This window comes from Aotus nancymaae, unplaced genomic scaffold, assembly GCF_030222135.1.
Source record: "Aotus nancymaae isolate 86718 unplaced genomic scaffold, 86718_ANA_hifiasm-v0.15.2.pri h1tg000072l, whole genome shotgun sequence".
Lineage (NCBI taxonomy): Eukaryota > Metazoa > Chordata > Mammalia > Primates > Aotidae > Aotus > Aotus nancymaae.
In genome coordinates this window covers 2,254,159-2,395,733 of record NW_026988487.1, presented here as the reverse complement: position 1 = coordinate 2,395,733, position 141,575 = coordinate 2,254,159, and the positions used below count along the sequence as shown (strand labels likewise).

Genomic DNA, 141,575 nt, shown 5'->3' with positions numbered 1-141,575 from the left:
GCAGTGGCACACTGGGGCTCACTGCAGCCTCAGCCTCCCGAACTCAAGCAACCCTCTTACCTCAGCTTCCCGAGTAACTGGGACTACAGACACACACAACTATGCCCAGCTAAATTTTACACTCTTTGTAGAGATTGGGTTTTGCCATGTATCCCAGGCTGGTCTTGAACTCCTGGGCTCAAGTGATCTGCCCGCCTTGGCTTCCCAAAGTGCTGGGATTACATTGAGCCATGTGCCTGGCCCAAAGTCTTATGATTCTAACATCAGAAATCCTATCTATAGGAACCATGAGGATACAAATAGCCAGTATCTAGTGCTGCCGCATGACTTTCAGTTACAAGGAAGGAGACCAAAGTACAGCCTGTTTCATGCTTAATGATAACTATATTTCTGAGTGCAGTGGCGCAGTCATAGTTCACTGTAGCTCCCAATTCCTGGGCTCAAGGGATCCCCCCACCTCCACCTCCCAAGTAGCTAGGACTATAGGTGTGTGCCAGCACACATGGATAATTTTAAAAGCTTTCTGTAGAGATGGGGTCTCACTATGTTGCTCAGGCTGCTCTCGAACTCCAGGCCCCAAGTGATCCTCCTGCCTTGGCCTCCCAAAGCACTGAGATTACAGGCATAAGCCACTAAAGGAAAAGTTTTTATTATAGAAATGTTCCTGCTAATACAAAAAAGAAAAGAAATATTCCCACTAATAAAGAAGAAACTAAACATACTGATGCACACCTGTAGTCTTAACTACTCAGGAGGCTGAGGTGGAAGGATCCCCTCCACCCAGGAGTTTGAGTCCAGCCTTGACAACATAGCAAGACCTCACCTCTAGAAACAAATAAATACATCCATAAATAAAGAAGGAATGGTAGAATTAGAATATCACAGTATTGCATTCCCTAATGAAATAATGAATCTAGGCAGTGATTAAAAGCAGCTGCTGATAAGTGGATAGGGTGGCTAATGCCTGTAATCCCAGCAATTTGGGAGGCTGAGACAGGAGGATTGCTTGAGGCCAGAAGTTGAAGACTAGCTTGGCCAACATAATGAGACCCTCGTTTCTACAAAATAATTTTTTTGGTTTTTGTTTGCTTTTTGAGAAGGAGTCGCATTCTGTCCTCCAGGCTGGAGTGCAGTAACACGATCTCAGCTTACTCCAGCCTCCGCCTCCCAGGTAGATAGGACTACAGGTGCCTGCCACCACACTGGCTAATTTTTGTATTTTTAATAGAGATGGGGGTTTCACCACATTGGCCAGGCTGGTCTCAAACTCCTGACCTTGTGATCCACCCACCTCAGCCTCCCAAAGTGCTGAGATTAGAGGCGTGAGTCACCATACCCAGCCAATTTTTTAACGTTTTAATTAAAATAAATAAATAGGCCAGGCATTGTGGTTCACACCCATAATCCCAGAATTGGGTGGCTGAGGGGGAAGGATCACTTGAGGTCAGGAGTTTGAGATCAGCCTGGCCAACATACTGAAACCCTATCTCTACTAAAAATACAAAAATTAGCCAAACATGGTGGCAGGCATCTCTAATCCCAGCTACTCAGGAGGCTGAGGCAGGAGAATTACTTGAACCCGGGAGGCAGAAGTTGCAGTAAGCTGAGATGGTGCCACTGCACTCCAGCCTGGATGACAGAGCGAGACTCTGTCTCAAAAAATATATAACTAAATAAAAGCAGTTGCATATATTTTCATTGTTATCTATGCATAGGAGTAACATATAGGCTGGGCGCGGTGGCTCACGTCTATAATCCCAGCACTTTGGGAGGCCGAAGTGAGTGCATCACCTGAGGTCGGGAGTTCAAGACCAGCCTGACCAACACGGAGAAACCCTGTCTCTACCAAAAACGCAAAATTAGCCAGGTGTGGTGGCACATGCCTGTAATCCCAGCTACTCAGGAGGCTGAGGCAGGAGAATCGTTTGAACCCAGGAGGCAGAGGTTGCAGTGAGCCGAGATCGCGCCATTGCACTCCCAGCCTGGGCAATGAGAGTGAAACTATGTCTTAAAAATTAATTAATTAATTAATTGAAAAATAGTTACATATAATGGATAAAACAATGTCTAAATAAATTTAAAAAGTCTCTTTCAATAAAGTAAAATGTCTAAGTGACTGAAGCAATGGCAAAATTCTCCCCATCATGAGCCATCAGAGAAATGCAAATCAAAGCAAAATGAGGTACCACTCCACAGTCATTAGGATGGCTCCAATCGAAAAGACAGACATAAAGAAGTGTTGGTGAGAATGTGCAGAAACCGGAACCCTCATGCATTACTAGTAGGAAAGTAAAATGGTACCACTAATTTGCAAAACTTTTTGTCAGTTCTTCAGAAAGTTAAACATAGAGCTGCCATATAACCCAGGAATTCCATTCATGGCTATATACCCACAGAAACAAAATATATGCCCAAGCAAAACTGGTACAGGAATGTTTATAGAAGCATCATTTATAGCAGCCAACAAGTAGAAACAGCCCAAAAATGTAAATGATTACAGGCGTGTGGTGGCACACAGCTGTAATCGCAGCTACTCAGGAGGTTGAGGCAGGAGAATTGCTTGAACCCAGGATACATAGGTTGTGGTGAGCCAAGATCTAGCCACTGTACTCCAGCCTGGGTGACAGAATGAGACTTTGTCTCAAAAAATATATGTTTTTTAAAAACTAGCTGGGCATGGTGGTGCATGCCTCCTATTCAGGAGGCCGAGGTGGGAGAATTGCTTGAGCCCAGAAGGTCATGAAACACAAAATGTGGTATATCCATACAATGAAATATTATTTGGCAATGAAAAGAAATGAGAAGCTGATGTATCTACAACCTGAATGAACCTTGAAAACATGCTAAATGAAAGAACCTAGTCATAAAAAGCCACTTGCAGTGAGCCAAGATCACGCCACTGCACTCCAGCCTGGATGACAGAGCAAGCCTGTCTAAAAAGAAAAAAAGAGAGAGAGAAACAATGACAGCATCTTCCTGTCATGGTGCATGCTGCATGTTACAACTGAGGGCATCTTAGCATTGATTAAGTATGGTTGTTTGTTTTCTTTTTCTTTTCTTTTTTTTTTTTTTTAAGATGAAGTCTCATCTATTGCCCAGGCTGGAGTGCAATGGTATAATCTCGGCTCACAGCAACCTCCACCTCCTGGGTTCAAGCGATTCTCCTGCCTCAGCCTCCTGAGTAGCTGGGATTACAGGCACTCGCCACTATGCCCAGCTACTTTTTTTGTATTTTTGTAGAGATGGGGTTTCACCATGTTGGCCAGGCCGATCTCAAACCCTTGGCCTCAGGTGATCTCCCTGCCTCGCCTCCCAAAGTGCTGGGATTACAGGTGTGAGTGGTGTTTGTTTTCTTAATTGTCAAAACATTCTGGGACTTAAGTATTAATATCTGTATCTTATAAAGTGAACAGCCATTTTCCTGTATGACTGCTACAATTTGCCCAGGGAAAGTCTGAGTGATTGCACACCCAGGTTAGTGCAGAGTTAGGCAGGAAGCCAGCTGTAATCTGAAGGAGCAAGATTAAGCCTGAGCCTAGGGGTCTCACAGAGCTGCTTTGGACTCCAGGAATCCAGGTGGAGGAGAATTAGACAGATGTCAATTTCATCCAGAACAAGACAAGGGGAAAAATGGAGCCGGAAGCAGAGTATCATCCTAAGCTCAGTAATTTCCCCAGGAACCTGCCTGGTGCTGGTATGGGACCCACTCTCAACCCTCAAGCCCCAAGTTTCAAGGATGGAGTCATCATAGGCCTTCTCTGTTTTGCCCCCATCCTGAGAGTAACACCACCAGCTCTGACTCTCCCTCAGAACGTTTCACCCTGCTCCGTTGGAACATTACAACCAGAAAACTTTTTCTCTCTTCCCCATGAGGGGCCCAGGAGTTTCAGACGAGCCTGGTCAACATAGTGAGACCCCAACTCTACGAATATATTTTTTTAATTGGATAGGCATGGTGGCACAAGCCTGTAGTCCCAGCTACTAGGGAGGCAGAAGCAGGAGGATAGCTTGAGCCCAGGAGTTCAAGGCTGCCGTGAGCTAGGATTGTACCACTGCTCCAGCCTGGGTGACAGAACAAAACCCTGTCTCAAAATAAATAAATAAGCCTTTCTGAGTCATCATAGACCTTCTCTATTCTCCCCTATCCCGGGGGTAACATAACCAGCCCTGACTCTCCCTCAGAACGTTTCACTCTGTTCTGTTGGAATATTAAAACCAGAAAAATTCTCCCCTCCCTGTGAGGGGCCTATCCCCTTGGGCATGGCCTGGGCTCTGTCTCAGGAGAAGCCTGAAGATGCTCTCACAGGCTATGGGGCTTAGTCTTTAACTAAATGCTCTTATCAGAGGCTTCTTTCCCCAGCCCATCCTTAGTGCACAGCAGACAGCTATTTGGAGAGTTTCAGGAGCCTCATTTCAAGTGATGGCTTGGGACTGGGTTAGAATTTTGGCAAACCAGCTACCTGACAAGTAGCAAACCAGCTACAAAAGCCACCTGAGCAAAGAAGAGGGAAGAAAAGGCAGATGAGTAGGTGTTTGCTTAAGAAGGTAGTTTCGGACTGGGCGCTGTGGCTCACGCCTGTAATCCCAGCACTTTGGGAGCTGAGGCGGGTGGATCACGAGGTCAAGAGATCAAGACCATCCTGGTCAACATGGTGAAACCCCGTCTCTACTAAAAATACAAAAAATTAGCTGGGCATGGTGGTGCGTGCCTGTAATCCCAGCTACTCAGGAGGCTGAGGCAGGAGAATTGCCTGAACCCAGGAGGCGGAGGTTGCGGTGAGCCGAGATCGCGCCATTGCACTCCAGCCTGGGTAACAAGAGCGAAACTCCGTCTAAAAAAAAAAAAAAAAAAGAAGGTAGTTTCATCCCCAGATGATATCCAGAAAACAAGGATCCTCTGAGCAAAGTACTGTACTCCAGCCTGGGTGACAGAACAAAACCCTGTTTCGAAATAAATAAATTAGCCACTCTAACTCCCTTCTCTTTCCTGACTTCTCTGGGTTAGGAAAAAGAGCTTGGCCAAGCGCAGTGGCTCAAGCCTCTAATCCCAGCACTTTGGGAGGCCAAGATGGGTGGATCACTTTAGGTTAGGAGTTCAAGACCAGCCTGGCTAACATGCTGAAACCCCATCTCTACTAAAAATATAAAATTAGCCAGGCTTGGTAGTGTGCATCTGTAATCCCAGCTACTTGGGAGGCTGAGGCAGGAGAATCACTTGAACACAGGAGGCGAAGGCTGCAGTGAGCTGAGATTGTGCCATTGTACTCCAGCCTGGACAAAAAGAGCAAAACTCCATCTCAAAAAAAACCTCTGGGTTCCAGCTTTGACCAGTTGTCTTGTTTGTCTCCCAACCCCAAGTCCCCCGAAATCTGCTGTATTGCCTTCTTTTTCCTTTCTGAGGCTCAGCTTTGCCCTTGATGCCATGGGTAGATTTACCCCTGCCCTGGTAACTATCGCTGCTGGGAATTTGCCACCTCCTGGTTCTTCCCAGCCTCCTGCAAGAGTATCTGTCCAAACCCCCCTGCCCTGTCTGCTCCTGCCACTGCTGAGCTGCCAGGACTCTGCCGTGGGGCCCCTCTTATCCTGCATTCTCCCTTCAGGGTGGGGCATAGTCTGTGCCTTGGTCAGGAAAAGACAGACACAAGCTTCAGCCAATTGGAATGAATAGTGCAGTACGTAGAATCAGTCCACATTCTAGCACGGGTCAGGCTTTCAGGTGGAAAGGTTGGTGGTAGAATCTGTACACCTGAGGCCTTCTCGCTCTTACCAAGAGAGTGATGACTCAGCCCTGGGCTAGGTTTATGGATGGGAACCCCCAAGGGAGCCTTCTCTACCACTTCATCAGGGGCTGGCCTTATCCTTGTTGCAATAGAGGAAGACCCACTTGGTGGGGTTTAGAAATAAAAGGGAGGCCTATCTAGCTCCACAAATCTCTGCCCACAGCACTTGAATCTCTCTGCTTTGTCAAGTTGCCTGGTTTAGCCTCATTAGGGATGCATTCCTTAGAATTAATTGAATCCAGAGTACCATCCAGGTGGTCAAGATTGTTAGGTTTAACCTAATCTAATATAAATTAGTTAGCTTTGCATAAAGGAAAATACCATTGCTGGATCACTGTATCCCATTAGGTTTGGTCCAGCCCGGGACAGGATGCAACATCAAAATACGAATGGAGACAGGAAGATGGGAGTGGCTCAGTCAGCCATGCAGGTGCTTGGGCCATAGAGAAAGAGAACCCTGGTCACATAGGACTATGCTAGGACCACCTTAGGACTTGTCACCTTGCATTCATTGATTATTATCATCACTGTTCATAGCTGCCCAAATCCAGCAAGCATAGCTGGGAAAGGGAGGACGGCAGAAGGAACGTGAGGTTAGAGTAGCCAACCTCCCTCTCCAGATCTTCTCTGTTACTTGCAAATTCCAGGAGCCCAGTCTCCCAGGGTTAGATGTGGATGGGAAACAGTAGAGTCAAAATGGTTAATTGTGCCTCAAGTCTCTTACAGCCATTTTGGGCCTTGTCCCCTCCTTCTCAACATTTTATTTAATTAGGAGGTAACTTTTTGGGAATTGCTACATTCAGAAACAAACTGTAGGTCTTTTTTGGGGAGGTGTGGAGTTTCACTCTTTTTGTCCAGGGTGGAGTGCAATGGTGCGATCTTGGCTCCCTGTAACCTCTACCTTCCAAGTTCAAGTGAGTCTCCTGCCTCAGCCTCCTGAGTAGCTGAAATTACAGGCACGAACCAGCACACCCAGCTATTTTTTATATTTTTAGTAGAAATGGGGTTTCACCATGTTGACCAGGCTGGTCTCGAGCTCCTGACCTCAGGTGATCCACCCGCCTCGGCCTCCCAAAGTGCTGGGATTACAGGTGTGAGTCACCAAAGCTGGCCTAAACTGTCAGTCTTAAGTGTATGTGCTGCTGGGAGCTGAAGTTTGCTATCTAGTCATCCATTCCAGTTTCTCCTTTTTCAAGAATCCATACCATCTTTTAATGGCCCCTGCTGCCTGGGGATGATAGGGGGCCTGAAAGGTCCAGTGAATGTCCCAGGTGCTGCTCACTGCTGGATACTTTTTGCTCTGACAACACCATTGTTTGATTGGATGTGTTCAAGGAATCAGACATATAACATAGTCCATGTAAGAGTCTTTGCATAATATGGCACTCATCTACTGTGCAGATGGAGATGGGAGTGTCAGATCCTGAAGAGATATCTACAGTAGGCAAAATAATGGACCCACAAAGGTGTCCGGGTCCTAAACCCTGGAACCTGTGAATATATTGTGTTACATAGCAGGGGACATTAAAGGTGCAGATGTAGTTAAGGTTGCTAATCAGCTGAATTTGAGACAAGGAGATTATCCTGGATTTCCTGGCTGGGCCCAATGTGATCACAAGGGTTCTTATAAGTGAAAGAAGGAGGCAGGAGAATCAGCATCAGAGAGAGGGAAGAAGGGCTGGATCAGCCAGGTGCAGTGGCTCGCCCCTATAATCCAGCACTTTGGGAGGTTGAGGAGGGCAGATCACTTGAGGCCAGGAGTTTGAGACCAGCCTGGCCAAATGGTGAAACTCTGTCTGTACTAAAAATATAAAAATTAACCAGGTGTTGTGGCAGGCACCTGTAATCCCAGCTACTCGGGAGACTGAGGCAGGCGAATGGGGGATGGAGGTTGCAGTGAGCCAAGATCATGCCACTGCACTCCATCCTGGGTGACAGAGCAAGACTCCATCGCAAAAAAAAAAAAAGAAAAAAACAGAAGGGCTGGATTGACCATGGCTGGCTTTGGAGATAGAAGGGGATCAGGAACCAAGGAATGTGAGCAGTCTCTAGAAATCCAAAAAAGCAAGAAAATTATTTCTTCCTAGCACCTCCAGAAAGGAATGCAATCCTGTCAACATCTTGATTTTAGCCCGGCAGAGACTCGTTTTGTGTTTCTGAACTACAGAACTGTAAGATAATACATTTAGATTGTTCTAAGCCTCTAAGTTTGTGGCAAGTTGCTACAGCAGCTACAGGGTATGAACACAGTGTCTGCTGCAGTCAGCACCCGGCAGTACCCTCACGAAGAGGGGTCTGTGTGGTCCACCGCCAGGACTAGCAGGATCCGGTACCCCTAGCTGTATGCTCTGAAGCTCACTTTGCCACTCAACTATGTAGCCAGCGTTTCAGGCATGCTTGCCAGGCTTCCTTGGCCTCAGGTGCTGGAACCACTAGGCCTGGTTGTGGGACCCAGTCCTGAATTGTACATAGATTACCACACCCTGTGTGATGGGTATCCAGGGAGCTATGGTCCTCACCTGGGCAGTGCAGATCTCTTTACCTGATTGATTCCATTGATGTTCATTCTTTTTTTTTTTTTTTTTTTTTTTTTTCAAGACGGAGTTTCGCTCTTGTTACCCAGGCTGGAGTGCAATGGTGCGATCTCGGCTCACCGCAACCTCCGCCTCCTGGGTTCAGGCAATTCTCCTGCCTCAGCCTCCTGAGTAGCTGGGATTACAGGCACGCGCCACCATGCCCAGCTAATTTTTTGTATTAGTAGAGACGGGGTTTCACCATGTTGACCAGGATGGTCTCGATCTCTTGACCTCATGATCCACCCGCCTCGGCCTCCCAAAGTGCTGGGATTACAGGCTTGAACCACCACGCCCGGCCTGATGTTCATTCTTGAAGGGTCCTTTCTCAGGGGCACCCACATGGGTCATGAAGGAGGGGTAGGGGTAACAGGCTACATTGGTGGGGGGAGAGGGTGTGTTAACAAGGACAAATGCCACAGCCTGCAACTCTGCCCATTGAGCAGAATTCTCTTAACCATGCACAGCTTGAAACTGTTTCCTTTGGGGCTGCCCAGGAGTAGTGGTCCAGGACACTCCATCAGCCATTAACTAAGTGGATCCATAAATGAACCAGGCCTTGGCATCTTCAGGAACCTTGGTGTACCAAAACCCCCAGGAAGCCCAAGATGCCAGCATGGACCTGCATCTGAGGTAGCCACATCTGGAGTGTGACTGGCCACTTTTTCATGTGGCTGTGGGGCACCACGAATGCTCAGTTTACTCCTTTCCTGGATATACCGCCTGCACTTAACCATGAATGACTGCTGGGCAACACCCACATGTTGGCGTTCTCATTTCTGATGCATCCAATGATAGGGCTGGCAGCGCCTGACACCACCTGTGTTGATTTGTTAGTCTCTCAGTGTCCATCAGTGATGTCCAGTAACAAGAGTAATTGCCTCTCAAATGAAATATACTGGGTGGCACTGTCAGCCACAGGCTGTATCAAAACCCCAGGGTGCCTTTTGCCACAGGCTCCAGTCTGCATAATTGTCAGTCACTGACACATGTAGTTCAAATAGCTCATTAGGGCTGATGGCCCGAGCAGAAGTCTATACAACTTGTTGAATAGTTTCTAGGGCTTGTCATTGGTCAGGGTGCCATTCAAAGGTGGTTTCCTTGTGAGAGATCTTATGAAATGGGTTGAGCAGGATCCCCATGGGAGGTAGGAGCTGCCTCCCATACCCAAACAGTCCCATTAGATGCTGTGCCTCCGTTTTGTTTGCTGGAGGTCTTAAGGCTGACAGTTTTCCCTCAACAGTTTCCAGCATTGTTCTCTGAGAATCAGCCCACGTGGTTCCTACATTAGTCTGTGAGGCCTACCACAAAATAGCACATACTGTGTGGTTTAAACAGCAGAAATGGCCGGGCGTGGTGGCTCATGCCTGTAATCCAAGCACTTTGGAGGCCAAGGCGGGCAGATCACCTGAGATCAGGAGTTCAAGACCAGCCTGACCAACATGGTGAAACCCCCATCTTTAAAAAAATAAATAAATAAACAGCAGAAATTCATTCTCTCACACTTCTATTTTCTGTTTTTTTAAAATATTTTTTAGAAACAAGATCTTGCTCTCTCACCCAGGCTGGAGTACAGTGGCATGATGATGGATCACTGCAGCCTCAACCTCCCAGGCTCAAGCAATCCTCCCACCTTAGCCTCCCAAGTAGCTGGGACTACAGGCACATGCCACCACACCCAGCTAATTTTTGTATTTTTGTAGAGACAGTGTTTTACCATGTTACCCAGGCTGGTCTTGAACTCCTGGGCTCAAGTGATCTGCCTGCCTTGGCCTCCCAAAGTGTTGGGATTTCAGGTGTGAGCCACTATGCCCAGCCTCAAACTATCTCTTCTCTTTTTTTCTGAGACGGAGTTTCGCTCTTGTTACCCAGGCTGGAGTGCAATGGCGCGATCTCGGCTCACCGCAACCTCCGCCTCCTGGGTTCAGGCAATTCTCCTGCCTCAGCCTCCCGAGTAGCTGGGATTACAGACACGCGCCACCATGCCCAGGTAATTTTTTGTATTTTTAGTAGAGACAGGGTTTCACCATGTTGACTAGGATGGTCTTGATCTCTTGACCTCGTGATCCACCCACCTCGGCCTCCCAAAGTGCTGGGATTACAGGCGTGAGCCACTGCGCCCAGCCCAAACTATCTCTTCTTAAAAGGACGCCAGTCAGATTGGATTAGGGCCCACCCTAACAGCATCATTTTAATCACCCCACTACAGGCCCTATTTCCAAATACATTGTTGGTACTGGGGGTTAGAGCTTCAACATATGAATTTAGGGGAGACACAATTCAGCCCCTAATAGTTCCCAAGAACTTGACTTGGTCCACTGGCTCCTGATTTATGTTGGAGTTAATCTTCTAGCCCCGTTTGCTCAGGTATTGAACCATCTTATCTAAGCAGTCAGTTTGCTTGACTTTAGCTATTAGTCTCCTCTTTGGCGACCCCCAGGAGCAATTCCCAGGTCTACATTGTCGGGTAGTCTGAAACTTCCATTTGTTTCTTTCTCTCCCCTTTAGCCTGAAGCACGTTTACCTTGGGCTGTATCCAGGCTTCTATTCAGACAGTTTGTTGCCCAGTAGCTGAATGGCTTTCTGGACTTAATTGTCCATGACAATGCCATTTGAACAAACTGGTCAATCTGACCCCGAGTGACTATGTCATCATATGGACACTCATGTTTTCATTATAAACCTAGCCCAGGGTTACAAAGACCCTAAAAGCTATAGGGTCTGTTTCCCATGAGTGCTTCTCAGACAACGGAAACTCTTGGGTAGGCCACTGTTTTTATTGTAGATATAAAGATTCACTGACTGCAAACCTAAAATACACTAAGAAAAAAAAAAGACTCACTGACTGCAACAGCCTTGATTAGTGTTTTTGTTTTTTGTTTTTTTTGTTTTGTTTGTTTGTTTTTTGAGACAGGGTCTCTCTCTGTCACCCAGGCTGGAGTGCAGTAGCACAATCTCAGCTCACTGCAACCTCTGCCTCCGAGGCTCAAGCCATTCTCATGCCTCAGCCTCTCAGCTAGCTGGGATTACAGGTGTGCAGCCCGATGCCCAGCTAATTGTTTGTATTTTTAGTAGAGATGGGGTTTCCTGATTGGTCTTTACATGTTCTTCCTCCATGCTCATGTCCTCAGTAGGGTGGAGGTGGCCAGGCTGCCCTGGAGCTTGGGGTCAGTCATTAGGCAACCAAGTGATTTCTACTCCTCAAATAGCACAACCTGTGTGGCTTCCTAATCTATAGCCCAGGAACCAACCTCTCCGGTCTCAACCCTCTCTCTAACGTTCCTCCTTTCACACTCATTACAAAAGTGGACCTCAGTGCATCTCTGAATAACTGACTGCCCTTGATGACCAGGGAGCATCTCATCTGTGGTCATGGTTACTGGTCAGAGGGAAGCAGTTTTGCTTTCCTGGTAGTCCTAAAGGGCCCTGAGCAACAAGCACAGTGTGCTTTCATAACTTTATGGTCCCTTTTCCCTTTATATCTAATCCACCGATGCAAACCACTAGGTTTTTCAGGGCAACAGGTAAGTGCCACTCGTCCCCTTTGTCACTAAACTCTTCATTCAGCAGGCAAGGTCACTACTAGCCAAGCATCCTGATCCATACCTGGCTGGTTGGCCTGCTGATCTCACAGGCTTTGTAGAAAGACAGGGCTTTCTACGGAACGGCATTGTGATCTCATTTCCTCCAAGAGGAAAGGGTTAAAAATCCAGAGTTGCCGGCCTGTCAGGAGCAGGTGGGCAAAAGCTCTTTGTGCTACAACCTCTGTTATGGGTTAAATGGTGTCCCCCAAAAGTTACACCTACCAGGGACCTTAGAATGTGACTTGGGGTAAGTCCAACACTTTATTTGGAGTAAGTGTTCTTGCAGATATAATCAAGGTAAAGATTTGGGGTTGAGATCATCCTGTATTAGGGTAGGCCCTAAATCCAACAATGAGTGTCTTTTTTCTTTTTTTAAAGATGGGGTCTCACTGTGTTACTCAGGCTGGAATGCAGTGGCTATTCACAGGCTTGATCCCACTACTGATCAGCATGGGAGTTTTGACCTGCTCCGTTTCCGACCTGGGCCGGTTCACCCATCCTTAGGCAACCTGGTGGTCCCCCGCTCCTGGGTAATGAGTGTCTTTATAAGAGAAAGGCACAGGGAAGAAAGCCATGTGAACATGGAGGCGGAGTGGAGTGATTCTTACAAGTCAATGAATGCCAGTGATGGCAAGGAGAGAGGCCCAGGATGGATTATCCTTTAGGGCCTCCAAAAGGAATTCACTCTACTGACACCTTGATTTTGGACCTCTGGCCTCCACAACTAGTGTTTTAAACCACATATTTTATGGCAACCTGTTACAACCACCTTAGGAAACTAATAAAGCCTGTATTACAGCAAGACAAACAGGACATCTTTGGCCAACTTTTGTTAGGAGTTACAAGTTCTGTATCAGGAACACAGTTTCTTACTTTGTAAAAGACAGAAGTTTCTCCTTAACTTCCAGAGAAATTCAGTGTTGTAAATCCACCTACATTGTTTTAAAATACTTTACTTGGCAAGCAGGCCCTGAGTTTTATTGGGGCTTATGGGTCGGGGTTGCTCCCACTGGCAGGCAGCCAAGGCCACTAAGAATGAGACCTTTAACTTGCCAGTCAGCAAGACATCATTATAGAGTGAAAATTTTGGACACCAGAAGAATTTTCCAACACTTGGTGCACATTCAAAATTCAAACATGTAGCTACTCTGGGCACACTGCCTATGGGATAGCCCTGCTTTTTGCAAGGAGCAAGAAAAAAAAGCCTCAATTCAAACTTGTAACACATTTCAGCACCAATGACACATTTTTACAATAGTTCATTACAGTGAATGGGCTGGAGCCTCAATTGCAAAGTCACTTTATCCTTCCCCCCACCCCTTCACTGCAAGTTTTTTGCCTAATCTGTTAAGCAGTTTTTTTACAGAAACGCAGACCAAGGACTTTTAACACATGTATGCAGGAGTTACGCAGTAGCTAGAAGCACACAGAGTAATTTGCACCAGGGAGCGCAGCTTTGCACTTACTTTTGGTTTTAAGTAACCATTAACTCAGCCTCCAACTCACTTTCAACACCTGGGTACCAACCCTGCCTCTAGCCGCTGGACCTCCCAACGTATTTTTGGGGTTTTGTTTAATTTTAATTTTATTTTTTGAGATAAGAGTCTCCCTCTGTCACCCAGGCTAGAGTGCAGTGACACGATGGTAGCTGTAGCCTCGACCTCTCGGGCTGAAGGAATCCTCCCCACCTCAGCCTTCTGAGTAGCTGGGACTATAGTCATGCACCGCCATGCCTGGCTAATCTTTTTATTTTTTGTAGAGACAGGGTCTCACTATGGTGCCCAGGCTGGCCTTGAATTCCTGGGCTCAAGCGATCTTCCCGCCTCAGCCTCTCAAAGTGTAAAGGGATGACAGGTGTGAGCCACCACCCTGGCCTGCCTCCCAGTGTTTATCAACAGGTGGCATAAGCTGCCAGCTCCCTGGAAGTCCCATCCCCTAACTGGATCCATGCTGCCCCTGAAGAAGTAGGAGAGTGGGAAGGTCCTGCTCCTTCCCTCTCACCTGCCACTCAGGTGAGAGCCATGCTACCAGATCCTGGGGTACACAGATCACCTCCTTATATTATCTCACAAAGCCTCAAGTCATTTTTAAATTTTATTTTATAAAGTAAAGACCAGGTCTTGCTTTGTTGCCCAGGCTGGTCTCAAACTCCTGGGCTCAAGCAGCCTCCTGCTGTAGCTGGGATTACAGGTGTGACCCACCACACTCAGCCTCGAGCTGTCTTTTAAGGGCACTGTAACTTTACAATCCCTACCACTAGGTGGCAAATTTGTCAAACTCCTGAGTACAAGATACGGCAAGGCCAAGATCTGACTGATTTGACCAGTAAAGATACAAAAAGGCTGGGCACGCTGGCTCACGCCTGTAATCTCAGCACTTTGGGAGGTTGAGGCAGGTGGATCATGAGGTCAGGAGTTCAAGACCAGCCTAGCCAACATAGTGAAACTCCGTCCCCACTAAAAATACAAGACTTAGTCGGGCACGGTGGTAGGTGCCTGTAATCCCAGCTACTGGAGAGGCTGAGGCAGGAGAATTGCTTGAACCCAGGAGGCGGAGGTTGCAGTGAGCCAAGATCGCACCACTGCACTCAGCTTGGGTGACAGAGCAAGACTCTATCTCGGGAAAAAAAAGGAGGGGGGCGGGCGTGGTGGCTCACACCTGTAATTCCAGCACTTTGGGAGGCTGAGGTGGGTGGATCACTAGGTCAGGTGTTCAAGACCAGCCTGGCCAACATGGGGAAAACCCATCTCTACTAAAAATACAAAAACTTAGCTGGCCATGATGGCATGTGCCTGTAATCCCAGCTGCTCAAGAAGCTAAGGTAAGCAGATCGCTTGAACCTGGGAGACAGAGGTTGTGGTGAGCTGAGACCTCGCCACTGCACTCCAGCCTGGGCAGCAGAGCGAGACTCTGTCTAAAAAAAAAGAGATACAATGAGCCACTCTTAGATTCAACACGTTACTATTTACATCAATGGTGAAAAGAAGGATAAGCCAAAGGCACCTGCTCCCATGATCTTTGTCCCACGAGGTATGGAACACCCTACTGAGGAGGAGCCAAGCTGAGGCTGCAGCTCTGTGGTTTGGTATCCTGCAGCTCTACTCTGAGGGCACCACTGCACTCCATTCTGGGGACAGAACAAGACTCCATCACCCCCCCCCCGGCCAAAAAAATTAGCCGGGTGTGGTGGCACTCCCTGTAGTCCCAGCGATTCGGGAGGCTGAGACAGGAGAATCGCTTGAACCCCAGAGGTGGAGGTTACAGTGAGCCCAGATTGGCACCACTGCACTACAGCCTGGGAGACGGAGTGAGACTCCTTCTAAAAAAAATAAAATAAAATTTCTGTAGAGAAAATAAAGCTGAGAAAGGGGAGAGAGCATGTTGGGTTTGAGGAAGAAGTTGCAAGACCCCTTGATGGTCATAGAAGGCACCTCTGAGATCTCAGGTGACATTTCAACAAAAACCTGAGGCTGGCCACTGTGCCCCTACATCCTCCAGGTTCCATCTCAGGCCTCTTGTTACCCTCTGCCTTGCTTTTCCACTCCAAACAGCTGACCTCTTTTCATTTTCTTTTTAAATTCCTTATTAAAAAAAAAAAAAAATCTGACACGTACCTGTAGTCCCAGCTACTCAGGGGGCTGAGGTGGGAGAATCAGCCGAGCCCAGGAGGCAGAGGTTACAGTGAGCCTAGATCATGCCTCTGCACTCCAGCCTGGGCAACAAGAGAGACACTGTCTCAAAAAATAATAACAATAATGGTATCTATGTATCTCCATCATCAGCATACTCACACACCCCTTGGTTGCTTCCTCCGACTTCATGGTGTGGATACTTCTAGACTTATTTCTGGATTATAATGGATAAAACATTTTTTTCTTTGGTCTCAGTTAATTCTGTTAAGACAGCAAACACTCACATATCTCTTGCAGTATCTCCTTGTCTCACGTCTTTAAAATATTTCATCCAAAACTGCTTGCATTCTTGTAAGTCCTTGTGTGACAAAACTTCTGAAGCCTTGCATTCCTGGGGATCTTATTATCAGGCACCTATATTTGAGTAGTTTGGCTCGATGTAAAAATCTAGATTTTAAGTTCTTGTGCTTCAATATTTTTAAAACTTCTAGGCCAGGCGTGGTGGCTCATGCCTGTAATCCCAGCACTTTGGGAAGCCGAGGCGGGTGGATCACTTGAGGTCAGGAGTTCAAGACCAGACTGGACAACATGATGAAACCCTGTCTCTACTAAAAATAAAAAAATAATAAATAAAATAGAGAAATAAACTTATTTACTTCTCCAACATCTTCTTGTATCTAGTATTGCTGTTAAAAATAATAATAATGTCAGGCCAGGCACGGTGGCTCACACCTGCAATCCCAGCACTTTGGGAGGCCAAGGCAGGCAGATCACAAGGTCCGGAGTTCGAGACCAGCCTGGCCAACATGATGAAATCCCGTCTCTACTAAAAATACAAAAATTAGCTGGGCATGGTGGCAGGCACCTGTAGTCCCAGCTACTCAGGAGGCTAAGGCAGGAGAATCGCTTGGACCAAGGAGGCAGAGGTTGCAGTGAGCCAAGATCACGTCATGGCAAGGCGATAGAGTGAGACTCTGTCTCAAAAAAATATATATTTTTTATATACATATATAACATACATATATGTATATTTTATATACATATAATATACATGTGTATATTATATACATATTTTATATGTGTGTATTTTATATACATATTGTATATATGTGTATAAAATACACATATATGTATATTATACTTTATATACAATATATAATATACATATTTATATATTTTTATATATGTATATAAAATGTCAGTCTGATTCTTATTTCTTTATGTGCAATTTGCCCCTAGAATTTTCTCTTTGGCTTTGAGCTACCTAAATATTACTAGAATATAGGTAGGTGTTGGATTTTCCAACTCTCAGCTTTGGCAAGCTATGTGCCCTTTCAATCCGAGGTTTGACAAGTTTTTGAACTCTCAGAAATTAATCTCTATTTTTTCTTCAATACTTCCCCCTCTACTTCTTTCTCTCTTAACCCATGTGTCTGGATGTTAGCACTTCTACAACTATCCTTTGTATTTCTTAGCTCTTCTTTTCTATTTTATATTACTTTGCTTTTTTGCTCTATTTTTATTCTGAAAGATTTCATTACTATGGTCTGTGGTCTAATTCTCTTATTTTTTTTTTTTTTTTTTTTTTTTTTGAGACAGAGTTTCACGCTTGTTACCCAGGCTCGAGTGGTGCAATGGCGCGATCTCGGCTCACCGCAACCTCTGCCTCCTGGGTTCAGGCAATTCTCCTGCCTCAGCCTCCTGAGTAGCTGAGATTACAGGCACGCGCCACCACGCCCAGCTAATTTTTTGTATCTTTAGTAGAGACGGGGTTTCACCATGTTGACCAGGATGGTCTCGATCTCTTGACCTCATGATCCACCCGCCTCGGCCTCCCAAAGTGCTGGGATTACAGGCATGAGTCACCGCACCCAGCTTTTTTTTTTTTTTTTTGAGATGGAGTCTCACTGTCATCCAGGCTGGAGTGCAGTGGCTTGATCTTGGCTCACTGCAACCTCTGCCTTCTGGGTTCAAATGACTCTCTTGCCTCAGCCTCCAGAGTAGCCAGGACTACAGGCACACGCCACCACACCTGGTTAATGTTTGATTTTTAGTAGAGATGAGGTTTTACCATGTTGGCCAGGCTGGTCTCAAACTCCTGACCTTGGATGATCCGCCACCTCAGCCTCCCAAAGTGCTGGGATTACAGGTATGAGCCACTATGCCTGGCCTATTTATAACTTTTTTTATTGTTGTTTTTCGTTCTTTCTTTGAGATGGAGTCTTGTCTTGTTGCCCAGGCTGGGGTGCAATGGCACGATCTCAGCTCACTGCAATCTTCGCCTCCTTCAAGTGATTCTCCTGCCTCAGCCTCCTAAGGAGCTGGGACTACAGGTGCACGCCACCATGCCCGGCTAATTTTTTCTATCTTTAGAGATGGGGTCTCGAACTCCTGACCTCATGATCTGCCTGCCTTGCTCTCCCAAAGTGCTGGGATTATAGGCGTGAGCCACCATGCCCAGGCTTGTTGCTTTTCTTTAGGATATTTATATGTAAATGACCCCTTTACTAAATTATTATGTATTATTATTGAAATGGAGTTTCCCTCGTTGCCCAGGCTGGAGTGCAATGGCGTGATCTTGGCTCATCACACCCTCCGCCTCCCAGGTTCAAGCAATTCTGCCTCAGCCTCCCGAGTAACTGGGATTACAGGCATGCACCATCACACCTAGCTAATTTTGTATTTTTAGTAGAGGTGGGGTTTCTCCATGTTGGTCACAAACTCCCCACCTCAGGTGATCCACCCACCTCAGCCTCCCAAAGTGTTTGGATTACAGGCGTGAGCCACCACACCCAGCCTTTTACTAGATTATATTAATTATAAGCTTATTAAGGACCAGGCACGGTGGCTCACTCATAGAATCCCAGCACTTTGGGAGGCCGAGCTGGGTGATCGCCTGAGGTCAGGAGTTCAAAACCAGCCGCGCCAACATAGTGAAACCCGTTTCTACTAAAAATACAAAAATTAGCTGGGTGTGGTGGTGGGCACCTGTAATCTCAGCTACTCAGGAGGCTGAGGCAGGAGAATCGCTTGAACCTGGAAGTAGAGGTTGCAGGGAGCCGCAATCGTGCCACTGCACTGCAACCTGGGCAACAAGATCGAAACTCCCTCAAAAAAAAATAGTTTACTTTTTGGAATTGCAATATTAATTGCAAATAATGACTATATTTCTTATATTAATACATTTCTTCCACTTAGTATCTTACTGTATTGCTCTGCCTATAAAACTTTAAAATGTAGTTATGCAGTAATCTTTGGGATTTTATTCTTGATCTTAACGGGTCGGTTCAGTAGTCAGCAAGAAGTGTATTTGGACTGACAATCTGAATTAGAATACCTTTTTTTTAAGACGGAATTTCACTATGTTGCCCAGGCTGGAGTGCAATCTTAGCTCACTGAAACCTCTGCCTCCCAAGTAGCTGGGATTACAGGCATGTACCACCACATCCAGCTAATTTTCTACTTTTAGTAGAGATGGGGTTTCTCCATATTGGTCAGGCTGGTCTCAAACTCCCAATCTCAGGTGATCCACCTGCCTCGGCCTCCCAAAGTGCTGGGATTACAGGCGTAAGCCACTGAGCCTGGCCGAATTAGAGTATTTGAATCTTAATCATTTTATCTTAATCATGTTATAAAATATTTATATATATAAAATCATGTTACGAAGTATTTATTTAGGCCAGGCCTGGTGGCTCAAACCTGTAATCCCAGCACTTTGGGAGGCCAAGGCAGGTGGATCACTTGAGGCCAGGAGTTTGAGACCAGCTTGGCCAACAGGGTGAAACCTCATCTCTACAAAAAATACAAAACTTAGCGTCATGCTGGTGACACACACCTGTAGTCCCAGCTCCCAGCTACTCAGGAGGTGGAGGCTGCTGTGAGCCAAAATCGTGCCACTGCACTCCAGCCTGGATGACAGAGTAATATCCCATCTCAAAAACAAACAAACAAAAAACACCCAAATTGAAAAAAAAACTGGAGAGGGCAGGGTCAGAACAGACCTTTCCCTTTACAGAAAACCCAGAAATAGAAGTCATTTACATGTTTTTTTCTCTTAGGGCAAGTGTTAGGAAGAGTGACACACCCTTGTGACTTCTTGGACAGCTACTTCTCTGTAGTGATGTTCCAACATCTTCTTTAATGCTGGAGCCCTCATTCCAAACACCTCACCTGCCCTCCTCCCAATATGCAAAGCTGATTAAGAGCAGGGCACCATTTAAAAACCACTCTTCTGTACATTGAAAAAAAAATGCCTACTTTGCATTTGGATGACTCAGGTCCCTGGGAACCAGGGCTCCCATGCTCAGGTTGAGCATCTCAGCTCCCAGACCCAAAAACCCTGAGACACAGACACACTTGTCTTTCAATAAAGTTTCCTTTTATTTTGAAATTGAAACAGCAAAATGAAGTGGTTTGTGGCTTCACGGGAAAGAAAACTGGAGTGTTCGTTCATCCATCAAAGAACAAACTCCAACATCTGAGCCAGCTGCCCCACTTCCCCCAGACAAAGCAATGCACAGATTAAAGGATGGGAGGAAGGATACAATCAAAATCAGGTGGTGATGGCTGGCAGAATCCAGTAAAACACAATTTGCAAAGTTGCCGAAATTACAGAATAAGGTAGCACTCGTATTTTTTAAAATGTTCCCAAGCAGTAGGCCTCCAGCCCGTCCCGATTTGCACTCATCAAAATACATCTTTCCCTCTTCTGCTTCAGAAGGATGTTTCAGAACTGCTTACAAATCCACTTTATCTCAGGGGAGGAGGCTCTTTTGATTTCCTCTGGTTTTGGGGACCAGGATCAAGATTCTGGAGAAAAGGGAGACTCCAAATGGTGGTGGAGGACGTTTATTCGTTATGGTAACTCATCATCTGCTGAAATCCATTTTGAACGTGCTTTTACATAGCAGTGGCTAACATAAAATTTGCACAGAAATGTTACAAGTGGTTCCCCAGCCCCACAGTGGGTAAGTGCCAGTCAAGATTTAAGCATCCCCAAAACAAAGCCTTTATTCCTGGGAGTTTGTTGGCAGGAGTGGGGGTGACTGAAGTCAGCTGGCTGGGAGGGAAGAAGGGAGAGAAGTGCAGGAAGGACTCACTGGCAGGAATGGGGTGGGGGTGGGGATGGGGGTGGGGTGAGACAAGCCTGGGGCAGACTGTGAAAGCTGTACCTGTTAGAATAGCTAGCAGGTTATTTTAAACAAGTGAAGAAAATCGCCAAAGAGTGAAACTTATTTATGGGGGAAAAAAAAAAGCTTGGGAAATTAAAACAATCCAGTGATCACTGGAAAATGTCTCCCTCTTTCAAAAAAAAATTTTTTTTTTGGTTTTTTTTTTTTTAATTTTTTGGAAAGTATTCTCAAGGTATATTTTTTTCCTTTGGAAAAAGAAATCTTTTTCCCCCCCTAACCTAAGCAAGTGGAGTTGCCACTACCTAATTTATCTATTGTTTTGCTAAGAGGTAGATAAAACAAAAGTGAAACGGGGCTTCTATGAGGAGGTCCATTAGAGGGTGGGGAGGAGCTGGGATTGCCCAGTGGAACTCCTCCAACTACAAAGACGGCCTGAACAAGTCCAAGGACCAGGCCCTCAGACTCTCCCAGGGCGAAGGATCCTGCTCCACCTCTTCTTCTAGAGCCAACTGGGGCCCCCTTGAAGACTGAGAAGGGGCCCAGTGGAGGTGTAGGATCTCAAAGAAACCCTGTTGAAGAGGTCTCAGATCTGGCTTCCCCAGGCTTTCTGACTTAGGGGCTGTGTGGGTGGGTTCCAGACCAAGCCCCAGGTCTCACTCCAGCCAGCCCCCTCTAGAAGGGAGGAGGCCATTCCTTTCCTCACCATCTGGTCCAACAAAGCTATAGAAAGTGAGAGAGGGACAAGCTGGAGGCCAAAGGGGTGACACATGGGCAAGGAAAGCAGAAAGCGGGGACCTCACGGCCAGCCCTCCCAGCCCAACTGATGGGGGGGATCCTGGCAGGCCTGCCTGTTCCCCAAGGACAAACCTTTTGTGGCACAAGCCTCAACTCACTTGTCCTGGCTGGGATTCATACCCTTATGCACGAGTCCCTGCCCTTAGTTCCAATCTTACTGTAAGGATTGAGGTAGTTAATCCATTTATACTCGTAGCATCCATCACCTGCGGTTAATCAAAACACACGCTCCCGAGGAGCTTCCTGCTATTTCATTCAAGAAAAAAAATTCTTTTTCTTTTGTCCATCCGGAGTCAACCACACTAAGGCGCCAGCAAAGGCGCCATCAGACTATGCCCCAAAGCGGGGCACAGGGCCGAGGGTCAGGGCTGGGGCTCTCGCCCCTAAATCCCCCTTCAGACATGAGGCCTCCTCCCTGTCCCACACCCCAATAGAGAAGCCTTATGTATCCAAAGGAAAGAAACTGAAGTTTTCAGCTGGTGTTACTCTAAGTCTGAATACAGAAAAATGTTCTGCATCTAAATTATCGAGTATTTGGAAGGGAAATGGCTTTTATGTCCCCTGGCATTGATGAAGATTTTTCTTCAATCTTCCTGCAATTACTGTGACAGGCTGTGCTGTTTCCCTTCTACTGGTTTTCAAGAAACAGGCAAATAGTCGAGTGGTTTGAATGGCAAAGCCACTAGGATCTCCCCATAAACACTTCAGGGGAAAGAAAGGAGAACCCTCCTACCCCTGATGAGAGGTGGGAGGAAGGGGTTGCCTAGAGGCACCAGCTTCTCCTGTGGAGCAGGAAGGCTCGAGCAGGCCCTCTGGGGCTCTGTGAGGTAGTTACTAGCACTGCTGGTTCCCAGTTTGGCAGAGGGTATGTCTGGGGTGGGAGGAGGGGAAGGCACCCTTGAGAGCTAACTGAGGCCCCTCCTCACTGCCCGTCTGCCAGGCCTGAAGGGAACTCGGCGGTGCTATCTCTGCAGTAGGGGTAGGGGACTGAGAGCAGTCCCACAACAGGGAGCTACCTGGAGCCCCAAACTTCCTCTCCTTCCCCAAAGTGCAACCAGGAGCTGACGGACCAACTTCTTGGCTCCCTACCCCTTGGCTTGGCAAACACCACACCCTAGTCCCCCAGGAGCCTCTGAAGGGAAGGGCCTTGCCCTTAGCTCCCAGTTTCCAGGAGGCCTTCCTCCTCAGACAGCCAGGTATGTGTCCAAAGCTGGCTACTGCTTTGATTCAGAAACAGCCTCTCTCAGCCTCTGTCTGTCTGTCTTTGGCACAGAGGAAAATGGACACATAGAACCAACTAGAGCATCCCCTTCCAGTGTTCTCTGGGTTTTAAATGGGGTCTTTTCTGCCAATAGTGAGGCATAAACAAGAGAATAGCTCCCAACTGCCTCCAGAAGGAGGGGTCAGGAAAAAGGAAAAAAGATTGATAAGGACTGGGAGAAGGGAAGGAAAGAGTAGAAGGGCTATAAAACTCCCTGTCCTTAAAAATGGCTCTCTCCTAACCAGACCCCTTCACAGGAGCTGAGTCCACAACCCCAGCTGCAAAAGGCAACTAGACCCGAGAGGGGATTAAAGCCATTTGGCATGTAACTGGCAGATGCAGCTTCAAAGTCAGTCAGTGAATCAAACCATTTTGGTTATGTGTTTCAAAGAATTTAAAAATAGATCCTAAAGAGATGGTCCTTTCTTAAAAATATATATGTAGCACACACACACACATATATATCTTAGAGCACAGAAGCATTTTTTTTTTAAGTCACTCTTCTCAAATCATCCAAATCTCCCAAGTGCTTTTCGCAATAGCTTGTTATCTCACCAAGGATGGGGAAATGGAGGCACTGAGTAGGAGGGCAAGGAGTTGCCCTAAGACCTAGCCTACGGGGCACAGGAGGGCCCACCAAGACAGGTCATTCATCCCACTAAACCTTAACCACCAAACCATGCTCCTTTTGCTTACTAGTGGTATAACTTCCACGATTTTCCTGCTGGGCAAATTATCAACAATGAGTGGAGCCTTGCCTAATCCAAGCAAGTGAAGTTTTTCCAGTCCCTTGCCACACACTTCCTGGTTTCTTCTGGGAGCTGAATCAGCCAACGGAAAAGGACTTGGACTCAAGTTGTGAAGGGAGCAGGCCCCCAAGGAAACTGAACACTGCAACAATCACATTTCAGGTACTGTGGGATATTTTTTTTCTTCCTGATGATAGCCTGAACCAGATATCAAAGCATGCTTGCTGCTGGAAACTCGCTTTAAATTACTAAATGGCCGATGTCTGAACGTTATCTGCTTTGTTTTGGGATAAAGCATATAGAGCCAGAGATGGAAAGCTGGGAGACCCTTTCTGTGGTTGGGACAGGTGGAGAGGCTTAATTCTACTGGCCTGATGTGATCCTTAAATGCTTTTCTGCTTCTCTTCAATTTGGGCCAGACAGTTCTGGGGGCTACAAGGGAATGTCCTAGGGAGAAAGTGATAAGGCAGGAACCTGTCCCAGTCATGGCTCCATATCCCCTGCCCCTCCTTGCCACCAGCCACCCTACCTCAGTAATTCCCTAAGTTTGGGTCCACTTTTAAAATCAATCAGACCAATCTAAAGAAGACAGGGAGAAAGAGGTGGGGGCAGTTATCTAGTATCCATTTGCCCCTTGGATCTATGGATATAGATTAAGAAGAATAGCAAGATGGAATTGAAATGAAACAATAACAAAAATAATGAAAAGCATTGCAATGCCAAACCAGGTGGACCTCTCTGAGGGCGAGAGGGTGGCTTTGTCTTTCTTCCATGAATGGAATCTTGGCTCCCATATTTTTAGACAGAGAAATATAGATTTTTTTAAAGGGTATTTTTTTACGTATTATTTCTCTCCTCGATAAAACGGAGGCAATATTTTAAAATATCTCAACAGCACCACTGGTGGGAAAAGCTGGCTGGGATGCTGTTTAACCAAAGGAGGAAAGAGAGGAGACCAAGGGTCAGGTGGTTGGTTGTTAGACATTGTTTTGCCACACTGAGGGCCCCCAGCTCTGCTAAGCCTTTTAACCCTATCAGGTAGGATATTCCAGCAGCGGCCGGCAGCTGGGGCTCTATAAGTCAGAGATCAGAGCCAAATAAGGCTCTGGGCTCTGCCCCTCTGGGCTCTCTAAAACCTAGGCCTTCCCTCTTAGCACTAGCTAGCCTCCTCCTAAGGGGCCAGCCCCCACAGCCTTTCCCACCAGGCCTGTTCTCCATAGAGAGTTCCTAAAGGGTTACTGGCTCATGTTGTAAGAAATTATGAAACATAACTTTGTTTTTTCTTTTCATTAAAAAAATAAAATATTCAAGACTATCAGCTTCTCTTTTGCTTTGCTTTTCTTTTTTATATAAAATATCAGCAAGCCGCAAAAAAAAACAAAAATCAAAAAAAAAATTTTTTTAATGGGGTCGGGGGGAACAAAAAGGAAAATAATTGCTGAGGTAACTTCATACCTTGAGGTAGTTTACTTCGCACACAGCATTGCCTGACTACGCCCACATGTTGCGGTTGTCTTGTTGTTACCGTTGTTGCAATGTTGAAAGGAGGGGAACTCCACACATGGGCTTTTCCACATGTAGAGAGGCCTTCCTCCCTTCCCAGCACACTTGATAGCATTGTCCAGGGTAGCTAAAGTGCATTACCTGGCTAATATGCATTGTCAATCAGTATATTAGGAGGGGAGGCCTAACCTCATTTAACTGATGGCTTCTGTCCCCTACAAGGGCTAAACACTCCATGGGATCTTATTGAGCCTGGTAAATTAATAAATTAAGCTTATTTACCCCCTTGGTGTACAATGCTGCTGGTATTCTGAATATGCCAATAATAATTCACGGAGACAGAAGCCGTCCGTTAAAAATTCCTCTCAGATACAAACAGAAGCAAGTACTCTCCAATTTACTGAATTTGCCAGATGATGAACTTTAACTTTATCGGGAGTTCAGGGTTGGGTTCCAAGTCCCACTACCAAGGAAACAGTGCCGTGGCTGGCAGTGCCCCACAACCCCTGCCTCCAGGAACCAGCCCTTATGGGAGCATATGGGCTGGGGTGAGGGCACCGTGGCAGCCTTTGGGGCCACTCAAGTCCTCCATGGAACTGAGACTTTATCAAGGGGAGTTAGCGTCCCCTTCCCAGTGCTCATATCCAATCATTAAAATAGACTTTAAAAAAATATAAAATCCGCCTGAGAACGATGGGAATCAGGGACAGTGGTCAGCCCCTACCCTGCTGAGCATTCAATACCACCTATGTGCACCTGGACATAATGTGGAAGCTACACAGGAGAGGGACGTGAATGTGGTGGGGAAGCCCCAACAGAGTGGGGAAATTTCAGTTGTGCCAATTTGAAAATAGTGATCTGGAATAGATCAGCCACAAGGGCACTCCTTTTAAACGTGGATTACTATGTATTTTAACCATCTTTCTCTCCATTTTTCCCTCTTCTTCATTCCTTATTATACCTATTGATTGGTTAGGGAGTAATCTACAGACACTGACTGTCCTTTTCTCTTGAGTCAATATTGTAGGCAAAGCGATTCATTCCTTCCCGTTTTTATCTGGTAGCAATAAAGATAAAACAATTAGTGTAAATACAGAAAGAGGTGGTGAATGAAGGTATTTTAATCAATTACCCAAGTAGGAGGAAGAATACTGGAAAAGTGTTAGTAAGGTCAAGAAATGAATCATCCTTTAAGGCTGATTAAAACACCCCTCTGTACATTTTTAAAACCTGATGGAAATTTTATTTTTCTTCCCACTGGGGTGTTATCCACCCTCTTAGTGGAGCCTGGAGAGCTTCTTTATACAATCCACGTTTAAAAGTGCCTTGCACTAGAATTTCTGACACCCCAAGGGGCGGACAGTGTTGGGCCGATTGGCTGGGTGTTTGGGGCTGAGAGATCAGGGTTCCTCACTGGAACATCTTTCTCAAGCGAGTGGGCAAACCTGATCTACAGCCCAGCCCAGGTGTCCCGGATTCCCACTCATTCTCAGGCCTGCCGGGAAGAGCACACTCTGGATTTCTGCCCGTTGTTGTCCTGGACTTGAAGGGATAGGGAGGGGCTGGTCACTTCCTCCGTGCCTGGGCCTGGTTACTCTGTCCCTTCTGATGCTGCTGCTTAACCTGGGCCAGGATGTCTCGGATCTTCCGCTGAGCCATCTGCGGCAAGAACAAGCAAGAAAAGGTGGGGTGAGGACCTCCAAGGAAACAGTCTTCCACGAAAGAGAAGTCATCAGGTCCAGACACAGGCAATAAACAGAACAGGTCACATGGGACTCAGAGGAAAGATAAAGAGGAAGAAAGAGGGTTGGGGTAACCTTGCTATTTCTTTGCCTCCAGTGAAGCCTGAGCATCCACTGGAAAATACAGCAAACATGGTGGATGTGGGTGGGAGATGGGGTTGGGAGACGTGATGAGAGGAGAAACAGTAGTATAAACCCATTCATCAGAATCTAAAACTTGACAAAGTTGATACACATTACCAAACCCAAAATAGAATGCCTAGAGTTTCTAGGTAGAAATATATTACATGTTGTAGACCAGTGGTCCCCAACAGTTTTGGCACCAGGGACTGGTTTCATGGAAGACAATTTTTCTTCCATGGACAGGGGTGGGGGTTGGGTGTGGGCATGGTTTAGAATGAAACCTCAGATCAGCAGTCATTAGTTAGATTCTCATTAGGAGTGCACACCTAGATGCCTCCAATGCGCTGTGCATCCCTCGAGCACTTCACAACAGGGTTCGTGCTCCTATGAGAATCTAATGCCACACTGATCTGACAGGAAGCAGAACTCGGGAGGTAAAGCCCGCTCGCTTGCTGCTCACCTCCTGCTGTGCGGCCCAGCACCAGTTCATGACCCGGGGGTTGGGGACCCTTGTTGTAGAGGGTGGTTGAAGAGGGTCATAACTTAAGAGATATCATCACAAATCCATGCCTTATTTTAATACCCCAGGAAAAGGAATAAAATGTCCAGATATGGCCAAGTGCAGTGGCTCACGCCTGTGTAATCCCAGCACTTTGAGAGGCCGAAGTGGGTGAATCACCTAAGGTCAGGAGTTCAAGAGCAGCTTAGCCAACATGGTGAAACCCCATCTCTACTAAAAATACAAAAATTAGTCAAGTGTGGTGGTGCGTGCCTATAATCCCAGCTACTTGGGAGGTGAGGCAGGAGAATCATTTGAATGGAGGTTGCAAATGATTGAGGTGAGGAGGTTGAGGTGGAGGTTGCAGTGAGCCAAGATCGTGCCACTGCACTCCAGCCTGGGTGACACAGTGAAACGCTATCTCAAAAAAATTTTTTTAAATAAAGTCCAGATATGGGTTAGTCAAAAAGCATAAATATATAAGCTTCACTGTGAAAATGGACAAAACACCAAATCTTTTATTATTTACTTCTTAGAAGGTTCTTCCCTAAGAATAAAGTTGTATAAGGGAAATCAACTGCAAAATGGGATTCACTTCATAGAATGAAGACCAGAAGAATGTCTCCTCTCCATAAATGAGTGCTTCCTTTCCTGGTTAAAGAGGAAGCTGAGTCTGGGCATTATGGCTCATGCCTGTAATCTCAGCACTTTGGGAGGCTGAGACAGTCAGATCGCTAGATCACTTCAGCCCAGGAGTTTAAGATCAGCCTGGGCCACGTGGTGAAACCTCATCACTGCAAAAAATATATATAAAAATTAGCTCGGTGTGGTGCTGCCTGCCTGTAGTCCCAGCTACTTGTGGGGACTGGGGTGGGAGGATCACTTGATCCTGGGAGGTAGAGGCTGCAGTGAGCTATGAATCACACCACCACACTCCAGCCTGGGAGACAAGAGCAAGACCGTCTCCATTTTAAAAAAAAAAAAAAAAAAAAAAAGGCCGGGCGCGGTGGCTCAAGCCTGTAATCCTAGCACTTTGGGAGGCCGAGGTGGGTGGATCATGAGGTCAAGAGATCGAGACCATCCTGGTCAACATGGTGAAACCCCATCTCTATTAACACAAAAAATTAGCTGGGCATGGTGGTGTGTGCCTGTAATCCCAGCTACTCAGGAGGCTGAGGCAGAATTGCCTGAACCCAGGAAGCGGAGGTTGCAGTGAGCCGAGATCGCGCCATTGCACTCCAGCCTGGGTAACAAGCGCAACTCTGTCTCAAAAAAAAAAAAAAAAAGGAAGTTGATCTAGGTTGGGAAAATAATGTGGAAGTCAATAAGAGGTCCAACTTCATCAACCCTGGATTGATGTTTTTACATAGCTTTTCATTTATTTCTTATTCTGATCAGCTGAAATTGCTTCAGTGTTTAATATTAATATATCCTGACTTTGTCCATCTTTTGATATATTTGCTCTCTTTAAAAAACAAAACAGCTGAATTAAAGATCCCATTTACCTTCTTAAGCTTTGTTTATAAAATGAAATTGTTGTGGGAATTAAATGAGTTAATATACAGAAACCATATAAAACAGTGCTGGTTTATGTCAAAGGTACCCGTAAGTCTTAGATATTACTACTATGCCTCTTATTAATATTTCTTTTTTGTTTGTTTTATATACACACACACACATAAATGTATGTATTATTGAGATGTAACTAAAGCCTATCTTATTAATACTTCTCATAGGGTTATCAGACAAAGTTACTTATCCAAGGTCACATAGCAGAAAGGCTATGTATGTGAAGTTTGAGGTCAAAGCTCCCTGGCTCCAAAACCTTCGTACTTGATGCTATACCACATGGCACTGAAAGCCAAAAATCCAAGAGCCAGTTTGCTCCAATTGCTCTAGCAACCCCAGCAGACCATAAGCCTGCTGAGATCCAGATATCCTCTATGAATTGTAGGAACTGTGATCAACAGTCTCCAAAGTTCCTTTCCAGTTCTAACACTGATGGATTTAAGATTTTAGGAAAACACCATTAGCTGTCAACCACCTGTTTGCCTGCCTTGTTGAGGTTCAGCAAAATATGAACCTGATATTGGCCTTTCCTTCTAGGCTCTGGAGCCTGTCCCAGTGCTGGACAGTGATGATGAGTTCTGGGAAAGGAAGGGAAGGGTGGAAGCGCAGAAACCAGGGAGGGAACAGCCATTCTGAGAAAAGCAGAGGGATTACATTTCAAAAATGCAATCAATCCACGGTATTAGTACTGTTATCATTATTACATGAACAAAATCAATCTTCTTTCCTAACCAGTGCAGAAAGGGGCTAGGGAGGGACTAATGTTTAACATATTATATATATATATATATGTGTTACAATATACAATATATGTAGTATGTTATATACAATATATATACATGAAAGTTGTCAAATCACTTTCCCTAGAGAGTAATCAGAGGGAATAAGTCATCCACGCATCCTACTTCTGCATTTGAAAGAGGGTAATAACCTAGCCCAGAGGCAGGCAGATGTGGTTGAGGCCACAGGATTTGTCAAGGTTATGCAAGTCAACCTCTGGAGTCTCTGCTTCTCTGCTCCCAGGGCTCCTGTAGCCCTCCCGCAATGGGGGAGCACCATATGTACCTGACTGGCATAGAAATGTCCGATGATTTTCACGATGACCTGGTCGTTCTCATCAGGGGTCTGGTCTCTTGGCACTACCACCTCAGCTGCCGTCAAATTCTGCAACTCGTTCACCTGGGGGTGGCCAGAGAGGAGCTCAGGGTGCCATCAAAAAAGCATGGGTGGGGTTGGAGGGAGGAACCAGGGTGACTAATGGGGAGAAACTGGAAGAGTCAGGAGCTGAGCTTGGGGAGTAGAATCAAGTAAATGAACAAATCAGGAGACCTGAAGTTGAGCAGCACAAGAGCCCAGGAGAGCTGCTCGGATTGGAGACCAAGGCCCAGGGCTTTCAACCTGGCCCTCACAGCTCACCGTTTTGCCACCTTTGCCAATGACCCGGCCAGCTGCCGATGCTGGCACCCGTATGTGGGTTTCCAGCTTCACTTCCTCCTTGGGACCAAAGAAGTTCTCCTCCTTGAGTTTGCCATAGATTCTTCCCTGAGCCTGGGAAGAGGAGGTAATTGTTAATCAGTGGATCATGTATCTGTGACAAAAAGGCAAAGTGGGGAAAAGGAAGTATAGCCCCCAAGCTCTGGCCCACAGGCCCTCCCCATCCTAGGCGGGCCAATCATCTAAGGCAGCTGAAGGGCAAGGTGCAGGTGGGCAGCTTGTCAGCATTCCTTCTGCTTAGCTATCACACTGGAGACCCTGGGTGGAGATTATGAGTTATGAGTAAGTGAATAAACACTTCCCAAGGGGAAAAAATATTTCCCAGAGGAACGTAATTCACAAGCTACAAACCAGACCTATGGGGTCTGGGATGATTACATTTATCTGGACATGGCATTGACCAGCATTTCAAGGCCCTAAATGGCAACTAATCAAGTCACACAGAGCGCAGGGCTGCCTGACACCCCAGTGGCCCAGAGAGCTGTCCCAATCCTCTATAGGTTAAGTTAAGCTAATAGATGGTTCATTTTTTGGCTGTCTGATCAGAAGTTTGAGAACCTTAGGATTTAGTGGGGACATAAAAGAAGAGAATCTGGCATCAAAGGCCTTTAGAAATGAAGGCAGAGTGCAAATAAGATGCCTTCGGACTTCTTTCCTTCCCATCTTCTTCTGCTGACTTTAAAAAGGCAAGTGAAGTCAACAGAAATTGAGTTTGATGTCAATTTGAAAATAGCTCTGCAGCCCTTTATCCTGCAGGGAAGGCTTAAAGATATGATGAGGACATGATGGCTAATGGCAAACTGTCCCAGCCTTTTTCCTACCACAGAGGAAACACCCAACCTCAATTCCTCCATGTTCAGCTTGGAAAACAATAAAGACCGAAACCTTGAATTGGGCCTCTGGTGGTCCAGTGATGATAACCATGCGAACTTTGGAGTCGGGTGTTTCAGGTGGTGCAATCTAAAGAGCAAAAAAGCTAATCAATGATGGACCCGCTATGGGAAGACCCCTCACCATATCTACTTCATCCAGTTCCTCTTTACCACCCTTACTCGCACTACCCATTCTGAAGACTTAGGAAGAACAAAGACCCTGAAGCCCACATCATCACCCCTGCACACCAGAATTATTAGGAGGGCAGAGGTGGTCAGTTAGAAGGACTGGCTTCGATGACATTTTCTAAGTAGGACCTCCTGCCCCCTCCACCTCCCAATCTCCCGATCTCCCAGAGAGGTTTCAGTGGAGTCTTGCCAACAGGTAAGGACACAAATAAAATGACCAACGGATAGAGGACAGTGACTGCACCTCCACTGGAGAACAACCAAGGTTTCTGCCCAACGCCTTTAAGACAACTGAAGCAACTGGGTTTAGTTTGTGAAAATTAACAGTACCTTTGTTTCACTATGACAGATCTCCCTTCTCTCTCCCCTAGACACTGGCCAGGAAAGGTGACAAATAATCAACACTTGGTATTACTATGTGAGCCAAAGGCTTTGGCTGCATAGCTTCATAATATTATACTGATGAGGAAAGTGAGGCTCAGATCACATAGCATATTGGGGGAAGGGCTGATAAAGTGGGTCTGGGATTTGAACCCAAGTCTATTTGTGTTAGAACCTAAGTTCTCTTTCTATGTTATAACCCTGCCCTACCTAGCCTGAAAACCCAGAAGCACTGAAGCCATTCCATGGGGATCAAGCAAGGTCGAAAACAAAGAGGACTGCAATTCCATGGGGGAAAGGCCCCTCATATGAAACACGGAATTCTCAAATGAGTATGGGGAATCTGGGAGAAAGTATAGAGTGATAGAAGCAGAGCCCCCTCCCTTTCCAGAAACAGGAAGACCCACAGAGCAGATCACCTTGATGGAGGCGCTGGCAAACCGGGAAAGCTGTTTGATGTGCTGCCCCTTCTTGCCGATGATGGCGCCCACCGCCTGGGCGGGAATAAACACCTGCACCATCTCCTGCTCGGGAGCCTGCTGCCAGGACAGAGGGTGTTATTAGCTGGGGGCCCAAGGAGCAGGGCCCAGAAATCCTCCATTCCCCTGCCTTGCATCCTCACTCAACGAGGAAGGAGTAAAGGGAAAAGGCCAGGAAAGAGTGAGGGAACAGTGCTGCCTGTGCCCCAGCAGCATTCTAGGCAGACACTTGGGAGCCTCAGAGCCAGTGGCTAGGAGCAACAGAGAGGAGGGACGCCCCTGAGCCCTTTCTTCCCTCTGCCTGCAAACTTGCCAAGCATCCAACTCCCATAGGGTGCTGGGCCCCCCTGTTAAAGGAGGCTACATATGGGCCCAGGGGTCCCATGTAATAAGAGCTTCCACCTACCATAAAGGAGCTATAGGGAGCAGCCCCGGTAACGCTGCTGGGAGGTGGCGGGACTGCGCTGGACGAGGCTGGGAAAAGACCTACAGCAGCCAGGTTCAGGCCAGGGATCAGGTGAGACTGAAGCTGTGGAAGAAAGGTGAGGAGGAGGAGTCAGCACACCCTGACAGGGCCTGGTAGTCCCTTGTGTGTGGCCCTGGCTGAACCAGAAGGGCAAGTAGCCCCAGAGTAAATGAGCCAAAAACATGAATTACATGCTTTTGCACAAAAGCATACTTTGTGCTTTTCATACACTCTCACCTACACACTTCAGGTGTGGAATTTTAAGTGATATGATGTTCTCACTGGACTAAGGGCTAGCAACAGCAATCAGAAATGCCAAACAGTTACACAACCTCAGAAGTCCTTTCTTTCTGGCTGTTCAGACTGCTGGAGACAGACAATACACTCATGACACTCTACTATAATGCCCCTATAAAAGAAGAAGGTACAGAAACAGAGTTTCATTTGACTTCTAGGACTCTGGTTCTAAAAATTTTTGGTCTGTACCCCAACCCCAAGTCTCCTTTAAAAAATTAGATAAGCTGCATGCAGTGGCTCATGCTTATAATCCTAGTACTTTGGGAGGCCAAGGCAGGAGAATCACTTGAGCCCAGGAGTTCAAGACCAACCTGGGTGACACAGCAAGACCCTGTCTCAAAAAAGTAAAATTTAAAAAAATTAGCTGGGCATGGTGGTGCACACCTGTAGTCTCCTAGGTACTTGGGAGGCTGAGGCAGGAGTATCCCTTGAGCCCAGGAGGTCAAGACTGCAGTAAGCTATGATCGTGCCATTGTGCTCCAACCTGGGCAACAGAGCAAGACCCTGTCTCAATAAAATGAAAAAAAAAAAAAAAAAAAAAAAGAAAGAAAGACATAAAATAAAAAACAGATGAAAATGATGGACCTCCCCACTTCACTAAAGTGCACACAAACACAAATTGTACACATACTTGGAATCACAGAACTCAAGGCCCAAGATTGGACCCCTACCCTAGGAACCAGGTGAAGAATCCTTGCTAATTAAATACAATTTAAAAACCTCTATTTCTGACTGCCAAGGTCCAAAAGCATCAACTAAAGCTTCAAGGCCACATGGCACAGGGCACGTATCCATCACCCCGTACCCCACAAGCTGCTACTGCTAAGACTCAGGAAAGGATAACCAGAGGATACTAGCCCAGCACTCACGCTCATGGCGGCCACATCATTCTCGTAGGCCTCTCGAACTTTCTTCATTATTTCCTGCTCAGCCCTGCAACAATTCTCAATGGCCCCCTTCACAGTGATGGTCCTCTCAGGGTTGTAGAGGGTAAGGTCCTGCAACCTGGCAGGAAGAGCAGAGCTGTGTCCTTTCACTGGCAGGCCAGGACCAGGCCCCAGAAGGAACAAAGACAAGAGGCCAGCTGAGTCACAGGCCTACCATTTCTGCAGGCTATTCAACTTCCGGCAAACAACTCTGCATCTCCAGTATTTGGTGTCCCCAGTTTGTAACCAGGGCAGGGGGTAAGATGGCAGGAGATGACAACACCCAGCTCAAACCCCTCTGTTAGCAAATGGATCCAATCGCAGACAGGTTATGGTTGCTGGTCAAACAGGAAAGAGAATTGTGCCGCCAAGTTTCTCCATTGATTCTACACAATCCATGTTCTGTACCTTTTTGGACAAGAGCAACTACTTTGCCCACAGGCTAGTCTCTGATGAAATGAACAGGCACACTGCTTGCAGCAGCAGCCCACCACAGACAGAAAAGGGCCAAAGTCACTTCTCATAGTGATAGGCCTAAAGCCCTGAGTCCCTAGCTCCTAGTTGCAGGCTGTCCTCGAGCCACAGAGAAACAGGGCTGTGATGTGGTTGGACATGGACTACAGAAGCAGCACCCTACAACAACCCACCCCATATGGCAGTGGAAATGGGCAGATCCAGTCCTTACAGAGATTTTTTAAATACTCCTTACCACTTCGACTATTTTTCTTCAAGAGGCAGAAGGGGCATCAATTTTAAAAGAGCACACGTCAAGTTTCCATGATGAAATACTGACCCTGGCCCGCATGCATCCCCCACTCATAAATAGGGAAACAGAAGAGAGCCTTACGAAGAAATGGTGATTTTTGTTTCGGTGTCTTGCTCCACCTTTTTCAGGTTCCGTCCTTCCTTGCCAATGAGACGCCCCACAAAATTATTATGGGCCAGGATCTTCAGGGGTACCTCATCAGCCCTTGGGAAGACAAGGGAAGAAGTGGAAGACAAAAGCTTCTTCAATTGTGGACATCATGAAGACTCAATTACCATGCCACTCCAGACCTCCAGATTTGGCATTTCCAAGTAAAACATCTCAAAACTTATCAAACTGCATACTTAAAAAATATGTGTGATTTATTATATACGAATTGAACATCAATAAAGCCAATTTATTTTTAGCAGTGAACTGCTCAAAAAAAGAAAAAAGAAAAAGCCAATTTATTTTATCTTATTTTATTTTTTGAGACAGGGTCTCACTCTATAGCCCAGGCTGGAGTGCAGTGGCACACTATCAAGGCTCATCACAGCCTTGACCTCCTAGGGTCAAGCCATCCTCCCTTCTCAGCCTTCCCAGTACCTGGGACTATAGGCACTGTCCACCACACCCAACTAACTTTTCTGTTTTCTGTAGAGGTGAGGTTTCACTATGCTGCCCAGACTAGTCTAGAACTCCAAGCCTCCCAAAGTGCCGGGATGAGAGGCATGAGCCACTGTGCCCAGCCAATAAAGCTATTTTAAACAGCACAAGTGTATAAAGGAGCATGTGTAAGCAGATTCCTTCCATTACTGTTTTCCGATGAGGAAAAATTTGAAACAATTTAAATACCCATCAAGAAATAGGAGATTCATTACATCAACTATGGATAGCTATACTGTGGAATTCTCTATGAAAACAATGAGGTCTGTCCATATGTACTAATATATGTGCTGATACAGAAAATGAAAAAAAGTATAGAACAGCCTGTTGAGTGTGATTCTCTTTGAGCTAAAACTCATGTGCACACATGTAGGCACGCATACACATACCTGTGAGTGCACAGAATTTTTAGGTTATACAACAGGAGTAAGAAGGGGTGGGGTGTGGTGGCACGCACCTGTAATCCCAGCACTTTGGGAGGCCGAGGTGGAGGGTCACTTGAGTCCAGGAGTTCAAGACCAGCCTGGGTGATATGGCAAAACCCCATCTCTACAAAAATCGCAAAAATCTAGCCAGGCGTGGTGGCACATGCCTGCTATCCTAGCTACTCAGAAGGCTGAGGCAGGAGGATCCCTTAAGCCCCGGAGGCAGAGGATGCAATAAGCTGAAATCATGCCACTATACCCCAGCCTAAGTGACAGAGCCCTGTAAGAAGATTTTCTCAGTTCACATCTTTTTGTGCAATTGCTGGCTGTATTTCCTGTATATCTGTATTACTGCTATAAAAAGTTGAGTTGGGGAGGCGCAACTGGACTGGCAGCCCCTGAAGATCCAAGAAAAAAGCTAGAGCCTTACGTTTTGGTGTCCTTGGCCTCTTTATGCATAATCTCCAAGATCATCTTACAGGCAGAGGAGCAGCCCTCAGGGGTGGAGTGCACACTGATGGCTTTTTCAGCTGCACCTGCATTCTCCTTCCTATGCACGTCTATCCTGGGGGTCACAAGGACAAGTCTGGTTAGTTGTCCCCAGTGATACCAGTACTTCAGACTCCCCACCACCACCACCACCACTCCTCAGTCAAAGGCATAGAACCTGCTCTTCTTGGAACAAGGTCAAACAAGTACAAATTTGGGAAGAGCAATGAGAGGACTGGAGAAACATGACCGATCTGTTACTCTGGATTCTGTCTTAGACCAGCAATATCTCGATCCAGAGGTGGTTGGCGGCCAGGCACAGTAGCTTATAGCTATAATCCCAGCACGTCTGGAGGCCGAGGCAGGTAGATCACTTGAGGCCAGGTGTTTGAAACCAGCCTGGCTAGCAATGGGAAACCCCGTCTCTACTAAAAATAGAAAAAAATTAGCTGGGTATGATGGTACACACCTGTAATCCCAGCTACTCAGGAGGCTGAGGCACAAGAATTGCTTGAACCTGGGAGGTGGGGGTTGCACTGAGCTGAGATCACACCATTGCACTCCAGCTTGGGCAATGGAGTGAGACTCTGTCTCAAAAAAAAAAAATAAATAAATAAAAATAAATAAATAAATAAATAAAGGTGGTTAGGGAGAAGAACACAGTCTATGACACAAATGCAGGGGTGGGAATTACCAGCCCACAGCTCCAAAGCTGCATTTCTGCTTGAAACAAATATAAAGAGAAGACAGTGCCTCAAACTCAAAGTAAATAACAAGATTTACTATGATAAGGACATAATGTGACCTTTCTTTGCCGATGAGTACACTGATCAGCTATAAAGATCAGAGAAAGAAGGTGGCTGTGGCAGAATGGGAGATGGGACACAATTATGAGGTCCTGCCTTTGGACAGGTTGGTCAGCCCTGTTACCACACTAAGTGGTCATTAAATCATAGAGCACTGAGGAGTGGCTGACATATCAAAATGAGGTTTGCTTGGAAACTGTCTATGAAACTTAACATGAGAAATTATAGAACCTCTCTTGCTAATAAGAGTTTTTGGCCCAGCACCCCAGACCCACTCTCCCTGCCCATCTGACCTCCCTTTCCCACAAGGCTGGGATTGGAAGCAGTGACCCCTTGAATGCTCCAGGCAACATTTCCTAAAAGGTAAATGTTGATGTCCCCAGCATGCTTCCAGGAGGCCTCTTTAGGTACCGACCATTGTTTTCTAGCACCCAGCCTCCATTCCCTAGGAGCCAAGACTCACTTGGACTGGGTCTGTTTTGTGATGTTGCGGATGGTGGCCCCCTCCTTGCCAATGATGGCACCCACATACTGGGTGGGCACCAGGAGTCGAAGGGGGATGTCCACTTGCTGCTGCTTGGCTGGAGCCCCTGCTGCCACAGGTGAGCCCTGGCGGGGCTGACCCCGGGAGCCAAAGCCTCCTCGGCGTCCATTCTCAGGTCCCTGTGCTATCTGCTCATCAGGGATGTAGGAGACCTTCAGGGCATGGTTCTCCAACTGGTGGCCGTTCAGCTTCATGATGGCTCTAGGGACAGAGTAAGAGCCTACAGGTCATTCCAATCCATGCCAATCAAACCATATGCTCTCTTGGCCAAACCACTCTAGTAAGTTACGGCTTGGAACACACTTAAGAAAAGGAGAGCCTGGGTGTGGTGGCTCACGCCTCTAATCCCAGCACTTTGGAAGGCTGAGGCAGATGGATCACAAGGTCAAGAGATCAAGACCGTCCTGGCCAACGTGGTGAAACCCCATCTTTACCAAAAATACAAAAATTAGCCAGGCATGGCGGCACGCGCCTGTAGTCCCCTGGGAGGCTGAGGCAGGAGAATCGCTTGAATCTTGGAGGCAGAGATTGCAGTGAGCTGAGATCAGGCCACTGCACTCCAGCCTGGTGACAGAGAAAGGACTCCGTCTCAAAAAAAATAAATAAATAAAAGAAAAGAAAGAAAGAAAAGGAGATAGCTACCTGCCCACCACCCCTACCTTCATCTTTCAGAACTTTCCAGTCTAAATAGCATCAAAGACTTCAAAGGAAAAGCACATAAATACAGTGATCCCTAACACTTAGTTGGGATTTATTGTTCACAAAGGCCTTCTACTGGAACCATCAGAGAAATGGGCTTCCAGTCCAATAGAGAGTATAGGATTCTGCCAGCCTAAAAAGGAAGAGCAAGCCATTGATCTCCAAGTACTCCCATGCCAACTGGAAAGCATACCACGGACCTGAAGAGGCTCCACGAAACTGACACATAGACTTTCTGGATTAAGAAATCCCTACCACAAGGTGAGGAAACCAACTGCTAACTACTACATAATTAATCCTAATTTTAGAGATGATGAAACCAAGATCAAAGAACAGTGAAATGTACACATGTAGAATTCAAATGTTAATCCTGCTCTAGCATATCCTAATGAAGTGTGAGATTCAATTGACTCAAGAATGTGTGTTTGCTTTATCTTAATTATGAAAGTGTTTTTTTAAATGAAAGATCTTTATTTCAGACAAAAATTAATATTTCCATAATTAAGATAAAGCAAACACACATTCTTGAGTCCACTATTTAAGGAGACATACTATAAATAATTTCCATGAATATCAGAGTTCCTAAATGTCATTTGAATATTTGCCTACAGGCTTATGGGAAAGCTTCTGGGGCCTTCTCTTTGCAGAAATTCCAGTTTTTCTGAATTCTTCCTTCCTTCAGGTATTCTATTTTGCATTCTTCATAAAAGGCTGGACCATTATAGTGAGCAGTTAGACATTCTTTCAACGCACAATTTTCTTTCCAGCATTTTCCTCCATCAAGATTCCAGAATTACTGCAATATTTGATAAAATCTTGAACTTGTTCAGAACATCTCTCTCTGGCCTTTTCTCTCATTACTTTAGAGATCAAAACATCTTTTTCGACATGTCTGAGATGCTGCTTTAAAAACTTACAGTGTCTTCCCATTGTTTCTGACACAAAATTCAAATTCCTTGAAATGGTTTACATGATATTTCATGAGTCATAACTGAAACCCCTCTACAACCATGGCACACACTCCTCTTTGATCTCAATTCTCCTTTCTTTTGGTCTTTGCTTAAGCTACTGTTTTTGAAATTTCAGGGCAACCCATCAGAAAGTTGTTAAATTTATATGCGGGGTCAAGCGCCATCGCAGCGGGTAGAGAAGCAGCAATTGAGGAATTCTTCTAATGAGCTTCTGGTCTTACAAAAAAAAAAATGCAGTCTCGAAATTTTAGTTCCTCCGCAGTCCCCAATGCCTTTTTCTTTCTTTCTTTTTGTTGATGCAACACTTCACAAATTTTCGTGCCGCCTTTGCGCAGGAGTCATGCTAACCTCTGTACCGTTCCAATTTTAGTATATGTGCTGCCGAAGGGAACCTCCCATTGTCTTTTGTGCTACCTCTCCTTCCACAGTCTCCAGAAACCCCTAACCGCCCACTTGGTTCTGGGGCCACAATCTCACAACCCGCCCCAACCCAACGGGGTCCGCAAGCACTGCGCTTAATACCACATGCCACCAGCAGATGCCGCAGCCCAAACCCATCACAAAGCCAACTTTCAAAATTACCAAGTCTGCTGGCAGCCATTTACTACCTGCTATATACTTGCCAAGCTCTACAACAGTCGCATCGGGTCAAACCTACACCAGTTGACCCAGAGGGATGATACGGCCGCCGTGATAACCGAGTTAGTAAACCTGCTGGCGGTGTGAAATTATTACCAGGCCGAGACCAGCCTGGAGCCTCTACAACCGCCTCGTGCAGTCGTGTGTCCTCCCACAAGGAGATCCGTCCCCCGGGCTTGCGTTCCAGCCATTTAGGGTTTTTGACCATTTTCCTGTCGCCTGCCACCAAGCTACTGCTAGGTATCCTGGCTGGAATCTGACTCATCTCCAGCAAAGTGGTCGGGGCGGGGGCCCAGGTCATGGAGGCCACCATCACCAGCTTCCTGTAGGAACTTCTAGAAGGCCAGCAGTCCGAAAAATGGCACGGACGGCGGCCTGGGGGCGACCTCAGAGGACAGGGCGTCCCCATTCCCAGCGCAAGCGCCCCAGCCCACCCATGGTGCCCCGGCCACCGCCACCGCTGCAGGTGCACACCCTCAGGGAGGCGCCACATGCTGGGGCCCCACGCGCATGCGCGCAGGGAGGCTGCGCGGTCTCAGCCAACCAGCCAACCTGCCGCAGGCTGCTGGCCCAGACCGCTGCCCACTCCCAGCGCCCCATACGCACAGGCTCCCAGGGCAAAGATAACTGAGTTAGGACACCAGTATTCCAATCTTAGTTCTATTGCTTACTAGTTAAGTGAAGCAGGAAGCTTACAACCTAGTCTAAAACTAAGTCTCGTCAACTGTAAAGGGAAATTTGATACTTGTGCCCTGCCTACCTTACAGCTAATACATTTAGGTCTGTAATCCATTTTGAATTAATTTCTGTGTTCAGTGTAAGGTAGAAGTCTGAATTCATCTTTTGTCATGTGGATATTAACAAATTGCCCCAGTGCCATTTGTTGAAAACACCTTATCTTTCCTAATAAATTTTTAGCACTTTGTGTGAAAATAAAAACAAAAACCCACTGATCATAAACATAAAGGCTTATTTCTAGGCTCTGAATTCTATTCCGTTGATCAGTATATGTTTATCCTGATGCCAGTACCACACTAATTTGATTACCGTAGCTTTGATGTAAGTTTTAAAATCAAGACTGTTAAGGATTTCTGGGTCCCTTGCATTTCTTCATGATCATCTTTGTCAATGTCAGCCAAAATTGCCTATTTTACAGGATTTTATGTGAAAATCACAAGTGAAAGCATGTATTAAATTAAGGGATTTGTCGTTTTTACACATTAAGTCTGGCACCTCCTTTGGTTGAGTCTACCCACCTCTGTGGATTCCATCTTGAAAGGCTTTGTGTTTTGGTTTTGTTGGGGATTTTTTGGTTTTGTTTTTGGTTTTGAGACAGGGTCTCACTCTGCTACCCAAGCTAGAATTCAGGGGCATGAAATCAGCTCACTGCAACCTCCGCCTCCACCTCCTGGGCTCAAGCAATCCTCCCACCTCAACCTGCTGGCCATATGCTACCATGCCCAGCTAATATTTTGTATTTTTTTGTAGAGATGGGGTTTCGCCACATTGTCCAGGCTGGTCTTAAACTACTGAGCTCATGCAACCCACCCTGCATCAGCCTCCTAAAGTGCTGGAATTACAAGCATGAGCCACTGAGCCCAACCAAATTTTGAAAGATTTTGAGATTTTAAAAAAAAAGTCTGGGTGCAGTGGCTTATGCCTGCAATATCAATACTTGGGGAGGCTGAGGTGGGCAGATCACCTGAGGTCCTCGCCAATGTTGGGAAACCTTGTCTCTACTTAAAAATACAAAAAATTGGCCCAGCGTGGTGGCTCATGCGTGTAACCCCAGCACTTTGGGAGGCCGAGATGGGTGGATCACCTGAGGTCAAGAGTTCAAGACCAGCCTGACCAACATGGTAAAACCCCATCTCTAAAAAAAATAATAATAAACCACACACACACACACACACATACACACACACACACGATTTCCAGGCATGGTGGCGGGCGCCTGTAGTCCCGTAGTCCCAACTACTCGGGAGGCTGAGGCAGGAGAATCACTTGAACCCAGGAGGTGAAGGCTGCAGTGAACTGAGATCACACCACTGCACTCCAGCCTAGACAAGACTCCATCTCAAAAAACAACAACAAAAAATTTTTTTAAATTGGCAAAACATGATATAGTTCCAGCACTTTGGGAGGCTGAGGTAGGAATACTGCTGAGGCCAGGAGTTTGAGACTAGCCTGGGCAACATAGTGAGACTCCCATCTCTAAATACAAAAAATTTTTAAACTGGCCCAGCATGGTGGTGCATGCCTGTTATTTCAGCTACTTCAGAGGCTGAGGCAGGAGGATCGTCTCAGCCCAGGAGGTTGAAGCTGCAATGAACTGTGTTCGGAACACTGCACTCCACCCTGGGCAACAGGGAGAGACTCTGTCTCAAAAAAATAATTTTTTTTAAACTGTGGCAAAGATTTAGGAATTAGAGACAGAATGGCTTGCTTACCACTTGTAGACTAGAGTCTCAGTATATTTGGTATGTCTCTAACATGGGGCTGAATAAAGAGAGGGCACAAGCATAATCCATTCCCAAGGCTGATGCTGGTTAGAAATGTTAACAAGGCGGCCAGGCACGGTGGCTTGTGCCTGTAATCCCAGTACTTTGGGAAGCTGAGGTGGGTCATCACCTGAGGTCAGGAGTTTGAGACCAGCCTGGTCAACATGGCAAGACCCTGTCTCTACTAAAAATACAAAAATTAGCCAGGTGTGGTGATGCACACCTGTAATCCCAGCTACTTGGGAGACCTAAGCAGGAGAATCACTTGAACCTGGAAGGTGGTGAGCAGAGATCATGCCACTGCACTCCACCATGGGTGACAGAGTGAGACGTCGTCTCAAAAAAAATTAAATTAAAATTTAAAAATAGCCAGGCGCGGTGACTCACGCTTGTAATCCTAGCACTTTGGGAGGCTGAGGTGGGTGGATCACCTGAGGTCAGGAGTTCAAAACCAGCCTGGCCATCATGGTGAAACCCCATCTTAATAAAAAAAAAAATTTTAAATAAATAAAATTTTTTTAAAAAACAGTTGGGCATGATGGTTCGTGCCTGTAGTCCCAGCTACTCAGCAGCTTGTTAACAAGGCAACAAAGGCCAGGCGAGGTGGCTCAAGCCTGTAATCCCAGCACTTTGGGAGGCCAAGGCAGGCAGATCACTTGAGCCCAAGAGTTCAAGCCCAGCTTGGGCAACATGGTGAAACCTCATCTCTACAAAAAAGGGGTACAAAGATGAACCGGGCATAATGGTGCATGTCTGTAGTCCCACCTACTCAGGAGGCTGAGGCGGGAGATTGCTTGAGCCCAGGAGATTGAGGTTGCAGTGAGCCGATATCACGTCACTGCTGTTAGCCTGAGTGAAAGAGTGAGACTTGTCTCCAAAAACCAAGAACAAGGCAACAATAGGCAGGAGAGAACGCACAAGTGTTGACATAAGCTTTAAAGCCAAAGGGCCCTGGTGGCCACAAGAGGCACAGGAACCTCTAGAAAATTCTGGGCCCAGGAGGTATCTAAAAGAAAATAGTAGGTATTTGAGGAAGAGGTTGGATTTTACAAAGTATTATTAGACTGGAGAAGGCAGCATGTTGAAGAAGCAAGAAAGCCCAAAGCAAAATGTGGAAAAAGCCTATAACAGGCTCAGGTATGAATATAAATGAGTAATGTGCAAAATGTGTAGTCTGTCTGTAAAAGCAGGTGAGAAGCAAAATTGCTCAACCAAAGGGCTAGGAGCTAAAACTGTGGGTGCGATGGGAATGAAAGGATCCCACAACTATCACCAACTAGGTTCACGACCATCACTGCAATAAAATGTCCGTTCCAGCAACCCAGTGTTGAGTAATCTTTTTTGAACCCCGAAGTTCCTCTACATTCTCACTAGATGGCGCCTTGAACACAGCAAAGGACTCTAAGGTGCTGGAGCAACCAGAGACCAATGAGCGGTGGACCTTTTCTCGGCAAGGGATTTCCCACTTCTCTGGGAGGACTTTGGATCCCTCCCTTCTATGTATTTTTGCTATCAATCCTGATATTTCTGAGCCTTTGAGATCCCTGAAACAAAGGACATGACGGAACCCCCGTGAAGAAACCTTTTATGCAAGAGTCTGGGTTTGACTTAGGCTAATATCAGAACCCCCGGTGGGGACCCCAGCCTGCCTAGACCCCGAGTAAAGAGGGACCAAGCTCCTACCATCCCCCCCAGAGCCCCCACCACCACCTCCAGCCCCACTTTCCAGCCCACTCACTGCCTGGTCTGCTCCCGGTTGGAATAGGTGACATTCACCACTGCTGTCTCACTCTCGGTGTTCACTGCAGAGAAAACAGAGGGCAGTGTCAGAGCAGGGAAATCCGGAGGTCCAACCAATGAATCCCCAGCTCCAGCTTTCCACATTTTGGGACCAAGAAGACAGCTGGCAGGCCAAGCCCAGTGGCTCATGCTGGCAAATCCCAGCACTTTGGGAGGGCGAGGCGGATGGATTGCTTGAGCCCAGGAGACCAGCGAAACCCTGTCTCTACTAAAAAATACAAAAATTAGCTGGGTATAGTGGCACACGCCTATAGTCCTGGCTATCAGGGAAGCTGAGGCAGGATAATTGCTTGAATTGCTTGAACCTGGGAGGCAGAAGTGGCAGTGAGCAGAGATCGCACCACTGTACTCCCAACCTGGGCAACAAAGGGAGACTCTCCCAAAAAAAAAAAAAAAAAAAAAAACAACTGAAGACATCTGGCACATACTCCAACTTGAATAAAAAGGCAAAAAAATTTACCATTTCAAGGGAGCTACTTGAAAATTCAAATCTATCAGGCAGGGCTTGGTGTCTTGTGTCTAATCCTAGCACTTTGGGAGGCAGAGGCAGGTGGATCACTTGAGGTCAGGAGTTCAAGACCAGCCTGGCCAACATGGTGAACTCCCATCTCTACTGAAAACGCAAAAATTAGCCAAGTGTGGTGGCGCATGCCTGTAATCCCAGCTACTTGGGAGGCTGAGGCAGGAGAACTGCTTGAACCCAGGAGATGGAGGTTGCAGTGAGCAAAGATTACACCACTGAACTTCAGACTGGGTGACAGAGCAAGACTCAGTCTCAAAAAAAAAAAAAAAAAAATCCAGCTAAATGGACTGACAGAAGTCGTTGTAGAAGTCTAGAAAGAAAATAAAAGAATTTCCAAGTTTTCCAGGGGAAAAGATTTCCTGTCTTGTATGTGGCCATTGTAGCCTCAGGATGCTAGCCATAGATCCCATCAAAGTTCTTGGCTCTAACTAGAATGGTTTGGCAAGCTGACATTAGAATCCCAAGTAGTCTGAGCACATATTTCTCATTTACAATTATTAAAATTAACCTTCTGAGGTGGGAGAATCACTTGAGGTCAGGAATTTGGGACCAGCCTGGCAACACAGGGAGACCCTGTCTCTACAAAAATTAAAAAAAAAAAAAAAAGTCAGCCAGGTGTGGTAGTACACACCTATAGTCCCAGCTACTTGGGAGGCTGAAGCAGCAGGAGATCACTTGAGCCTAGAAATCTGAGGCTGCAGTGAGCTATGATCACACTGCATTCTAGCCTAGGAGACAGAGCTAGACTCTGCCTCTAAAACAAGTAAGTAAATAAATAAAGTTAACCTTTCTCCTGTATCAATGTCTTGTGAATTTGGGTCCCCTGGACTTGCTCAACCATGGGGTGGGGGACCCTGACTTAAGTCAAGCCTCTGCCCCCACAACACTGAGGACAGATAAGGCACTTGGCCACAAACTTCAGTGCAAAGAATCTGTCATCCAGGCTGGAGTACAGTGGCGTGATCAGAGTTCACTGCAGCCTTTAACTCCTGGGCTAATGCTATTCCTCCCATCTCAGCCTCCCAAAGCGCTGGGATTACAGGTATGAGCCACCACACTGGGCCCCAGACCACTCTTAACTGCTTTGGCCTTCATCAGTAGGTCTCTCCCTCCTCAGTGGTAAGGACGCTTCTGCAAGAACAATCTTCCAGTGACTGGAAATACAGTAGTAAACCAACAAAACCTCTGCCTTCGTGGAGCTTATGGAGAGAAACAACAATAAGCATAATAAATAAGCAAACTCTACAGAATATTTGACAGTGTTGACTGCTATAGAGAAATATAAATCAGATGAAAGAAGATGGGATAGGTAAAAAGAATGGACCTCACTCAGAAAGTGACTTTTGAGCAGACTCAAAGACTTTCTCTGTTGTCCAACAAAGTCAAACATTTCCCATACTGTTCTCTCCAGGTAGCAGATATCCTTTCCAGATACGGTGTGTTACCGCTCCCTGGTGAGCCTTGGATAAATTTAAACTAGTGTTGACTCCTTATATGCCTCTTAGTGAAACTCAGCATGCACTTGCTCCCAAGCCACTGCTCAATCTTACTCTCTATTTGTCCAGGAGTAATTTATTCATTAGTCTAAACTGTGAACAGTACTGGGCAGTAGTTATCAGTGAGTCCTATTGTATCCTGGCATTTAAGATAAAAGGCAAGCTACAGGATTAGAGCAGGTTAGAACCTGTTTGATAGATTCAGCAGTTTACTCTTGGGTGGGTAAAGATTTTCATCATTTGTAATCATTTATAGCTTGCCCCTTTCCACAAATAATTTGCAGAGGAATATTTAAATCTCAAACTAAGTGATGATCTATTTGTTTCTTGAAGATCTCCAAACCTAACCCAGTATCTTGTCTACCTAAAGACTACCTTATGTCCAACCAAAATCACTTCATTTTATTTAAAGTCATTTCCTTAGAAAAGAACTTATAACCCTTGTAATGGAGAAACTTTTTTTCCATTACTAAATGGACAAAACTTGTTTTGTTTTGTTTTTGAGACAAGAGAGGGTCTTGCTGTCACCCAGGCTGGAGTGCAGTGACACAATCACAACTCACTGCAGCCTTGACTTCCAAGGCTCAAGCAATCCTCTTGCCTCAGCCTCCCTAGTGACTGGGACTACAGGTATGCACCACCACTCCCAGCTAATTTTTTGTAGACATGGAGTCTCACTGTTTCCCAAGCTAGTCTCTAACTCTTGGGTTCAAGAGACCCTCCCACCTTGGCCTCCCAAAGTGCTGGGATTACAGGTGTAAGTCACTGCACCCAGCTGGCAAACTTTATGACCTAGAATTCTTTATCATTTTTCCTTCTGTAGGCGTACTCTTCAAAAGATTTTGTTTACCTAGCAAACTACATTAACTAAGTAATAAATCCTCTGCCTTTTATTTTAATTGACCAAAGTATGTTGCTACCAATCAGAGCTTCTAAAAAGAGACAATCAGTTGATTATTCCAGCCAAAAACAAGTAAACATGAAGCTTTTAAAGTAAAATGGCTGCTGAGGAACTCAGGTTGAATGCAAGATTTCTGTTCTAAGACAATTTCTAAAATCCTAGAATAGCCATTTCTACTTTGGTTGATCCCTAAGAGCCTAGAGTCTCCATGTGGGGAAGGAGTGGCTTTGTTCAAGCTTTCTGCTAAACAGAAAAGAAACCCAGTCCCACAGATAACCAAGACCCAAAGCCTAGGCCAGGAGTCCAGGCCCCCAATCCAATGTAACTCCCTGTGTAACACATTCTATCTACCTTTCTTCTTTTGGTTTCCAACGTAGATTTCACATGGAAAGTGAAGCAGAGTAGACGCACCGAACTCCTCCAGCCCCTACCATGAGCACCACCCCATGCCCAGCCCACTCTTACCTTGCTCACAGTTCTCCACTGTACCATACTGAGCCAGCAGGCTGTCCAGTACCTAGGAGCATGGAGAAGGGAAGAAAGGTACTTACTCTGAGAGTCACAGGACCCTTGCAAATCAGCCACTGGACACTCTGCATCCCAAAGCAATGGGGAATAGGCAGAGCCACAGTAGGGTTTCAGCATTATTACCTGTCCAGTGTGACCTTTCTGGGGTGCCAATGCTGATGGGGTGTCTTTGCAGGACTGTACTTAAGTTTTGCCTTGAGGGCCTTTTGGGAAACAGACCTGAGCTGCCTGAGTCCCTAAAGTATTTTCTGCCATTACCAAGTTTAGGGGTCAGGAAACACTCATCTACCTCCCTAAAGCCTCTCACCATAGGCACAACCCAAAAGGTGGAGCTGTGGGTTAAGAAAGGATGAGGCCAGTCGCTGTGGCTCACTTGACGTCAGGAGTTTGAGACCAGCCTGATCAACATGGTGAAATCCCATCTCTAACAAAAATACAAAATTAGCCGGGCGTGGTGGTGCTTGCCTGTAATCTCAGCTACTTGGGAGACTGAGGCAGGAGAACAGCTTGAACCCAAGAGGCGGAGGTTGCAGTGAGCCAAGATCGTGCCACTGCACTCCAGCCTAGGCAACAAGAGCAAAACTCCATCTCAAAAAAAAAAAAAAAAAGCAAAAAATCAACATGAGACCCAAGCCTCCCTAGCCTGGCCCCAGACCTCCCAATCATTTCTGGCAATTCCAGCTGGTCCAGACTTACTTTCCAGGCTCCACTATCCCACCCCATTGAGAATTTCCCCCAAACTCATGCTCATGTTTCTGAACAAGAGAAAAAGAGAGAGAGAGAGAGACAGAGAGAGGAAGGAAGGAAGGAAGGAAGGAAGGAAGGGAGGAGGGAGGGAGGGAGGAAGGAAGGAAGAAGGGAAGGAGGGAGGGAAAAAAATGAGAATTTCCCCCCAAACACTTACTTCCCATCGGAGCTGGGGTGGAATATTTCGGATTTGAATTTTCCGGCTCCTGAAAGTAAAGAGGGAGCAGAGTTAGAGAAACCTCTGAATGTATTAGGGGTCTGCGAACTCGCAGTTTCTAATCCTTGCCTCGATTTCTGTTTCCCTACGTTCTGCTCACCAACACCATTGTCTTAAAATCTAAGAATGATGACCTTTTAGGAATGGAGACATGGAATAGGGGTACCTCACTTTAAAAACCAAAATTATCGAGGGGTAGGCAGGGCAAAAAATAAATAAACCAAAATTATCATGAATACTACCACACCTAGGAATGCAGAATCAGATGTTCTAAGCACTCAAGTAATATTCCCTTAAAAAAAAATCACAACTGTTTTGCTTGTCTCACTACTTTCTTGCTCATTCTTTTATTCAGTAAGCAGGTTACCACGACTATGTTTCAAGCACTAGGAATACAAAGTTAAGTAAGATATTATTTTTTATTTGTTTTTGAGATGGAGTCTTGCTCTGCCACACAGGCTGGAATGCAGTGGCATGATCTCAGCTCACTGCAATCTCTGCTTCACGGGTTCTCCTGCCTCAGCCTCCCTAGTAGCTGGGATTACAGGCTCCCGCCACCACGCCCAGCTAATTTTTGCAATTTTGGTAGATACAGGGTTTCACCATGTTGGCAAGGCTGGTCTTAAACTCCTGATCTCAGGTGATCCACCAGTCTCAGCATCCCAAAGTGCTAGGATTACAGGCATGGGCCACAACACCCGGCCCAAGACATTATTATTAATTAATCTAACAACTATTTAATTGATACCTACACTTCATGCACTACTTTGTTCCAGATGCTGGAGACACAGAAATAAACAGAAGAGACAAACTTCCTGGTTGAAGGTGTTCACAATTTATTAGGTGAAATAATATACTCAAACAAATCACAGCAGGATATAGTGCAGTGGTTAAGCCCTTGGCACAGATATGGATTTAAACCTATGCTCCACTTACTAGTATTGACCTTTACAAAATTGTTTAACCTCTTTGAGGCTGTTTCCTCCTATGTAAAACAGAGATAATACCTTTTCACAGGTTGGTGAGGTGATGCTAGAAAATATAAGTACTTCAAGTGTAACAATACATGCATCTGTGAATACTAAGGTGGGAGTGATTAACATATACACAAGTCAGCATAATGACCACTACCTTCCCTTCTCTCAAGTTAAGTACTATACAGTACTTTATTCTTCCCATCTTTATTATCATTACTATTATTAACAATCTTGTAAAGTGCTCTGTCACCCAAGCTGGAATGCAGTGGCATAAACACAGCTCACTGTAACCTAGACCTCCTGGGATCAAGTCCGCCCCCGACCCTCCTATATATCTGGGACTATATGCACATGGCCACCATGCCTGGGTAATTTCTTCTTCCCATCTTTAAAATGTAATTTTTAGCCAGGCATAGTGGCTCACGCCTGTAATCCCAACACTTGGGGAGGCCGAGGTGGGCAGATCACTTGAGGTCAGGAGTTGGAGACCAGTCTGGCCAATATGGTGAAACTTCTCTACTAAAAAAAAAAAAAAAATTAGCAGGGTGTTACAGCACATGCCTGTAATTCCAGCTACTAGGGAGGCTGAGGCAGGAGAATCGACTGAACCAGGGAGGCAGAGGTTGCAGTAAGCCGAGATCACACCACTGCACTGCAGCCTGGGTGAGAGTAAGACTCCATTTAAAAATAAAAAATAAAAAACGCAGGGCACGGTGGCTCACGCCTGTAATCCCAGCACTTTGGGAGGCCGAGGTAGGTGGATCACCCGGAGTCGAGAGTTCAAGACCAGCCTGACCAACTACAAAATTAGCCGGGTGTGGTATGTATGCCTGTAATCCCAGCTACTCAGGAGACCGAGACAGGAGAATCGGCCTGAACCCGGGAGGCGGAGGCTGTGGTGAGCCAAGGTGGTGCCATTGTATTCCAGCCTGGGCAGCAAGAACGAAACTCAAAAAAAAAAAGTAATTTTTCTTGAGGAAAGCTTTCAGGTTCAGGGTTGACTCCCAGATCACTTGCTCACCACCCAAATCAATGCACTAATCCTTGGGCTTAAGATTTTTAAATTGACTTGATACATTGGTCAACTGCCATTTATATCTTTGTTTATCCTTGATCACAGACTCTTAGTCCAGGGACAATGTCCAAAAAAATTCTAGTGGCTTGAAGGAAAACTTAACTATAAAGTAAGAAAGTCCAGTTCTAGCCCTTAACCTGCACCCAGACTGGCTGTTCCTCTCATTAAGCCTCTCTTAAGCTTCAGACCTCAGTATAACAACCTGACAAGCAATGGGGACAGTATCAGCCCTTGCCAAGCTTGGGCAAAGGGGTGTTGAAAACATAAGAGCCAGGGAAAAGGGATGCTAAGCTCTGGCTATCAAAGTGTTGAACTTGGCTGTCCTGGGCCAGTTCATTCGCTTCACCCTTGTGACCTCGATATCTCCAGCTTTACAACAGGTACAGCAAGGTCTTTATGATCATTTCTAGCCTGCAATTCTAAATGTGGAGAGTCTTCATCCATAAAATACATTAAGGTAATCTCTCCCAGGGATGAAATAATGGGGAATGAAGAAAATAAGTATTGAAGAGAATCTCTGTCTGCGGCTCTCTTCTTTGGTTTGTTCATGAAGTTGACCTGAGTAGGTCAGATTATAGCAGGACAAAACAGTAAGATATAAATCCAGTTCCCCAGATGCCACTAGACCACCTTTTTATGATTCAACTCATTGGCCAAGAGGGAACCCCCACATCTACCCTTGTGAGGAACTTCCCACAACTCATTTGATGACCAACTAGACAGATTGAAAATGTAGAAGCGCTCACAATGAAAGCAAAATTGCTGGAGAAATGGGGAAAAGAAATGGCCATGCCATTGAAAGGTTGTGAACACATACCCAGTTTAGCACCTGTAACAGATATTACCTAGGACCAGGACCAGGACCCCCTCAAGGGAACACTTCTGAATGAAGGGCAAAGAGGTGGGGGTGGCTCAAACCAGTAAGGGCCTAAGGGAACCCCAGCTTAGGAGCCCAGTTTAAAGTGTGCTCTTTCAAGAGGGTCCCTTAGTACAATCTAAGGTCAAAGGTCAAAATTCCCTCTCACTTCAAACTCCTAGTTTTAGGGGCTTTCTTTCATGCAGGGAATAGGGGGAGGGAGAAGGGTGGCAGTGGTGAAATCAAATCTCTGCTGGGATGTTAATCCATATCCTGAAAGCAATGGCAGGCAGATCGTCTGGAATGTCTGGAATGTTCCAGGAGAGGGAGGGAGAGGAGGGCAGGGCCACCCAACCAATGAAAGAAAAGACATACTGGCAACCCTCCCCCACCCCAACCAGCAAAGACTCACCCAGCCCTCCAGGGCACACACCCCACCCTGGGAACCCACTCCAGGCCCCTCCAGGCCTCCTTTCAGCAAAGCCCCCAGCCCTGATTAAAACACAACAGGGCAGGCAGGGAGACACAGGCCACGAAGAACCTTTGTCTTTTAAGCCTTTGGCCTGGTTTCTATTAAAGTATGGTGCTACCTAATTTCTTTCAGGCCCAAAGCACATGGGGCATTGCTGAGAACTGTAACCTGTGTTCCTTTCCCTTGGTTCCAGTCTCATTCATTCCATACTTACAGAAGGCCTGGTGTGGGCTGAGCTGAGGCAGTGTGTTGGGAACTTGGGGGATCCAGATGAAAGCTAAGTGCACCCTAACTGGTTACTTCTTCACTCTGAACCTTAGTTACCTTCTATGAAACTTGAATAAGGCTTTTATGAAGACTTCAAAGAAAAAGTGTATAAAACAAGCTGCCTGCCATGTAGTAAGCACTCAATCCATGTCCAAGTCCCCAGTCCCAGGGAACTAGAATTTTAAGACTAGCGGGCAGGTAGGGTTGACAATAGTAACAGTTATTAAGATTTTATTTCTGCACTGGTGGGGAAATAGTGAAAAATACCACTGCCTAGAGTCCCCCCCAACTCCATCTCCCCAATAAAAGGGTCCAGGGACCAGGGACCCACTCCAGTACTCCAGGAGACCAGCTTCTACCAGAGTTGAGCAGTGCCTTTGCCCTATCTTTGTAGTATCTCCTGGGCACCTTCTATATGCCTGGATTGCCTAAACCGATGAACATCCATTGTTCAGAAAAGGAAAGTGAATGCTGAGTTCATTAATTCCCCCCACCCTCCTCCACCCTCCTATAGCTGATAAACCTGTGGATCAAAAGAATGAAGCAACCAGTCCCTGGCAATAAAGAAATAGTTGCACCAGCCTATTTTCTTGGGTGCCAACATGCTGTGGCTTCTGGTGCTCTCTGCCTGCATTGACCTACAGAGCAGTTATCAGGTCCTGGGTCGGGGATGGGGCATGTGGCAGGGGTTGTGGTGGGCAGTTTGCCAGATACATAGCAACTATTGAGGACTTGCCTCTCAAAGGCTGCTGGGCCAAGAAGGGTGCATAAGAGCCACAAAGATTGAGTGACCATTCTTTGGAAACCCAGCGGGGGAGATTTAGGAGGAAACAGAGGGAAAGAGCATCCTTGCAACAGCTTAAGCTATGTAGGAAGTAGGAGATTCTGGGAGCACAGGGAGCAGGGCCCCTGGGAGGGAGATGAGGTTGGGAACTCTCCCTGGGCTGAGAGTTCTCATCCTTTCATACCTCAAGAGTTCAGAGAAGTGTCACTGACTCAGACCGAAGAGAAAAGAAAACAGTTCTCAATTTGGGAAGAGCCAAACTTATACTTTTTTTTTTCTTTGAGACAGGGTATTGCTCTTTCATCCAGGCTGCAGCACAGTGGTGGGATCTTGGCTCACTGCAGCCCCAACTTCCCAGGCTCAAGCAATTCTCCCACCTCAGCCTCCTGAGCAGCTGGAACATGAGCCATCACGGTTGGCTCCAATTTTTTTTTTTTTTAATTTGCAGTGACAGGGCCTCACTATGTTGTCCAGGCTGGTCTCACACTCCTAAACTCAAGCGATCCTTCCACCTCAGCCTCCCAAAGTGCTGAAATTATAGGTGTGAGCCACTGCACCCAAATGACAATAATTTATTGATGTCAATATTCAATATGCCCAAGAATCACTTTTCAACTAACTATGGAATAGGCAGCTGGAAAAACAAGTTAATAGCTTAAAGAATTATAGATGGGATGTTTTGATTTATCAGAGTGCCAATTCCACGGTGCAGACCCACTGTTCACTGGGTCATGTGAACTCTTAGTGTTTTTTACTTTGCCCTCCAGCCTAACGTGAGTTTACTTTGGCAAAGGCTTTTTGTCCCCTTTATGTCATCAAAAAGGCAGTATAGGGACAGTGCAGACTCTGGATTCAAACAGGCTTTGGGTTCAAATTCTGGTTGTGGCTCTGTGTGGCTGGCTGTGTGATTTAGACAAGATACCCAACCTCCCCATCTCAGTGCCCTGGTCTGTAAAATAGCTGTTGATACCACCTTAGTGGGTAGGGAGGATTGTATGAGATCAAGAATCTTAGAGTCTGGCATGTTAATTCCCTTCATTTAAAGTAGAAGTTAGGGTCAGGTGCAGTGGCTCACACCTGTAATCCCAGAACTTTGGGAGGTCGAGGTGGGTGGATCACAAGGTCAGGAGTTCAAGACCAACCTGGCCAACATGGTGAAACCTCGTCTCTACTAAAAATACAAACATTAGCTAGGCGTGGTGGCACTCGCCTGTAATCCCAGCTACTTTGAAGCAGGAGAATTGCTTGAACCCGGGGAGGCGGGGAGGTTGCAGTGAGCTTAGATCGCATCATTGCACTCCAGCCTGGGCAACACAGCAAGACTCTGTCCCCTGCCCCCCCAAAAAATGAAAGAGAGTGTGTGTGTGTGTGTGTGTGTGTGTGTGTGTATGTATCCAAAAAAAGTTAGGCAGGCAACAGAGCAAGACTCTGCCCCCCAACCCCACAAAAAAATGTGTGTTTGTGTGTATGTGTGTGTGTGTACAAAAAAAATTAGCCAGGCAACACAGCAAGGCTCTGTCCCCAAACCCCCCCCCAAAAAAGTGTGTGTGTTTGTGTACATGTATGTATACCAAAAAAAAAAAAAAAAAAAAAAAAAAAGCCAGGCATCCACCTGTGGTTTCAGCTACTCAGAAGGCTGAGGTGGGAGGATCACCTAGGCCTGGGAGGCAGAGGTTGCAGTGAGCCCAGATGGCACCACTGCACTCCAGCCTGGGTGACAGAGTGAGATCCTGTCTCAAACTAAATAAATAAAGTGTAATTTAGGAGCCGGGCACATGACTCACTCCTGCTGTCACTCTTTTAAAGTCATATTTAATTCTTATAATTTCGCAATACATACTGAAATAGTTACAAATAAAATGACGTCTAAGATTTGCTTCAAAATAATCAGAGTGCAGGGGAAAATGAAAACAGATTGCATATGCATTGGTAATTGTTAAAGCTAAGTGATGGGTGGTACACAGAGGGGTTATTACATTATCCTTTCTACTTTTATGTTTATATTTCTTTCCATTAACAAAAAGGTAAAAACAAAAAAGACTGGTAATTCCAGCTCACCCAGTTCTGAAGTCATTAACAGTTCCAAATTAATAGAAACTAGTATGAAGTAATGAAATTTTCCTAATGGTGTTCTATTCGAAAGAATCCAGAACCTTAAGGAGCTTGGGTCGGGTGGCGGTGGGGGGAGGTGCGGGTGTGGAAGGAGACGGGTGTGGAAGGAGACAAGGGGTTGGGGTCTCAGGGAGGAAGGAGCAAGCACACCAGATGAAACTGTCTCAGAATGAGGCCTCCCAGGAGAGCACTGTGCACAGTGTGAATAGGAACTCTAGGTCTTAGGGAAGGAGGCTGAAAACTGCCCCGGGAATGGGATTTCTCTAATCCTCTGCAAACCTGCTCCTTCTTTCAGCCCCCATACCCAGAAGGGAGGGTTCCATCTTCAAACATGTTTATGTCCTCCCTCGCCCCTCCCTTGAAGGAGGAGTGCCTTTTAACTAGGGTGGGGCAAGCCAGTCGAAGGAAGGAAAGAGGACAAGGTAGGGAACAGGTTTTGGAATCTTTCAAGTTTGGGGCCCCAATTCCCCTAGAACCTCTGTCATGAGTCAAGCCTGGACTCTCATCTCCAGCAAAGAAGTAGGATTAAACCAGAATCTTCAGATTAGAACCTTCACCTCCACCCCACCGCCAGGCCAAGCTTCTGGCTCCATGTGTGGTCTTGGACAAGTCAAGCCTTCAACTCTGGACCTCAGTTTCTCATATATGGGAAACTAAGAGTAGGATTAGTCCATCTTAGAGGGTCCTGTGTCCCCAGACAGGAATCAACGCTATCTACCTATAAGGAATCACCTTCTTAATTAGAGGGATTTTCTGTGCCCTAATAGTCTGAATAACTGATTCTTTTTTTTTTTTTTTTGAGACAGTTCCTATTAGGAATGTGATAAAAGGCAAGAAACCTCCAACAGTAAAATGCAAACCCTTTGCACAGCATTTCAAGATTTCAGGAGTTAATGAAGATTTTGGAATCTTCATTAGGGATTCCAATGAAGTAAAGACATACTCCCTAACTTCCATCCCACCTAACACATTTAACTTCACCCCAATGATATCTAAGTCTTCAGTCATGCCTGCAGGCATCTCAAAATGTAGAGAAGGAATCAGCCTGAGGCAACCAGAAAACAAAGCTAGACTGGGAGCCGGTTTGGGGTTCCCAGGATGCTGGAAAAGAGTAAGCAACAAAGAGGTTTAACGCTCATTTCATCTAACAGGTATCAGATTTCTAGTCAGAAGTCAAAAAGCTAGTTACCATGACTTCCCTCATGGTTTCTGATAAGGGTCTAGCTGCTCAGAGCTATTCTTTTTTTGTTATCTTGACAGCTACTACTTTCGCTGTCCACTACAAAAGTCACTAATTACATGTGGCTACTCTACTGAAGCACTTGCAATGTGGCCAGTCCAACTGAGCAACTGGATTTTTAATTTTATAACTTTAAGTCTTAGGCTGGATGCAATGGCTCACGCCTATAATCCCAGCACTTTGGAAGGCGGGTGGATCATCTGAGGTCAGCGGTTTGAGAAGAGCCTGGCCAACATGGTGAAACCCTGTCTCTACTAAAAATACAAAACTTAGCCGGGCGTGGTGGCGCCTGCCTGTAATCTCAGCTACTTGGGAGGTTGTGGCATGAGAATCACTTAAACCCAGGAGGTGGAGGTTGCAGTGACCAGAGATCACACCACTACACTGCAGCCCGGGCGACAGAACAGTCTGGCCAAAAGAGCAAGACTCCGTCTCAAAAAAAAAAAAAAAAAAAAAAAAAAAAATTGTTAAGTGTTTAACTTTTTCAACCGTAAACTTTATGAAATCTAAAAACAGATCAAAGTGTTTCCAGTCAAAACCCAGCACCTGAATTTGGAATGTGCTGTAAGTATAAAATAAAATACAGCCAGGCGGGGTGGCTCACACCTGTAATCCCAGCACTTGGGGAGGCCGACATGAGTGGATCACCAAATCAAGACTAGCCTGGCCAAGATGGTGAAACCCCATCTCTACTAAAAATATAAAAATTAGCCAAGCGCCATGGCAGATGCCTGTAATCCCAGCTACTCAGGAAGCTGAGGCAGGAGAATCACTTGAACCTGGATGGCAGAGGTTGCAGTGAGCTGAGATCATGCCACTACACTCCAGCCTAAGTGACACAGTGAGACTTGATCTCAAAATAAATAAACAAAATAAAATATAGTCTATGGCCATACCCCTCTGAATGCACCCAATCTCGTCTGATCTCATAAACTAAGCAGATTTGGGCCCAGTTAGTACTTAGATGGGAGACTACCTGAGAATACCAGGTGCTGTAGGCTTTTTAAAAATACCGGGTGCAGTGGCTCACTCCTGTAATCCCAGCAGTTTGGGAGTCCAAAGCAGGCGGATTGCCTGAGGTCAGGAGTTCAAGACCAGCCTGGCCAACGTGATGAAACCGTCTCTACTAAAAATACAAAAACTACCTGGGTGCGGTGGCACAAGCCTGTAATCCCAGCTACTCAGTAGGCTGAGGTAGGAGAATCGCTTGAAGATGGAAGTTGCAGTAAACTGAGATTGCGCCACTGCATTCTAGCCAGGGTGACAGAGCGAGACTGTCTCAAAAATAAAAATAAAATAATTTTAGGCTGGGCGCAGTGGCTCATGCCTATAATCCCAGCACTTTGGGAGGCTGAGGCGGGTGGATCACCTGAGGTCAAGAGTTCAAGACCAGCCTGGCCAACATGGCGAAACCCCGTCTCTACTAAAAAACACAAAAATTAGCTGGGCGTTGTGGCAGGTGCCTGTAATCCCAGCTACTCAGGAGGCTGAGGCAGGGAGAATTGCTTGATCCTGGGAGGCAGAGGTTGCAGTAAGCCAATATCACGCCATTGCACTCCAGCCTGGGTAACAGAGAGAAACTCCATCTCAAAAAAATAATAATAATTTTGGCCAAGCGCAGTGGCTCCCACCTGTAATCCCAGCACTTTGGGAGGCCAAAGCAGGCGGATCACAAGGCAAGGAGATAGAGACCATCCTGGTCAATATGGTGAAACCCCATCTCAGTAAAAACAAAAAATTAGCCAGGTGTGGTGGTGCACACCTGTAGTCCCAGCTACTGGGGTGAGGCAGAAAAATCGCTTGAACTCAGGAGGCAGAGGCTGCAGTGAGCTGAGATCATGCCACTGCACTCCAGCCTGGCGACAGAGCAAGACTCCATCTCAAAGTAAAATAAATAATTTTAATTTAGAAATTTTTAAAAATAGGTCAGGCACAGTGGCTCATGCCTGTAATCCCAGCACTGGAAGACCGAGGTGGGTGGATCACCTGAGGTCAGGAGTTTGAGACCAGCCTGGCCAATAAGGTAAAACCCCATTTCTACTAAAAATACAAAAAATTGGCTGGTATGGTGGCAGACGCCTATAATCCCAGCTACTCAGGTAGCTGAGGCTTGAGAATCACTTGAACCCAGGAGGCTGAGGTTGCAGTGAGCTGGTATCATGCCACTGCTCTCCAGCCTGGGCAACAGAGTGAGACTGACTCAAAAAACAAATAAATTAAAATAATTTTAATCTAGTTTAGAATACTGGGTTTCTAAAATTTGAACACCTTCCCAAAAAAGATTAAATATCTCTTTAATAATCATTTATACTGATTGCATGTTGAAATAATTTGTTATATACTGGGTTAAATATCTTTAAAATTAATATCATCTGTTTCTTTTTTTAATATGGTTCACAGAAAATTAAAACTTAAATATATGGCTCACACTGCATTTCTATCGGACAGTGCTGAGCACTGTGCTACAGTACTGAGCATACAGTGATAGGCATGGTCCCTGCTTTCATGGGATTAACAGTGCAGCAGAGGACCTGGTTTAATTTGGTTTGGTTTGATATAAGAGAACAGACAAAGCTAACTTGGGAGTGAGGGAGGGCTGTTCACCGGACCCCTTCAGAAGTAGGTGATTCTGCTGACTCTTCAACAAGAGGGTTCCATGTGGCTGACACCAGAGTAGAAGCCCCCTCCCAAAGCTGGCCCCTCTCCGACTTGTCCCTCCCATCTGGAAGTTGCCCTAAGGTGCCAACCTCTGCCTTTTCCAGAAAATCACTACTGACTCAGTCCTTACTCCCCACCCCGCCTCCTTATCCCTACAGGGTGGAGAAGTGGTGAAAAAAAAAATTGTCCAAGAAAACTTCTGAAGGGGGCGGACCTGGCACGCTTCAGGCATGGCAGTAGCGGAGAAAGGAGGCGGGGGCGGGGAAGGGAGGAGGAGCTGGCCGAAAGCCCAGGGCTCTGTGCCAGGCTGATCCAGAGGCAGGGCAGCCAGACAGGCGGGAGGATAGGCAGGCGGGCGGGCTGTCGGGTGGCAGGCTGGCAGGGGTAGGGGCCAGAAAACATTGACCTACTGGGAGATGTGGGACTGGGCAGAGCAGATGCCACCATCACAAAGAAAGCCAGAGTGTGAGAGGACTGGAAGGCAAGGACACCACTGGAATGCAATCTGTTGCCCTATGAGCAAAGTCTTTTAATGTATGTGGCATACATGCACTGCCTCCTTCCTATATTACTTGTTGGGGAAAAGTAGGAAGGAAAAGCAGGTCGCCAAGAGCTACTCTGGGCTGAACCCTTCTTCCCACTCTGGAAGGCTCTTACACCCATATTCAGGGGAGACAAGGGAATCACTCAGCTTATATAAGGACAGACACACACAGAGAATCACTCAGCCTACATGACCACAGACATGACCACAGACACATGCAATACACACATCTTAACCTGTCACCAAGAAGTTCCAGTTGAAAAACATCAGATTCATACATTGAGGCAGAAAGGAAAGGGGGTAAACCTCTGAAGCCTGAGAGGATGCGAAACAGTCATTTCACAGATGGAGAAACTGAGGCTCAGAGAAGGATATCAACTTGCCAACTTGGAGGCAGGACTAGTAGGCTGTTTGTGCTCACTGCACCAAACTGCGCTACTTTCTCTCTGAAGACAAGTGTTAATACAGCAGAAGCCTGAACAGCCCCGATGTCAGGAGCAGGAAAAGTGCCCATATTCTGTATGGTTAAGTGCGTGCCAACTGGCTTTTACTGCATGCGGCTCTAATTTGGGCACAGGATTTCACTCACAGAAGAGCTAAGTGCCCTATAATACGGCTGGATGGCTTTCAGGGAGATTTGTTAACAGGGTGAAAGGGTGCTCACCAAAAATTCCTACCACACAAAATGTCATCTTGGTCTGGGGGAGGAAGGAAGCAGCTTGTGGAAGGTGCTAAGTGGCAGTGGGGTCAAGCGAACCTCAGCATGAATACTTTGCTCAATTCGCCTATCTCAGAAACAGTTTGACAAGAAACCCATCTGAGCAGCCGGCGGTGAGTAGGCCAAAACAGAAGCTCTGGGACAGCCCAGCTCTTTCCAGACAAATTCCACATCAGCCTGGGCCACCTGCCACCCTCTCCCCAACCTTGAGTGGCTCCCAAAGGGGAGCTGGTCATGTAGGAGCACAGACAATGGGGGGCCTGCAGGGTGGACTGAGGGATGTGGAGAAAAAGCATCAGGACAAACCCAAAGTGTGAGGACAAATGGAAAAGAGGTGACCCAACAGGAGCTGTGCAACTGAACCTTCCTGCTAGAAGCAGAGATGGAGAGGTCCCCTCAAGGACATTGCTCACCATCCTTCTCAGACTGGCAGTGGGAAGGGAAGAGTTTCCAGAATCTTCCCTGGAGGTCGGGAAGGTTACTAAGTTCACTATGCTACGACAGAGGAAAAGGTGGCAGGGCGCAAGAAGACCATCTGCAGCCCGGCCCGCCTCCCTGGAGATGATGGTTTAGCTCTCACCCCCGCTCTCTACAGAAAGCTTAAAAGTCACACGCTCATAGCCGGGCGCGGTGGCTTCTGCCTATAACCTCAGCACTTTGGGAGGCCAAAGTGGGCAGATCCCTTGAGGTCAGGAGTTGGAGATCAGCCTGGCCAACATGACGAAAGCCCGTCTCTACCAAAACTACAAAAATTAGCCAGGTGTGGTGGCGGGCGCCTATAATCCCAGCTACTCGGGAGGCTGAGGCAGAAGAATCGCTTGAATCCAGGAGGCGGAGGCTGCAGTGCGCCAAGATGGAGCCACTGCACTCTAACCTGGGCGACACAGCGCACGCTCGGGCCCTCGGGCGCTCAGAGGCCCAGCCGAGGATGGAGCTGGCACCCAGTGGAAGGCGTCATAAGAGGTGCTTTGGAAAGAGACAGAGTCCCGCTCTCTCCTCTGGAGGGAACAACCGAGGTGGCCCTCTCAGAAGCAAAGAGAGGAAACCAAACCGGCCTCCAAAGCAATCCGACTTCGGCAGCTTCCCACTGCACTGTGAGAAGGACCCAGCGGGCATCCGCGTGCTCCTCGGGGTCCTTAGAGACCCCTGGTGAGGATGGGCAAGCATCTGGGCACCAGCCCCACAAGCGTGTGCGTGCCTGTTAGTGGCCAGCGCTGCGCAGGAGCCCTCAGGGATCAGGGATCCGCGTCTCCCACCAGCTGGCAACCAGGACCTGCTGGTAGGAAACCGGCACCACTGCTGGCTTCCTCCTGGAGGGGCTTCCTCAGCCAGTCTCTCCCCTGCACGGCCCCGCGTGGCCCTCCTTCCCCTCAAGTGCCCTCTCTGCAGAGATCTTCCTCCCCAGGGCTCCCCACGGTCTAGAATGCTCTACCACCACGGATGCTGCCTGGGAGGACTGAGTGCCTTCCAAGATGGTTCCCGCCTATCTTTGACCAGGAGGAGGGGCAACTCTTCGAGAGCCAAGAGGACCTAGGCGGAGAACACGGTGGTGGAGCCGGGAAAGCGCAGCAGAGCGGGCCACTGAGGGGGACAGCGACTGGGGGGCGCCGAGACAGACGGGGAGTCTAAGGGGAAGACTGAGGGGAGAACCACTGAGGGGGATGGGGACTGAGGGGAGACTGAGGGGGACAGGGACTGAGGGGAGACTGAGGGGGGAGGGGACTGCGGGGAGAACCACTGAGGGGGACGGGGACTGAGGGGAGACTGACGGGGAGACTGGGGGGAGAACCACTGAGGGAGACGGTGCCTGGGAAGGGCGGCGGCAGCTGAGGCGGGGGAGGGGCGCCCTGGTGAACGGGCAATTGAGAACTGAGATGGTGCAGCTGAGGGGCGGGCTGTCCCCGCCTGTGCCCAAAGCCGCCCCCTCCCCAGCCCCTCTCACCTAACCCGGGAAGCTGAGCACTCGCCCTCCCACCCCGGCCTCTGGGTGGGCTGAGGCCGCAGCGCGCAAGGAGGGGGACAGAGCAGCCCCCAGCCCCTCCGCCACAGGGCTCCGCACGGTCTCGAATGTTCTACCGCCAGAGCCCCCGGGCGCCCCGACACACTACAAACCTGTCCGGTGGAGACCAGCGGCCCAAGGCTACCCGCCCTGGGCCCCGAGGGGGAGGGGACCCGCGGCAGGGGCTGCGGGGTGGGGGTGGGGACCAGGACTTTGCCCTTTGTCTCTCTCCAGAGCCACCGGCCAGTCGAAACCCGACCCCGTGGCGAAGCCAGGCAATCGGCTAGGGGCAGGCTCCCCCTCTGGGGTCCTTTAGTAAATCCAGACCCGACCTCCCCGTGGTCAGGGCTGTGACTGAGGTGGTCCTGTGGGGGAGGGGGCTTCCCGCCTGCACCAGGCCTGCAAGCATTTAAGTGGCAACCGGTTGGGGGTGGGGAGCCGGGGAGAGGCTGGAAGTGGGGCCGCACAGGCTGGAGGGGAGAAAATGGCCCGGGAGGAGGCATTCCTTCGAGACCTTGGCTGGGCCGCGGGAGGCGGCGGGACGGGGCAGGAGGCCTCCCACTGAGGGGCCAGGAACTGAGGCCTGGGAGCAGGGTGGGGGCACAGAACCTGGAGCCTTCGGGGCCGCAGAGAAAATAACTCTCTCCTCCCAGGCAAGTCTCCACAGAAGGCCTTCTGGGAAGCTCCACAGCCAAGTCACAATAGAAGTCATGCTCGCCCCCATGCAGAGTAGGACATTTGTTTGGGGGTGAGAATGACCTTTCAGCCCTTTAGGGGTGTCATCAATGAATGATTTGTTAGTAACTCACCTTTGCATGGTGCTTTAGAGTTCACAAAGTACTTCTTTATGCCCACACTGTGAACCTGGAACTACCACAAGTTGAGCCTCTCAACAACCAGGGGAGACTGAGAATATTGCTACTTCCGTTCTGCAGGTCAGAAAACGGGCTCGGAGAGGTCAAGGTGACACTGGCCAGCAAGTGTCACTACACTGTGCAGGCTGTCCCTGCTTGCCAGGAAAAAAAAGGTAACTGGGTTACTGTTTTTTAGAAACTAACATGTATGAAACCAGGCTCTGTGGCTGGTGCCTGTAAACCCAACACTTTGGAAGGCTCAGGCTCTTCCTTGAGCCCTGGAAGTCAAGTTTGCGATGAGCTGTGATTGTGCCACTGCACTCCACCCTGGGCGACAAAAGGAGACCCTGTCTAAAGAAAGAAAAAAGAAACTAACATGTATGAACTATGAATTATGATTGTGTAGACCTGTATGTAACAAAGGTCAACTCTTTGTCCCTTCCTGCTGGGAGTGGGGGGAAGGGGGAGGAGGGGAAGGGAAGCATCTCAATCCCTGCCCTTCCCCCCAAGCTCCCGTTTTCCCCTGGGTTGAACCCAAACAAAAGAGGAGGAGGGGGGATCAGCCAAAAGCTCCAGCCCTTGGTACCTTCCAGAAGCGTCAAAGGATGGAGGTTCCTAGAACTCAAAATACTTATTCCACTTATTTTATGAGGCTTCTGGAGATACGGAGGATTCAGGTGAGGAAACAGATTCCCAGGAAAAGAGATAGTGATCCCAGATCCCACACCTTTCCCATCTGCAAAAGGACAAGCTGAGGCTGACACCTAAGTTCTAACCACTCAGATCTTTCTTCTACTTTGTTCAGCTCCCTCTCAGTGCATTATTTCATTCCAACAGAATAACCATTTCCCATCTTAGCTGCCCAGACAAGGGGAGAAAATTTGGACCCATCCATCTCAATTTTCTTCAACCAGCCGGGCACAGTAGGTCATGCCTGTAATCCCAGGACTTTGGGAGGCCAAGAAGGGCAGATTGCCTGAGATCAGGAGTTCAAGACCAGCCTGGCCAACATGGCAAAACCCCTTCTCTACTAAAAATACAAAAATTTGCCAGGTGTGGTGGTACATACCTTTAGCTACTTGGGAGGCTGAGGCAGGAGAATCGCTTGAACCTGGGAGGCAGAGGTTGCAGTAGCCAAGATTGCACCACTGTACTCTGCCCTGGGTGACAAAGCGAGACTCCATCTCAGAAAAAAAAAAAAAATTTTCTTCAACCATTCAAGATAATCTGAAAATCTCAACAGTGATAGGAAAATACAATGCAAGGTATGTACGAAATGCCTGGGGAGGATGGAGGCTCAGAGCAAAGAGAAATTTTATCTGCTAAGCTTATGCCCCACCCTCTAGCCCCTGCAAGAAAACCTCAACCTCTCTAAATATTGAAGGATATCCCAACTTTTTTTTTAAGAGACAGGGTCTCATTCTGTTGTCCAGGCTGGAGTGCAGTGGCACCATCATAGCTCACTGTAACCTGAAACCCCGGGGCTCAAGCAACCTTCCTGCCTCAACCTCCTGAGTTCCCACCGTCTGAGAGCTCAGCTTTGAAAAAGAAATGCCTGGATTTGAAATCCCAGCACTCTTACTTATTGACAGTGTGACCTTAGTTCAGATTATTCTGTAGAATGAAGATAATACCTTCAGGGTTCTTTGGGGAATTCGGTGAAGTAACAGTGTGAGCTGAGTAGATACTCCATAAATGCTCCTGTAATTGTAATAGAAACTCATCTTTTGACCCTCATCGCCTCGCATTGTTCAGAAGCAAAGATGCTCAATAAGGGAAATAAACAGGAGTGGCTGCCCTACCTACTGAGAGCCTCATTTCTGCGAATCCTCACTGAATGCCTCCTTCTTCTAGGTGAATGAATGGTCTGCCCAAAAACAGCTCCCAGTCTATCCAAAGAGTCTCACTGTGTCACACAGGTTGGAGTGCAGTGGCACAATCTCAGCTCACTGCAACCTCCACCTCCCGGGTTCAAGCGATTCTCCTGCCTCAGCCTCCCAAGTAGCTTGGATTACAGGCGTTTGCCACCATGCCCAGCTAGTTTTTATATTTTTAGTAGAGACAGAGTTTCAATGTTAGCCAGGCTACTCCACAAGGCTCTTCTTAATCCATTCCTCTATTTTTTCTGCCTAGCCTCCAAAACCCAGCTTAGCTCTAAGCCTCCCTCCTCTATTTTCGTTCCTGAGGTTGTGTGCCTCGAATTTCAGTGCATGGACTCCTGGACTCTGTACTTTCAGCTTTTCCTGGATTTAAAGTGAAAATGCTGGAGGGCAGAGACTTAGCCTTGTACCTCCCTCTTTTGGGAGTCCTCTTCACCTCTATGTCTCACTTCCCCACCTGAAAAGACCCAATAAATGCTAAATAAAAAATCAGTAAATAATCAGTATTTAATGCAGAAAAGGGGACACACAAAGGCTTCCATTTTCTTTACGATGAACAGGTGACCACCATGTTGGAAAAAGTAAAACTGACAGTGGTTTTAAAATGGCCATTTTTTTTTAATCCCAGCACTACTACTTACTGGAAATACCAGAGAAAAAGAGGAATGGGTAAGTTATTATTTAATTGGTACAGAGTTGCAGTTTTGCAAGATGAAGAGTTCTAGAGATAGATGAAGGTGATTGTTGCACAACAACGTGAATGTTTTTTGTTTTTTGTGGGTTTTTTTTTTTTTCTTTTTTTGAGACAGAGTCTCACTCTGTTGCCCAGGCTGGAGTGCAGTGGTGCAATCTCGGCTCACTGCAACCTCTAGCTCCTGGGTTCAAGCAATTCTCCTGCCTCAGCCTCCTGAGTAGCTGGGATTATAGATGTCCACCACCACACCCTGCTAATTTTGTATTTTTATTAGAGACAGGGTTTCACCATGTTGGCTAGGCTGGTCTCGAACCCCTGACCTCAGGTGATCCACCCACCTCAGCCTCCCAAAGTTCTGGGATTACAGGTATGAGCCACTGCTCTCAGCCGTGAATGTTTTTAATGTCACTAAACTATATACTTAAAAATGGCTAACCTTTTTGTGTATTTTACAATTAAAAATGATTTTTTGTTGTTGTTGTTTTTAAGATAGAGTTTTGCTCTTATCACCCAGGCTGGAGTGCAATGGCAACATCTCAGCTCACTGGAACCTCTGCCTCTCAGGTTCAAGTGATTCTCCTGCCTCAGCCTCTGGAGGAGCTGGGATTACAGGCACATTGCAGAGGTTGCAGTGAGCTAAGATTGCACCACCACACTCCAACCTGGGTGACAGAGCAAGACTCCGTCTCAAAAAAAACAAAAACAAAAAAATATATATTTCCTTCAGTCTGCACTGAAAGATCAAGGTCTTTTCTGTATTTCTAATACCTAGCAAATGGCATATCACCCAATAGTAGACTCTTAATAGATAAAAGTAACTGGATGAATGCACGCATGAATGAATAGATGAATACATTAGAGGTACTAATCTTTGCAGCAATATGCAAGCTATCACAGAAGCCTGTAGCATCTTGTTAAATGTTTTCTCCCATGGCTTTTCATTGTAAATATCTATTTTTAAGTTATTTTGCAAACAACTAGTGACTGAGTGGCAAGGACCCTACACACACTCCCAGGCTACAGGTTGCTAACCATGGGGTTCTGACAGACAGCGTTCCTCTTCTAGTTAGAGTTTAAAGGAAACTACTCATTCAAGGTGGCCAGCAAGAGGGGCAAGAGCAGAGTGGAACAAAGATTATCTCACAGAAATATTAGGTTTGTGACGATCATTCTGTTCCACCTCCTGCCTACACCCAGAGCTCATTCAGGACAGGAATCACTCCTCTCTATTCCAGAAAGCCAACAGCAGCAGCAGCATATCTCAACCAAATGATAATAATATAGAGAGGAAGAAAATCCTATACATGATCTCAGTCTGCTAGATTTTAAATAAGTTGCAGGAAGACTCTTAACCAGAGTGCATTCTTCTGAATCTAGCTGCTTCCTCAGCCAACATCCTAGTACTTCTAGTCCTTGTTTGGAATACACTGGCTGCAGCCACCAACAGCCATGTCTCTCTGTAAAGAATTATCTTTGCCCTTTAATTTACTTTTTTTACTTTTTTTTCCTGGAGATGTACCCAGGCTGGAGAGCACTGGCGCAATCTCTGCTCACTGCTACCTCCACCTCCTGGGTTCAAGGGATTTTCCTGTCTCAGCCTCCAGGGTAGCTGGGATTACAGGCGCCAGCCCACCACGCCCAGCTAATTTTTGTATTTTTAGTGGACACAGTGTTTCACCATGTTGGTCAGGCTGATCTCGAACTCCTGACCTCAGGTCATCCACCAGCCTCGACCTCCCAAAGTGCTGGGATTACAGGCGTGAGTCACTGTACCCGGCCTGCCCTTTAATTTAGAACTTCATCTCCAAATCCTGCCAACGCAACTGGTCTCTATTACAGTTAAGAGTTCTCCTCCAAAGTAACTTAGAGACCTTAAGGAGGAAGTAGAATAAATATTTCTAACTTTGAATAGACATCCTCAACAAGTTTCCTCCACCCAACAGCTCCCATTTCAGTTCCTGTCTCCCCTCATTTTCTCCTCCTCAGAGTCCCTAATGGAAAGTTGACGAGCCCCAAGCGATCCCAAATGCCACTCCAGAAAAGAGGCAACACACATCATTCTGCATAAACTAATTGTAAAATCCTTTATAGTAACTGATTAAAGTCACAAGCCTGTTAAAAGACTGAAAACCACATCCGGATGGGAAGCCCTTTTCCTCCCCATCCCAGTAAGAAGGTTCGATTCTTATTCCCAGGGCTGGGGCTGTGGACATGTGTGTATGTATGTGTATGCACCCATCCATATGCCTGAATTATGGCACACAGCCTTTGAGCAGAGGGCTGAAATGAAGAAATGGGAATAAAGGTGGGTTCTGAGTGCATCTTTGGGGACTGGTTCCAGACCAAGGAACCAGGGAGAGAATGTGAGTACATTACAGGGGCAGAAGAAGTAGGGAGCAATGTATGCAGTCACCCCTTGGGCATCTAGGGATTCCCAGTTTCTGAATGCCTACTTTGTTAGCTTACCAAAAGCAGGACATGAAGCCAACCAAGTGGATGGGGGAGGCTGCTCTCATTTCTTCCTTCCTCAGACCCCCAAGAGGATCCATACAGTCCCCTTCATCCTGAATTCTTACAGCACCTACCTTATACGCAGAGTTAGGGTAATTCCCCTCTCACTGATGTCCCTACTCTACATGCACCTAATTTCACCTAAAGTGTGAAATTTCAGCTAAGAACCTGGACCAAGTTCAGGGCATAAATGGTAACAGAATAAATGGCCCATTTCCCCTAATGAACAATTAGTAGCATTATCCGCCATGCTTGCCTCATCTCTCCAAGCCTTTTGTCTCAGAGAATGTACTGGGAGAATCCATAATCTAGGGACTCTGTGGGGTTGCCCTGGTGAGCTTCATCTCTCTCCACTTAAGAGGTGGCTTTTCCTTTCAACATATAGGTGGAGTTACCAAAGCACCCTACACACAGATCCATCACTGCTATGTTTATCCAACACTGTTTCTAGTGCCTTAGATATATACCCCAAGCTGACACACACACAGTTCAAAGACAACCTCTCATGGACACATTTTTGGGCATCTATACACTCGATCAGTTCTAATACTCACAGAGCTAACCACAGCTTTATGGGGCAGGGTAGCATAGAACTGTAAAGCTTCAAAGGAGGATAAACAATGGCCAGGGCAGGAGGGAGAGAAGTCAATATCTACAACAAAATAATAACAATAAGAGCTATTGTGTACTACTATTAGGATCACTTCTTTACAGTTACAGGAATTGAGTTCAAGATTTTAAACACTGAATTCTCCTGGGAAGAAGACCTTTCCTCCAGACCCCTGTAAAGGATGAGTGGGGAACCTAGAGTAGGTCATTAAGACTCTAACCGCACTTCTTCCTTCCTGAAGCCTTAAGAATTTGGAATTATTCTTTTCCTCCTCATTCTTCTTTGCCAAAGAGCTCGGACCACACAAACAACCATTACACATATATTTCTGAATTCTCTGATGTCTCCACTTAAAGATCCTAACTATATCCAATCAACTAAACTAAACTATCCAATCAAATTTCACTCAGACTTATTATTTTCCAATTCAAGTGGCCAAAACATCTGAGTGATTGAGTTGGTTTTTGTTTTTCTTTGAGACACAGTCTCACTCTTTTGCCCAGGCTGGAGTGCAGTGGTGTGATCTCGGCTCACTGCAACCTCCACCTCCCAGGTTCAAGCAATTCTCCTGCCTCAGCCTCCTGAGTAGCCAACAGGCTTGCACCACCACGCCCGGCTAATTTTTAGTAGAGATGGGGTTTCACCATGTTGGCCAGGCTGGTCTTAAACTCCTGCAACCTGCCTGCCTCGGCCTCCAGAAGTGCTACAATTGCAGGTATGAGCCACCGTGCCTGGCCTGAATGAGTAATTGAGTTTTTAACTGAAATTAATTCAAAATGAAATAAAAAATTTGAAGTTATCCTTAACTCCCTTTTTGTCTTTGTGTGTGTGGGGGCGGGGGGGTGGGTAGGATCCCTTAACCCTCTTTTCCCAAGGAAATGTAGAAAGGATTAACTAGAATCCACTAACCAGACGTGGTAGAAAGGGAAAGAGAAAATGGAGAGCCTCCCCTCTTCTCCTGCCTCCTCTATTATGGGATGTTTGTCCACAGCCCTCCTCTAAACTATAAGCAAAATTTACCAGCCATCCCATATCAGACACATCCTTTATGTGCCTTCCAGCCACCAAAATGCCACTTGTCTAATAACCAGACTTGTCCTAAGGGGTATCAAAAATATCTGCACAATCCACTCAAAACTTCTTTTAGTCATCCAGCTGTTTGCTCTGATTTCATTCAAAAGCAGTTTGCTTATGACCAGCCATGCTCCTGGGAGCCTGGACTTCTGCAAAAGAACTGCATTTCTGATCGTGTTTGTTCTGCCACAGTTACATTTCAGGGTGTTGCAATCAGGTTTTTTCCAACTGTATTAAAAATATGAGGTCCAGATCTACTTTTCTGTGATTTACCTGTAATCAACACATATTTTATGTCAGTCGACTGTGTTTAGGGCAAAAGTTTGCTCCAGCCTGTTGTATTATTGCAAACCTACTGTGCTGCAAGGTAGGAAGCAGGGCTTACAAAGCTGGCTCTGCAATAAACTTCAATAACAGGATGACCACCCCCTTCTATCCACTATTAAGTACACAGTCCCCTCTGATCAAAATCTGAAGAGCCATCCAAGTCCTAGTAGAATGAAGTCACCACCTGGGGACTAAATAGCTTTCTGTTGGCATTGCCTCCTTGCAATGGTGTGTATCAAGTGTTATCTTACAGGATCATTTTTAACCAAATCAAACTATCAATAACCAAATGAGCATACACTTTCTTGAGTACAGGTTTGGGAGACTTTTCCTTCCAGTTTTTGTTTTGACAGGCATTTAAAAAGGTATGGGGAGAAGAGGAAAGGTGGAAATGGATGGGGTGCAAAACTTTTATACTAACATGGAATCAGACACTGGCTGAGACCCTGAGAAATATCCTCAGAGCCTTGCCAGTGGCCAACTGGAAGGCCTGTTGTCTTTCTTTCACAAGATAAACAAAATCCATGGATAGAACCTCTGACTACTCTTACTGCCTGTTATTGTTTTGGTCAGCCTTCGGAACCTGTGGACAGACACAAACTGCTCATTTTGTAAAGATTGCTGGTTACTTAAATTGGCACGTAACTCTTTAAGGTTCTATTCACAACCCAAGACCCCAGCTACTGGGAGAGCAACAGCTACTTGCACCTCTATTTTCTCTCCAACTCTCTCGTCCTATTTTCCTTTTACCCACTCCTCTCTCCTTGCCTCTTTTCACTTCACGTTTACCCGCTGGCTTTTTGCCTTAGAATGGAGAGCTCGAGGCAGCCCAGGTGCTGGAAAGGGTCTACAGCCCACAAGCCGGTGGGTGGGGGCGGGGGGGGGTGAGCTTCTCGTGGGGTATCTGCTGCGAGGTTTGCAATCTAGGGGTTCCCAGGACTAAGGCGTGCCACAAACAGCCTGGGATCTCCTGGGGTCTCAGGGATCTGGGAGGGGAAGTCCTCCTTGGAGACCCAGGCCAGCGGATGTTCTCGGTCAGTGGCTTGTTAAGAGAAGGCAGGCGGGCAGCCCCACCTCAGAGCGAGCCGAGCCGAGATTGCCAGGGCTGGGGCTGGGGCTGGGACTGGGACTGGCGCGGGGGCGGGAGGGGAAGGTTAAAGCCGCCGGGCCGGGACGAGCGCTCCAGGAAGAGCCTCCAGCACCACTGAGACTTTCTCCCTCTCTTTTTTCTTTTTTTTTTTTTTTTGAAAAGAGGAAGGGAAGGCAGGCAACACCAAAAGCAAATATAGCCTTGCCCTGCGCTAAGTCTACCACCCGTCTCTGACCCCAGTGGTAACTGTGAGCCTTCAGTCGCTCCCCTTTAAAAGGGAAGCGGGAAATCCACCCAACTCCGTATCTCCCCTCCCTCCCTCTTTCCCTCCCCGCTCCCCGTCTGGAATTTCCACGCCGGGACTAACTCGTCTGATTCTCCAGTCTCCCCTGTTGTTTTTTTCCTCCTCTTTTCTCTTCCTAACACTCCTATCCCGAATTCGAAGCTGCACGTTCTGGAAGACATTAGCCACATTTCAAGACTCTTTTGAAAGAGGATGGGGAACGACACGACTTAATTTAAATTGTAACAGCTGGGAAAATGTCCGTTCTTCAAATGCCTTTGGTTCATACATTAATTCTAACAACCCCATCAACACCACCACCACCGCCACACCACGCCACACACAAAAATCAACAGATCTAACCAATAAATAACTCTTCACAAAACCTTTAAACTTCAACAAACAGCACTTGCTGTTCCCCACTTCTCACTCAACTAAATCAGACCTGAATTTTAAAATGTTTTAAAATTGTATACTCACTAGAGTATCTCAATAGTATCTTTGTCAACTGGCTGCTATACATCATAGTATAAATACACTCTTAAAAAGTAAGTCTTAAAAGTACCCACACACATAGATTAAAATGATACATATTAAGGTAATTTTAAAAGATTAGAAGCTCAAAACCTTTGAATCAAGATTCTTCCAACTGCTAATGTCATGTATTTCATCTCTGAAACATAATTAAGAATTTTTTTTTCCACCAAAAGCTGTGCCATTAAAACTTTACCTTTTGAACAGTTAACAATACTTTGAATAAATTAGTAATGGGAACTGCAATTCTTCCCCTTCTTTACTATAAAGTTCTCCATCTGAGAAACCGTTAGGGTAAAATTTCATCTTTTTAATTTGGGTCAGAAAATAAAGGGTTCTGGAAACCTACAGTTCTTCCAAGGGACAGTCAGCTAACACTGTCCTTAGGAAAGTCTCATCTTGAAATACTGACCACCCAAATGAGAACAGCTAAGCATTTCTACCAGCAGTGAAGGAAACATAATTTATGAATTTGTAAAGTTAGGTGGAAATTAAAATAGGTAAAGAACACACCCCAGTTTCCACCTTTCCTCCAAACAGTGCACAAAAACTTCGGATTCAACCATTTTTTTCACTTATGTAAAGCAAAAAACAAAAAATTCTAACCTAACATTAGTAAGAAAAACTTTTTAAAGGGGTAATCAATTGTTTCTACTTCAAGCTTTCTTGAATAGTAGTCACATGTATCTTTTACCTTGCATGAGTTAAAAACTTTCTTTTTTATTTGGATACTAATCCATAATTACAACCATTAAAAGTAAAAAGTGTCTGAAAACCCTCCCGCTCTAGTAGTTTTCATTCCTTTGTTTTTTAACCCCTCTTCATTCATTTTCAGCCCTAAAGTACAAGGTGGGTTGTTGTTTTTTTTTCCTTAAGTGCAAATCCATTTCTGAAGGCAATTTTTAGGTTATCTGGAAAACATTTAGTGATCCAATGATTTCTTCAGTCCCTCAACAAATCATTTTGTTAAAATAAATTTAAAATATTTTGCCATTTATAAGACATCCCTTCACAGATTTTTAAAGCTGCTAACTTCAAAAAATTAAACTGTAAAACTAGGAATCAAGTTGCAACACTTTCTTTTGAGAGTTCTCAATTTTATGAATGGCTTATAAAACTAATTGTTGTTTAACAGGTGGAAATTTAAGGCAAAGTTAGCCCACCTCATTTTAAGTCAACCTAGAGGAAAGGACCATTAATCTTCCTGAAGAAATCTTCATACTTAGAATTCTTTAATGTGAACACATTTCACCTTAAAAAAAGAATTCAGTGCCTCTCTTTCACTGTTTTCTTAATTAACAGTAACACCTTTTATTTTGAGGACACCAGTTGACAGTGAATATGCTATCTTTAGATCACATTCTTCTAGAAAAAGGCACACCAAAGTAGCAAGTGTAACAAAGGTTTAATTCCCTTAAAAAGCAAATCATATCTCAAAAGTAATCAAGTCACACTAAAATGGTACCCCTTTACCTCAACTACTCCTAAGTCTCTCAGAATAAAACATACACAAGCCCTTTCCACAACTGTTTTTAATGCATTTGGTTTTTCTCTTTTGTCCCAGTATCTGGCAGTGAACATATACAAATTCTCAACAAAAAAGCACAAATTGTTAACCAAATTCCAACACTAAGAAGGGGTTTGAGAAGGTGATCTCTGAGAAATTTAATACCACCTCATTTAAAAAATTCAAGCTAATTGCTGTTTTCAGTTCAAATGTACAGTGTTCAGTCTCTTGAATCCTTAAAAAGGTACAAATTATATTTATCAAATAGATTCAAAGTGAGAACAAAATACATTAAGAGGTACTGCTACAGCATATCTTTTGTTTGATTTCCCCCTCTTAAAAAAAAAAATTTAGTTGTTGGGCATTATAAATTATCTTAGAAATTGAAATCATAATTCATTTGCAACTGAATGCCTCAAGGAAAGTTCATAAGGAAAATACAAGAGTATGTATACACAAAATATCATTTGTGTAGCTGTTCATTTTACTTAGAATGTGTTACTCATAATTAACTAGTTCCTGTTCTACACATTCATGAAATGATTGAAAAAGTCAGGAACCTAACTGACGAAATACTTTTCAGACACAGACTAAAGACACATACCACAACATACTTCCTCAAAGACACAAAATGATAGAGCAAACTGACTTAATGAAAACAAACTCTTTCTTTTTTAAATCCTGAGACTTCAAAAATTGATTCATTCTAGAAAAATGAAATGCCTTCTTACCACCACCCAAAATAAAAAGCAAAGAAAACACAATTGACTCAATGTTTAGGCTAAAAAAATTATTTCAGGAAGGGGGAGAACACACAAAAGATTTAATTTAATATGGGTGTGGACAGATTTTTTTTTTTAACCAGTCTTCTCACAAACCCCCTCTCCCTTCCAACTCAAAAAACAGCCCTCAGTAATGCATTTTGAAGGAGCCTAGAAATGGCTTAAAAGCAAGCAGATGGCTTGGGGAAAAAGATCCATAAATACAGGGCACCATGAAAATTAAAATATAAATGTTTTGAGTTCCATTTCATCACGTTTTGCTATTTCTCTTGCTTTTCATTTTATTCCCTAAAATTTAAACCATCCTCAAGAGCAAAAGAAAAAATCCATATATTTTATAATTCTACTTATTCTGGATATTTTTCACCAACACTCAGCTTTCAGTTCAAACATTCATATCCTTCTCAATAAACCTGCTAGTGTCAGTGTATGTTCCTTAGTCACATCTCCAAAAAATGTTTTAAAATAAGGCTTATTTTCTTCCTTCCCATTTTATTGCCACTTTACTCCTAACTCTAATTGCCTTTCCAATAACACGTTATTTCAAGCATTTGAAGTTAAATCGCAAGCTCTATAAACGTAGTAACAAGCCATATTGATCTATAGACACAATAGTTCCAAGTTACTTATCAAGCTAAGCCACTAAATAGATCATTTCACATGAACTTTCTAGACCCTCTCAACAGCTCCCCCAAAAAAGCAGTCACCACCCCCCACCTACCCACCCAGAAAAGGCCAGAGAGACTATTCTGAAATGCACCAAGTTTTCAGCTGAAATGGGGGGTGAGGAGGATCAAAGATTTACTGGGGGCTGCTTTCCAACTAGGGACATGAAAGCAAACTCTACACTGTCAACATGTTTAAAGTCTGATTTGAGAAAGTAGAAAGACTGCCCGTATACTTCCCATCCAGAGTTCAAGGAAAGATTTCAAAGTTCAATGGAAGATTTGAAATCCACCATGAATTCTCAGTAAACATGATGGAGGTACCCCATTTTGCTGAAGAGAGAGGATAGAGGGTATAGGGTATTGGAACACACACACAGAGGGTATAGGGTATTGGAATACACACACACAGAGGGTATAGGGTATTGGAATACACTCACGGAGGGTATAGGGTATTGGAACACACACACACACCCCCATTCATCCACGGAGTTCACACACACACACACACACACACACACACACACACACACCCATTCATCCACGGAGTTCTAGACCCTCCAAAGAGCCCCAGCTCACAGCCTCAACACAAAGCTCTCACCCCAGATGGTCCCCTTTTAACAATGGGCTGAAGGAGTGGGGGTAGGGGGGCTCGAAAAGGATAGTACAGCCAAGGCATATTCTTTGGAAAATCCAGTCGAGGAGGAGGATGATGTGAGATGTGAGGGATTGGGGATGGGGGAGGGGGGGGTCCATGGGAAATAAAGACTTTGCTTGTTGCAGAAATATAAATAAAGTACAAGCAAAAGGGGATTTTTGGGGGGACAAGAAACTCATTCCACTCCGCTTCGGGAGTAGAAGGGCCATCTACTTAGGAATTATGGTGTGGAAAAAGTGAGAAAAACAGAAAATGAGGCCTGCTACGAAGTTGCAGAAATCGCCATGAGTCTGAACTCCAAAGATTTTAAGGTTCCCCACAAAAAAACGGCCCCACAGCTTAAACAAACTCCACAAGATTTCTCCTCTATTGATTTTCTTTCCCCTTTAATTCTACAACTAACATCTTATAGCCCACCCCAGCCCCAACTTATTATTATTTTTTTTTTTACAAGCTGTAAACCACCCATTATAAGATCTTGGCCAATCTTCCCTCCCTGCCCCCAACATCCGGAGTTGGGGGTGGGAAGACCAGTAATGGGTTTCTTCCACTGGAGACGCTATGGACCCCTCAACACAGCTTCTCAGCACACCCCCGCGCCCCCCACCCCGAGAAAAGAGCTCTTTCCTACCTTTGTTTTTTGGGCACCGAGTGTTCAATCTCTAGGCGTTTTCCTTGTAATTCTACTTTCCCTAAAAATAAAAAATAAAAAATTACTATAAGAGTGTCAACAGGGGTTGGGGGTGGGAAGAGGAAGGGGAAAGACACCAGGGTAATTCAGGAGTTACTGGGATTTCGAGATCTTCCTAGGAATCCAGGCAGTGGCTTCCGTAGCAGAATGGGAAAAAGGCTGCTCTACGAATGGTGGAATCTATAAATTCGTTATTATTCATTTTTAAATTTTTGTTTTATGTAATCACTGAGGCTTGTGGAGTGGGTAGCTCTGGAAGCCCGATTTGGTAAAGGTGGGAGTCTATTTGTGTGGGTGCGCTGGCTATAGAGCTCCCAGATGTGGGGAGAAGGAGTCGGGAGAGAAAGGGCTCCCCATTCCTCAGAAAGTGGGGCGGGGGACGGAGGCGTTGTGCAGAACTAAACTTTATTTTTCTCTGTTGGCCAGGAAGAAAGGCTTTGGGCCGCAGAGCGGTCACCTGTCGGGGCTGGTCTGGGAAGGCATGGACCTGGGGGAGCAGAGCCGGGCCCGGCGGGGAGGGTCCCTCGCGGCCGCCGCGCGCGCCTCTCGGCCCAGCCTCGGCGTCTCGGGAAGCAGCATGGCGACCCGGCGCCGCCGCCGCCGCCGCGCCACCCCGCTCACGCCCCACTTTCAAATCAAAATGGCTCAAGCCCCAGGCCCTGGGCGGGAGGCGGGACCCCCTTCCTTGCAAGTCCTGCTGGAGGGCTGCATTCCCCACGCGAAGCGGCTAGATCGCCCGCGGTGCGGGGACCCCTTCCACGCCTGGAAAGGCCTAAGACTGAGGAAGGGGAGCCGGGGTTTTCCAGCTGGGGGGCCGTCCACTGGCGGATAGGGAGGGGCTGGACGTGGAAATAACGCCCAGCCGGGGGTCATCTCCATGTCCCTAAACCCACCCCCCACTACTGCCATTGGGGACTCCCGCCCCGTCGGTGGGGAGGAGGGATGGGGGAAGCCAGAGCTTCTTATCTCAGGCTGGGAGGAAATCCCGAATGTTTCTGCGCGGGGGTGGGGAGGGTGTAGAGCGAGGGAGGGGGCATCGAAGCGGGTAGGTCGAGGGTGGGTACGGAGGCCAAGCCCCGCAGGCCCGGGAAGAGAGGAGTTGGCGGGAGAGGAACCGGAAGGTGCGGGTCTCCGTTGTTCGGGGCTCCCGTTGTGGCTTTTCCGGGAGATGGCTGTGCTCTTACCGGAGAAAGTTTCGATGGCCTTCATCGCCCAGTGCTCGTCCGGGCAGTCCACGAAGGCGTAGCCGGATTTGACCAAGAACTGGCCGCTGTAGGAGATCTTGTGCTCCGCAAACACTTTCTCCAAGTCCGCGGGGGTCACGCTCTCGTTGAGGTTGCCAATGTAAAGCTTGTTCATGGTGGCGGTCTCGGGGCAGGACGCGGTCCCGGGCAAGGCCGAACGAGCGGGCGCGGGCGGCGAGCCTCCTAGGCCGAGAAGCGGGGAGGCCGGCGGCAGGAGCCGCAAACTTTCTTTGCACCCCACCCCAGAAGTTGTCCGGAGCCCAGGGCGGGGAAGGCAGCCTGAGGGCGCGCAGAGGTCGCGAGAGAGTTCGGGGAGAGCCCAGGAGAAGTGCCCGCGGCGCGCAGGGAGACGGACGACGCGGCGCGGCTCCTTCCCTTCGGTCCGAAACCCCTCCGAGAGGGTTGGTGTGTCACGTTTCTCCGCGGCCGCCCTGGCGCCGCCTCTAAATAAAATCGACTTGAAAAAAAAATGGAGCGGAAAAAAAAAAAAAGGAGAAGCCACGTGGTGACAGCCCCCACCCACCCTGTAGGGGAAGACCCCCGACGCCACAGGGCCCCTCGGCCCTCCGGCCAAACCCAATAATGTCCCGCCTGAGGGTGGGTAACTCAACTCACCCCCGGGGTAAACTAGGACGGTGGGGCAGCGTCCCCGAAGCTCTACTCGCCCCTTCCCCCTTTGCAAGAACCTGGCCTCTAGGGAAGCGCCCCGCCCCCACCCATCCCCCTACCCCAGTCCGAACTGGGGGAGGATAGTCCAGCCCAGATCTCCCAAGTCTTAAAGGGTAAAATGTACGATTATTTTTTATTCGTTTTGCCGGGCGGGGTTACTCACCCCACCCCAGTTAACTGCTAGCGACTGACAAGCAAGGGACGGCCGAGATAGACAAAGAGAAGCCGAAGACTCTGGGGTCTTCAGGAGAGGGTCGCACGAGCTGGTGATTTAAAAAGCAAGGCACCTTTTCCCTAGATGTTTAAATGGGGGGGGGTCTCCGCTTTCCCCACCCCAGCCCCCTGGAACTCCCCCGCCTCCGGGGATGCAGGACCGGGGGACCCTACGAGCGCGGGACCAAGTAGCTGGGAACACGGGGGATCCCAGTTGAGAACGAGAAAGCCGCAGGAAATCATGTTTCGAGATCCCCACGGGAGAAAGGGTGGTTCGCACCCGGGGTCCGGCTGTTAAATGATAAATGATAACGTTTCGGGGTCCTAGGGGGAACGCGCGGAACTGGCCGGAGATGACCCCAGGAGAGGGGGACAGTGGGAGAGAAGGAAGAGGGGTGGTAGCTAGAGCTAACCCGAGCGAACCGAAGGGGGAGGTCTTAGGGAGGGAGTGACCGGGTGATTTGAATGGTCCCCTTTTCCCTCCCTGAGTCGGGGGCAGACAGGTGGAGTTTCCAGCGCCCGCACCACCCAGACAGCGCCGGCAGCTCTCTAGGCCCTAGGTTCGGGTCTCCTAACTTTGTTTGGGGTGCAGGACTCCGTTCCCGGCGGGAAGGCGGGAGAGGGACGGAGGGCGGGGGGGCTAAGCGCGAAGCCCCGCCCACGTCCCCAGGTCAGACCCGCGGGGGGAGGGGGTAATTTCCGCTCCGCGCACGGGGAAGCGAGGGGCGGGAGCTTAGGGGAGGGGGCGGCAGCCTCTACCCCCTCCCTCCGTTCCTGGGGAGGGGGAAGCGGATCCGCCCGGGTCCTTTCCCTCGGCTTTGACCAACTCATTCCGGATCCTCTGGCTCCGGGAGCCCGAGGGAAGGACTGGACTGGGCTAGGGGCGACACGTGGGCGGTCGCACCCCGTCTGGGCGGTGGGGGAGGGGGCGGCTAGCCGCGCGTTTCGGAGTCCCGGATACGCGGCTGAGAGCGGGACGCGCGGTCCACGCGCAAGCCCTGGCTCCACGACTGAGCGGCGAGCGAGGCCAACGAGTTTCTAGCGGCGGGGGCTGGGATGGCGCCAGGGGTAGCGGAGAGCGCGGCCGGGAGTCTATGGAACCCCCTCGCCTAGGGAACGGGGAAAAGCGGGGGTCGACCCCCAGAAATTCTGGAGTCCCCCTGAACAGAGCGGAAACTGGGTTATTACTCCGGACTCTGCAGGAGGGAGGATAATTCTGTCGGGGGTACGCGTGTTGGGAGGGCAGGTGAGGAAGGGGGTCACTCCCCTTCCCCAGTCCCCGACCCCATTGTCTCAGTCGCCTGCGGCCCGGGCCGACTCCGCAACACGTGTTGACTACACCGATATGAATGCCTTGAATTTTTTTTATTGTTATTATTTTTCGTTTGCAGAGTCTGAGCTTACTCCGACTTCTGCTCAACGCTCTGCTGTTGGATGATTGTATGCCGTTCAAAAAGTCGGGAGTTGAAAGACAGCATGCAGCACCTTTGTCCCCCTCCCGTTTTCCCGGCGCGCTGAAAAGAAATAGGGTTGGGACTTGGGGGCGGGGGAGGGCTTCCAACTCGCTTTCTCTATCTCCTCCAGCACCTTAGAGCCCACCCTCCCCAATGAGCGTTTTGTTCTACCCAGCCACGTGTTTTTCGGATTTTTAATTTTGAGATTTGTTTCCCCCATGGAACAACAGGAATTAAAATACTATAAGCTATTTGTTGTTGAGTAGAAAAAGAATATTTTCTGTCCAAGAAGGTGGGAGACATCTGTGTCTCACCCACACACACACACCTCTGACCCTCCCCCCTTATCTGACTCTTAATAGTTAGCTCTTGATCACAAGCATTATTTTAAAACAAACCAATGAGCTGGAAACAGTGCATGCCGCATAGTAGGCACTCAATAAACATTTTTTAAATGAAAAACAAGCTAAAACAAACAGCACAACAAAGAGAATCATGAAAATTAGAGTCCAGAGGGAAAAAAATTATCTTGGCCAGAATGTGTGGCTCTGTTGCCCGGGAACTTTTCTTGGTGATGTGTGTGGACTTTTGAAAGGGCTAAAAGATGGTCTCCAAAAGGCTGTTGTATTTCTTGGCCTTTTCCTAAAGAGGAGCCCCAGTCTTCTTAAATCTTTTCTGTTATATTGGGGAACAAGGAGGAAGGCAACTAGGCAGAGCATCCCAGTTCCTAGAAACTTTAAGTGCTGTTTCTTTCATTTAATTTGAATCTTTAGGCGATGATAAAAGTACTTCTCAGATTTTCTCCCTGGGGGACATACATAGCATACGCTATCTCTGTGTGCCTAAAACAAAAGCAAGTTACACCCCACAAAAATCTCCATCCAGACTTCTTAAACTCCTGTAAAATGCAATCAACTTTATACCATCCTAGATTGAATGGGAAACAATTTTTTAAAAAATAATCATTGAATTCAGTTCACCTTTAGGTTGATTTTTTTTCCATGTAAAAATCACTAACACTAGCTAAGAGTTAGCTGAATCAGTTTAAATGTATTTAAGATAATATCAGAAGAGAAAATATAAATTCACTTGAACAATCTGCTATTTGAAAATCCTTTTAAATTATGTAATTAAAAATTACCAATGATTGCTAAATTGAAACTGATTAGTTCTTTTTTAAAAAATCAGCTGTTTTACTTAATTCTAGTCCTCTCCACCCCCCAAAAAAGGGCTTATGTGTGTATAGTTAGAAGCTGCAAAGGCTGCAAGAATAGGAGAGGAGACAACAGGGGTGAGATACAGATCTTTTTAGCCCCCAAATCAGTTTTGCCTCAGTGACCTGGCCATTTCAGGCTGGGGTTGGGGGAACTAAATCATGTTGATTGGTGTTTCATCTCTCCCTTCTGAATGAGCCCAGCACTCAAATTAACCTGAAAGAAGGGTTATTTCTTGTCTAGACTGACATTCCTAGGTTAGGGATAAATATGGGCATACTTGAGGTACCATAACTTTTCATGTCTTTTCTTTGTTTTTGTTAATATTAAAGACTACTATCAAACATTGTATTTCTTTTCAATTTTTTTTCTACATTGCTTCTTTGGGACAGATAAATATTTAGTGCAGAGTTACATTTAACTTGTGTAAGAGTTAAAAATACAGCTACAGGATTAAATATTCTTTTTCTCTTTAATAATTATTATCCTTTATAATGCATATCCTATATAATATATACTGTATATTCTATATGGTAATATTAATACTGTTATACTTCTTCCGCTTCTTGTTCTTCTCCTCTTCCTCCTCTTCCTTCTTTATTTTTTCTGGAGAACAGTTTGGTCTAGTTATGGAATTTAATTATCTGAATTCAGAAACACTGACATTTGACTCCATTTTAAAGATAGGATTCTAATCCATTTTCCTCCAGTGTGAACACACAAAAACACGCAGAGAGGAAAAAAAAGTTTGAGAGAATAAAACAACTTTTTTAAAGATTGAAAATAAAAGAATATTTTTCTTGGAGAAATAAGCCAAGTTAAAAAAGGAAAAACAAAAAGGAAAGAAAAAAATTTGAATGAAAAATAAAAATAGAAGAATAAAAAATCAATAATTTCACCATTGTCATAGAAAATTAATTTAACTTTTAAATGTTTATTTTTCAACATTTGTTCATTTATACTAGTTTCAAATTTTGTCATTGTTATATCTTAATTTTTTACCTGTTTTTGTACCATAAGTATTTCCTCAGGCTGCCTCCAAGTTTTTGAAACTATCAATTCAGTACAGTTATATATGTAAATCATTAATCATGAGATTTAGATATATATTACATCAAATTTTTTATTTTTGTAAACAATGCTGAATAGATATTTTGGGGAATATAACTTTTTCCTTTTTTGGATTAGCTCCTTTGGATAAATCCCCAGAATATATATTGTATTTTATATCTAACACTTACTGACTTTTCTATTTTTAAAGTTCAGCATGTTTTACAAAAGAAAGAACAAACAAATGGAAAGCAGCTAGGAGAGAAATACATTAAAATGTAATTTTTTAATTTTCTGATGAATCAATCAATTTTGGAATAAAATTATGGTTGCTACAAAATATAGAAAAAGAAAAGCTCACATTTCCTGATATATTGCTGCTTTTTTAGAGGAATTTGTTTTTTGTTTGGTGGGTTTTTATTTTGTTTATTTTTGTTTTTGCTTGCTTGTTTTTTTTTTTTTACTGTTACCACTTTGGGATGTTTTGTTTCTTCCTGCAACTTAAAGTCTTAGTGTGGTTCTTTTAAATGCCTATAAACTTTGAGAAAGTGTAAATTAGTTCCAGTTTAAAAGCACATGCAGCTTTTTTTCCTGTCAAATAAATAAGGATAAGTATGTGTTTAGGATATCTCATAAAATGTAAGCAAACTGTAAGCAGAAAAGGAAATTTTCCTCCTTCAAATTATCATTCATTCAAAAGTGTTCAGTGTTGAAGACCTGAGAAAGCAATGTATGTATTCCAGAGACAGAAGAGGCTCAAGGGGAAAAAACTGAAGGACAACCGTTTGTTTTTCTTGGGTTACACAGTGTGTTTGACAAAACCTCTCAATTTTTTGTTTTGGTTCAGGCTTGCAATGTAGAAACTTTTAGGTAAGGAGGGAATCATTTATTTTATTAACTTTAAAAAGAGATGTTTTCAAATTCATTTTGTTAGTAAGTTAAACTACTCCACCCAGCCCCTATTAACACATGGAAAAGAAATGGTCAATAACATCTTTCACATTACATTCTTACTACCCTTTTGCAATTTTTTTTTACTCCAAAGTCATTTGAGTAAAAGATAATGCACAATTTTGTTTGGTTCCTACAGCACAAAATACAAAATAGATCACTGATTTATTTGGGAGGGAATTGTATGATTCAAGAAAAGACAAGGAAATAAATGTTATTTTTCAAAATAAACCAAATTGTAAAAAGCAACAAAAGAGAAGGAATCCATATATAAATATTAAGATGGAAATAGTAATGACACAATTTTGTATTTGAAATCAACGTATCTTGTAAGTATCTAAATTATTTTAATTCAAAATGAATCAGTTACAATGTCAAACTGCATGAAGTTTCAATTTTAGTTACACATCTATACATTGTAAAACTAAAATAATTTTTTAACTCAACAGCAAATTATTTTCGTTTGCTTTTTTTAAAATTTTACCCCTAATGATTAGATTAATTGACTTTGCTCCTGTTTAGGATTTTTTGTTGTTGTTGTTCAGGAGCTGCCACAAAAGTTATTAAGGGGTAATGCTATGTTGGGGCATTTTGTTGTTTTTGTTTTAAGTTTAAAAAATTAAGACATATTATTTCACTAGTATTTCATCACCAAAAAATTTATTTAAAACAGTTCAATTTGTCTTCATATACAAACCAGATTTACAAAGAAAAGAGGCTCAGCCTAATAGTATTGCATTTTTGTTTTAAGTAGTTACTTGGCTAAACAGATACAGTTCTAAAAGTGACTTCTGATTTTCATGAGTTAACAATCTACAAAGAATTTTGGTTCTATTGATTTCTGAAATCCTTGCTCATGTAAAAAATAAAAAGAATTTTGGTTCACCCAGGTCTCCTATGAACACCCCCCCACATTTTTTTTTAAAGAATTACTATCAACACAACTTAATTTCCACTCTTAAACACAACCTGAAAATATTTGGTGAGCATTTATATAATAAATTAGTGAATACATTGTTATAATTTTCTTTTCATTTCTAAAATGTGTTTATAAAGTGTATAGAAAAAAAGAGTTATTTCTAAATTGCTTTAAAATGAGGTTCCTGATCCATCTTTTTTCCTACCTTCCTCTTCCTCTCTGCCCCTCCCCCTGCCCCTCCCCTCTCTCTTCCTCCCCCTCTCCTTTTGTTCCTCCATTTTTCTTCCCGCTCCGGACACTGTCAGTTCCTTTCCTCCTCCCCCTTTACCTTTACCCTCTTTTCAATTTTTCTTTTTCTTTGTTGCTTTTCTTTCCCCTTTTATCATTCTCCTGGTCCTCTGCCCTTCACTCATTTCTTCCTTCTTTTAAATCAATATACCTATCCAAACTTTCTGTCCTTTCTCTTCTCCCTCTCCTACTATCACTAACTTGTTCTTATTCAAACTTATTTCTGGTGAAAGGGAAGAATGCAGAGATGCTTGAATTAATTTATACACCAAAAAGGAAAACTTGTTACATTTTTGAGGAGAACCTCAGGGTGATTCAGGTCCCAGAACAACTCCGCTCCAGTATTCCCAGTTTCTGTTGGCTGAACATTCATCAGACACTTTTACTTCTTTGTGTCATTTTTCCATGCCCTACCTTGCTTATAACTAAATTTGTAATTAGCATTTTATGTATCAAATACTTGAGGGCAAAGACTTTGTATCACCCAGGGTGTCTAACGGTGCTGACAGATGTCCAATAAAAATCTGTTGAACAAGTATATTTGATACTATCTGAGAAGATGTGATCATTGTGATCAGATAAGATGCTGTTTTCAGCCTGTAAGCACCTTTTCTTTTTTTATAAATACAACGCAATCAGATGAAATACAATTAAATGCAGTCATTTAAAAGGCTAATTGGTCTACATCAAAAATAGCAACCAATGGGCTTCTCAGAGCTTGAGCTTGTTGCTCCCCGGTTGTGTTCCTATAACAGTTTTGTGCTCATGTCTGGGTACATGTAAGTACCAGTGTCAGCAACGACTTTCCCCTGTGTCTGGTCATAGAGGCTTACAGCAGCCATGAGAATTAGTTGCAGACCTCTTTGTTGTTCTGATATCCTCTAATGCCACACAGCCAGGATGACAATCTCAAGGAGGTAGCCCACACACACCTACTGACAAGAGCTCTCTTAGGGTCTTCCTTCTGGAAGTGTAACTAGCACCCCACTAACTACATACATAAAGATTTGTTACTTTGTATATCATCCAAAGTAAAAATGTCACCCCAAGACAGCCCTTCTCATCAGTCCCCAGATCATCTGTTATAGCTCCTCAGCCAGAGCAGATGTTCACTGAATGTCCTACCTATCCATACAGCTATGAACACCGAAGGAGAAAGCAAACCAGTTTTTATAACAGGCTAAATTAAAACAAAAACTAAGCAGGTCATGAAAATAATAAGGTTGTGGTTTTTTTAAATGTATAATACTCATTACTAGCAAGAATATAGTGAAATAAACATTCCATATGCCTATGTGGGAGGACAATTTTAAGGCAACAAGAACCTTTAAAAATGCATTTCTCTTTCACTTAGAAATTACGTTACTGAGTAACCTCTCTACCAAAAATCTAGCATGTAAAAAAAATTTATTCAGCCTTAAAAAGGAATGAAATTCTGATACCTGCTACAACATGGATGAACTTTGGAAACATTATGCTAAGTAAAATAAGCCAAAGCAAAAGGATACATTCTTAGTTGGTACAAAATTTCAATTTTGGATGATGAAAAAATTCATGAGATGGGTAGTATAATGGTTGTACAATAGTGTGAATGTACTTAAAGCCACTGAATTTTATGCTTCAAATGGTTAAAACTGTCAGTTTTATTATGTGTATTTTATCTTTTTTTTTAAGAGACAGATCTCACTGTCGCCCTGGCTGGAGTTCAGTGGCACAATTAGAGCTGACTGTAGCCTCGATCTCCTGGGCTCAAGTGATCCTCCCACCTCAGCCTCCTGAGTAGTGGGGACTACAGGCAAGCTACAACTATGCTCAGCTAATTTTTTTTTTTTTTTTTTTTCTTTGGTAGAGACATAGTCTCACTATATTGCCCAGGCTGGTCTTGAACTCCTGGCACCAAGTGATCCTCCCACCTTGGCCTCCCAAAGTGCTGGGATTGCAGGCATGATACCATGATTTTTTTTTCAAGGCAAAAACAAAAAGGGGGGGTTAAAATATCTAAACAAACAAAAAACAATGAATAAAGACATGTTATTAATAACTGTCAAAAGAAACTTCCTATTGGGCAAAGTGGTTCATGCCTGTAATCCTCCTACTTCGGGAGGCTGAGGCCAGAGGATCACTTGAGCCCAGGAGTTCAAGACCAGCATGAGAAACACAATGAGACCTCGTCTCTACAAAAAAAAAATTTTAATTAGCTGGACTTGGTGGCACATGCCTGTTGTCCCAGCTACCCGGAAAGCTGAAGTGGGAGGATCCCTTGAGTCCAGGAGATCAAGGCTACAGTGAGCCAAGATGGTGCCACTGCACTCCAGCCTAGACAACAGAGTGAGATCGTGTCTAGAAAAAAAAAAAAAGAAAAAAGAAAGAAAAAAACTTTTAACAATATAAATATTAAAAGAGAAATATTCAAGTAACACCTAGCATAGGCACTTGAAATATGTTCCAAAGGGTTTAGAAAAATTAGAGGAAAAGTTTACAGAAAAAGCACAACACAAAATTCAGTATTTGTGTTCATATAGTTTATATGATCGGAACCTTTTTTAAAAATTTTTAACTACATGAGGCCGGGCTCAGTGGCTCATGCCTGTAATCCCAGCACTTTGGGAACCTAAGGTGGCCAGATCACTTGAGGTCAGGAGTTGAAGACCAGTCTGGCCAACATGGTGAGACCCCGTCTCTACTAAAAATACAAAAAATTAGCAGGGCGTGGTGGCGTACACCTGTAATCCCGGCTACTCAGGAGGCTGAGGTGGAAGAATGGCTTGAACCCAGGGGGAAGTGGAGGTTGCAGTGAGCCAAGATAGCACCACTGCACTCCAGCCTGGGCGACAGAGCGAGACTTCATCTTGGGAAAAAAAATTAACTACATGTGCATAAAAGACTAGAAATTACACCTGCAGAAATTTGTGCACATTGGTGCCCAGAGAAACGTCGTACAAGAATATTCACAGCAGCATTGCTTATAATAACAAAACTAGAAACCATACAAATGTTCATCCATAGGAGAACAGATAATAAAGCCTGGTATAGTCATGCAATGAAGTACCAATAAGCAGTGTCAATGAATGAACTTCAGCAACACAAACCAATATGGATAAGCCTCACAGTGTTGACCTAAACAAACTAGGAAGCACAGGTGCGCACCTGTAGTCCCAATTATGCAGCAGGCTGAGGAGGAAGGGTTGCTTGAGACAAGGAATTTGAGTCCAGCCTGGGCTACATAACAAGTCTCCATCTCTTTAAAAAATTGTTTAAGGATAAAAGCAAAACAAACAAAACACCACCTAGAACTGAGGAATATATACATTATGGTTTTGTTTACATAAGTTCAAAAATATGCAAAACTAAACAATGTATTGTTTAGGTATACATTCAGAAGAAGTAATACTTTTTCTTTTTTTTTTTCTTTTTTTTAAAGACCGGGGTTTCACCATGTTGGTCAGGCTGGTCTTGAACTCCCGACCTCAGGTGATCCACCCGTCTTGGCCTCCAAAGTGCTTGGATTACAGGCGTGAACCACCACACCTGGCCCTTTTATTTTATTTTATTTTATTTTAAGAAAAGGTAACACTTTAACAAAAAAAAAAGAATGTAGCCAGGCATGGTGGTGCATGCCTGTAATCCCAGCTACTCTGGGAGGCTGAAGCAGGAGAATTGCTTGAACCTGGGAGGTGGAGGTTGCAGTGAGCCAAGACTGCACCATTGCACTCCAGCCTGGGCAACAAGAGGAAATCTCTGTCTCAAAGGAAAAAAAAAAAAAAAACAAGAATGATGAACAAAATTCCAGAGTGTGGTTAATTCTGGGGAAGCAGCACAGGGCTGATTGCATAGAGGCACAGAAGGCACTTCAGAGATATTGAGGATGTTCTAGTTCTTTTCTCTTTTTTTTTTCTGAGACAAAGTCTTGCTCTGTTGCCGAGGCTGGAATGCAGTGGCACGATCACGACTCACTGCAACCTCCATCTCCCGAGTTTAAGCGATTCTCCTACCTCAGCCTCCCAAGCAGCTGGGACTACAGGCGCCCACCACCACACCCAGCTAATATTTGTATTTTTAGTAGAGACGGGATTTCAACATATTGGCCAGGCTGGTCTTGAACTCCTAACCTCGTGATCCACCCTTCTCAGCCTCCCAAAGTGCTAGGATTACAGGCATGAGCCACCTTGCCTAACCAAGGATGTTCTGGTTCTTAATCCATGTAACAACTACACAGTATTTGTTTTATCCTTTTTGTTTGTTTTGAGACTGAGTCTCACTCTGTTGCCCACCAGCCGGGTGCAGTGGCTCACACCTGTAATCCCACCCAGCACTTTGGGAGGCCGAGGCAGGCAGATTACCTGAGGTCAGGAGTTCGAGACCAGCCTGGCCAACATGGCGAAACCCCATCTCTACTAAAAACACAAAAATTAGCTGGGCGTGATGGCAGGTGCCTGTAATCCCAGCTACTCGGGACACTGACGCAGGAGAAGCTTAAACCTGGGAGGCAGAGGTTGCAGTGAGCCAAGACTGCGCTACTGCACTCCAGCCTGGGCAACAAGAGCAAAACTTCATCTCAAAAACCAAAACAAAAGGCTGGGCATGGTAGTCCATGCCTGTAATCCCAACACTTTGGGAGGCTGAGGCAGGTGAGTCACCTGAGGTCAGGCGTTTGAGACCAGCCTGGCCAACATGGTGAAACCTTGTCTCTACTAAAAATACAAACATGAGCTGGGCATGGTGGTCACATGTTTGACTGGAGTGCAATGGCGCAATCTTGGCACACTGCAACCTCCGCCTCCTGGGTTCAAGCAATTCTCCTGCCTCAGCCTCCTGAGTAGCTGGGATTACAGGCACACGCCACCATGCCCAGCTAATTTTATGTTTGTTAAATATAAATATTTCATAATAAAAACTAATTGAGATTGGGCATGGAGGCTCAAGCCTGTAATCCTAGCAGTTTGAGAGGCGGAGGCAGGTGGATCACCTGAGGTCGGGAGTTCAAGACCAGCTTGATCAACATGGAGAAACCCTATCTCTACTAAAAATACAAAATTAGCTGGGCGTGGTGGCACATGCCCGTAATCCCAGCTACTTAGGAGACTGAAGCAGGAAAATCACTTGAACCAGGGAGGCAGAGGTTGTGGTGAGCTGAGATCACACTCCAGCCTCAGTGACAAGAGTGAAACTGTCAAAACAGACAAAAAAAAACCACTAATTAAAATAACAAAAAGTTTAGGAAGAAATTGTTAACAGTAATTCTCTTTGGCTTTGAGAACACGAGTGTTCTCTCTTTCCCCTCTGTGTTTCACTCCCTCTTAACTCATATTTTTCAACATTTCTAGACTATTATATTTTTATATAGCAAATTATTCAAAAGTCAAATGAATATTTGAATGAATCATCCCAGAATACCTGTATAAGCCAAATAGGGGATAGTTTTGGGTGATCTCCTGCCCCAAGATTTAGTACCACCAGAAATTCTTCCATTAGCAACCGGCATCGAGGGTTATCTGCAACTCATCCTGATCCATCGTGGATGTGGCCTGACTTTAACTAAAGGTCTGATTAATTATACATGTATTCATAATAAATTGAGAGGGCATGTGCTGAAACTTAGGACCACCATGGTAAACAAGCAGCAAGCAAGCACTCAGATTCACACCTGGCCCATCTGTCCTGGATCCTGCAGACACATTGCTTCTTTTCCGCTGCCAAGCTAGCGCATTCTATTTCATTGACTGGAAACCTCTATGGATAAAGCCCACTTCTTTCTCATCAGTCTGAGAGTTTCTTGCTGTGGAATCATGTGTAACAACATACTGGAAACCACAGGGCAAGATCCATATTGCTTCATTTCTTTTTTTTTTTTTTTTTCTTGAGACAGAGTCTTGCTCTGTCACCCAGGTTGGAGTGCAATGGCATGATCTTGGCTCACTGTAACCTCTGCCTCCTGGGTTCAAGTGATTCTCCTGCCTCAGCCTCCCCAGTAGTTGGGATTACAGGCACACACCACCATACCCAGCTAATTTTTTGTATTTTTAGTAGAGAAGGGGTTTTGCCAGGTTGCCCCGGCTGGTCTCAATCCGCCTGCCTCAGCCTCCTAAAGTGCTAGGATTACAGGCATGAGCCACTGCATCCAGCCCATATTGCTTCATTTCTCTAAGTGAGTCCTTTCCATTATTTTCATCACCTAGCATTTCCTTTATTATTTCTCCATGAGCTCAATGTTTTGAAAAATGTTGCCTATCAAAAAATTCCATTGATCAAATAATAACAAATTATGCCTGTTATAATTGTGCAAATGGCAAGAGTTTGTACAGCCGGGCATTATGATTAATGCCTGTAATCCCAGTATTTTGGGAGGCCAAGGCAGGAGGATTATTTGAGCCCAGGAGTTTGAGATGAGCCTAGGCAGCATAGGGAAATCTCATCTCTACTAAAAATTTAAAAAAGCAGGTATGGTGGCCAGTACCTATAGACCCAGCTACTGGGAAGGCTGAGGCAGAAAGATCTCTGGAGCCCAGGAAGTTGAGGCTGCAGTGAGCTATGACTGCTCCACTGCACTCCAGCCTGGGCAACAAAGGGAGACCTCATCTTTAAAAAGAAAGAAAGATCAGCCGTGGTGGTTTATGCCTGTAATCCCAGCACTCTGGGAGCCTGAGGCAGGTGGATCACGAGGTCAGGAGTTGGATACCAACCTGGCCAATATGGTGAAAGCCTGTCTCTATTAAAAATACAAAAATTAGCTGGGCATGGTGGCACATGCCTGTAGTCCCAGCTACTATCCCTACCTTCTTTCCTTCCTAGAGCTCTGAATCTGGGGATCCTAGGGATTAAGAGATGTTATTCAGGCCAGGCATAGTGGCTCATGCCTGTAATCCCAGCACTTTGGGAGGCTAAGGCGGGCGGATCACCTGAGGTCGGGAGTTCAAGTCCAGCTGGATCAACATGGAGAAACCCCATCTCTACTAAAAATACAAAAGTAGCCATGTGTGGTGGCGCATGACTGTAACCCCAGATACTCAGGAGGCTGAGACGGGAGAATCACTTGAACCAGGGAGGCAGAGGTTGTGGTGAGTGGAGATTGCGCCATTGTACACCGTCTCAAAAAAAAAAAAAAAAAGAGGCCGGGCACGGTGGCTCACACCTGTAATCTCCGCACTTTGGGAGGCTGAGGCGGGTGGATCACAAGGTCAAGAGATCGAGACCATCCTGGTCAACATGGTGAAACCCCATCTCTACTAAAAATACAAAAAATTAGCTGGGCATGGTGGTGCGTGCCTGTAATCCCAGCTACTCAGGAGGCTGAGGCGGAGGTTGCGGTGAGCCGAGATCGTGCCATTGCACTCTAGCCTGGGTAACAAGAGTGAAACTCCATCTCAAAAAAAAAAAAGAGAGAGAGAGAGAGATGCTATTCAGGACCAGGACCGGCTTTCCCAGTCCCACTACTTTGCCTGGGAGGAGAAAAGGAAAGAAGGAATCCAGGAGAACATTGTAAAACATGGCAAACATCCTGAGGCTCCAGTACCCTTGTTTCTTCTTCATGGTCAGCTATGCCTCAGGTAGATGGCAGGACCAGGAATCTAACCCAGATGCGGCAGGCATCTGTAATTCCAGCTACTCAGAAGGCTGAGGCAGGAGACTCACTTGAACCCGGGAGGTAAAAGTTGAAGTGAGCTGAGATGGTGCCACTGCACTCCAGCCTGGGCATCAAAGGGAGACTCCTTCTCAAAAAAAAACAAAAAAAAAAGAAAAAAGAAAGTGCAAACAAATCTACAGTAACACACAGAAGATCAGTGGCTAGGAGGGGAGCGAATAATAGAACACAGCAAATATAACAGGGCTTAAGGACACTTTTGGGGCATTTTTTTTTTTTTTTGAGACGGAGTTTCGCTCTTGTTACCCAGGCTGGAGTGCAATGGCACGATCTCGGCTCACCGCAACCTCCGCCTCCTGGGTTCAGGCAATTCTCCTGCCTTAGCCTCCCGAGTAGCTGGGATTACAGGAATGCGCCACTCTGCCCAGCTAATTTTTGTATTTTTAGTAGAGACGGGGGTTCACCATGTTGACCAGGATGGTCTCGATCTCTTGACCTCGTGATTCACCCGCCTCGGCCTCCCAAAGTACTGGGATTATAGGCGTGAGCCACCGTGCCTGGCCATCTTTTTTTTTTTTTTTTGTCTTTTTTTTCTTTTTGTTTTTATTTGTTGTTGTTGTTGTTTTTCTGGGGGCATCTTTTTAAAAAATATTCTTTGTTTCTTTTGGGACAGGGTGTGGCTTGGTCACTCAGGCTGGAGTGGAGTGGCATTAAGCAGCTCACTATAGCTTCAACCTTCTGGGCTCAAGCAGTCCTCCCACCTCAGCCTCCCAAGTAGCTGAGACCTCAGGCACTTGCCACCATGCCCAGCTAATTATTTAAAGAATTGCTCCCGGCCAAGTGCGGTGGCTCACACTTGTAATCCCAGCACTTTGGGAAGCCGAATCGGATGGATCACCTGAGGGCATGAGTTTGAGACCAGCCTGACCAACATGGAGAAACCCTGTCTCTACTAAAAATACAAAATTAGCTGGATGTGCTGGTGCATGCCTGTAATCCCAGCTACTCAGGAGGTTGAGGCAGGAGAATCCTTGAACCCAGAAGGGGAGGTTGCAGTGAGTGGAGATCATGCCATTGCACTCCAGCCTGGGTGACAAGAGTGAGACTCTGTCTCAAAAAAAAAAAAAAAAAAAAAGAATTGTTGTTAGTCCAGGTGAAGTAGCTCATGCCTGTAATGCCTGCACTTTAGGAGGCCAAGGAAGGCAGATCACCTAAGGTCAGGAGTTCGAGACCAGCCTGGCCAACATGGTGAAACCCCATCTCTACTAAAAATACAAAAATTATCCAGCTGTGGTGGCAGGTGCCTGTAGTCTCAACTACTCTGGAGGCTGAGGCACAAGAATTGCTTGAACCCTAGAGGAGGAAGTTGCAGTGAGCTGAGATTGTGCCACTGTGCTCCACCATGGGTGGCAGAGTAAAACTCAGTCTAAAAAAAAATTGTTTTAAAATAATATTATTATATTACTATACAAAATACATATTTTATGTATAGTATAATTAGTGTATTGTATTTTACATAACATTACATTGCATACATTGAATATTGCATATGCATATATTTATAATATAAATTAATTTACTTTAATCAATTAATATGCATATTGCATATGCACATATTTATATAATTAATTAATCGATAATTTATTGATTATTATAAATCAATAAATTTACAATATAAATTAATACGTGCACATTGCACGTGCATATAATATTTATAATAGAAATAAATTAATTAGGCCAGGCGTGGCGACTCACGCCTGAAATCCAAGCACTTTGGAGGCCAAGGCGGGCAGATCACCTGAGGTCTGGAGTTCAAGACCAGCCTGACCAATATGGTGAAACCCCGTCTTTAAAAAAAAATAAAATTAAGTAAGTAATTAAAAAATAATAATAATAAAAGGCCGGCGCGGTGGCTCACGCCTGTAATCCCAGCACTTTGGGAGGCTGAGGCCGGTGGATCACGAGGTCAAGAGATCGAGACCATCCTGGTCAACATGGTGAAACCCGTCTCTACTAAAAATACAAAAAATTAGCTGGGCATAGTGGCGCGTGCCTGTAATCCCAGCTACTCAGGAGGCTGAGGCAGGAGAATTGCCTGAACCCAGGAGGCGGAGGTTGCGGTGAGCCGAGATCGTGCCATTGCACTCCATCCTGGGTAACAAGAGCGAAACTCCGTCTCAAAAAAAAAAAAATAATAATAAATAATAAAAATAATAATAATTAATTATATGCATGTTTGCAATACAATGATGTTATATAAAATATGATATAATTAATTACTTAAATATTTTGGGAGCCTGGGGCAGGAGAATCACTGGAAGTCAGGAATTGGAGAGCAGGCTGAGCAACATAGGGAGACTCAGTCTCTACAAAAAATAAAAATGTTAGCCAGGAGTGACGGCGAGTGCTGGTGTACCCAGCTACTCAGTAGGCTCCGGAGGCTGAGGTAGGAGGAAAGCTTGAGCCCAGGAGTTTGCGACTGCAGTGAGCTTTGATCATGCCACTGCACTCCAGCCTGGGTGAGAGAGACCTTGCCTTAATAATTAAATAAATAAATATCCAAATACCATGAAGGAATTGGTGAGTTGGAAAATGACCACTTTTTTTTTTTCTTTTCTTTTTTTTTTTTTTTTTGAGACGGAGTTTTCACTCTTGTTACCCAGGCTGGAGTGCAATGGCGCGATCTCGGCTCACCACAACCTCCGCCTCCTGGGTTCAGGCAATTCTCCTGCCTCAGCCTCCTGAGTAGCTGGGATTACAGGCACGCGCCACCATGCCCAGCTAATTTTTTGTATTTTTAGTAGAGACGGGGTTTCACCTTGTTGACCAGGATGATCTCGATCTCTTGACCTCGTGATCCACCCGCCTCGGCCTCCCAAAGTGCTGGGATTACAGGCGTGAGCCACCGCGCCCGGTCCTTTTTTTCTTTTCTTAAGAGACAGGGTCTGGCTGTGTTGCCCAGGCTGGACTGTAGTGGCTATTCACAGGGGCCTTCCCGCTACTGATCAGCACGGGAGTTTTGACCTGTTCCGTTTCTGTCGTGGGCCGGTTCACCTCTCCTTAGGCAACCTGGTGGTCCCCTGCTCCCAGAAGGTCACCATATTGATGTCGAACTTAGTGCAGACACCAGATCGGCATAGCGCACTACAGCCCAGAAATCTTGGGCTCAAGCGATCCTCCCACCTCAGTCTCCTGAGTATCTGGGACTACAGGCACGCGCCACTGCGCCTGTTTTTTTTTTTTTTTTAAAGAGACAGTCTCAAAAAAAGAAAAAAAATACAAAGAGGGGCAAAAAAAAAAGAAAAGAAAGAGACAGAGTCTCTCTCTGTCACCCAGGCTGGAGTGCATTGGCATGATCTCAGCTCACGGCAACCTCCACCTCCCAGGTTCAAGCGATTCTTCTGCCTCAACCTCCTGAGTAGCTGGGGTTACAGACATGTGCCATGTGCCACCACGACCGGCTAATTTTGTATTTTTAGTAGAGACGAAGTTTTACCATGTTGATCAGGCTGATCTCGAGCTCCTGCCTTAGATGATTCTCCTGCCTTGGCCTTCTGAAGTGCTGGGATTATAGGCGTGAGCCACCATGTCTGACCTGGAAAATGACCATTTTCAAACATCGTAGTAAAAATGGATTCAAGGAACAGCCATCAATGGCAGTTAAATCTCATAAGGAGGTCTGATGAGGAATGGGTAAATGTTTCCTTATAAATTGCTTATTCTTTATAAGGTGAAAAATAGTAACTATACAGTGGGGAAATCAAGCAAAGCCTTGACTGGGTGGTCATGATTATGATTACTCAGGGGCAGATGGAAATCTTATTCCTCCAGGTATGATATTCTGAAAAGGATACACTTTCATTTTTCTAATATTCTAGCCAGAATGCCTAACTTGAATCTAATTGAAAGGAAACATTAGACAGACCCAATTGAGAAACATTCTATGACTGGTCTGCACTGTTAAAAATTACAGTATCGGCCAGGCGCGGTGGCTCACGCCTGTAATCCCAGCACTTTGGGAGGCTCAGGTGGGCAGATCACGAGGTGAAGAGATCGAGACCATCCTGGCCAACATGGTGAAACCCCACCTCTACTAAAAATACAAAAAATAGCCAGGCATGGTGGCACTTGCCTGTGGTCCCAGCTACTCGGGAGGCTGAGGCAGAAGAATCGCTTGAACCCAGGAGGCAGAGGTTGCAGTGAGCCGAGATTGCGCCACTGCACTCCAGTCTGGTGACAGAGCAAGACTCTGTCTCAAAAAAAAAAAAAAATTACAGTATCATGAAAGACATTCTCATTGCAGAAATCACGAAAGAAAAAGAAAGGAAGGGAGGGAGGAAGGGAGGAAGAAAGGAAGGAAGGAAGGAAGGAAGGAAAGAAAGAAGGAAGGAAGGAGTTGGGCGCGGTGCCTCACCTGAAGTCAGGAGCTCGTGACCAGCCTGGCCATCATGGTGAAACCTCGTCTCTACTAAAAACACAAAAATTAGCCAGGTGTGATGGCGGGCGCCTGTAATCCCAGCTACTCAGGAAGCTGAGTGAGGAGAATTGCTTGAACCCGGGAAGAGTAGCTTACAATAAGCCAAGATTGTGCCACTGCACTCCCGCCTGGGTGATAAGAGCAAGGCTCCATCACAAAACAATCAATCAATCAATACAATAAAGTGAAAGCAATTAAGAAAGTAAAAAAAAAAAAAGCCGGGCACAGTGGCACATGCCTGTAGTCTCAGATACTTGGGAGGCTGAGGTGGGAGGATTGCTTGAGGCTAAGAGTTCTGGGCTGCAGTGCGCTATGCCGATTGGGTGTCCGAACTAAGTTCAGCATCAATACGGTGACCTCCAGATTGCCTACGGTGGGGTGAACCAACCCCTCCTTAAAAAAAAAAAAGCAGCTAGGTAGAGTCACTCACACCTGTAATCCCAGCGCTTTGCGGGGCCAAGGCAGGCAGATCACTTGAGGTCAGGAGTTCGAGACCAGCCTGGCCAATTAGCGAAACCCGCTTCTACTAAAAGTACAAAAACTAGCCAGGCATGTGGCAGGTGCCTGTAATCCCAGTTACTTGGGAGGCTGAGGCAGGAGAATTGCTTGAACCCGGGAATCAGAGGTTGCAGTGAACTAAGATCTCACCACTGCCCTCCAGCTTAGGCAACAGAGCGGAACTCCGTCTCCAAAAATAAATAAATAAATAAAATAAAACAAAATAATGGCTACTCCATAGGCAGAGCAGCCCTGAGTCCTGATGATTTGCTATTTTTATGGCTAGTTCTTGATAATATGCTAAACAAGGGGTAGATTATTCATGAGTTTTCCAGGAAAGGGATAGGCAATTCCTAAAACTGAGGGCCCCTCCCCTTTTTAGAAGACCATATAGGGTAACTTCTTTTTTTTCTCTATTTAAGATGAAGTCTTGCTCTGTTGTCCAGGCTGGAGTGCAGTGGCACAATCTCAGCTCACTGCAACCTCTGCCTCCCAGGTTCAAGGGATTCTCCTGCCTCAGCCTCCCAAGCAGCTGGGATTACAGGAGTGCACCACCACGCTCAGCTAATTTTTTGTATTTTTAGTAGAGATGGGGGTTTCACCATGTTGGCCAGGCTGGTCTCGAACTCCTGACCTCAAGTGATCTGCCTGCCTTGGCCTCCCAAAGTGCTGGCATGAGCCACCGTGCCTGATCCATATGGGGTAATTTCCTGGTGTTGCCATGACATTTGTAAACTGTCACGATACTGGTGGGAGTGTCTTTTAACATGTTAATGCATTATAATTAGAGTATAATGAGCAGTGAGGATGACCAGAGGTCATTTTCATCTTCATATTGGTTTTGGTGGGTTTTAGATGGCGTCTTTACTGCAACCTGTTTTATCAGCAAGATATGTATGACCTGTGTTTTGTGCTGACCTTTTATCTCATCCTATGACTTAAAATGCCTAACCATCTGGGAATGCAGCTGGGTAGGTCTCAGCCCTATTTTACCCAGCTCCTATTCAAGATGGAGTTGTTCTTGTTCCACTGCTTCTGATATATTTCTCCCCTCCTTTTTAAAAGGGAATCTTTAGGGTTTTGTTTTTGTTTTTGTTTTTGTTTTGTTTTGTTTTCTTAAATGAAGTTTCACTCTTGTCATCCAGCTGGAGTGCAATGGCTCAATCTCAGCTCACTGCAACCTCCACCTCCCAGGTTCAAGGGGTTCTCCTGCCTCAGCCTCCCAAGCAGCTGGGATTACAGGTGTGCACCACCATTCCCAGCTAATTTTTTGTATTTTTAGTAAAGATGGGGTTTCACCATGTTGGCCAGGCTGGTCTCAAACTCCTGACCTCAAGTGATCTGCCCACCTTGGTCTCCCAAAGTGCTGGGATTACAAGCATGAGCCACCACCCACACCCAGCTACATCAGGGATTTTTTTTTTTTTTTGAGACACAGTCTCGCTCTGTTGCCCAGGCTAGAGTGCAGTGGTGTGATTTTTGCTCACTGCAATCTCTGCCTCTTGGATTCAATCGATTCTCCTGCCTCAGCTTCTCAGGTAGCTGGGATTACAGGAGCGTGCCACCATGCCTGGCTAATTTTTGTTTTTTTAGTAGAGATGGGGTTTCACCATATTGGACAGGTTGGTCTGGAACTCCTGACCTCAACTGATCCACCCGCCTCAGCCTACCAAAAGTGCTAGGATTGCAAGTATGAGCTACCACCCCCAGCCTAGGTCAGGATTTTTTAAAGCTCCCCGGTGAGTCTAACATGCAGCCACTGTTGAGAACCACTGTTTTAGTGGGCTGTCTCTATGGCCAAGGCAGACTGGGGACAAAGATCAAATCCAGACTCTCTGACCACATTCCAAAGCCAAGATAGCTTGATTCACAGGTCCAGATAAACACATCCCACAGCTTCAGGTGATCCACCTGCCTCGGACTCCCAAAGTGCTGGAATTAGAGGCATGAGCCACCATGCCTGGCCGGAACCCTTAATTCTAAGGGTGTAGAGGGACAAAGATCCATCTTCTGTAACTTCTTCAGGCTGAATATGGGTAATGGTATTCCTGCCTAACTTTTAGAGTCTCTTGTATTTTGGGTAGAGAGGAACTCAGTCAGAAAGCATCGGTATGTCAAGGGCCAGCCATTCATAACCCTTGAGTTCTGACAAAGTGTGATATCTGGAAGATCAATAAGTGTTCAATTTAAGAAAACATTCAGTAAGCTTATCTTGCATTCCTATACAAAGAGTACAACAGCAATATATTCCACAATATTCAAGCAAAATAAGCAAAATTATCCCAAGTAAACTAAATAAAATGGCTTTCTATGAACTGGGCAACTATTGGAGTCAACCTTATATGGGGTTGCTAGCTGATTCCAATATGTGCCCAGAATTAGAATATTGATCCAGATTTTTTTTTTATTTTTGTGTGACAGAGTCTTGCTCTGTTGCCTAGGCTGGAGTGCAGTGCTGTGATCTCAGCTCACTGCAACCTCCAACTCACGGGTTCAAGCAATTCTTCTGCCTCAGCCTCCCGAGTAGCTGGGACTACAGGTGTGTGCCACCATGCCTGGCTAATTTTTGTATTTTTAAAGAGACGCGGTTTCACCATATTGGCCAGGCTGGTCTCAAACTCCTGATCTCATAATCTGTCTGCCTTGGCCTCCCAAAATGCTGGGATTACAGGTGTGAGCCACCGTGCCCAGCTGATCCAGACTGTTATATTACCCATCCCTCTTGTTCTTCTGAGCACCAGTCAGAGATTACTGGTTGGTTCACAGGAATAAGCAGGGGTTAGTCTAAACTGCAGGAAAAAAACCTTAAAAACAGGCTGGGCATGGTGGCTCATGCCTGTAATCCCAGCACTTTAAGAGGCTGAGGCAGGTGGATCACCTGAGGTGAGGAGTTCAAGACCAACCTGGTCAACATGGTGAAACTCTGTCTCTACTAAATTAGAAAAATTAGCTGGGCATGGTGGTGGGTGCCTGTAATCCCAGCTACTCAGGAGGAGGATGTGGGAGAATCATTTGAACGTGGAAGGCAAAGGTTTCGGTGAGCCAAGATCGTGCCGCTGCACTCTAGCCTGGGTGACAGAGAGATTCCTCCTTAAAAAACTTAAAAACAACTGATAAGACTAGAATCTAATAACAGGTATACATTAGTTCTTTTTTTTCTTTTTTTAAAGATGGGGTTTCACCATATTGGTCAGGCGGGTCTCGAACTACTGACCTCAGGTGATCCACCCACCTCAGCCTCCCAAAGTGCTGGGATGACAGGCGTGAGCCACCTCGCCCGGCTACATTAGTTCTTGAAACATAATATTTCTCTCTCCAGGCCTCATTTTTACTAAAGACAGATTATAATAGGACTGATTTGCTTGATTATACTTGGCCTGATTATTTGTATAAAGTGCAGCAAGAGAGCCAGGGGCAGTGGCTCACGTCTGTAATCCCAGCACTTTGAGAGGCTGTGGATCATCTGAGCTCAGGAGTTCAAGACAAGCCTGGGTAACATGGCCAAACCCAGTCTCTACCAAAAATACAAAAAACTAGCTAGGTGTGGTGATACGCACCTGTAGTCCCAGCTACTCGGGAGGCTGAGGTGGGAGGATCACTTGAGCCTGGGAGACAGAGGTTGCAGTGAACTGAGATTTTACCACTGTACTCCAGCCTGGGTGATAGAGTAAGACCCTGTCACGAAAACAAACAAACAAACAAAACAAAACATCTAATTGTGGCTTTCATCTTAGGTGTACGCCCTCACTCTGGGAAGCCCTATGGAGAGGTCCACACAGTGAGGAACTGAAGCCTTCAGCCAACAGTCATGGGAATAAGCTTGTAAAGTAATCCCATAGCCTTAGACAAGTTTTCTTTTTTCTTTTCTTTTTTTTTTTTTTTTGAGACAGAGTCTCACTCTGTCACTAGGCTGGAGTGCAGTGGCACGATCTTGGCTCACTGCAACCTCCACCTCCCAGGTCCAAGTGATTCTCTTGCCTCAGCCTTCTGAGTAAGTGGGACTACAGGTGTGAGCCACCATGCCCAGCTAATTTTTTTTGTATTTTTAGTAGAGACAAAGTTTCACCATATTGGCCAAGCTGGTCTCGAACTCCTCACCTCAAGTGATCTGCCCGCCTCAGCTTCCCAAAATGCTGGGATTACAGGTGTGAGCCACTGCGCCCGGCCCAGCCTGGCTTTCTTAATTCATTGTATTTAATTTTCACCATAGCCCAAGCATAGTGGCTCACATCTCTAATCTCAGCACTTTGGGAGGCCAAGGCAGGAGGATTACTTGAGCCTCGGAGTTCAAGACCAGCTTGGGGAACATAGCAAGACCTGTACTTAAAAAATAAAATGGCCGGGTGCTGTGCCTCACGCCTGTAATACCAGCACTATGGGAGGCTGAGGCGGGTGGATCACGAGATCAAGAGATTGAGACTATCTTGGCCAACATGATGAAACCTAGTCTCTACTAAAAATACAAAAATTGGCCAGGCACACTGGGCACGCTTGCTCATGCCTATAATACCAGCACTTTGGGAGGCTGAGGTAGGTGGATCACAAGGTCAGGAGTTCGAGACCAGCCTGACTAACATGGTGTAACCCCATCTCTACTAAAAAAATACAAAAATTAGCTGGGATGGTGGCGTGTGCCTGTAATCCCAGCTACTTGGAAGGCTGAGGCAGGAGAATTGCTTGAACTTGGGAGGCAGGGGTTGCAGTGAGCCCAGATTGCACCACTGCACTCCAGTCTAGGCAACAGAGCAAGACTCTGCCTCAAAACCAAACCAAAACAAAAACAAAAATTAGCTGGTGTAGTGGCATGTACCTGTAGTCCCACCTGTAGTCCCAGCTACTCAGGAGGCTGAGGCAAGAGATTTGCTTGAACCCAGGAGGTGAAGGTTGCAGTGAGCCAAGAGTGTGCCACCACACTCCAGCATGGTGACCGAGCAAGACTCTGTCTCAAAAAATAAAATAAAATAAAATAAAATTAGCCAGGCATGGTGGTGCGTACCTGTAGTCCCATCTATTCAGGAGTCAGAGGAGGTCAGGCTACAGGAGCTTTTTTTTTTTGAGACAGAGTTTTGCTTCACCATGCCCAACTAGTTTTTGTATTTTTAGTAGAGATGAGGTTTCTCCAGATTAGCCAGGCTGGTTTTGAACTCCTGACCTCAAGTGATCCGCCCACCTTGGCCTCCCGAAGTGCTAGGATTACAGGTGTGAGCTACTGAGCCCGGCCAGTAAGCTGTGATTGTACCACTGCACTCTGGCCTGGGCGACAGAGTGACACCATGTCTCAAAAACAAAAAGAAAAAAAATAATCTTAAAAATAATAATAATTTTCACCGTAGAGTGAGGCAGGGGAGATCATTCCAGAGAATACTTTCAGCTAACACTAGCAGGATGCCTTCAAGTTAACAGTAAGGTAGGCTGGGCAGGTTTTGTTGTCTTATGTCCGGTTTAGAAATGGCCATGTGAGCAAAGTCTCGGAGTGGTTAGGAGCTTTGCCCAAAGCCAAATATAACCTTGGTAGTGGGGGACAGGTGGACACAGGGCTTGAACCCCACTCTAATCCTCTCTCTCTGCCCCACCAAGCTGCCCCTTAATCTAATTAAGGAGGTATATGTTTTCTGAAGTTGCAGAAGCCCCACCCACCCACTCACCCATTGCAGAACTAGGGTACCAGGGGCAGGAGGGGGCGCAAGGGTTGGGGAGGTTCCACTGGGGACTCTGGAAATTGCTCCATGCCTCTTGCCTCCACAAAAGGAAAAGGAAGAGAAAACCCTCCCTTCTCACAGGTCTTCCTTTGAGAAATGAGCTCAGGAATTCTGCTCTCAGGGAGGCCCAGCCCCTTTGGCCTTTTATCTTAAATGCACCACCAATTTCTTCCCTCCAGCAGGACTCCTTGGAAGTGAGAACCCTGTGGCCACCCTCTCCCATTCCAGCTCTTCACTGCAGCCCTCCTCCCTTGGATTAGGCAGCAACTACTAAGGGCTTGAGCTGTTTACCTGACACAAAAGCCTCTGAAAACAGCAAGAGGGATTGGGGTTAGAACTGAGAGAGGACTTCCAATCTGCTTCAAACTGCTTGTAGCCAATGGCCAGAAAAGGCTATAGAGAGTATATTCTTTTTTGGGGGGCAGGGACAGAGTTTTACTCTGTTGCCCAGGCTGGAGTGCAGTGGCACAATCTCGGCTCACTGCAGCCTCCTCTGCCCACTGGGTTCAAGCGATTCTCCTGCCTCAGCCTCCTAAGTAGCTGGGATTACAGGGGCCCGCCACCATGCCTGGCATATTTTTGTGATTTTAGTGGAGACGGGGGTTCACCATGTTGGCTAGGCTGGTCTCCAATTCATGACCTCAAGTGATCCGCTCGCCTTGGCCTCCTGAAGTTGGGATTACAGGCGGGAGCCACTGCGCCCAGCTGTATATTCTTCTTGAAGACCCCTCTGGAAAGTATCTGTCATGACCTAAGGGACATGGTGTCTGCAAAAATGTTTGGGAGCATGACTGTTTGTATGAAGTGACTGCGGGGAAAAGAGGGAGACAGTCCCTCTAGGCATCAGGATCGACCAGAGGACTTGGCAAAGTTGTTGGGCATCAAGTCACCTCTTGTTGCCTCCTCTGCACGAGAAGAAGAAATGTGTTGACTGGTGTGAGAGGAGTCAGAGGGAAGTCAGCTTTCTCAGTCAGCTCTTGTGTTTGAAGACTAAGAACTTCAAAAGCAGGGTCCCCGGCAGGGAGGCAGCAGCCAGCCCTCTGAGTCACCCTGACCTGGCTGCAGAGCTGGGCTGGAATGTCTGCGCTGTCGAAGAGGATGGGGATGGTGGTGGGGATGGCGGTGAGTCACCAGTGGGGATGGGCAGAGCCAGCAAACCCCAAATGCTCTTCTGCTGTTACAGTTCTCATTCCTGAGGTCACAACTCAGAACCCAGGAGGGGCTGGGAAATGGGACCCGGGTTTCTCTTGCCATGGTACTGCCCATCACCCCTTCTCTGAATCTCACTCTGCTGATTGCCGAACCCCTGTAATGCCTCAGAAACCTCCAACCCCATACACTCTTTCTACCTGTGTGGGCATTGAGCCAGTTGGGGTGTCCTCCTGGCCCCCATCCCCTATGTTCTCTCTGACCCCTCGTATGCTAGGAATTCTTCATAGTGAAATGGGAAGAGAGAGGCTCTGCCAATTCCAAAGCCTCCTCCTCTACACCCCCAGCCCCAAACCTGCACAGAACTCTGCACACCAGGGCACTTCTTTTTATGCTGTGGACAGGCTGGCTGAACTGCCAGTTGGATTTATTGAATGATTTTGATCAAGTCCAGCACGCCCTTCCAATCCTCAGAAAATTCCTAGGGTCAGAGGCCAAGCGAGGTGGCTCACACCTGTAATCCCAGCACGTTGGAAAGCCGAGGTGGGTGGATCACTTGAGGTCAGGAGTTCAAGACCAGCCTGACCAACATGGAGAAACCCTATCTCTACTAAAAATACAAAAATTAGCCAGGCGTGGTGGCATGCACCTGTAATCCCAGCTACTCAGGAGGCTGAGGCAGGAGAATCGCTTGATTCCAGGAGGCAGAGGTTGCAGTGAGCCGAGATCACGCCACTGCACTCCAGCCTGGATGACAGCGAGAGACTCCATCTCAAAAAAAGAAAAAAGAAACTTCCCAGGGTCATCTTTTCAATTTCCTGCCTCCCAATATGCCTTTTGGGGGAGCTGTGGAACCCCCTAGGAGTTTGGCTTCATGTCTGATCTACCCTGGTCCTCCCCACATGTTCTGTGTGGAACTTGCAGACTTGAGCAGGAACTCTGGGCTTGGGGGCTCCTCATAATCCCTGTTCCTGCCCGCCCTACCCTCCCCTGGCTACAGGGTCCAGGCCATATTCCTTCTTGTCTGTCCACTGCAGGACATGAGGGCCAAAGATCAAAGGGAAATTGGGATGGGGCTGCAGAGAAGGGGGTGGGATGCGGATTTAAAGTACACTGGCTTGGACTGGACATGGTGGCTCATACCTATAATCCCAACACTTTGGGAGGCCAAAAACGGGCGAATCACTTGAAGTCAGGAGTTCAAGCCCAGCCTGGCCAACATGGTGAAACAGTGTCTGCACTAAAAATACAAAAATTAGCCAGGCGTAGTGGCGCTTGCCTGTAATCTCAGCTACTTGGGAAGCTGAGGCAGGAGAATCGATTGAACCTGGGAGGCAGAGGTTGCAGTGAGCCGAGACCATGTCACTGCACTCCAGCCTGGGAGACAGAGTGAGATTCTGTAAATAAATAAATAAATAAATAAATAAATAAATAAAAATAAAGTACACTGGCCTTCAGAGCAGCCCACCCCCCAAAACAAATCCACAGAGTACAAGGCAGGGGCTCATGACTCCTGGAACCATCACAGAACCTTCCTTGACTCTGGTTTGGCTCCAGACTCAGGGTTCCCCGGGAACGCTGGCCACTCTTCTTGGATACCGTTGCCTCCAGGCAGGAGGCAGGTTTGGACACAAGCCCTCCTGAGCTCATTAACTGTGTTGCTCAGCAGGAAACAAGATCACAAGCAGCCCCCACATCTCCCTTGGAGGTCACATCTGAATCAATGTCTAATCTCTGCCCCTGGGTCGCTGGGAGATGGAATTTGGAGAGCTTGCTAGGGGAGGAGTTTTTCTAGATAGTGAAGAATGGATGGGTATGCAGAGGAGGTTTCCAGGAGGCAGAGGTAAGTGACCCTCCTAGTCCAGGTACCTCTCATCCCACACACACACTTAATTTCATGCTGGATCTGCTCCTAGATCACCTGGAAAGGAAAGTGGCCTTTATTAGGACCTGGAGCTAATAGGCAGAGCATGAACTTGGCTGTTTATGGTTCCAAGTGCCCATGGCGGCAGCAGAGGAGGAGCCTGGAAAGAAGGCCTTGGAGATCTGCCAAAAATGCAATCTGTGCCCTACCCTTCTAGACTGAGAGCCCCTGTGGACAGAGCCATGCGCTGAGTACTTGGAGAAAGGCAAAGGGAACATCCCAGGGAGTCTCCAGTCTCGGGGGGAGACACAGCTCTTAGCCTCAGAAAGCCTCAGTGTGCTGGGGGGACATCGCCTCCAGCTCTCATCCTCTCAGAGAGCCCCCAGGCAGATCGGGGACAGAAAGCCCCTGGCTTGGAGGGGCTCCAGTATAATAGAGAGGCACAGGATAACTCCAGGGTCCTCACTCTGATAGAAGGGACAGGATGACATACTTCTCTTGTACAGGAGAGTAGGACATTTGAGGAGAGGGGCTCCTAAATTTCTATAGATATAGTAGTAGCTACCCCACCCTCCTCTGAGCCCCCAAGGTACAAATACGTCTCTTTCCCCCACTCTATCCTGCCCCTGAGCAGGAAGACAGCTGGAGTGTATGTTCTCAGTTTATCCAGCTGGCACGAGGAAACTCCCATCCTTCATGCTCTCTCAACATTCTTGAGCCCTTGGGATACCTCTCTAGATAATGTGATGGGGGCATTGCCACATCACCAAAGCCATGAGCCACTGTCCAGAGCTGGGGTTCAGATGACTGTAGTCCCACTCTCTCCCATCCAGAAGTAGCCTATTGCCTTGTGATAGTGTTCCCCTGCCAGTTAGTGCCACCCTACCCCATGTCTGTCCTCCCTACAAGTACTCTTCCTGTTTTCTTTTCTGTTCTTTTCTTTTTTGAGACAGAGTCTTGCTCTGTCACCCAGGCTAGAGTGCAATGGAATGATCTTGCTTCACCGCAACCTCTGCCTCCCAGGTTCAAGCCATTCTCCTGCCTCAGCCTCCCGAGTAGCTGGGGTTACAAGTGTGCGCCACTACATCGGGCTAATTTTTGTATTTTTAGTAGAGATGGGGTTTCACTATGTTGACCAGGCTGGTCTTGAACTCCTGATCTCAGGTGATCCACCCACCTTGGCCTCCCAAAGTGCTCCGATTACAGGCGTGAGCAACGGTGCCGGGCACTCTTTCTTTCTTTCTTTCTTTCTTTCTTTTTTCTTTTTTTTTTTTTTTTGAGACGGAGTTTCGCTCTTGTTACCCAGGCTGGAGTGCAATGGCGCTATCTCGGCTCACCGCAACCTCCGCCTCCTGGGTTCAGGCAATTCTCCTGCCTCAGCCTCCTGAGTAGCTGGGATTACAGGCACGCGCCACCGTGCCCAGCTAATTTTTTGTATTTTTAGTAGAGACGGGGTTTCACCATGTTGACCAGGATGGTCTCGATCTCCTGACCTCGTGATCCACCCGCCTCGGCCTCCCAAAGTGCTGGGATTACAGGCTTGAGCCACCGCGCCCGGCCTCTTTCTTTCTTTCTTTTTTTTGAAACAGGGTCTCCCTGTGTCACCCAGGCTGGAGTGCAGTGACATGATTTCGGCTCACTGCAGCTTCCGCCTCCCAGGTTCAAGCGATTCTCCTGCTTCAGCCTCCCAAGTAGCTGGGATTACAGGCGCCCGCCATTAAGCCTGGCTAATTTTTGTACTTCTAGTACAGACAGGGTTTCATGATGTTAGTCAGGCTGGTCTTGAACTCCTGACCTCAGGTGATCCGCCCGCCTCGGCCTCCCAAAGTGCTGGGATTACCTCTTTTTTTTTTTTTTTTTTTTTTTTTAAATGGAGACAGGCTTTCACTATGTTGGTCAGGCTGGTCTCGAACTCCTGACAAGTGATCCACCTGCCTCAGCCTCCCAAAGTGCTGGGATTACAGGCGTGAGCCACCGCACCCGGCCCCTTCTTTCTTTCTTTCGAGACAGAGTCTTGCTTTGTTGCCCATGCAGGAGTGAGGTGAGCTCGATCTTGGCTTACTGCAACCACCACCATCCATGTTCAAGCGATTCTCTTGCCTCAGCCTCCCAAATAGCCGGGATTACAGGCATGCACCACTATGCCTGGTTAATTTTTGTATTTTTAGTAGAGATGGTGTTTCACCATGTTGACCAGGCTGGCCTTAAACCTCTGACCTCAGGTGATCTGCCCGCCTTGGCCTCCTAAGTGCTGGGTTTACAGGCGTGAGTCATTGTGCTTGCCCTACAAATACCCTTTCTAACTGAGGGCAACTATAAAGGAAGTAGGGCATAGAAGAATAGTAGTGGGCCCTGTTCCCAGAAGGGAGGAGGAGGAAGAAAAAGGGGGTACTCAAGGTACCCTGCCCACAGGCAGGCCCCAGACAGCAGCTGGAGATAGCCAAATGTTAATCACCAATTAGCAGTTCAGGTGGAAAGGGCAACTCTATTATGTGTAAAATGGACTTAATGTGGCAGGAGCTGTGGGCTTAATTTCTTGAGATAAGATGCTTTTAGGCTAATCAGCAGGTCTATGCCTGATATAAAGGAGCTGGGGCTTGATTTCTTCAGCAGGCTAAGAAGAAGGTCCAGAAGGCAGGGGAAGGGGACCCTTGTCTGTCCTTCTTCTGGAAGAGCTGGAAAGGAAGTCTGGTAAGAGAAGTGGAGACAGGGATGGATGAGATGACCTGAGGGGAGGTGGATCTTGGCAACTCTGAGATGCTCAGCAGCCCTGGCATCTTACTTTCTTTTCCTCTATATGAGAAATGAGAAGATCGTCAGGTGCGGTGGCTCACACCTGTAATCCCAACACTTTGGGAAGCTGAGGTAGGAGGATCACTTGAGCACAGGAGTTCTAGACCAGCCTGGGCAATGGAGGGAGACTTGATCTCTACAAATGATTTTAAAAATTAGCTGGGCATGGTGGTACATGCCTGTGGTCCTAGGTCCTCAGGAGGGCGAAGTGAGAGGATTGCCTGAGGTCAAGGCTGTAGTGAGCCACGATTGTGCCACTATACTCCAGCCTGGGCGACAGAGCAAAACCCTGTCTCAAAAAAAAAGAGAAAGAGAAATGAGAAGGTAGCGCTGATGGTTCCTTTATTTATTTTATTTATTTCGAGATGGAGTCTCGCTCTGTCACCCAGGCTGCAGTGCACTGGAACGATTTCGGTTCTCTGCAACCTCTGCCTCCCAGGTTCAAGCAATTCTTGTCTCTCAGCCTCCTGAATAGCTGGGATTAACAGGCACGCACCACCACACCTGGCCAATTTTTGTCTTTTATGTAGAAACAGGATTTTACCATGTTGGCCAGGCTGGTGTTGAACTCCTGACCTCAAGTGATCTGCCCACCTGGGCCTTCCAAATTGCTGAGATTACAGGTGTGAGCCCTAATGGTCCCTTTAACACCCATGTGACCAAAGCAGATCAGGTCCTGCCTCCCACTTAACTCTAGGTTTAGCTTTGTTTTCAGAGCTTGGGAGGAAGGTTCCTCACTGTTCTTCATTTCTACCGATGACTCACCAGATGAAATGAGTCAAGCCCTTGGAAGAAGGGTACAGGTCAGACTTCAGGAAGCCCTGTCCTGAGTGGAGATGGTTAAGCCTGGGAAAGGGGAGAATATGGTGGTTTTGTGTGTGGTTTTCATTTCGGGCAAGAGGGCTACATGATATCAGGAACAGCTAATTGGAAAGCAGGAAGGCTGGCTAATACGGACTTTGGGGATTCTAATGGGAGAATCTCACCAAACCATATGCCTATGATGTCTACCCACTGGAGCTAGGGAAGAGGGATGCTCAGGCACACAGGTCTTTTCTGCATTGTTCTGCCTGCATCTCTCACCCCTTGCCCCTGCTCCTGCCCTATTCAGACTGCACTTAATACAAAGGCTGGGCATGGTGGCTCATGCCTGTAATCCCAGCACTTTGGGAGGCCAAGTCGGGTGGATCACCTGAGGTCGGGAGTTCCAGACCAGCCTGACCAATATGGAGAAACCCTGTCTCCACTAAAAATACAAAATTAGCTGGGTGTGGTGGTGTATGCCTGTAATCCCAGCTACTCAGGAGGCTGAGGCAGGAGAATCGCTTGAACCCAGGAGGAGGAGGTTGCAGTGAGCCAAGATCACCCATTGCACTCCAGCCTGGGCAGCAAGAGTGAAACTCCTTCTGGGGGTGGGGGGGAAGCAGGTTCATATATATATATATTTGTTGTTATTATTATTTTAAGACAGGGTCTCTCTCTATTGCCCAGGCTGGAGTGCAGTGGTGCAAGCACAGCTTATTGCCTCCTCGACCTCCTGGGCTCAAGGGATTCTCCTGCCTCAGTCCCCTAAGTAGCTGTGACCACATGTGCATGCCACCACACCCAGCTAATCATTTTTTCTTTTTTGAGACAGAGTCTCACTCTTGTCACCCAGGCTGGAGTGCAGTGGCATGATCTTGGCTCACTGCAACCTCTGCCTTCGATTCAAATGATTCTCCTGCCTCAGCCACCCGGGTAGCTGGGACTATAGGTGCACACCACCATGCCCGGCTAAGGCTAATTTTTTGTATTTTTAGTACAGACGGGGTTTCCCCAGGTTAGCTAGGATGGTCTTGATCTCCTGACCTTGCAATTCACCTGCCTCAGCCTCCCAAAGTGTTGGGATTACAGGCGTGAGTCACCTCGCCAGGTCTCACCCAGGCGAATTTTTAAAATTTTTGTAGAGATAGAGTCTCACCATGTTTCCCAGGCTGTTCTTGAACTTTTAGGAATCCTCTCACTTTGGCTTCCCTAAGTGCTGGGATTACAGGCATGACCCATTGCACCCAGCCTGGTCCATCTCTTAGGTTTCATGTCCCTTCTAGTCACTAACTTCAGTGCATAGTACCCCTCACTTTCCATCAAGGTGTTGCCCCAGCCTCTTAGAAAAGTTCCAAACTAACTGGGCACAGTTGCTCACGCCTGTAATTCCAGCACTCTGGGAGGCCAAGGTGGGTGGATCACGAGGTCAAGAGATCGAGACCATCCTGGTCAACATGGTGAAACCCCGTCTCTACTAAAAATACAAAAAATTAGCTGAGCATGGTGGCACGTGCCTGTAATCCCAGCTACTCAGGAGGCTGAGGCAGGAGAATTGCCCGAACCCAGGAGGTGGAGGTTGCGGTGAGCCGAGATCGTGCCATTGCACTCCAGCCTGGGTAACAAGAGCAAAACTCCGTCTCAAAAAAAAAAAAAAAAAAAAAAAAGCAGAAATAATTAGCCTGGCGTGGTGGCACACACCTGTAGTCCCAGCTACTCGAGAGGCTGAGGCAGAAGAATTTCTTGAACCTGGGACGGGGAGGTTGCAGTGAGCCAAGATAGCACCACTGCACTCAAGCCTGGGTGACAGAGCAAGACTCCAACTCAAAAAATAAAAAAGAAAAGGTTCAAACCTCAGGGTTTGGCTCCTCCTCAGCTTTCAGAGCCTCCACTGGTTGCTCTCTCAGCACACCCTGGCCCTTTTCTGTCTTAGCTCAGGAAATAACCCTGGAAGATGGTGGCCATGAAGACCTTCACTCCAATGCTGCTGTCCCTGTTCCTGGCAGTGGGACTAGGAGAAAAGAAAGAGGGTCACTCCAGGTAGGAGTGGTGAGAGGGAAGGGATGGGGCAGGGAGGGGCTGGGGGATGACAGCTTCTGGATTTGTTTCAAGGGGGAGGTGAGAAAGGGAGGGAATCTAGACTAAGAGGTAGGAAGCTCCAGGGAAATACCTGCTGGAGGTGTGAGTGCAAAGTGAGCACTGAGCCAGAGATGCTTTACTGTGTGCCACTGTTACAGTGAGAGGGAACTGTAGGTAGTTCTCAGGAGGGACTTCCTGGTGGTTAATTGTCCGAAGATGACATAATCTCCCTTCCCAATGAATGCTTTAACTATTCATTTATGCATGTTTGCTTCTTTTGTTTATTTATTTATTATTATTATTTCAATTTTTTTAAATTAAATTTTATTTTTTTTAAAAGTCTACCTGGTAGTCCCAGGCAGTCTCCCATCCAAGTACTAACCAGGCTGGACCCTGCTTAGCTTCACAAGATCAGATGAGATAGGGCTCATTCAGGGTGGTATGGCTATAGACTAGTATCATTATTTTTTGAGATAGATTCTCTCTGTTTCCCAGGCTGGAGTGCAGTGGTGTGATCTCGGTTCACTGCAACCTCCGCCTCCCAGGTTCAAGCAATTCTCCTGCCTCAGCCTCCCGAGTAACTGGGACTACAGGCACGCACCACCATGCCCTGCTAATTTTTTGTATTTTTTAGTAGATATGAGGCTTCGCTATGTTTACCAGGATAGTCTTGATCTCCTGACCTCATGATCTGCCTGCCTCAGCCTCCCAAAGTGCTGGAATTATAGGCATGAGCCACCATGCCTGGCCAATTTTTAGTTATTATTTTTTTTCTGAGAGGATTCTCCTGCCTCAGCCTCCTGAGTAGCTGGGATTTACAGGCGTGCACCATCACACCCGGCTAATTTTTATATTTTTAGTAGAGACTGGGTTTCATCATGTTGGTCAGGCTGGTCTCGAACTCCTGACCTCCTGATCCACCCGCCTTGGCCTCCCAAAGTGCTGGGATGTGACAGGCATGAGCCACGGTGCGCAGCCCTTTTTTTTTTTTTTTTTTTTTTTGAGATGGAGTTCTGCTCTTTGCTCTTGTTGCCCAGGCTGGAGTGCAATGGTGTTATGTCGCAACCTCTGCCTCCCAGGTCCAAGCAATTCTCCTGTCTCAACCTCCCGAGTAGCTGGGATTACAGGCATGTGCCACTATGCCCGGCTAATTTTTGTATTTTTAGTAGAGACGGGGTTTCTCCATGTTGGGCAGGCTGGTCTCGAACTCCCGACTTCAGGTGATCCACCTGCCTCAGCCTCCCAAAGTGCTGGGATTATAGGCATGAGCCACTTCACCTAGCCCTCTGATCCCTTTTTGCCCAGAATCCAGAGCCATACACACTGAGGCTATAGGAAGTGCACCCTGGAACTGAGGATAAAGCCTGGGGTGGGGTGGGGTAGTGGATGCATTGACCACAGGGAGTCTCCATAAAAACAGACTGGTTTGGGCCGGGCGCAGTGGCTCAAGCCTGTAATCCCAGCACTTTGGGAGGCCGAGGTGGGTGGATCACGAGGTCAAGAGATTGAGACCATCCTGGACAACATGGTGAAACCCCGTCTCTACTAAAGATACAAAAAATTAGCTGGGCATGGTGGCGCGTGCCTGTAATCCCAGCTACTCAGGAGGCTGAGGCAGGAGAATTGCCTGAACCCAGGAGGCGGAGGTTGCGGTGAGCCGAGATCGCGCCATTGCACTCCAGCCTGGGTAACAAGAGCGAAACTCCGTCTAAAAAAAAAAAAAAAAAAAAAAAACAGACTGGTTTGTTTTCGAGTGACCGTCATTCACCCTGGCATTGTAATTTTCCCCCCATTTCTGCCCCTTCTCTGCACCCTTGATTCCAGTCTTCTCCCCTCCCTGCCTCTCGGATCTCATGCTAAGGTGAGCAGCCCTCAACCTCGAAGCCCCAGGTACGCCGAGGGGACTTTCATCAGTGACTACAGTATTGCCATGGACAAGATTCACCAACAAGACTTTGTGAACTGGCTGCTGGCCCAAAAGGGGAAGAAGAATGAGTGAGTCGTTAATTACACTCCTCCTGTTCCCTGTGCCAGGCTCTGCCTTCGTAAGTTCAGAGGAGGCCACCAGCTGTGGCCACACAGGCCACATGATGCACAACCCCAGGTGGCACCTTTCACCAGGCAAGGATGGGAGTTAGACATGGTAGCTGGACCCTGACTTGAGCAGCAGTCCAGGCCAAGGTAGAACCAGGGCCATTCCTAATCCTTTACTTCTTTTTCTTTTTTTTTTTGAGACGGAGATTTGCTCTTGTTGCCCAGGCTGGAGTGTGCAATGACGTGATCTCAGCTCACCGCAACCTCTGCCTCCCAAGTCAAAGTGATTCTCCTGCCTCAGCCTCCTAAGTAGCTGGGATTACAGGCATGTGCTACCATGCCTGGCTAATTTTGTATTTTTAGTAAAGACAGGGTTTCTCCATGTTGGTCAGGCTGGTATCTAAATCCCAACCTCACCTGATCTGCCCGCCTCAGTGATAGGTGGATTGTTTGAGCTCACGAGTTCGAGATCAGCCTGGGCAACATGGTAAACGAAAAGTACAAAGCTTAGCTGGGTGTGGTGATTATAGTTTCAGCTGCTCGGGAGGCTGAGATGGGAGGATGGCTTGAATCTGGGAGGTAGAGGTTGCAGTAAGCCAAGATGGTGCCAGTGCACTCCAGCCTGGGCGATACAGTCAGACCCTGTCTGACAAAAATAAATAAATAAATAAAATGAAATAAAATGAAAAATGAAGATCAACTGCCCTCAACCTTCTCCCTGCTCTATGCCAAGTCTCTTTCCCTGCCCTCTCTTATCAGCATGGTAGATTTTGAAAAGCTGTTCACTGGTAGAGGCAGCTGAAGGCCAGCGGTGTGGGGGTTGAGTGGAGAAAGGTACCCTCTGCTTTTGGGGTTGAGGTACTAAAAAATTCAAGTGTCCCTAGACTGGAGTCTCTGCAGCTCACCCACTCTCTAATCTGTATCTTCCCAGCTGGAAGCACAACATCACCCAGAGGGAGGCAGAGGCACTGGAGCTGGCCAGTCAAGCTAATAGGAAGGAGGAGGAGGCAGTGGAGCCGCAGAGGTGAGTCAGGGCACAGAGGGAAGGGAGGGAGCCGAGCCTCCCGCCCCACCCCCACCTCGTTATTCCCTCTCCCTGACCCCAGAGCCCGGCAAGGATCTGTGATAAGCATCCTCTTCCTCTCAGAGTTCAAAGAGGGGTCTTCATTGAGCAAACTCCTGGAGGTCAGCCGGAGCTTAAGGAAGAAGCCTTGGAGGAACAGAGGAGGGGTGCTAGGAGGAGTTTCAGGGACAGGGTTTCTAAGATTGATGACTTCATGCATAGCAGAGTCCCTGTCAGGAGAAGGCCAGGAAAGAAGAGACTCAGGTCCTGGCCTTGCCACCTCGGGAAGGCTGTTTGTGAAAGAAAGGGGGATCTTCCCTGGCTCACTCCCCTGAAATCAGTTATCCCCTCTCTGAATGGCACAGGTCATTTCAAAGAGTGAATGTGCCCAAAGTACTCTCTGCATTCTGCAACACTTGCAGAGGTGGATGGGCAGAATATTTCACACCAGAATTCTGTTTGACTCTTCCTGCGTGAGGGGTCCATATTCCCCAGGCAGGCAGCGCTGGATGGGGCTGGCAGAAAAAAGTCTCCAGATCTCATAGCTGAGCCTATGGAGAGGCAGCTGTGTCGGCTCCCCCGCAATCCGTGGCTGCCCCTCGGTGTCCCCAGCCCTGTGTTTACTCTCTCTGGGTGAGGCCCAGGCTAAAATAGTCAGCCAGAGGCTGATCCCTTGCAGGTCCCCACCCAAGAACCCCAGCAATGAAGATTTGCTTCGGGACTTGCTGATTCAAGAGCTGTTGGCCTGCTTGGTGGATCAGACAAACCTCTGCAGGCTCAGGTAGGGGAGCGTGGTGCCGCACAGCGGTTCTAACTTGAGTTCGGTAACAGACATGGATTCAGATCTTTGCCCCTCCACGTGCTGGCTGATTACTAGCCTTTCAGAACCTCAGCGTTTTCATTAAAATCAGAGGTATAGAATCATTTCAAGGGATTGTTGGGAGCTTTAAGTAAGAGAATGCAAGTGGAAAAATACAAAGAAAAAAAACAAAAGAAAAAAAAGAAAATTCAAGCGGAGACCTGAGGGCCACATTTGAGGAGTAATAAGAGCTCAGCAAGGTTAGTAGCTCTGATTACTATTTGTTCTTCCTCACTCTTCCAGGTGAGGTGCTGCTCTCTTCTCCCCTGCCTGTCCCTACCCACCGAGCTGAGCCCATCCTGTGTTCTGCCTGTCCCTACCCACCGAGCTGAGCCCATCCTGTGTTCTGCCTGTCCCTACCCACCCAGCGAGTCCATCCTGTGTTCTGCCTGTCCCTACCCACCGAGCTGAGCCCATCCTGTGTTCTGCCTGTCCCTACCCACCGAGCTGAGCCCATCCTGTGTTCTGCCTGTCCCTACCCACCGAGCTGAGCCCATCCTGTGTTCTGCCTGTCCCTACCCACCGAGCTGAGCCCATCCTGTGTTCTGCCTGTCCCTACCCACCGAGCTGAGCCCATCCTGTGTTCTGCCTGTCCCTACCCACCGAGCTGAGCCCATCCTGTGTTCTGCCTGTCCCTACCCACCGAGCTGAGCCCATCCTGTGTTCTGCCTGTCCCTACCCACCGAGCTGAGCCCATCCTGTGTTCTGCCTGTCCCTACCCACCGAGCTGAGCCCATCCTGTGTTCTGCCTGTCCCTACCCACCGAGCTGAGCCCATCCTGTGTTCTGCCTGTCCCTACCCACCGAGCGAGCCCATCCCGAGTTCTGTCTGTCCCTACCCACGGAGCGAGCCCCATCCTGTTCTTTCTCTGTACTCTTGGGCCATGGCACCTTCCTGGTGGTGGGAACCTGCATGGTGGGAGCCATGTTGCCTCTCTCTGTAGCCACTGCTGGCTTCAGTGGTCTCTTGAATCTACCTCACCAGCTAGAAAATTCTTCAGTCCATTCCTTATGTCCCAGAATTGAGGGACTAAATGTTATGAAGAGACCTGTCCACCTAAAGGGTGAGACAGGAATCTCATGATGCAGACAGGAGGCATGGAAGCCAAAACACTTTAGACTTGGATGCTGAGCAACTGGGGAGAGACTGAGGGAGCAAATCTGGGACAGGAATCTCAGGAAGGGAAGAAGGGACAGGAGTGTGAGCAGATCAATGGAGGAGAGGGTGTGCAAAAATCTCTGTAGGCAGGTGGGTAACAGTCTCTGTACTTTTGTGAATTATTTTGATTACTTATCATTAAAATGGTGATTTGACAGGGCAGACATGGGAGCATTTGCTTGAGGCCGGGAGTTCCAGACTGCAGTGATCTGTGATTACACCTGTAAATAGTCACTGCACTCCAGCTTGGGCACCACAGTGAGACTGTCTCTTAAAATCTAAGTAAATTGGCCGGGCATGGTGGCTCATGCCTGTAATCCCAGTACTTTGGGAGGCTGAGGTGGGTGGATCACCTGAGGTAATAAAGAGTTCAGGACCAGCCTGACCAACATGGTGAAACCCGTCTCTACTAAAAATGCAAAAAAAAAAACAAAAAACCAAACCAACCAAACAAAAAAAAAAACCTATGTAAAATGATAAAAATAAAAAATTTTTAAAAGGTGATTTAAAGGTAGGAGGGATTCAACAATGGCTGGGTCGCAAGAGAAATGTGCTTGGCCGACTCCAAGTCTGTAACAAGCTTCCTCTCTGCCACTTCTCCTTTCCCCACTCTCCCAGGTCTCGGTGACTCTGACCACACCCAGCCAGGACTGGATTCTGCCCTTCACTTAGCTCCTGCCTCAGCCCCACTCCGGAGTAGCCAAGAAAAGCCAAACCAATAAAGTCTATGCTGCGATAAGTTAAGCCCATTGTGAAAATTTATTCAAATGACTACTGAGCACTAACAGGGCACGTTTGTCTTTGTGTATCTCTGTATGTGCTGGCACCACCCAATGGAAAAGAGATATGGTCTGGGCATGGTGGCATATGCCTGTAATCCCAGTACTCTGGGAGGCTGAGGCTGGAGGATTGCTTAATCCCAGGGGTTCGAGACCAGCTGGGTAACATAGTGAGACCCTAGTCTTTTTTTTTGAAATGGAGTCTCATTCTGTTGTCCAGGCTGGAATGAAATGGCATGATCTCAGGCATAAGCCATCGCGCTGGCCTGAGACCCTATTTTTAGAATAAAATTTAAAAAAAGGAATGGGTTCGGTAGCGCAAGCCTGTCATACCAACGCTTTGGGAGGCCGAGGTGGGCAGATTGCCTGAGGTCAGGAGTTTGAGACCAGCCTGTCCAACATGGCAAAATCCCATCTCTACTAAATGTACAAAAGTTAGCTGGGCATGATGGCAGACACTTGTAGTCCCAGCTACTCCAGAGGCTGAGGCAGAAGAATCGCTTTGACCCAGGAGGCATCACTTTGACCCAGGTGGTGGAGGTCGCAGTGAGCTGAGATCGTGCCACTGCACTCTAGCCTAGGTAACAGAGCAAGACTCTGTCAAAAAAGAAAAGAAAAGAAAAAAGAAAATATGGCCGGGCAGGGTGACTCACTGCCTGTAATCCCAGCACTTTGGAAGGCTGAGGTGGGTGGATCATTTGAGGTCAGGAGTTGGAGACCATCCTGGCCAATGTGGTGAAACCCTGTCTCTACTAAAAATACCAAAAAAAAAAAAAAAAAGGCAGGCATGTTGGCACACACCTGTAATCCCAGCTACTCAGGAGGCTGAAGCATGAGAATTGCTTGAACCCAGGAGGCAGAGGTTGCAGTGAGCTGAGATTGCGCCATTGTGCTATATCCAGCCTGGTGACAGAATGAGACTTTGTCTCCAAAAAAAAAAAGGAAACATGGTTTTTATTTGCATCTGTTAACTCATCTACTTACTCTACAAACACTTATTGGAAAGTAAATATTGGCAGAGCTGTGCTAAACACTGTATATTCAGCAATGAAGAAAATGGACACAATATGCCAGTTAGAATGGTGATCATTAAAAAATCAGAAGAACGGGCCGCGCGCGGTGGCTCGCGCCTGTAATCCCAGCACTTTGGGAGGCTGAGGCGGGTGGATCACGAGGTCAAGAGATCGAGACCATCCTGGTCAACATGGTGAAACCCCGTCTCTACTAAAAATACAAAAAATTAGCTGGGCATGGTGGTGCGTGCCTGTAATCCCAGCTACTCAGGAGGCTAAGGCAGGAGAATTGCCTGAACCCAGGAGGCGGAGGTTGCGGTGAGCCGAGATCGCGCCATTGCACTCCAGCCTGGGTAACAAGAGCGAAACTCCGTCTAAAAAAAAAAAAAAAAAAAAAAAAACCAGGAGACAATAGATGCTGGAGGGGATGTGGAGAAATAGGAACGCTTTTACTCTGTTGGTGGGAGTGTAAATTAGTTGAATCGTTGTGGAAGACAGTGTGGCGATTCCTCAAGGACCTAGAACTAGAAACACCATTGGACCCAGCAACCCATTACTGGATATATACCCAAAGGATTATAAAGCATTCTACCATAAAAACACATGCACACATATGTTTATTGCGGCCCTATTCACAATAGCAAAGACTTGGAAGCAACCCAAATGCCCATCAATGATAGACTGGATAAAGAAAATGTAAGCTGGGCATGGTGGCTCATGCCTGTAATCCCAGCACTTTGGGAGGCAGAGGCAGGCAGATCACAAGGTCAGGAGTTCAAGACCAGCCTAACCAACATGGAGAAACCCCATCTCCACTAAAAATACCAAATTAGCTCGGCATGGTGGCACATGCCTGTAGTCCCAGCTACTAGGGAGGCTGAGGCAGGAGAATGGCTTGAACCCAGGAGGCGGAGGTTGCAGTGAGCTGAGATTGTGCCACTGCACTCCAACCTGGGTGACAGAGCAAGACTCCATATCAAAAAAAAAAAAAAAAAAAAGAAAATGTGGCACATATATATCATGGAATACTATGCAGCCATAAAAAAGGATGAGTTCATGTCCTTTGTAGGGACATGGATAAAGCTGGAAACCATCATTCTCAGCAAACTGACACAAGAACAGAAAACCAAACACTGCATGTTCTCACTCATAAGTGGGAGTTGAACAATGAGAACACATGGACACAGGGAGGGGAACGTCACACATTGGGGCCTGTCAGGGGGTGGGGGGCTGGGGAGGAATAGCAGAGGGTGGGAGGATAGAGGAGGGATAGCATTAGAAATACCTAATGTAGATGATGGGGTGATGGATGCAGCAAACTACTGATGCACATGTAAACCTATGTAACAGACCTGCACATTCTGCACGTTCCCCAGAACTTAAAGTATAATAAAAAGAGAGAAAGAAAGAAAGAAAGTAGACACAATCCTTGCTCCCAAAGAGCTTAAAGTCTGGTGACAAAGAAAGACTTCTAGTTTTTTTGTGGTTTTGTTTGTTAGTTTTTCTAGGACAGAGTCTTGCTGTGTTCCCCATGCTGGAGTACAGTGCTGCAGTCATAACTCACTGCAACCCCGAGCTCCTGGGCTCAAGCAGTCTTGCCACTTCACCCTCCCGAGAAGCTGGGAGTAGTTGGGACTATAAGCATGTGCCACCATACCCAGCTAATTAAAAAAAAAAAATTGTATGTAGAGAAAAGATCTTATCCTTTTGTAGTGCATGAGTGTGATGACTGGGTGTTCACGGGCAAGTGTGAGATGTGCCCCCCTTAAACCTTCTTACAATGTTGCTACATTACCATTCTGAGATGAAGAAAAAAAAAAAGAAAAAAGGTCTCAGCCAGGTGCGGTGGCTCACGCCTGTAATCCCAGCACTTTGGGAGACCAAGGCAGGTGGATCAAACTCCTGAAGTTTGAGGCCAGCCTGGCCAACATGGTGAAACCCCGTCTCTACAAAAAAAAAAAAAAAATTAGCCAGGCATGATGGCAGGTGCCTGTAATCCCAGCTACTCGGGAGGCTGAGGTGGGAGAATTGCTTGAACCTGGGAGGCAGAGGTTGCAGTGAGCTGAGATTGTGCATTGTACTCCAGCCTGGGCTACAGAGCAAGACTCCCTCTCGAAAAAAAAAAAAAAAGAAAGAAAATAAAAAAAATCAGGGAGTGTGTTTCTTGCCTCCATCAGAGCACGGTCCTGCTTCTTGTCCTCTGCTCTGGGAGGCCCAGGTAACTGTGCTGCAGCTTCTGTCACCCTGTGACCTGCATATACTGGGAGATCCATAGCTAAGACAGCAGGACACCCCAGAAGCCGGGAAGGTAACACCTTGATGCCTCGTGTACTCTTCTCTAATCCACTGGATGGGCCATCAACCCACAAAAGACACAAGGTCCAGGACCAGCTGTAAAGCTCCTAAAGTCACTTGGCCAGGTTTCACTGTGTGTATTGTTGGTGTGGCCTCTGCTAACAGGTATAAAACAAATTAATGCAACCCGTCCACCCATGCCATGGGAATGACTGCAGCACTCCCTTCTCTACAGGCTGAGGGACCACCGTGGAAGAGGTGCGTGCATGAGATTGTATGAGCTGGATTAGATGAGTGGTGTGTGGTCACAAGAGGGACTTTATTTTAAATCCTAATCTGACCTGTAATTTCTGAATTACCCAGAAGTGCCTCCAAAGTGTCTATCTGATGTACTACGCTTTCTGTAGGAACACTTATTCACTGTAAGTTTCCTCCAAAACAACCCTTGATGCTGTTGCAGAAATCACAGGCTGTGAAGCTTGTAAACACCTACGCATTCTTTCCGGAGCACTTAGACTTTTCCCAACCTACAAGCCCTGAGTCCAGGGCATTGTTGTGTGGAGAGCTACCCATCTTGCAGCCACCTAAGACCACCCTTCTGTCTGTAAGTTATCCTACTAAATTACCTAAAACCAAAATTAATAAATCAAATCAAATCAGGGATAGAGTGGCAACCAGATTTGCCCAAGGGCTGGCAGTGAGCAAAATGCGGAGAGTGTAAGACAATGGGAGGGGTGGGACTGTGGCTCAAGGCATTCTACTAACCAAACAAAAGTCCTGTTTTTTTTGGTTTTTTTTTGAGACAGAGTCTTGCCCTGCCACCCAGCCTATTTTAAATTTTCTTTAAAAAAAAAAAAAAATTCGCCGGGCGCAGTGGCTCAAGCCTGTAATCCCAGCACTTTGGGAGGCTGAGGCGGGTGGATCACGAGGTCAAGAGATCGAGACCATCCTGGTCAACATGGTGAAACCCCGTCTCTACTAATACAAAAAATTAGCTGGGCATGGTGGCGCGTGCCTGTAATCGCAGCTACTCAGGAGGCTGAGGCAGGAGAATTGCCTGAACCCAGGAGGCGGAGGTTGCGGTGAGCCGAGATCGCGCCATTGCACTCCAGCCTGGGTAACGAGCGAAACTCCGTTTCAAAAAAAAAAAAAAAAATTCACCAGGCACAATGGCTCACGTCTGTAATCCCAGCACTATGGGAGGCTGAGGCAGGTGGATCACCTGAGGTCGGGAGTTCGAGACCAGCCTGACCAACACAGAGAAACCCTGTCTCTATTAAAAATACAAAACTTAGCCAGGCGTGATGGCGCATGCCTGTAATCCCAGCTACTTGGGAGACTGAGGCAGAAGAATCTCTTGAACATGGGAGATGTAGGTTGTGGTGAGTCGAGATCATGCCATTGCACTCCAGTCAGGGCAACAAGAGCAAAACTCTGTCTCAAAAAAAAAAAAAAAAAAAAAACTCAGTGGGGCATGGTGGCTCACTTCTGTAATCCCAGCCCTTTGGGAGGCTGAGGCAGTCAGATCACAAGGTCAGGAGTTTGAGACCAGCCTTACCAACATGGTGAAGCCCTGTCTCTACTAAAAACACAAAAATGAGCCGGGTGTGGTGGCGCATGCCTGTAATCCCAGCTACTCAAGAGGCTGAGGCAGGAACATGGTTTGAACCTGGGAGGCATAGGTTGCAGTGAGCCAAGATCGTCCACATTGCACTTCAACCTGGGTGACAGAGTGAGTCTCCATCTCAAAAGAAAAAAAAAATTCAACTTTTATGTTAGATACAGATATTTATGTGCAGATTTGTTACACTGGAACATTGCATGATGCTGGGGTTTGGAGTACGGGTCCTGTCACCCTGATAGTGAGCATAGTACCTGATAGGTAGTTTTGTAGGCTTTTTTAGCCTTTTAATTTTCTACCGCATGAAAGCAGTGCAGTGCATGGTTAATAACAATTATTATATTATCGTTATCTTAAAGGGTTATGATAAGGCTTTAAATGAGATCACCATGATGAAAAAAGGAAGATAATGTTTACAAAATGCCTAGCACAATGCCAAGCCCACAGTAAGAACATTGTACAAATGGAAAAAAGCTAATGTCTTTTTTTAGAGTTGGGGGTTTCCCTCTGTTGCCTAGGCTACAAGTGCAGTGGTGTGATCATGGCTCAGAGCAGCCTCAAACTCCTGGGCTTGAGATCTTCCTGCCTCAGTACTCTACCCACTTCTGCTCCGTGGCTGGGATTATATTAATCATTGTGAGCCACCACGTCCAGCTCAAAACTAACTCCTTTTGATTCACCAACATCCTCCGAAGACATCCAAGACCCCAGAAATGTAGATTCAAATTTCTCCCCAAGACAATCAGTTCTATCATGGAGAATCACTAAAACATACCCTCTGAACAAAGGCTTGCTCTAAATTGTGTGTACAGACTCTGAGAGCTCCAGGAATTTAAAGGAATAGATACCAAGGATGTCAGAGCTGAAAGAAACCTTAGAAGTCAACTGGAGGCTGAGTGCCGCAGCTCACACCTGTAATCCCAGTACTTAGGGAAGCCAAGGTGAGAGGATCGCTTTGAGGCTAGGAGATCAAGACCAGCCTGGGAAAGAAAGCCAGACCTTGTCTCTATGATAATTTAAAAAATTAGCCAGGGACAGTGCCATCCATCTGTAGTCTCAGCTATCTGAAAGGCTGAGGCCAGAGGATCACTTAAGCCCAGGAGTTCAAGGTTGCAGTGAGCTATGATGGCACCACTACATTCCAGCCTGGGTGACATAGCGAGACCCTGTCTCAAAAAAAAAAAAAGAAAAGAAAATTAAGACTGGGTGAGGTGGCTCATGCCTGTAATCCCAGCACTTTGGGAAGCTGAGGCAGGCGGATCACCTGAGGTTGGGAGTTCGAGATCAGCCTGACCAACATGGAGAAACCCGTCTCTACTAAAAATACAAAATTAGCCAGGCATGGTGGCACATGCCTGTGATCCCAGCTACTCAGGAGGCTGAGGCAGGAGAATTGCTTGAACCCTCAAGGTGGAGCTTTCGGTGAGTCGAGATCATGCCACTGCACTCCAGCCTGGGCAACAAGAGCAAAACTCTGTCTGAAAAAAAAAAAAAGAAAGGAAAATTAAAAGACCATGTTCTTAGCCACCTTGCCACAAAGCCAATGAGTCACTTAAAGCAAATGAGGGATTCCATAATGGTAAGCATCCAGCGATGTGCTGGAAGCAGGCACGGTGGCGCATGACTTTGGCCCATCTACTCGAGAGACTGAGGCAGGAGGATCACTTATGCCCAGTTTTTCAAGGCTGTAGTGCCCTGTGATGGCACCTGTGAATAGCCACCATACACCATTCTGGGCAACATATCAAGGCCATGATCAGAGTATTTATACCATGGACATAGGCAAATGCTACAAATCAGGCTTTCCCTTTCCCAACTTGGCAAGGTAGTTGTTAAACACCAGGATATCACTGGTCAGCATATTTTCTCTAAAATTGTAAAAGGATACAAATGTATCTGCATAAGAGGATAAGCATGTCTGCTTGAGTATGGCTACGAGTTGAGATCCACTTTGTGCATCTAAGGGACTAGGTTTAGCTGGTCAGGGTGGCAAGCCAGGTGCAGTGGCTCACACCTATAATCCCAGTACTTTGAGAGGCCAAGGCGAGTGGATCACCTGAGGTTAGGAGTTCAAGACCAGCCTGGCCAACATGGTGAAACCTTGTCTCTAATAAAAAGACCTGGGCTGGTGGCAAGCACCTGTAGTCTCAGCTGCTTGTGAGGATTAGGCAGGAGAATCGCTTAAATCGTCTTAAAAAAAAAAAAAAAAAAAAGAAGCCGGGCGCAGTGGCTTACGCCTGTAATTCCAGCACTTTGGGAGGCCAAGATGGGTGGATCACCTGAGGTCAGGAGTTCGAGACCAGCTTGGCCAACATGGTGACACCCCATCTCTATTTTAAGTTTAAAAAAAAAAAGGAGGCCAGGCACGGTGGCTCACGACTATAATCCCAGCACTTTGGGAGGCCGACGTGGGTGGATCACGAGGTCAAGAGATAGAGACCATCCTGGTCAACAAGGTGAAACCCCATCTCTACTAAAAATTCAAAAATTAGCTGGTCATGGTGGCGTGCGCCTGTAGTCCCAGCTACTCGGGAGGCTGAGGCAGGAGAATTGCTTGAACCCAGGAGGCGGAGGTTGCAGTGAGCTGAGATGGTGCCATTGCACTCCAGCCTGGGTAACAAAAGCAAAACTCCGTCTCAAAAAAAAAAAAGGAATAGATTTGGCTTCAAATAACAGGAAAACACAAAATAATAGTGGCTTTAATAAGACGGTACATTATTTCTCTTTCTCATAAACTCTCAATACTTACCTGGCAGGAGGGATACCATGATCCTGAAGGTGGTTTTCTCAGGGCAACTCTCATCCATTGCACTCTGGATTTGCTGACTCCTGTGACTTCCCCTAACGTGGGAAACTCAACTGCGTAGTTTGTGGTAGTGGGGGACTGTTTGTGCTCTATTAAAATAAAAATAAATTAAAAAAAAAAACAAAAACACTCAGAGACTGGTGGCCTAGGGCTGGTATGACAGCTCTGCTCCATAAAATCCTTAGGGATCCAGGCTCATTGGACTTATGGTTCCACCGTTCCTCTAAGGTCCAAAATGGCAGCTACATGTCCTGCCATCAATGCTCTCATCCTTTTTTCATCATTTTACTTGAAACCTTCCTAGTAAAATTCACATTCACAATTTCACTGTGTTGATTCCAAATCTGTAACTCAGTCCAGCTCTTTTTCTTTTTCTTTTCTTTTCTTTTTTTTTGAGACCGAGTTTCGCTCGTTACCCAGGCTGGAGTGCAATGGCGCGATCTTGGCTCACCGCAACCTCCGCCTCCTGGGTTCAGGCAATTCTCCTGCCTCAGCCTCCTGAGTAGCTGGGACTACAGGCATGCGCCACAATGCCTAGCTAATTTTTTGTATTTTTAGTAGAGACGGGGTTTCACCATGTTGACCAGGATGGTCTTGTTCTCTTGACCTCGTGATCCACCCGCCTCGGCCTCCCAAAGTGCTGGGATTACAGGCGTGAGCCACTGCGCCCGGCCGTATTTTTATTTTTCTTGAAGCAAGGTCTTGCTATATTCTCCAGGTTGGTCTTGAACTCCTGGCCCCAAGAGATCCTCCCAGTCCAGCTCTTTTTTTTTTTTTTTTTTGAGACGGAGTTTCCTCTTGTTACCCAGGCTGGAGTGCAATGGCGCGATCTCGGCTCACCGCAACCTCCGCCTCCCGGGTTCAGGCAATTCTCCTGCCTCAGCCTCCTGAGTAGCTGGGATTACAGGAATGCGCCACCGTGCCCAGCTAATTTTTGTATTTTTAGTAGAGACGGGGTTTCACCATGTTGACCAGGATGGTCTCTATCTCTTGACCTCGTGATCCACCTGCCTCGGCCTCCCGAAGTGCTGGGATTACAGGCGTGAGCCACCGCGCCCAGCCGGTTCTGAGATTTTAGTACTAAGCCCTCCTTAGAATTTTCTTTTGCACTTGCAAAGTTGTTTGGCCCCAACATTGTTTGGAATCTGGAGTTTGCTGTTGAATGGGAAAATGGAAAGGCATTGCATGTACCCGGGCTTCTGTGCTGCAGTTATAACACAGGGAGCCTGTTTAATGTGTGACACCCTCCTTTGGTAGTGTTTGGCCCCAGGGCTCTTTGGCGTATGGGGGAGGTCAAGGCAGGTGAATTGCCTGAGGTCAGGAGCTCGAGACCAACCTGGCCAACGTGGTGAAACCCATCTCTACTAAAAATATGAAAATTAGGTCGGGCATGGTGGCTCATGCCTGTAATCCCAGCACTTTGGGAGGCCCAGGTGGGCAGACCACCTGACATCAGGAGTTCAAGACCAGCCTGGGCAACATGGTGAAAGCCCATCTCTACTACAAATACAAAAATTAGCCAGACATGATGGTGCGCACCCGTAGTCCCAGTTACTCTCGAGGCTGAGGCAGGAGAATTGATTGAACCCGGGAGGCAGAGATTGCAGTGAGACAAGATCGCCTCACTATACTCCAGCCTGGGTGACAGAGTGAGACTTCGTCTAAAAAATAAAAAAGAAATAAAACTGCCATGGAGACTGCTTCACCCAAAATTTTGTTTCACAGCCTTCATTGGATTACCTATTGGGGCAAAGTAAAATTGGCAAACTTGTACTGCTACCTCATGGCTAAGGTTCCAAGCTATTAGATCTTCGTTTTTGTGTGTATACACGTCTAGATGTGTTTATTTATATGTACACTTATTGTTATATGTTGTACCAAAATTGGCTAATAAGTAAAAGAGCACTCATAAATTAAGTCTAAGCAAATTTCAAGTTCACGTGACTTAAAGTAAAACTTAACAAGCTAGCTTTAAAATTATTGGTAGAATAAAAATAGAAATGCCTTCAGAATTGTCAGCATATATTTTGTCTCAATTTTATGTTTGTCTTCACTAGATTTTTTTTTTTTTTTTGAGACTGTCTTGCTCTGTCACCCAGGCTGGAGTGCAGTGGCGCAATCTTGGCTCACTGCAACCTCCGCCTCCCAGGTTCAAGCGATTCTCCTGTCTCAGCCAAGTAGCTGGGATTACAGGCATGCACCACCACGCCCAGCTAACTTTTGTATTTTTAGTAGTAATGGGGTTTCACCATGTTGGCCAAGCTGCTTTCTAACTCCTAACCTCAGGTGATCTGCCCGATTCGGCCTCCCAAAGTACCAGAATTACAGGTGTGAACCATGTCACCTGCCTGGGCCTGCTATATATTATTATTATTATTATTATTATTATTATTAATTTGAGACGGAGTTTCGCTCTTGTTGCCCAGGCTGGAGTGCAATGGTGTGATCTCAGCTCACCTCAACCTCTGCCTCCCAGGTTCAAGCGATTCTCCTGCCTCAGCCTCACAAGTAGCTGGGATTACGAGAATGCACCACCATGCCTGGCTGATTTTGTATATTTAGTAGAGATGGGGTTTCTCCATGTTGGTCAGGCTAGTCTTGAACTCCAGACCTCAGGTGATCCATCTGCCTCAGCCTCCCAAAGTGCTGAGATTACAGGCGGGAGCCACCGTGCCCGCCCTGCTAGATATTTTTAGTTGTCAGTGTTAATTCAAGCTGGGAGCTGCTTGAGGTGAGCCTGCCTCCCATTCTATTCAAAGTCTCACTGAGATAAATACATATCTGATTGCTTCCTTTGGAAAGGCTAATAGGAAACTCAAAAGAATGCAATGGCCAGCCCTGTGGCTCAAGCCTATAATCCCAGCACTTTGAGAGGCTGAGGCGGGCAGATTACAACATCAAAAGATCGAGACCATTCTGGCTAACGTGGTGAAACACCATCTCCACAAAAAACACAGAAAAATTAGCTGGGCGTGGTGGCACGTGTCTGTAGTCCAAGCTACTTGGGAGGCTGAGGCAGGAGAATTGCTTGAACCCAGAGGCAGAGGTTGCAGTGAGGCCAAGATCGCACCATCGCTCTCCAGACTGGAGATAGAGTGTGACTCTGTCACAAAAAAAAAAAAAAAATGTAACCTCTTCTCACACTTACCTGTGACCTGGCAGCCCCAACCCCCATCCCTGCTTCCAGTTGGCCTGCCTTTCTTCACTAACCAATGTTCATTTTACATGTGTTGATTGATGTCTCATGTCTCCCCCGACTGTTTTTTTTGAGATGGAGTCTAGCTCTGTCGCCAAGCTGGAGTGTGGTGGCACAATGTTGGCTCACTACAACCTCTGCCTCCAGGTTCAAGCAATTCTGCCTCAGCATCCCAAGTAGCTGGGATTATAGATGCCCACCATCATGCCTGGCTAATTTTTGTATTTTTAGTAGAGATGGGCTTTCACCGTGTTGTCCCAGCTGGTCTCGAACTCCCAACCTTGTGATCTGCCTGCCTCAGCCTACCAAAGTGCTGGGATTACAGGTGTGAGCCACCGTGTCCAGCATGTCTCCCTTTTTAAAAGTAAAAAATTAGGCCGGGCGCGGTGGCTCACGCCTGTAATCCCAGCACTTTGGGAGGCCGAGGCGGGTGGATCACGAAGTCAAGAGATCGAGACCATCCTGGTCAACATGGTGAAACCCCGTCTCTACTAATACAAAAAATTAGCTGGGCATGGTGGCGCGTGCCTGTAATTCCAGCTACTCAGGAGGCTGAGGCAGGAGAATTGCCTGAACCCAGGAGGCGGAGGTTGCGGTGAGCCGAGATCGCGCCATTGCACTCCAGCCTGGGTATCAAGAGCGAAACTCCGTCTCAAAAAAAAAAAAAAAAGTAAAAAATTCAGTACAGTGAATGGAATAAATGTTTTAGGTAAACTTTTTGTGTAAATTAAAAGCTTAAAGTTAAAAAAAGGCTTTAAGTTATTTTACTTTTTTTTTTTTTGGAGATGGATTCTTGCTCTGTCACCCAAGCTGGAGTGCAGTGGGACAATCTCGGCTCACTACATCCTCTGCCTTCAGTGTTCAAGCAATTCTCCTGCTGCAGCTTCTTGAGTAGCTGGGATTACAGGCCCGTGCCACCACAACCGGCTAATTTTTTAATTTTTAGTAGAGATGGGGTTTAGGCATGTTGTCCAGGCTGGTCTTAAACTCACCTCGGGTGGCCCACTTACTTTAGCCTCCCAAAGTGCTGGGATTACAAGCATGAGCCACAACATCAGACCATTATTTTTAATGGTCATTTAATATCTGGGTCATTTCCAATTAAGAAAGGGTTATGGTGGCTGGGTGCGGTGGCTCACGCCTGTAATCCCAGCACTTTGGGAGGCTGAGGTGGGCAGATCACCTGAGGTTGGGAGTTCAAGACCAGCCTGACCAACATGGAGAAACTCCATCTCTATATTAAAAAAAAAAAAAGAAAGAAAAAGAAAGGTTATGGTCAGGCACGGTGGCTCACACCTCTAATCCCAGCACTTCGGGAGGCCGATGCGGGAGTATCACCTGAGGTCTGGAGTTCTAGACCACCCTGGCCAATATGTCGAAATCTGATCTCTAGTAAAAATACAAAAAATTAGCCAGATATGATGGCACGTGCCTGTAGTCCATCCCCTACTTGGGAGGCTGAGGCAGAAGAATTGCTTGAACCCGGGAGGTGGAGGTTGCAGTGAGCTGAGATTTCACCACTGCACTCCAGCCTGGAGGACAGAGGAAGATTCCCTATCAAAAGAAAAAAGAAAAAGAAAAAAAAAAGAGAACGTGTTGTAATACGGGAAAGTATGTTTCTAAAATTGTGAAGTTGTTCTTATCTATAAGTGCCCATATCTAATAGTTCAGGAGTTCTTGCTTTTTAGGGTTTCACTAAATTTTAGGTTACTATGGATAAAATTCTAGTTAACATGTAATTCCACATACAAAATGTGACAGAAAGCCAGGCTCGGTGGCTCATGCATGTAATCCCAGCACTTTGGGAGACCGAGGTGGGTGGATCACCTGAGATCGGGAGTTCGAGACCAGCCTGACCAACATGGAGAAACCCCGTATCTACTAAAAATACAACAAATTAGCTGGGTGTGGTGGCGCATGCCTGTAGTCCCAGCTATTTGTGAGGCTGAGGCAGGAGAATCACTTGAACTCCGGAGGCAGAGGTTGTGGTGAGCTGAGAACACACCATTGCACTTCAGCCTGGGCAACAAGAGTGAAAACTCCGTCTCAAAAAAAAAAAAAAAAAAAAAAAGTGACAGAAAGAGTTATGTTATTAGTGGAAAAAATAATTTTTTTCTAATTCAGAGGTTATCTAAAAGTTCAAATTACAGATTGGAAAAGGTTATTTATAAAACAATGTAATAAGGAATCATTAAGTAGGGGAGGAAGATATGGAAAAAGTTTAAATAATGAAACATTCTTTAAAACCTGATAAAATATTCGAGACATTTGGCTAATTAACATTTTCATAGTTAAAGCTCTTAGTCTTAAAGAAGTATTGTAAAAAATGCATCCGAAGTTTAGCAATTCTGCAATTTTTTTTTTTTTTTTTTTTTTTTTTTTTTTTTTTTTCCGAGACGGAGTTTCGCTCTTGTTACCCAGGCTGGAGTGCAATGGCGCGATCTCGGCTCATCGCAACCTCCGCCTCCTGGGTTCAGGCAATTCTCCTGCCTCAGCCTCCTGAGTAGCTGGGATTACAGGCACGCGCCACCGTGCCCAGCTAATTTTTTGTGTTTTTTAGTAGAGACGGGGTTTCACCATGTTGACCAGGTTGGTCTCGATCTCTTGACCTCGTGATCCACCCGCCTTGGCCTCCCAAAGTGCTGGGATTACAGGTAGGAGCCACCGCTCCAGGCCTTTTTTTTTTTTTTTTTTTAAGGAGTTTTGCTCTTGTTGCCCAGGCTGGAAGGCAATGGTGCTATCTTGGCTCACCGCAACTTCTGCCTCCCGAGTTCAAGCGATTCCTGTGCCTCAGCCTCCCAAGTAGCTCGGATTACAGGCATGCGCCACCACGCCCGGCTAATTTTGTATATATATATTTTTTTAGAGACGGAGGTCTCAATATGTTGCCCAGGCTCTAGTGCAGTGGCTATTCACAGTCGCGATCCCACTATTGATCAGCATGGGAGTTTTGATCTGCTCCGTTTCCGACCTGGGCTGGTTCACCCCTCCTTAGGCAACCTGTGGTCCCCCACTCCCGAGAGGTCACCATATTGATGCCGAACTTAGTATGGACACCCAATCGGCAAGCGATTACTCCAGCCTTAGCCTCCCAGTAGCTGGGGCTACAGGCAGGCGCCACCACACCGGCTATCGATTTTGTGTTTTTGACAGAGATGGGGTTTCTCCATGTTGATCAGGCTGGTGTGGAACTCCTGACCTCAGGTGAGCTGCCTGCCTAGGCCTCCCAAAGTACTAGGATTACAGACATGAGCCACCGCGCCGGGCCCAATTTTTTTTTTTTTTTTTTTTTTTTTGAGACGGAGTTTCGCTCTTGTTACCCAGGCTGGAGTGCAATGGCGCGATCTCGGCTCACCGCAACTTCCGCCTCCTGGGTTCAGGCAATTCTCCTGCCTCAGCCTCCTGAGTAGCTGGGATTACAGGCACGCACCACCGTGCCCAGCTAATTTTTTGTATTAGTAGAGACGGGGTTTCACCATGTTGACCAGGATGGTCTCGATCTCTTGACCTCGTGATCCACCCGCCTCGGCCTCCCAAAGTGCTGGGATTACAGGCTTGAGCCACCGCGCCCGGCCTACTTTTTTTTTTAAATATAGTTAAGCATTAAGCTGGATTTAGTGTAAAGCCAGATTTCACATATATGCTTACATCGCTTCACACTGTGTTTACTGTTTTGCATGGATAGTGCTAGCGTACTTATTGACATGTGCCTAAAGCGAATTTAATTTCACAAATATTGGTGATTTAAGAATATTGAATTGTGTATTAGGGATAAAAGCTTTTTTTTTTTCCGAGATGGAGTTTCGCTTTGTCACCCAGGCTGGAATGCAGTGGCGCGACCTTGGCTCACTGCAACCTCCATCTCCGGGTTCAAGCAATTCTCCTGCCTCAGCCTCCTGAGTAGCTGGGATTACAGGCATGCACCACCATGTCCGGTTAATTTTTTTGAATTTTTAGTAGAGAGGGGATTTCACCATATTGGCCAGGCTGGTCTCAAACTCCTGACCTGTGATCTGCCCGCCTTGGCCTACCAAAGTGCTAAGATTACAGGTGTGAGCCACCGCACCCAGCCTCATTATGTGGGTTTTTTGGGACCTAGGTAAAACTGTAGCCTCTAGGGTAAATTAAGTAGGAAAACTTAGAGATGATTTCCTGTTTGTTTTTGCTTCTAGTTTTCATCCTTCACTGTTTTTTCTCCTCTGGCTTTGCTTGTATATCCATATATATAAAGCCATGATGCTTTTTAGTTTCTAGTGGAAGGCTTTGCTTCTGTCAATAGTTATTTTGTTTCCTACACAGTTCTAGCAAGTCATCATTTTTCATTTATCTAGAATTCCTAAGTTACCTTTGTTGGGCAGCAGGAATTAATGGAGCACAGCAACTTTCTATCCTTAAACTTTTTTGGATTTTAAGCTTCCTGATACTTTAAATATGTTAAGTATACTCTCGTAAGTAGAATTTGAGTCATAGTTCTCTCTCTCTGCCTAACTTCTCCAAAATTTGTAAACTATTTGTGAATATTCTTTTTTTGAGACGGAGTCTCACTCTGTTGCCCAGGCTGGAGTGCAATGGCTCGATCTCAGCTCACCCGCCTCCTGGGTTCAAGTGATTCTATTGTCTCAGCCTCCTGAGTATCTGGGATTACAGGCTCCTGCCACCACGCCTGGCTAATTTTTTTTTTTTAATTGTACTTTAGGTTCTGGAGTACATGTGCAGATCATGCAGGATTGTTGCATAGGTACACACATGGCAATGTGGTTTGCTGCCTCCATCCCCCTGTCACCTACATCTGGCATTTCTCCCCATGCTCGCTCTCCCCAACTCCCCACCCCCTACTGTCCCTCCCCTCTTTCCCCCCGACAGGCCCCAGTGTGTGATGCTCCCCTCCCTGTGTCCACGTGTTCTTATTGTTCAACACTCACCAATGAGTGAGAACATGCGGTGTTTGATTTTCTGTTCTTTTGTCAGTTTGCTGAGAATGATGGTTTCCAGGTTCATCCATGTCCCTACAAAGGACACGAACTCATCGTTTTTTATGGCTGCATAGTATTCCGTGGTGTATATGTGTCACATTTTCCCTGTCTAGTCTATCATCGATGGGCATTTGGGTTGGTTCCAGGTCTTTGCTATTGTAAACAGTGCTGCAATAAACATACGTGTGCATGTGTCTTTATAATAGAACAATTTATAATCCTTTGGGTATATACCCAGTAATGGGATTGCTGGGTCAAATGGAATTTCTGTTTCTAGGTCCTTGAGGAATTGCCACACTGTCTTCCACAATGGTTGAACTAATTTACACTCCCACCAACAGTGTAAAAGTGTTCCTATATCTCCACATCCTCTCCAGCATCTGTTGTCTCAAGATTTTTTAATGATTGCCATTCTAACTGGTGTGAGATGGTATCTCAATGTAGTTTTTTTTTTTTTGAGACAGAGTTTCGCTCTTGTTACCCAGGCTGGAGTGCAATGGCTCGATCTCGGCTCACCGCAACCTCCGCCTCCTGGGTTCAGGCAATTCTCCTGCCTCAGCCTCCTGAGTAGCTGGGATTACAGGCATGCGCCACCATGCCCAGCTAATTTTTGTATTTTTAGTAGAGACGGGGTTTCACCATGTTGACCAGGATGGTCTTGATCTCTTGACCTTGTGATCCACCCGCCTCGGCCTCCCAAAGTGCTGGGATTACAGGCATGAACCACCGCGCCCGGCCCTCAATGTAGTTTTGATGGCGTTAATTTTAGTGTAAGGTGTCAGGAAGGGGTCCAGTTTCTGCTTTCTGCACATGGCTACCAGTTTTCCCAACACCATTTATTAAACAGGGAATCCATTCCCTATTGCTTGTTTTTGTCAGGTTTGTCAAAGATCAGATGGTTGTAGATGTGTATGCCTGGCTAATTTTTGTATTTTTGGTAGAGATGGGGTTTCACCATATTGGCCAGGCTGGTCTCGAACCCCTGATCTTGTGATTCGACCACCTTGGCCTCCCAAAGTGCTGGGATTACAGGCGTGAGCCATTGCACCCAGCCAAGAATCTTTTTTTTTTTTTTTTTGAGATGGAGTTTTTGCTCTTGTTGCCCAGACTGGAGTGCAATGGTGTGATCTCAGCTCACCGCAACCTCCACCTCCCGGGTTCAAGCGATTCTCCTACCTCAGCCTCCAGAGTAGCTGGGATTAACCATGGCCGGCTAATTTTTGTATTTTTAGTAGAGATGGGGTTTCACCATGTTGGCCAGGCAGGTCTCAAACTTCTGACCTCAGGTGATCTGCCCACCTCGGCTTCCTAAAGTGCTGGGATTACAGGCATGAGCCACCATGCCAAGCCAGAAAGCTTTTTATGGTTTGAATTCTCTGGAAACATTGGAGAAAGACTATCCTTGCCCTCCACATTACAACAAAACTTCAGGACCTTGGGCTTTGGGTTCATGGTCTCGCAACTGGGAAGAGTCCCTGCATACTTTTGGAACTGTGCACGCTTTGGAACCCTTGTGGTAAAGCTAACCAGGGACATTTCTCCCAAGAAGAAGATGGGATTCTTGATGTGAACAGCTTTTCTCAAGTTCACAGATTAAGACTTCTACTATCCGCCAGTGTGGTGGCTCACCCCTGTAATCCCAGCACTTTGGGAGGCTGAGGCAGGTGGATCATGAGGTCAGGAGTTCAAGACCAGCCCAGCCAAGATGGTGAAACCTCATCTCCACTAAAAATATAAAATTAGCCGGGTGTGGTGGCGTGTTCCTGTAATCCCAGCTACTCAGGAGGCTGAGGCAGGAGAATTGCTTGAACTCAGGAGGCGGAGGTTGCAGTGAGCCGAGATTGCACCACTGCACTCCAGCCTGGGCTACAGAGTGAGATTCCGTCTACAAAAAAAAAAAAAAAAAAAAAAAACTTCTACTATCATGAAACTCTTATCTTTGAATATTTTTTTCTTGCTTATGCCTCTACAAACAACAGAAGTGGAAAAGGGGTCTGTTATGTACACTGCTGGGGTATACTTTCATTCGTGAAGGAGTTTGCAGTCTTATACATGGATAACCTTATACTGTGATAGATAAAAGATGAAGGCCCAAAATAGGTAAGAAACTTTAATGGTACATACGTTGCCTCATAATCAGTCAAAAACAAAACATTGGTTCACTCTTCTTAACCCACATCATGGGTTAAAGAGAACATTTCCAGGAGGCCTTTGCTTTTCTAAAAGGGCATCATTTGTGAGGTCCTTTTTCCGTGGTTTAAAGTAAAAGAAGCAATGATTAGAAATGCATCCTTCATGATAGGTTCCTCCCCTTCCTGGGTTCAAGCGATTCTCCTGCCTCAGCCTCCTGAGTAGCTGAGATTACAGAAGCCCGCCACCACACCTGGCTAATTTTTGTATATTTCGTAGATACAGGGTTTCACCATGTTGACCAAGCTGGTCTTGAACTCCTGACCTCAGGTGATCCGCCCGTCTCAGCCTCCCAAAGTGCTGGGATTACAGGGGTGAGCCACTGTGCCCGACCTCATGATAGGTTCTATAGCAAATTCTACTGTAAAGGCTACAGTTACACAACAGACTTTAAATTCTCTTGTGAAAGTTATAACTGCAATTGGCTAAACAGAAAAGTACCTGTGCAGCTGCTAACACTTGTGGCCTATGGAGAAACACATCAAACGTAGGTTACAAAAATTCAGTTGTAGGCCGGGCGTGGTGGCTCATGCCTGTAATCCTAGCACTTTGGGAGGCTGAGGCCGGTGGATCACCTGAGGTTAGCAGTTCGAGACCAGCCTGCCCAACATGGTGAAACCCCATCTCTACTAAAAATAAAAAATTAGCTGGGTGTGGTGGCAGGTGTCTGTAGTCTCAGCTACTCGGGAGGCTGAGGAAGGAGAGTTGCTTGAACCCAGGAGGTGGAGGTTGCAGTGAGCTGAGATCACATCACTGCACTCCATCCTGGGTAATAGAGTGAGTTTTTGTCTCAAAAAAAAAAAAAGCCGGGCACACTGGCTCTTGCCTGTAATCCTAGCATTTTGGGAGGCCGAGGTGGGCAGAGTCTCACCACATCATTTTTAGGTTAAGATGTCCTCATGGTGGTTGCATATTTCTTTCAGCTTCTGTTATTCCAGTTCAAGAGAGACCATTTGCCATCCTAGAGATGGCTGCATGCAAGCACTGAAAACCTTTGAGAGACTACAGCACACCAGGGAGACTATTATTATGAATATTGGGAGGATGATACCAAGAGTTTGGAGTATGCTCCTTACCCAGGGTTCCCATAAACCAAACCACCTAAAATTAAATAAAGAATGAGCTAGATGAAGAATCTACTCGCTTGACTAAGTGGTCTTTTTGTTAATCCCCTATAACTGTTTTTTTTTTTTTAGAGATGGAGTCTTGCTCTGTCACCCAGGCTGGAGTGCACTAGCATGATCTCAGAGCTCACTGCAACCTCCGCCTCCTGAGTTCAAGCAATTCTTCTGCCTCAGCCTCCCAAGTAGCTGGGACTACAGGCACATGCCACCATGGCCGGCTAAGTTTTGTATTTTTAGTAGAGCCGGGGTTTCACCATATTGACCAGGCTGGTCTCAAATCCCTGACCTTGTGATCTGCCCTACTCAGCCTCCCAAAGTGTTGGGATTACAGGCATGAGCCACCGCTCCCAGCCCCGGTTTTGTTTTTTCTTCTGCAAATCTCTATAACAAACATTTCTGACAGCATAGGTAGCCACCCCCTGAAGTTCCCACTGCATCTTTTAACCAAGTTCATTTCCTCTCACCTAGAAACAATCAAGCGTCAGATAATCATGCAACAAAGGTTCCAGCCAGTTCCATGTGAAGACACCACCCCTGGCATGAAGAAGCTACTCTGCCTCCATTAGATAGAACAGGACAAGTTCCATGATCCCCAATAGATAGGGACTATGCCCCAAGCCAGCATGAAGCAGTTACAGAAAAAAAGACCATCAGTATTTAAACTCACAAAAAATTCTGTAACAAGGCCTTTGAGCCTCTATGCTAGGGCCCTCTCTCACACTTTCATTTTCTCTTTTTTTTTTTTTTTTTGAGAAAGGAGTTTCGCTCTTGTTATCCAGGCTGGAGTGCAATGGCGTGATCTTGGCTCACCGCAACCTCCGCCTCCTGGGTTCAGGCAATTCTCCTGCCTCAGCCTCCTGAGTAGCTGGGATTAGAGGCATGCGCCACCATGCCCAGCTAATTTTTTGTATTTTTAGTAGAGACGGGGTTTCATCATGTTGACCAGGATGGTCTTGATCTCTTGACCTCATGATCCACCCGCCTCGGCCTCCCAAAGTGCTGGGATTACAGGCGTGAGCCACTGCGCCCGGCAGCACACTTTCATTTTCAATAAATCCCTTCATACCTTCCTTGCTTTGTGTGTTTTGTCCAAGTCTTTGTTCAAGACGCCAAGAACCTGGACACCCTCCACCGTCAACACCACTAATTTCTCTAAAACAAAAACCAGATTTTATTACTTCCTCACTTAAGAGTCCTCCATTAGCTCCTTGATAGATTCATTAGTGCTATCAAAACCACCTATGATGCTTTCTATTCTTTTTTTTTTGTTTTTTGAGATGGAGTTTTTCTCATGTTGCCTAGGCTGGAGTGCAATGACCTGATCTCGACTCGATGCAACCTCTGCCTCCCGGGTTCAAGAGATTCTCCTGCCTCAGCCTCTGGAGTAGCTGGGATTACAGGCGCTGGCCACGACACCCAGCTAATTTTTTGCATTTTTAGTAGAGACGGGGTTTCACCATGTTGGCCAGGCTGGTGTTGAATTCCTGACCTCAGGTGATACACCTAGGCCTCCCAAAGTGCTGGATTACAGGCATGAACCACCGCACCTGGCCTATTACATATTTTTTAACCACCTCCTCACAACGTCATGAGTAGGTATTTTCTACTTCACAACTGCCGATAGTGAAACAAAAGATTAAAATAATTTGCCTGAAGTTCCTGGACCATATGTAGTGGAACTGAGCTTTAGAGCCAGGCAATCTGATTTAAGAGTTCAACTTAACTCCAAGGCCCTTCCTGGTTAGAATCCTCAGCATGTGATTTTTTTTTTTTTTTTTAAATTTTTTTTTTTTTAATAAAGATGGGGTTTCACCATGATGGCCAGGCTGGTCTTGAACTCCTGACCTCAGGTGATCCACCCACCTCGGCCTCCCAAAGCGCTAGTATTACAGGCGTGGGCCACCGCGCCCGGCCCTCCGCATGTGATTCTAACAGGTTAACTCCGATAGGGTAGCTATTTTATGCTCATTATGGAACCCTCGATGGCCAACACAGTGCCTGGCACGCAGGAGGTGGTCCTGGGGCATTTGATGACCTCTAGGCAGTGGAGGGGCAGTCGATGAAGACCAGGGCCCCAGGCGCCTACATGGGCGGGATGCGCAAGGTCGGGCCTTGGCGGCTGGTGTTCCACATCCCCGCACTCGCCAGTAAGAGGCCCGGCCGCGGTCAAGTCCTGGTGCCTTCCTTGTCTCCAGGATTTGCGAATCTTGGCCACTAGCAAAAGGCGGGGCCGCCGTAACGACCGTAGACACCCAGCCCCGCGGCAGGAAATACGGCACGTGGTTTCCGGCGCGCTCAGATGACGCGCGGCTCGGGCTTCCGCCTTGGGAAGCCGGCGGCGGAGCCCGGGACGCCGAGAGCTGGGGCCCGGGCAGCTGGGCGGCTGCGGGCCCAGGGCGGGGATGCACCGCCGCGGGGTGGGAGCTGGCGCCATCGCCAAGAAAAAACTTGCAGAGGTGAGCAGGAAGAAGGCCGATCCACAACCTGCCCCTGACCCGTGAGAGATTGGATTCTCCTGGACCAGAGCCCTACCCGTTAATCACCTCCCAACAGAATCTAAGAAGGGCGAGAAGCCCTGGGACACTGAATTTCTCCAGTTGCCGGTGGATTGGCAGCGTTCCCAGATGCCTGGCCTTTTTTCCCACTTCCCCAAGTTTAACTACAAATGGGATTCTACTCCCAAATCTACAGTCGTCGATTCTACTCCTTGAACCCTATCCTCCTTGAACCCTATCCTTCTCCCTAAGAAACCATTTAAGAGAGACCCTCCTCTTTTCATCCTAAAGCTGTGGCAACACAAGTGGGGGACCCCAGCGCCCACCGTCTTAACTCATGCTGGTCTCTTTGTCTGACAGGCCAAGTATAAGGAGCGAGGGACGGTCTTGGCCGAGGACCAACTAGCCCAGGTGAGTCGGCTGGGGGACTCCAGGCAAAAAGGGAGATGAAACAGGGCTGGCCAAGACACCTTTGATATAAACCTGATGGTGTAGATTGAACTAGAAATAGGGTGTTTGGCAAATTTGGATTTCTGAGCTGCTGAGATCCTTTAGGTGACTTGCTAATAACAATAATGATTAACATCTTTGAGTGATTACATGCTTGTAACGCCCCAGGTATTCGTCTATTTTCTTTACATAGATTGTCTTGTTCAATCCTCATTACAATCCCATGTGGAAGGAACAGTATTATTCTGAGTTTTTTTTTTTTTTGAGAGTGAGTCTCTGACACCCAGGTTGGTGTGCAGTGGCGTGATCTCAGCTCACTGCAGCCTCCTCCTCCCTGGTTCAAGTGATTCTTGTGCCTCAGCCTCCTAAGTAGCTGGGATTACAGGCATGCTCAGCCAGGTCCAGCTGATTTTTTTTTTTTTAAAGAGACGAGGTCTCGCTGTGTTGCCCAGGCTGGAGTGCAGTGGCTATTCACAGGGGCGATCCCACTACTGAACAGCACAGGAGTTTTGACCTGCTCGGTTTCCAACCTGGGCCAGTTCACCCCTCCTAAGGCAACCTGGTGGTCCCCTGCTTCCGGGAGGTCACCATGTTGATGCCGAAATTGTGCGGACACCTGATCGGCATAGCGCACTACAGCCCAGAACTCCTGGGCTCAAGCGATCCTCTCACCTCAGCCTCCTAAGTAACTGGAACTGCAGGCACACACCCCCGCGCCTGGCTCTTTTTTTTTTTCTTCTGTGGGGGGAGAGTTTCCGCTCTTCTTGCACAGGCTGGAGTGCAATGGCGCAATCCCAGCTTATTGTAACCTCTGCCTCCCGGGTTCAAGCAATTCTCTTGCTTTAGCCTCCTGCATAGATGGGATTACAGGTGTGCGCCACCAGGCCCGGCTAATTTTTATATTTTTAGTAGAGATGGGGTTTCACCCTGTTGGTCAGGCTGGTCTTGAACCCCTTACCTCGTGATCCACCCACCTCAGCCTCCCAAAGTGCTGGAATTACAGGTGTGAGCCACCGTGCCCGGCCCTAATTTTTGTGTGTTTTTTTTTTTTTTTGTAGAGGCAGGGTTTTGCCATCTTGGCCAGGCTTGTCTCGAACTCCTGACCTCAGGTGATCCACCCACCTCGGCCTCCCAGAGTGCTGGGATTACAGGCGTGAGCCATCATGTGCAGCTGTATTCTGAGTTTAAAATTGAGAGCCAGGCTTGGTAGCTTATGCCTGTAATCCCAGCACTTTAGGAAGCTGAGGAGGGCAGATCACTGGAGATCAGGAGTTCGAGATCAGCCTGGCCAACATGGTGAAGCCCCGTCTCTACTAAAAATACAAAAATTAGCCGGCGTGGTGGTGGGCACCTGTAGTCCCAGCTACTTGGGAGGCTGAGGCAGGAGAATTGCATGAACCCTGGAGGTGGAGGTTGTAGTGAGCTGGGATCCTGTCACTGCACTCCAGCTTGGGAGACAGAGTAAGACTCCATCTCAAAAAAAAAAAGGCCAGGTGAGGTGGCTCACACCTGTATTTCCAGTACTTTGGGGGGCCAAGGTGGGTGGATCACCTGAGGTCGGGAGTTTGAGACCAGCCTGACCAACATGGAGAAACCCCATCTCACCTAAAAATACATAATTAGCTGGGTGTGGTGGCTTATGCCTATAATCCCAGCTACTCTCAAGGCTGAGGCAGGAGAATCGCTTGAAGTTGGCAGATGGAGGTTTCGGTAAGCTGAGCTCATGCCATTACACAGCCTGGGCAACAAGAGTGCAACTCCCATCTCACAAAAAAAAAAAAAAAGAAAGAAATTGACACTGGGGTACTAAGTAATATATCCAAGGTTACATGGTTGTAAGTGGTAGAGCTGTCATTGATTTAGGTCCTCTGGGGCTTTTCATTTTAAATACCTCAGAATAAAATGAAAGTATTGTCTAATCTGTGGCACCCACAACACCATGATGGTATCTAGGCACATACCAGGAGAGTGTG

At 46.5% G+C, this 141,575-nt stretch overlaps 3 protein-coding genes, 3 non-coding genes and 2 pseudogenes across 8 annotated transcripts in view; 5 read left to right on the top strand and 3 right to left on the bottom strand.

Annotated features, from left to right (window-relative positions):
* Nucleotides 1–19,925: 19,925 nt before the first annotated feature.
* On the bottom strand, nt 19,926–78,326 carry IGF2BP1 (insulin like growth factor 2 mRNA binding protein 1). Of its 3 annotated transcripts, none has more exons than XM_012451821.2 (15): nt 77,790–78,326; nt 76,546–76,606; nt 48,684–48,732; nt 47,717–47,768; nt 44,270–44,333; nt 37,641–37,922; nt 36,313–36,447; nt 34,894–35,016; nt 33,990–34,125; nt 32,764–32,886; nt 32,298–32,417; nt 31,322–31,396; nt 30,359–30,490; nt 30,008–30,121; nt 19,926–26,668 (listed from the first exon to the last, which is right to left on the bottom strand). In XM_012451821.2, the coding sequence occupies exons 1-15, from the start codon at nt 77,962–77,964 to the stop codon at nt 26,576–26,578; spliced, it is 1,734 nt and encodes a 577-aa protein (XP_012307244.1). In that variant the 5' UTR covers nt 77,965–78,326; the 3' UTR covers nt 19,926–26,575. The 3 variants fall into 3 exon arrangements, with proteins under 3 accessions (XP_012307244.1, XP_012307246.1, XP_012307245.1); XM_012451822.2 differs by having other exon boundaries at nt 26,576–26,668; nt 32,298–32,414; nt 77,790–77,964; XM_012451823.2 differs by lacking the exons at nt 36,313–36,447; nt 37,641–37,922.
* Nucleotides 39,003–39,555, bottom strand: LOC110568208 (COX assembly mitochondrial protein homolog; annotated as a pseudogene).
* LOC135271027 (U6 spliceosomal RNA) lies at nt 39,682–39,783 on the bottom strand. Its single transcript, XR_010339175.1, has one exon. It is a non-coding gene; the product is annotated as a U6 spliceosomal RNA (small nuclear RNA).
* Nucleotides 57,409–57,527, top strand: LOC135271003 (5S ribosomal RNA; annotated as a pseudogene).
* A 30,155-nt stretch (nt 78,327–108,481) lies between the features above and the next one.
* GIP (gastric inhibitory polypeptide) lies at nt 108,482–117,445 on the top strand. Its single transcript, XM_064367434.1, has 6 exons — nt 108,482–108,564; nt 111,401–111,507; nt 113,371–113,541; nt 114,512–114,604; nt 115,323–115,424; nt 117,279–117,445. Exons 2-6 carry the CDS (start codon nt 111,422–111,424, stop codon nt 117,286–117,288), a joined length of 462 nt encoding a protein of 153 aa, XP_064223504.1. The 5' UTR covers nt 108,482–108,564; nt 111,401–111,421; the 3' UTR covers nt 117,289–117,445.
* A 2,708-nt stretch (nt 117,446–120,153) lies between these two features.
* Nucleotides 120,154–120,257, top strand: LOC135270991 (small nucleolar RNA U13). The gene has a single exon (XR_010339151.1). It is a non-coding gene; the product is annotated as a small nucleolar RNA U13 (small nucleolar RNA).
* Nucleotides 120,258–125,109: 4,852 nt separating this feature from the next.
* On the top strand, nt 125,110–125,267 carry LOC135270994 (U1 spliceosomal RNA). Its single transcript, XR_010339153.1, has one exon. It is a non-coding gene; the product is annotated as a U1 spliceosomal RNA (small nuclear RNA).
* A 13,686-nt stretch (nt 125,268–138,953) lies between these two features.
* Nucleotides 138,954–141,575, top strand: part of SNF8 (SNF8 subunit of ESCRT-II) — a 16,489-nt gene continuing 13,867 nt past the window's right edge. The window contains exons 1-2 of the mRNA XM_012451824.3: nt 138,954–139,113; nt 139,513–139,563. Coding sequence (XP_012307247.1) covers nt 139,060–139,113; nt 139,513–139,563 — 105 coding nt within the window. The 5' untranslated portion in view covers nt 138,954–139,059. The remainder of the gene's footprint in view (nt 139,114–139,512; nt 139,564–141,575) is intronic.

Excerpts from the sequence above, each read along its gene's own strand:
- GIP (XM_064367434.1), top strand. The coding sequence starts at position 111,422 with ATGGTGGCCATGAAGACCTTCACTCCAATGCTGCTGTCCCTGTTCCTG. Across the intron at positions 111,508-113,370 it reads AAGAAAGAGGGTCACTCCAG|TCTTCTCCCCTCCCTGCCTC; the intron begins GTAGGAGTGGTG and ends CCTTGATTCCAG. Across the intron at positions 114,605-115,322 it reads GAGGCAGTGGAGCCGCAGAG|GTCCCCACCCAAGAACCCCA; the intron begins GTGAGTCAGGGC and ends GATCCCTTGCAG.
- IGF2BP1 (XM_012451821.2), bottom strand. The coding sequence starts at position 77,964 with ATGAACAAGCTTTACATTGGCAACCTCAACGAGAGCGTGACCCCCGCG. Across the intron at positions 76,607-77,789 it reads GGCCATCGAAACTTTCTCCG|GGAAAGTAGAATTACAAGGA; the intron begins GTAAGAGCACAG and ends TTTTATTTTTAG. Across the intron at positions 37,923-44,269 it reads AACCGGGAGCAGACCAGGCA|AGCCATCATGAAGCTGAACG; the intron begins GTGAGTGGGCTG and ends CTCTGTCCCTAG.